Below are 137,409 nucleotides of genomic sequence, written 5' to 3'. Positions count from 1 at the left end.
AATGGAAAGCTTAAGGAAAATTAATCAGCTTTGCATCCTGGTGTGTTTCTGTGCTGCATTTCCTCATTCATCAGAGTGCCCATGCTAAGAATGTTTACATCCTTTCATGGTACAGCCATTCCCTCCCTTCTCTTTCTACCTCCTCACGTGTTCATTGTCCTCCATTTTCTCCAGGTCAGGATGCAGCAGCAGAAGCAAGGAGGAGAACTTTGAACATGCAGGTAGGTACAGGGCATGTCTGTCCTAAAATGACCATTGTGGTCTTGACTCAGAGGTGACATTTGGAATGCTTGGTTAAAACCCATTCTTTTAAAAATTTCTTTAAATGCATTTCAGTTTTTTGATGGGCTCAGTGGACTCTCCCAGAGCCCAGTCACTGGGAGTGTTCTCTGGTGGTGCAGTGAAAATTCCTCCACTTTGCAGGCGTGACTAGGTTCATTTTCTCCAAGTCTTTCCGGCCATGTCCCTCTTCACTCCTTCCCTCAAAGCCATTGCCTCCCATCAGGATCAGCTCTCCTTCTTCTAACAATAATAAAATGTACAGCATGGAGAAAGAGAAAAAGGACATTGGCACTGGCTATGATAATGACAGTAGAAAACACCAGGAGCAGAGTTCAGAAGAAAAATGTTATAAGGTAAGGAGACCAAACTACGTCCTGTGCAGTAGATTTTCAGTTTATGTGATGGAGGCAGAGATTGGAGATCTTTTCCTGTGGTGTGACCTCAGGGAAGCAGCTGAGCCAAAGAAGATCTTAGCTGGACACTGTGCTTCAGGCTGTCTCTGCAGTGGCTGTGTAGTGCAGCCTTCATATCCTCAGCATGTGTCAATAACAAGAGAGGTCTTTGAATGGTTTCTGGGCTCTGTTGTGGTTCCTCCTCTGTCTCATGGCTGAGAAAACACCAACAAGCAGTCAGAGCAGCTAAAGTTGTCCAATCTGGACAAGCTGTCCTTCTAGATTTAGTAACCTATGGGTATCTGTGAGCCATGTCTATGTCTTGGTGGTGTTTTTTGTCAGCTGTGTCTGGTTGGGATGGAACAAGGTCTTTGCTGGAGCAGGCAGTCCTGCAAAGTCAGTTCCAGGTTGTCTCAGCTTTTGACTTGTACAGCCATGCCCTCTGCACAGTTGTCTCTGCTGCTATTTCTAGACATCATCAGCTTCTGGGCAGCTGTGTGCTGTGGCATGGCTTTGTCCAGAGGGAAGGGATGGGAAGTGGCCATGGGGAGAGCAGCCCAGAGCCCAGGCACACAATTGCCTTGTCAGCAGGGCCAGGAGCTGCAGTTGTTTTGGGTTTGCCATGGGGTGCAAAAGGAGGCAGATGAACAAGAGTTTTGGTAGACAAAATGTCCAATCAAAGGCTTGGATACTTGATTTCAGCCTTGCTGAGAAAGGTCCAGTGTCTCCCTGACAGGAACTGTCCCTCTCACTGAAACTGAACAGGTCTTGATTTGGTTCTTTAGCTGGCCCAAAAATGATGGGATACAAACAAAGAGTGTGCATCTGCCCCTGCTGCCTCCATTCTCATTCCTGGCCATGGCATGGGGGCCCTGGAGGAACTTGGGCAGGCAGAGACCTTGCAGAGAGCAGCAGAGCAGGGAGCTCTGCTGAACATCCTGAAAGCCAGTGAGGCTGAGATGGTGGATGTGTTGGGGCTGGAGAGCAGTGAGCATCCTGCGAGCTCAGCAGCAGCATCTGGTCTCAAAGGCTGCTGGGGAAGTGTAGGAGGGAAGGGCAGCAGCAGAAGAAATGAGGGGCTTGAGAAGAGCAGGTTTTGGCCTCCCGCAGAATGGCTTTGTGGGGACATGACTGGAGATCAGCACTGGCTGTGAGGTACCTAAGGGGCAGGGAGAGAATAGTGATCTAAACCCATTCCCATGACACCCTATCCTCCAGGTGGAGGCAGTGGCACCTCAGAACATTTTGATGTCAAATATGTGAATGCCAGCTGGGAATGCAGAAAACTGAGCACAAAGGGAGAGGTGCCAAATGTGTGCCCTGGGATCTCCCTCACCACTTCCCTTTCCTAGGTCAACATTCCCCATCCTGGGCCAAGCTGCTCCATCAGTTTGCCTTGTCTTTTCCTGCCAGGTCCCAATTAAATGCACATCTAAATGTCTTGAGGCATGAATGGGGACAAGGCTGCATGCTTGATCTGAGCACTGTGTTCTACTCTTTGCAGGCTTCCTTGCTGTGTTCCAGTGGAGGGGATATGAAGAAGGGGTCATTGGGACCACCTCTGATCCCCCCCATAGGCAAGGCAGTAAGTCCATCTCTTGGCAGTGCTGTGGGCTCTCTGCAAAGCTCTCCGCAGCTGGAATTCCAGGAGTCCCAGGAGATGAGGTAAGCCAAGGTGTCTGCTGCTGCTGCAGTGTGCTGTTCACCTGTGTGTTCCCATCCCAAAGTGTGGTTATTTTGCACAGCCAGGTGTCCCATGTATTTAGGCAAACCTCTGTGTATTTAGGCATTTTGCCCATCTATGATGACCCAGCACAATGTCAAAGCCAGCACCAATGTGCCAAGAGCAGAGGTGGTGGTGGGGAAGAGGAGGCAGGGCTTCAAAGCACTTCAAGATGGGTCCTCTGCTGGACTTGGCTATTGTTTCACACAGAGCTTGGCCAGCTCTCTGTGACTCCTGCAATGGAAAGCTTAAGGACAATGAATCAGCTTTGCATCCTGGTGTGTTTCTGTGCTGCATTTCCTCCTTCATCAGAGTGCCCATGCTCTGGCGGTTTTCCTCTTTTCATGGTACAGCCATTCCCTCCTTTCTCTTTCTACCTCCTCACATGTTCATTGTCCTCCATTTTCTGCAGGCCAAGATCCAGCAGCAGAAGCAAGGAGGAAAACTCTGAACATGCAGGTAGGTACAGGGCATGTCTGTCCTAAAATGACCATTTTGGTCTTGACTCAGAGGTGACATTTGCAAAGCTTGATTAAAATGCATTCTTTTAAAAATTTCTTTAAATGCATTTCAATTGCTTGACGGGCTCAGTGGACTCTCCCAGAGTCCAGTCACTGGAAGTATTCTCTGGCAGTGCAGTGAAAATTCCTGCAGTCTGAAGTGTTGAGTGGCAGGAGCTGGAGTAGTAGCTCGTGGCCCTGGAAATGCAGTGCAGGAAAAGGAAATATTCCTCTCCATTCTGCACATGCCTTTTATCTCCCTGCAGCCTTCCTAATGTCACAATTAGTAAGGAAAACAAGGCATTTAGCACAAAATGAGAAATTTTCCCACTTCTTCCTCCTGCTTTTGTAGCAGAAAACCTTTCCTTGGGGCACTTTCTGAGCTGAACCCTTTGAGACAGGATGGACATTAATGGACATTGCCTGGTTTTGTATTGGCAGAAATAGAGAAACCTGCTGTGACAGAATGTCCTTATAAATTTTCCTGTCAGGGAGAAGGAGCCTTCCAAATGGATGCATCCTATGCAGGGTCTGAGTTTGTCATCCTGTGACAGCACAAGCCCAAAGCCACCTATGGCAGGTTCATCATGACAAATCTCTTCCCCGGCTCTCTCTGCCTGTGTCAGTGTTGCAGACTGAGGCTGGGGGAGGAGATGCCTTCTGCCTTGTCCTCCCTCCCTGCCTTGCCTGATCCCTGACAAGTGGAATTGGGCCAGACAAAATGCACTCTCTGGTGCATCTGGCTCAGCCAATGCTTTCAAGTTGAAAGCCCCAATGACACTGTTGTTGTTCCTCTGCCATCTCTGGCTGTGTCATGATGGGACAGATGAGACTTGAAGAAATAATTCTGCTGATGCAGAAGAAGAGATCAGATGACCTGGTCCCTTTGCTCCGGGTTAGTTCTGCCAAATCCTGGGTACAGCCCCTTTGGAATGACTCCTTAATTGCTGATGTGCAGCTGGAATGCTTAATGCAGCTAGGGAGAAGTATTGCTCAGTAAGGAAGGTGACATTTTTTTCTGGACTCATTCTGGACTAGAAATGACCTATATCATTAATCCTTAGCTGTCTCCCTTTTATTACTGACTGAAGCATTCTACAGGGTGAAGGAATCCCATTTTAGGACAGGGATTCCTCTCAAACTGCTTGGCTGCTGTATGAATTTACCCTCTGTGAAGCCATGTAAAGAATTAGTTCTCTTAGCTCCAACAGCTCTGTTGGAGAGTATTTCAGAATGAGCTCCATTGTTCTTCTTGCAATTAGAAAATCAGCCTTTAATCAGGCTGGCCCAAAATTGGCCCACTCTCATACAGTTCAGAAGGAAACCCTCGGGGAAAATGAATTATCTGGTGCCAAGAACACAGTTCATGTTTGGGTAACACTCCTGCAATGCTAAGTTTTTCTTTGCATGTCCTCTAAAATATTCCAACAAAGAGAAGAAAATGTTGATCTAAATGCATCCAGGTATTAGAACCTGGGACTTTTAGGAACTAAAAGAAGATGCTTACTAATATCAGCATGAATAAGAGCAGATAAGAATTGCTGTCAAGAGCAATCTCCATCTCTACCCATCTCTGTCAGACACAGAGGCTCTCCAGGATCCAGGGGCTGGGGCCTTCATCATGCAGCAGGTTTCAGTCTGCTGGCCAGCAGAGTAATGTCATGTCTGCTGCCAGTAGCCCATCCCTTGGGAGAGGCTCTAGGCATTGTACCTTGCTGCTCTCAGTCACAGTCTCTGTGTCTTCTGAGGGCTCTGCAATCTGGAACCTGTCTTGCCTGTTGCCCAGCATTGTGGTTTTGGGGGCTTGACATCTGCCAGAGATTTACACAAACCTTTGCTTTCATTTCCAGGCCTCCCACTGAGCCGGGCCAAGGAGATGGATCATCACACCGATCCTGGTCTTACGCGTGACACAGACCTGAGGGAAGGTTTTGGAAAGGTAAGGGAGAAGGACAGGGATGAGCAGAATTCCTTTCCAGTGGCGGTTTAGTGCTTGGCCCAAAATGTCACTGAAAATCATAATCATCCTCTCCTGGGCAATGTGGATTCTCTTGGGAATATATTTGACAACTAGAGAGCAATTGCTTGGCTGTTTCCAGTGGTGTCAAGGTGCCTGGTTTGGAGATGGTGCTAAGGTCATGTCAGAAGCATTCTTTATGTGCAAAGACTGTTTTAGAGAAGTTCTGAATGACAGAATAAGCTACACATCAGTGAATGTAAGCAAAGTGCATCCTCGGAAGCAGAGAAGCAAAGATTCTAATGTTGTGTGTAAGCAAGGCTGCAAAAGAAAATGGGAGAGTTTGATTTTTCCTGGTTACCTTTCTGGCTGTATGTCACAGCCCTCTCATTCTCAAGTTTTCTGCTCATTAACAGCAGTGTTTCTGCAGCTTGTTTTCATGACTCCCCATTTTGGTCTCCTGATGTCAGAGACCAAGTCCTTCAGAGTCCTTCAGAGCTGAGTCCTTCAGAAGCCAGGAAGTGAGAAACAGCTGCAATTCCTGGCCATGAGTGTTAAGCAACAGCTAATTACCCCTCCTTGCTGGATATTGCACATGGTTTTCATTCTCCTGCCATGGCCTGTAGGAACTGAACTGCCTGCTCACTGGCCGTGTCAGCTCTTCCTCTGTCTTGGAGCACTCCTATGACCTTCATGCTTCAAGCAGGGCTTCCTGACATAGGCTGCAGTTGGAGCAGTGTAAGGTTGTGGCACAGAAATGTTCCACCTGGCTGTTTGTAATTGCCAAGGTGAGGACGGGAGACATTCCTCTGAAACTTTTGGAATGGATATGGAGCTGCATTGAAACCTATGGCACTCTGTGGACTCTGTGCTCCTGAGGAGATGTTGTGTCTGGTTGATGTGTCTCTCCTTACAGTCTATGATGCATTTCCATTGCACCTAGATCCGTGCTGCATTGTGCATGTTGGCTCAAAAGAACTTAGAGCGGAAGGATGCAGAGCTTTTGGAGAGAGAGATGAAGAAAAGGAGGCAAAGGAAAACATCCTTGCAGCCCATTCTGGAGACAGTTGAGCCCGGGGATGAAGCTGAAGCAAGTAAGTGGTGGCTACACTTGTGGTGGTCCTTTTTGACCACTTGCTTGCCCTTTGCACAGTGTTGCAGTCAGACTGGGGGACTGTTCCACTTGCATTTGAGTGGAAGCTTGCTTGGGATTTAATTCTGTTTCTGAAAGAAAAATACAGGGGCATGAAGTGTCTTGCTTGTGGCCTCAGTGAGTCAGTAACAGAATATTAGTTTCCCCCCTTCACCTCGAAAGTCTTTCAGAGTAGAAAATTCTGTCTTGCAAAGCACACTGGAACTTCAGACTCTGTCCTGGAGAGCAGTCTCCAGGCAAGGTGAGTCCAAAAGAATGCTTTTCAACCAGGGTGCAACCTGGAAGAAACAAAATGCAACTCCTTCTCATGAAAACACCAGAGATCCTTCTCCTGCCACTCCCTGCTGAGGAGCTGGTGCTGTAGAGCTGTGCTGAAGCCCCCATGCAGTGCTTCTGCTGTAGCCCCAGGAGCAAGCAGTGTTCCCGACTGAATCCTGGCCGAGGGGCTCTGCCTGCAGGGCTGTGAGCGCTGCCCGAGGGCGGCAGCAGGGCCCTCAGGAGGCAGCACTCAGCCCCAGGGCAGCACGCAAGGTTATCTGCACTTTCTCTGGTAACTTCCCCTGCCAGCCTCTGGAACAGGAAAACAAAAGCAAAGCAGTACAGGGTTTCCTTGTTTCTTAGGGGAAGCATTGCTGCAATTTGGTTTGAAGCTAGAAGAGAGTAGATTTAAAGTAGATATTAGAGATATTTTTTTTTAAAGGAAGGGGATGAAAAGCTGGAAGGGTTTGCCCAGAGAAGTTGTTGTTGGTCCATCCTTGAAGGTGTTCAAGGCCAGCTTACATGGGGCCCTGGGCAACCTGATCAGGATGAAGATGTCCCTGCTCACAGGTGTTGGACTAGATAGTGCCTAAAGGTGCCTTCCAATCCAAACTCTTCTAGGAATCTGTGATTCTTTTTCCCATATTAGTGTGCCATTGTTATACTTGAAGTTCTTTGGGATAACAAAGAGATGTTACCCAGCTCTGGCAAGTTTTCTCGCCCTTTCCATCATCACCCTGTCTAGTGCCTTCCACTTAGAAGCTCCTCTTTGGTCCCTGCAGGCTTTAGCCTACCACCTGTTGATGGCACAGCTTCTAGAGTGCAGAGAAAACAGCCTGGTAGTGCCTTGAAGAAGAAGGTCTTGAAGAAGCAGGACAATGTGTCCCTACTGCCCAATAGGCCCATCATCCATGGGGTTGGCAGCTTCCCACGCAGCTCCTCAGGTAAGCCTGCTCCATGGCAGCTTTTTCCACACAGGGTTTTCCTTGCACAAGGAGTACAAACTGCCTCCTGCCTCAGCCAGCACAGCTGGGATCTTGGGTCCATAGTCTGTCCTGAGAACGAACAGCAAAACTACTTTTGAGTTACTCCAGCTTGGTAGTGCTGGAGCAGCGGTTCTTAGAGCTCTGTTGGAAAGTTGAGCTGAATCAAGTAGTGTAAAGGCCTAAGCTCTGGCTTTTGCCCATCCTGATAGTCCAAACTACAGCACTGGTGCCAGGAGGCAGCTGTGGCTGCAGGGTGAGCTGCAGGGCAGTCTGCCAGGGTGTGCTCACTGTGCACCTGCGAGAACCACCACCATCAGTTGCTCACTCACCATCTGGCCCTCTGCCTGTGCTGCTGTCCAGTTCTGCAGCCAGCTTTTCTGCTATCCCAGCAAGGGCTGTCTCTGCAGGGCAGTCAGCAGCTTGGTGCAGTCGTGCTGCTGCTGCTCCCAGAAGTGCCCGAAGGCTCCTCGTTGCTGCCATCCCACAGCCTGCAGTGCCAAGAGGGAACAAGCAGTGCCTCCTGTGTCACCCAGCAAATACAGCGGCCCTGTGCAGCCGATGACACCAGGAGGGGCTGCCTGCTGCTCCCAGGCTGTTTGCTGCCTGCAGGAAATACACAGCAGACAGTCCCTAGTGGCTCCTGTCTCTCCTTTGTGGGCAGCCTGCCTGTGCTGTGATCCCAAGCAGGGTGAGATAAGAAGATGGCAGCTAGGAGTGATACTTCAATGCTCTTTTCTAGTGATGCTGCTTCCATGCCCAGAATTGACCAGAACTAGCCTGAGGTGGCTCTCCATTCATACTGAATCCAGATGTGTATGCCTACATACTTCTGCAGTGACATCACTGGTGTCAGTGGCTGGGGTACCTCAGGGACATCCAGATTAGCTCCTGTCTGAATATTTTTCTTGTTATGGTTCCTCCATACTTGGTGAGAATATGCAAGGTAGCACAAAAACCCTATAAAGTCTAGGGCAGTTCATCAAGATTCTGTGCAATATTTATACTCCATCATTGTAGACAGCTCAAATGCTTTCATCTACACATTAGAAAAGGAGCTTTTTAGTGCACAACATGAAATTTTTGATTGACAGTGCTTTTGATGACAAATGGGTTTCCTAAGAAATGCATTTATCATCTGATTTTCTTCATACCCTGTAAGTTTTTTTCCTTACCATAAAATTTACTTAAGGCAAACCCAGTTCAACTGATCAACAAGAGAGTGTGTCTGCCAACAATGTGGATCTGTATTTGCATATTTTTATCCTCAGAGTGCATTTGGAAACCTTTTTAATCAACTGTCTAGTCTGGAAATTACATTTTTCCACAAGAGAAAGCTTAGAACCTGCTGAGTTTGCAAACACATCCATTAGATGACAAATTTCACCTCAGCATCTTTGAAATACAGGCAGTGTGCACCTCTGAAAGAGTACAGATTGATGATGTTTGGAAAGAACAACATCCATAAAGTACTCCCTTCCCAATAGTGGGGATACTAAAATGTATGTGCACTCAGCTGCCTGCTGTCTAGAATATTTGCAGTCTGTGGGAACAGAGGCGCTGTCAGGTGGGAAGGGTCAGGTATGGCTGTTCCCTGGTAGCTGCTCCGTGGGGATTGAGCTGGGCCCAGCAGGGCTGGCCTGTTCAGGCTTGGCTTGGTGCTGTCTCCAGGCAGCTGCAGGTCTCTCCTCAGGGAGCTGCAGAGGGCCCCTGTCCTCAGGGCTGGGGAAATCAGGGTGCTGAGACAAGAGGGGCACTGAGGGGTTCCCTCCTGGGTAGCGAGTGCTGCTGCTCAGCGCTGTCTGGCAGGGAGCGGGAGCTCTGCGGGCGCAGGAACCTGCCGCTGGCCGTGGCACCTGTGGCCCTGGGGAGCTGGGGCTGCGGGGCAATTGTCAGGTTTAGCCTGGAGCTGTGCCCAGCTGGGGGGCTGGGAGGATGCAAGGAGCCCCAGGAGCCAGAGAGCAGGGAAGTCTCTGAGCCAGTGCCAGCTGGCACCACAGGGAACCCTGGCTGGGAGATGGGGCTGCAGGCCGCTCCATGGCGGGGTGCCTTGCCCGGGCCGCAGCGCCCATGGCCGACCCTCTCCTTGCAGTGACCTCGCAGACGGCCACTGGTGCCCAGTGCCGAGAGGAGCCTCTCCGTGGGCATGGGCAGAAGGACAGAGCCTCTCCAGACCCACAGCACTCCTTGCTGGAGGCACTCTCCTTGCTCAGCAGCGATGACTGGTAAGAAAGGCCTTGTTCACTCTGTGTCCCTCTTGGCATTAAGGTAGGTTAGAATTGTGTCTTGCTAGTGCCTCTGAGCCCCGAGAGCCCAGAGTGGACAAAGGGCACTCCAGAGCAGTGAGAGGATAAAGATTTGAGAGCAGCCTTTTCTTGGCCTTGCTCTGCAGCACTGCTCCAGCTGCAGCAGCTCCGTGCTGCTTCCTTGCTTTGCCTGTTGTTCCATGGAGCTGCAAAGGAAGCCTTGAGGGGATGGCAGAAGTTTTGAGTGTAGAGAGTTGGGTGCCTTGGGCCACTGGCCCAGTGGGACTGAGTAAGATTCCTCTCTGCCCCCACTGCTGACAGCAATGGCAGGTGACAGCGTCTCCCTGTGACCTCCTGCATGGGAGTCCCAGAAGCAGCTGCAGGGAGTTCCTCCAGGGACTTGTGCTGTCCAGTCCCTCAGCCTCTCATTACTCCTGAAGGGCTCATGGCAGAAGAGAAGGAAAAAGATATGAAATCCTCTAGGAATCTTGCACTTTTGGAATTCAACTTTTTCCTTCTCACTGCTTCATATGGGCCTGAGATGTTTTGTCAACACTCACCATGTGTCCCAAAATTATACACAGGCAGAAGGAGGCCCAGAGGTGATAACCCTACAAATGTTAGGTGATATTGGTTTTCTTTTTAATGTCCTTTTGATCTCTCCCTGGTAGATGCTTCATTCACACAGGGGTAAGGACTCCATTCGCACTGGGATGAGCATGAAAAATCTGCCACGATGCATCTCCTTGTGCAGTCACCTTTGTTTTGTCCTTTCTCTTCTGCTTTCTCTTCCCCATTTCTCTTGGGTGCCCTGTGAGGTGCAGAGAGCTTCTGCAGGTGTGGGGGATCCAGATGACGCTCAGGGGTGCCAGTGGGATCAGTCACCAGCCCTGTGCTGCAGCCCTGATGCCTCACATTCCTTCCTGTAGCTGAGGCCCTGCACAAAGTGCTGAGAGACAGAGTTGTTTGCACCTTTTAAATAACACGTTGCTGTTGTGGGGGTTGTTTTAGGTAGGGGGTTTTGGGAAAAGCCAGAGTTTCAACAGCTCTTGCTCAGGGGTGGAATCTTCTGGGACATCCTGCTGCTTTTTGGGGGAATATGTGAGGTGGAGTGGAGGGGGTGACAGAGAGAGGCCTAGATGGCAGAGGGGAAACTCAGCTCCAGAGTGCCAGTGCAGACTCTCAGTGCTGAACTGCCTGCTGGGGCTGGCAGAAAAGGAAAATGCCCCAATAACAGCCAGGTGGGACTGTGTCTCAGGGACAGGCACAGGGAGGTGACAAGAAACAGCAGTTTGGTCTGGTCTACAGCTTCTAGGAAGCAGTGCCAGGGGGGCATCATGTGCCAGAGATTTCAGAAAGGCTGTCTGCTTAAATGGCCACTCTGAAACCCCTCTATTCACCTCTTGGATTTGTGTAGGCTTTTGACAGCCACATCATCCTGTGGCAACCTTTTCCACAACTAAATTAAGTACTCCTGGAAAAGCACCTCCCATTGTTTGACTGAGCTGCCAGCCTGATAATCTCAGAGGGTGCTGCCTTGGTGGAGAGAAAAAATCAATCTTCTGCCTTTCAGGGAGCTGAAGGAGAAGGGACTCTACAACATCAAATACCTGGCTGGGTCCCATTCAGAGGTCCTGCTGTGTAGACTTCATGACGTTTGCTTGGCAGTTACCAGCGAGGTGAGAACATTGTTCTGAATTGTCCCACATACTTCATACATGGTGTGTAGAGTAGGTATCTGCTTGTTCGTCTCCATGTGTGCTCAGGGTCTGCCTTCATTTCTGCTTTTAGACCTTCTATTTCTAATGTCTGTCAGCTATCTGTAGGATCTGTGGGTACATGTAGCTGTATTTACTGGTAGGTCGGGTATCTGACACGTGTCTTTGAGTGTGGTGCCTTTATAATGCAATGTGCAAATGCAGAAACTGAGACACTAATGAGGTTATTTGCCAGAGTCCCAGTCTCTGCCCAAGCTGTAATTCAACACTGCAAATTGGTCTCTGGGTCTGAGCCTGTGTTTTCTGTTTCCTGGCTGAGTGCTTCAGCTGCTGGTGTTGTTTTTTGAACAGGAGCACCTGACTCTTCTATCTTTATGATTTGTGCTTTTATGATTTGAAAGCAGCCCTTGCTTCAGTTTTCTAGTCAAAGGGCTTAAAATCAAAGCTGTGAACATTTTAGAAGAGTTAAGTAGAACACTTGAATGAAATATTTTTTTTTAGGCCTGCAGTAAGCAGGTCTGAGACCAGAAATTGGTGCCAGAGTAAAAGCCTTTCTGTGCTTGTGCTCTCCTGCTCTTACTGTACTTTGATGTTCCTCTGGACACAGTGGGATGTGTTGTCATTTTCTGGGACGTCTGTTGAAGGCAACTGGTTTTCTTTTCAAGGTGATTCCTATGTTTCCCCTCATTACTTGTCCAGGTGGCCAACCTCCGTTCCAAGGTGTCCTACTCTGCAATTGTCACTCTGGGAGAGCTCTTTGCGACCTTGAAGAAGAACATGGACTCTGAGGTGGATGAGGTTGCTCGGGTCCTTCTGCAGATGGTGTCCAACTCCCCAGAATTTGTTCAGAAAGCAGCCAGTCAGACCCTGGGGATCATGGTGGACAATGTGACTCCTGCACGAGCAATGACTGCTCTCATGGATATGGGAGTCAAGTAGGTTGTTCTTCTTTTAGTGATATTCTTCACCTTCTAGTGTGTGGGAGGGAGAAGGGATGAGACAGAGAATGGGAATGGTGGGAGGGAAGGGTCCTGTATGCTGCATCTTCTGTGAACTCAGTGACTTCATTCTCCAATCAACATCATTTCTCTCTTCTTGTCACCTGTTTCTGCCCTCCTGCAGCCTATTAGTTCTCAGAATCCCAGAACTTTAGAATATGGGGAGTTGGAAGGGGCTCATCAGGACCATTGAGTCCACTCCTGGCCTTGCACAGAACAGCCCAAGGGTCACACCAAGTGCCTGAGATTGTTGTCCAAATGTTTCTTCAACTCTGTCAGGCTTGGTGCTGTGACCACTGCCATGGGGAGCCTGTTCCAGTGCCCAACCACCCTCTGCGTGAAAAACCTTTTTCCTGATACCCAGATGAAAGCTCCTCTGACTCAGCTTCCTGCTGCTTCCTGGAGTTCTCCCAGGCTGTCAGATTTTCCTAGCTGTGGTGACTGGTGGGGAAGTGAAAGTGCCTGCAAAGCCTGAGGATAGAGCCTTGTGCTTTTGTGGCAAGAGGGACAATTGCAATTGCAGCTGTGAGTGCTGTTTGGTATTTCACAGCACTAACCACAGAGGCCCTGGGAAAACCATGTCTCCTCATGATGCCATTAGCTTGAGAAAGGAGGAGGGTACTTGCTGGGGCGTGGAGCACATGGGGGACAATCTGCTGGGTGTGGCACAGCCTGCACAGCAGGTGCAGTTCCTGCCAAAAGGACTCTTGTATGACTGTCCTGGCCATAGAACTCTACCTTCTATTCAAACTCATGTTTCATGTTAGCCTTGGGATGATGAATCACTTTAAAGGCACCTTCACAGCCTGACTGCCATGGAACAGTTGAAGCACATGCTGCCTTAAATGTTGGTGCTGGGCCTGATAGTTCCCAAGAGACACTCTCTAGAACAGGACAGCCTGGCTAAACTGCCTGTCCCTCCTTTCCTCAGCTTTGGAATAGGGTAAAACATTCAGATGTATCCGTTGCCAAGCCTCATAGAAGAAACAGGCTGCATTGCTGGATATTCTGAAACTTCATGGCCCACAACATGTTTTCCCTGCATTTGTTTCTTCCCAGAGGTCTGCAGATTTGGGGATCATGGGTGGAAAGAGCCTCAATCCTGCTGCAGCTCTGTGTACTGGCTGCCCTCTGATGGGTCAGCATGAATTGTCCTTAATTTCTAAATCATTCATATGTAATCTATTTCCTTAATCTTTCTCAGAGTAAATACTGTGAAAGGAGCTGAGTATCAGAGAGTGCAGGGAGACTGAATTCCTCCCTCTGCCTTGCAGGCAGTCCTTCTGTAGAATGCTAGCTTTGTGTTTACCTGAGTTCAGAACCTTCTAGCGGTGTCTAAAGTTGCAGGGAGAAGCCAGGCCTCCTTCCCCCAGCAAGGACAGGGAGCAGGCTCTGGCCAAGGCCTGTGCTGCTGCTGCTCCTTCTCCCTGTGCCCCAGGGTTTGCTCTCTCCTTCCCAGGAGCCGTCACGCCCAGGTGCGGAAGTGTGGGGCCGAGCTCCTCCTGTCCCTGATGGAGAGAATTGGAGTCACAAAGCTGGCAGGCACAGCCAGGGCTGAGAGGCTGGCACACGTGGCAGGGAAGCTTGCTCAGGACTGTCACCAGGACACAAGGTAATGATCTTCATTTCACCTCCTAAAACAGGAAAAGCCTTTTGTGCCTGGCTATAAAGGTAAAACCCCATAAGAGTGGAAACTAAGGGAAATATGAAGTTCCCTCACTGTGTGAATAAGGGTCATAGAAGCCTGGAATATGCTGAGTTGGAAGGGACCCATCAGGGTCATCGAGTCCATCTCCCGGCCATGTGCAGTGACCCCAAGAGTCACTGCATGTGCTTGAGAGCATTGTCCAAAGGCTTCTGGAGCTCTGTCAGCCTTGGTGCTGTGACCATTGCTCTGGCTTGCCTGGGCAAATGACTGTACTGGGTAACCTGAGGTTGGCCAGCAGAAATGAGCATTGCCAACTTCCTGTGGCTTGAAGGATTCTTTACTGAGATCAAAAGAGCTCAGATGAGCCAGTCCAACAGTTTTCTTTGGCCTTGGGTGCACAACACAAAGCCAAAGTGTTGGCTAATATTTATCACTGAAGGATCCCAAACATCCATTTCTCCTTAACTTCAGACTTTCTTAGAAATATTTCAGGGGTCTTTAGCCAACATATTCAGTCTTTCTGAACTTGGTCTGCAGATTTCTAGAATGCTGTTTTCTGTGGCTCAATGACCTCCAAATTTCTTCTTGAAGAAAACTGTGATTTCCTAGTGGCAAAATCAACCCAAACCACCAAAGTCCCCTTACTCTGATGATGAAATTCCCATTAATAGCTGCCAAGAACACCAGAGCAACTAACTGCCCCTGTGCATACATAAAGTATAGAATAATCAATAGGATGCATGAGGTGTTTTGTCCTGGCTTCCCCGCCAGTTAAAGAAAGGCAAATTATTGTGCAATGGCAGCAAGACATTGCTAATAGGCTCTGACAACAAAGCAGATGTGTTTTGCTTGTTCTCTGGGATCCTTTGATCCCACAGAAGCACATCCACAGTTTCAGAGTGAAATGGTATTTTTCTGTTGCCCCACATTCTCCTCTTGCCTCCTGTGTTCATCTGACAGCACTGTGCAGTATCAACTGGAGGTAAATCTCCCTCTTTGCTGAGTAGGTAATGCCTTCTTGTGCAAGGATTGCACATGATGAATTTAAGGTATAAGCCTCTTCTGTTCACACTCTTCCTTTCTTTGTTCACTTTTCTTTCCTTTCCTCCCTCCCTCCCTTCCTTCCTTAGGCATTATGGACAGGAGATGGTGAAGATGTTGCTCAATCATCAAAAATTTAAAATGCTTTTGGAACGATCTCTTTCCACCAGTGACCTGGAAGATATTCTGACAAGAATGAAGAAGAAAGTAAGTGCTTGGCGGGAGAAATGTCTCCTTTGTGCAAGTATTGCCACTGCTAATATGAGATCAAACATCCCCAATCTGTCTTGATCTCATTCCTCTACTACTGAATCATTTTTCTCCTGGGAATGAGCTGTTAATCCTCAGCCTGTTCATCTGCAGACCACAAAGAAATTGATGTTATTAGGGAAAAAGTGGGGTTTGAATATTTTCAATATCATTCACAAAGAAGAAAGGGAAAGAGAGCAAATGGGTTTACATTTAAGTGTAAGCCCCCACCATGCTCTCCCTCCTCTGCCCAGTAAAGCAATTAAGTGAGAATAGTGCTTCTGAAGAGAACAGAGTCTTTGCAAAAGATACTGGAAGTAGTAGTACTAAAAATTTCCAAATTTACAAAAGATGGCCAAGTCAATCCTAGTTACTACAATTACAGTCTTTTGGGAATACTGCCCTGCTGTCAAGCTCTGTGGAACTGGAAAAATCTTGGTGAATTCAGCAGCATCCAGTGGAAACCCCTTTGTTTTTGTTTTTTTTTTTTTTTTTGGGGGGGGGCGGGGATTTTATTTTTTTAATCGACATTACAGAAGGGAGCATGCCTTTGTTCAGGCACAGGGAGAGTGAGTGTTGAACCAAATCCTTCCAACACAATGGGCCAACCCCCAAAGAGTCCAGATTTTTCTGTTGCTTCTGTTGTTTACGAACACTCATTGCCTGCCAGTTTGCATTATTCCCATTTATGCTGAAGACTAATGAATTTGGGATTTTAGACTGCTGCTCAGTCTGGTAGCACCCATAACCTGCCTTGGGCTATTGAAAACAAAGAGTTGGCATCACTGAATCCCTGAGCTGTTTCCATCTGTAAGTTAGGAAATGTTTCCCTAAGCCTTGGTAGCAGTGATCCTGGTTCTAACTTGTGTTTTAAACAGGGAATTTCCTATTTTATTCTCTAAAGATTGATGGGGTTTCTCTATGTGTTTGTAGGGGATGGAAAACCAGAAGGCTGAACGCCCATCTGTCAAGGAGCTGGTGAAGAAGAGGAACGATGGCTCCAAGAAGCCCCAGGCCACATTGTCTTCTAGCAAACGGTACTGAGCACTTTATTCAGATGTGACAAAGCACATGACAAGCTTTACATGTCTCTTCCTTGGGAAAATCTTTCTGGCAGAGATGGCCAGTGCCACAGATTGTTCTCTTTCCCTACAAATGCTCTATGATAAAAAAAATGTCTACTTCTGCATTACACTGAACACAACTTCTTTGGAGGGGTTTTCACAACTGAGAGACAAAAAGACCCCATTGGTTGCAGCTCAGACGATCCAGTGCAGTGGCAAGGGCAGTGGTATGGAGGCTGTGACAGGGCCAAGTTTCTGCTGCCTGACTTGGGACAAGGAAATTCAACCAGGGCTTTTTTTTCATCTGAGTGGAGTCTTTTCCTGATGGGTGTTTTGATGAGAAGTCTCAGTCTAGAAGCAGGATGCCATTCCACAAAGATGCAGTTCTCATGCATGTGGTTTGGCCTGGCTGAATCATGGTTTTCTTACCCTGAAACAGTATCAAGTTTGAGTAGTAAGTAGCAATGCAATTCCTGATCAACTTCAGGCAACAGGTGTCTCAATGTGGACTTTTTGTCTTGATATTCCTGTCCTTCATCTGATTTGCTTGATGGAGACAGCATGTTTGGTTTATTTCATCCTGTGCTGCAATCAGCATTTAAGACAGGAATTTGGTCCTTGCTGTCTCTTCACGGCAGTTGCAGAGCTACTTGTACCTGTTCTCCTCTGATCACAGAGGGGATTTATTTAGCTCTGTCACGCTCAGCAGTGGCAGGAAAGTGACCACATGCCTCAGTAGCATAGCTAGCATCTTTCCATGCTCATGGAAGAGACAGCTTGATCCAGGAGAATTGTTCCCAGTGGGGTTAAGCTGTGGATCTAGTCTCTAGGGAAGCAAATGAAATGTGAGTGTAGGTCTGGGGTGTCTGGCTTTTGTTTTTATCTCTGTTACTGGTTTTCTGAATCCTTCACATATGGCCCTGTTCATCTGTTCAGATGCATCTGAGCTATTTTTGCAGATTGTCATGCCTGGTTGTAGAGACACTTCTCCAGAGTGATGAGTTTCCATATTATAAGACACACACATCCCATATGAGGAGCCACTTAAACTTGGAAGTAGTGTGTCTCTTTCTCCACAAAGCAATGTGACCTGTGTGCCTTGGCAGCCATCTGAAGATAGATCAGATGCATCTCATCCTTGCTTTTCCTGAGTGAGCACTGGTGAGAACGTTCCTTGCAGATTGTCTCCCAAAATGATTGTCATTAGGTCCACATTGTTTTTCAGAGCCTCATGACTTTCCAGCTTGAAATCACATAATGAGGAAAGCTCCTGAAAATGTTTTTCTCACAATTAACTGAAGGTATTATCACCAACAGGTCCTCATTTGGTTTTATTTTCCAGAGTGAAATCTACCTCTGATGGATGCCTCCTACACCGTGCACAAGCCCAGGTCACGTTACCTCCGGTTGAGGAAGAAACGGAGCTGCTCCAGAAGCTTTACAATCTCCTGGAGGCCAAGGGGTTTCAGACGCGCATGGAAGGAGTGTCACTCCTCCAAGACCTGTGCAAAACCAGCCCCCAGCTCATCTCCACTAACATTGTCCAAGTATGTAGGGTATCTTCATTGCTCCTTTCCTTTAGCTCCTTTCCTAAGCCTGTAGCAGTAAAGTTAATTCAGTGTGTCTTGGCATTCCATCCTGGCTGTTTGGGACATGCTGGTCCCTCTTACCCAGACAAATTTAATGCAGGTCCAGGCTTCAGGACAAGTTATTTCAGTCCAGCTGTATACGTCTGCCAGGTGCCTATTGATGCTGTTCATCAGATGATGACAGAATTTTCTGCTGGTGTGACTGCTGCTCTCTCCTACTCCCTGTTGGGTTAAGTGAAGGCAATCCAGCCACTGAAAACATGGCAATTATTCTCTAGACCAAAAATGGGTTTACCTAGGGAAGAGAAGATCAGACTGGGATGGTTTAAACCCAGGTTTTTTTTAAGAATACTTCCATATACTCCATCTAGTCTTGCACAGGCACAACTCTGGCTCTCATTTCCATCCTTGTTCCTATTCCTCTTGGTAAAGACAGTTCTCACCCTTCTTGGGGGGTCTTTTTTTCTCTTTGGAAAAGGAGGAAAACAGCTAAGGACTCATCTCTGCCTTCTCATCCCAGTAGCTGCTTTTCCCCTTTCTCCAAGAAAAGGTGCCTGATGATGTGTCTGTCAAGGGACTGAACCTGCTCTAATGAGGGCTGTACAGCTCATTAAATTCCAGAAGTCTACCTGTTACTTAGAGAAATGGTCTGCGTCCTGGAAGAGTTGATCAGAGTCCTGCACTTCTCCAGATACTGCCGCTGAGACAAACAAAAGAAAACTTAGATCTCCTCCAGCCGTAGTTTTGGCAAAATCCTAATTGCCCTCAGTACTTGAGGCAACTGTGTAGAAAACCGGGCATTGTAAACATCTGCTTCCATACTTCTAAAGCAAAGGTAGTCTTTAGCATGAATAAATGGAATGGATTTAATGATTTCTAGATGGAGAGAAATACCATAGGAACTATTCTGTCCCCAACCAAACCTCTTAAAAACAGAAGAAAATCTTTCTAGCAGCATGAGGTTGCGCCACCATTCCAGTGAGTGGCCCACAGGAAAACAGTGAAATTGTGCAAGCAAGTGCTGACCTGGCAGAAAGGATCACTCTCATCTTTTACATTGCTGACTGCTACATCCACTCTTCAAACAAGTACATGTGAATCCAGCTTTCATGTTCTTTGTTCTCTTCACAGATTTTTGATTACTTTGTCCTGAGAATATCTGACAGCCACAAGAAAGTGAAGCAGAAGGCACTGGACGTGCTGGCTGAAATCACAGGTGTCCTGAAAGATGCCTTGAACCCGGTGATCATTGGTTTGGTGGAAGGAATAACGAAGAACCTGAACTCCAAGGACCCCAGGGTTCGTGCCGCAGCTGTGAAAGCGCTGGAAGAATCCATTGCTCATTTAGGTAAGGCTGAGCCCTGGCATGGACTCTCCTCACCTGTGTCTCTGTCTCTCCGACACAAGAGAGTGCTGAGTGCCTTGATAGCTGCTGTTGTCTGTGGAAAGCTCCAGCTGGCATCCCCCAGAAGCTGTGCAGGTGCAGTCCTTATGCACCAGTCCCCCAACAGGCTTGAACGTGATCAGCATTTCCCAAAAGTCCCAGGAGCCCTTGGCTCTGTGCTGCCTGTCTGAAGAGCAAGTCCCAGACTACAGCTTTGCTACAGTTCAGAGGCAAAGGGGGTTTGGAGTTTGATTGGGCCCCGTTTGACTTCCCAAATGAATAGCTTTGCTCTTGGCATGAAGGGAGACTGACCCATCAGAGCTCCTGCAGAGCAGCCACCAGGAATGCTCTACATGATAGGCATTAGCTGCCTATTTACCCCTTTTCTTCTTTGTCTTCTATTTTCAAAGGGGAACTTAGGATTCCCCAAGTTCATTTCTTTATAACAAACAGGTATAAACCCCGCTGTCAATGATGCCCTGTTCCACATGTTGTTTTGCATGGGGCAAGATGTCTACAGCAGTTAACTACATAGGCAAGGGCTGCTCTCAATTCTTTTGCCACACAGATTTATGTCAGCTCTGAAAATGCCACACTGGGGAAATATGCCTGAAAATAGGAGTGTTGAAGAGGCAGGTGTTCAAGGGGAGTTGCCACTTTCTCCTCCTCAGCTGCTCTGTGAATTCAGGAACTGCCTGACTTGGTGCCTTTCTGTGTCCCAAGTATGGGGTTCTTCCTTTTTGCTCTGGGATGCAAAACCATTTCACTACTTACATGTGACTGAACTCTTGAGGTCCCTGATGGGAAATGTTTTAACATAGCTCCTGATACAGAAGACAACTTTGCATTTACAAATGTGAAAGGAGAGCTTTTCTTTTGCAATTTAAAACCCTGCCAAGCAGGCTGGAAGGAAAGAAGACAGGATTCAAGAATCAGTAGAAATGTACTTTATTTTATAGAATGGGGTTGCCCCTGCCCTTTCGCTCTGCACTGTCTCCTATGGCCTCAGAAAAGTGAGCAGAAACATGTGTTTCACTTGTAGATAAAGTATCACTGCTGAAAGAGTTCAGCTACCAGTGGAATCACCTGAGTGGCCAAGCTCTGCTGGATGTCACGGAGTGTATCACAGGTATGGCCTCCCCTTCTAGGCCAAGAGGTCTTCCCAGGGAGTATTTACAGGCAATGCCTGTGAACAGACAGCAGAGTAGCTCCTCCAAACCAGGAGGTGCTGAGCTTGTCCCTCCTGCCCAGTGCCCAAGGCAGGTGTATTTGGCAGGTTTCCCTGGCTGCTGCAGAGCTGTGCAGCACCTGAGATGGGGGCAGAGCTCGGCCTCGGGGCTGAGCTCCCACTGGGGCATCTCAGAACCCAGCTCCAGGAAAGGGAGGGGCTCAAAATACCCCAGCTGGCTCCTCTCTTGGAAGCTCAGGGACATCTGTCATCTTTTAGGGAAAATGGTGGCAAATGCTGTTTCAGGGGACCAGTTTGTTTTGTCCTCACAGAACTCTTGTTTTTCTCTTGGAAAGCTTTGAGGCTGAACTGTGCAGAGCCTGGGGTCACAGCTTAGGTCAGAACTCAACAGACGTATTAGAGGCAGGGATTTAGTGCAAGGCAGCCTTTGGGGGCAGAGGGGCAGAAGCAGAGTGCTGAGGCTCCCTGCCTGTGCTGTCAAAGTGGCGCTGGACTGAGCATTTCAGGGTGTGCAAACACTGTCTGCCTGTGTCAGCACTGTCCCAAATGTTACAAATGCAGCTGATAATTGATTCCTCAGAGGTGCTTGCTATGTCAGCAATAGCCAAGGAATGGGAAAATGATCATCTCAATACGTAGTAGAGCAGACGATTGATAGCCTTGCTTTATCTGGGGCTAAAGCCACTGCTAATTAGGCCAATATCTTTGAATGCAAGGTTTAATACACTTTGTGTCTTCATTAGGAATCTCAAAAGGGCATGTTCAGCGATTGGGAATGTCAAAGGCCCTTTAAAGAGCTTTGAAAAAAGTAGATCTCCAGCAACAGGGAATTTAGTTTTACAGATCTTTTGATCTCTTTTTCAAATAAAGGAATGAAACATAAATTAGGACTACTTTAGAAAAAGTAGATGTTCTCTCTGAGATTCAGTAGGAAGAGACAGCTGTTCCTTACCTTCAATAGTCACCAATGTCTTTAATTGTATTTAAACTCAAATGAATTCCCATGTTAAAATGGGTATCATAACCCTTTTCCTGCTTAGCACAATTGGGGTTTGGGTACTTTCAGGAGCTGTTTTAATATTGATGACTGCCAGTGGATTAAAAGCATAGAGAAAATGAAGTCTCTTCCACCACAGAATAATAAATGGCTACTAGATAACATTTTGCCTGATCAGAAAATAAGAATGGTCTCCAGAGCTTTTCAGGATTTGATCTTTCAGCCAAATCTGCCATGCAAGGAGCCTGTTGGTAGTAAATTTTTGTCTGTGTTTGACATAGTTTGGTTCAGAAAATGAGCAGAGAGCAGTTTTCAGAGACAATATGAGAAAATACTTGTGTTTTGGATGAATTTCAGTCCCTTGTGTAGCATTTTGCTCTCTCTATGCCCCTACTTCAGTGGACATTATAAGAAAAAATGCCATTAACATTGGGAGGGGAAATGGCATTAAAATGTGGAGGTGCTCAAATGCCATAGCAATGGGGTCTGGCTAATTCTCTAAGACACCCTGAGGTTTGAAACAGCTGCTTGTTGGAAGCCCCAGAAGCATTCTGCCAAAGACACCAGCTAGTCACTGATGTTTCCAATCCAACTGTCAAGCAGCAGCCGTCTCTGGTAGGCTAGAGTTTTGAGGTGTATTCTAATCCTGCCCTTTGCAGTGTGCCACTGAGCAAAGGGAAGAGCCAGATTAAACATGTGGCACTTGACATCAAAGTTATGAAAATGGAATCATCCCTTTTGTTAGAAATCCCTCCATTTCTTCTCTATGGTGCATTTCCAAATCTTCAGTGTGGGTTTAGACAACTTCTTAATGGAAATAAAAAGCAACTGGACATTTCATTCATTGCTCATGCAGAAAGTGATTGTGCAATAATTTAGTAAAGGTACAAAGTCTGCCACAGGGACAAGGCTGTGGTTGGAGAAATTAGTCCTGAGGGGTTGGTGGTTCTGTTTCCAGGATGATCAGCTGCTTTGCCCGTTTCTGGATCATGGGGCTCTGTGCTATTTTGCTGATCTTAGCCAGAAGGCTTCCAGTTAGCAAAAGCAGAGGTAGACCCCTGTTTGCATTGAGGCTGGTGGCTGAGAAGCTGTGTCTCTCTCCCGGCAGTGCTTGTGGAGTGGGTTTATGCCAGGAGCCCTGAAGTGGTCCAGCACGACGCCCTGCCCGTGCTCTGGTCCTTCCTGGAGAACAAGGCGCTGCCGGTGCGAAGCGCCAATGTCCGCACTGTGGCCACCAAGCTTGCCTCTGCCCTCCACAAGGTGATGGGCACCAAGCTGAAGAGATGTGCTGCCAGCCAGCCTCCACATGTGCGGGAAAACCTCTCCAAAATGTTGGGCTGGTGAAGGCATGATGTTCTCCAGAGAGATGACAACGTGCTGAGTTGGACACCTCCAGATCTGCCTTGTTAGCTGTGCCAAAAGAGACCAAATGCTAAGGAAGGGTGTGCACCTGCCCCCTCTCTCTCCATCGCCCTTCCTAGTCATGGCATGGGGGGCCTGAAGCAACTCCAGACTGAGGACAAGGTGAAGGCTGATCATGGCTCAGCCTCACACAGAGGTGAGGGGGAGCTGGGCCAATCTCTGGTGGGAGGAAGGGTCTTGTGGCAGCCCAGAGAGCCTGTGCACATTGCCAGGGAACAGCTGTGCCCTGCATGTGGCCCTGCAATGAGCTGTGCTGCTGCCAGTGCCTGTGGAGCTGGAGGGCTGCTCAGCTGTGGGGCAGGCAGAGGAGCAGGAAGGTGCATGTGCAGCTGAGCCATTGCTGGAGAGCACAGGGCTCTGGGCTCCCTGCTGTCCCAGGGCAGCCCAGAGGCCAGGGTGCTCCTGTGGCATTCCTGTGGAAGTGGGCCAGGGTTTTACCTTGTCCTGCCTCAAGTGCCTGCCAGCAAGAGCATGTTTCCCTGTGCAGCTCTTTAGAAGTTTGCAGGAAGTCTGTCCCATGAGATATGGAGCTTTAGCTGCTTTAGGTTTGCATTGTGGCCCCTGTTAAAATTTGTGTCTCCATTTTGCAGATCTGACTGGTTACAGTCTTACTGAGAAGGTTCCTCTGGACAATTCCCATGGTGCCTTACCCACAAAGTCCTTGCCTGCTGTACAGAAGAGCTCTCTTTTCTCCAAGTTCAGGAAGAAGCTGCTGCCTGTATGAAGATTGTTTGAAGAATAGGATTTATATGTTAGGTTTTGTAGTAGATGTACATATGTTCTGATCCTTAGATGTAGTTTTGAATAAATGTGTTTTGATTGTACCTTTACATCTTGATTACCTATTTTTAATTGTATATATTTTATACTGATGATGAAAAAAAAGTAAATAAATAAATTAAATTTAAATAAACCAGGAGAAGAATGTGAGACCAGGTCCTGCTAGCCTAGAGATGGTGGGAGTGCAGCTCACTCAATGTGCCAGTGTCTCACCACATCCTTTCCTCCTCACTGGGCCTCTCCTCTTCCTCTTTGGCCATGTTTTCTTGGTGTCATTTGTGCTGCTCTTTGCTACTTGGCATTACGACAGGGCCACCTGTTGACTTGTTTGGGGGACAATGGATCCAAAAGATCCTGTATAGTCAAAAGCTTTCTACATAGGTGTGTTCTGTGCTCAGAAAAGGCCTGAGCAAAGAAACAAAGAGAAATGTGCCCAAACCCCAAAGTTTTGCTCCTTTGCAATCTCACACAGATCTGGCTCACAGGTGTCTTCAATCACAATTTCATAGGTAAGAAGAATTCGTGTCTTTCACTGGGAAAAGATGCACTGATTTGGAAAAACCGTCTGTATGTATATTTACCCAGGACAGCAGCCCAGCTGTGTTGTTTGCACCTTGTTTGCAGAAGGATGAGTGCACTGGGAGGCCAATAACAAGTGACAAGGGTTCCTCAAATCTGTACTGCAGCCTGGGTGCCATTCAGCCCAGAGCTAGGGGACAATTTGTTCATCATGGAACAGTGTTTGCCACTGAAATGAATTCCTGCACAGCTGGAAGAAGCAATTCTGGATGCAGCTCCAGCTGTGGGTGGGCTGCATGATCATTGACAACGCTGCCTTTCCAGAAATTATTCCGCAGTTTCCTTTTATAGGCATTTGAAGCTTTTGAACTTCACATTTCACTTTGCTTTGCCTTAGGGAAAAACACTTCTAGGCCCAGTGCAAAATGTAACCTTTTGCCAGCAAAGTTCTCATGGTTGCCAGCTTCTGATGTTACAGAAGAAACGGCATGGGATTGTGTTAATTAGGTCTTCTGAAAGAAAAATTCTATGTCACCTGGCTGCATGTGTTTGCTTAGCTATGGGTCTAGTCCTGGCCTAGTAAAGCCAGGGCAGGGTGGCATGTTGCAGGGAAAACTAGCCCGTGAGCTGCTGGGGTTGCCATCACCAGCAGAGTGAATGTGGCCTTTGGGGATTTCTCTGGAGACAAAATTAGGGACCTACTCCATGCCACAATATTCTCTTACATCTTTCTAAAATATCCTAGAAAAGGCAGTGAAACTTCACATCTCCTTGCACAGCCACTGTTTGAATTGGGGCATTTTTGTCCCTCCTCAAGTCATTGCTCTTGCACACCAGAAACATGAACATCCACCAACAGGAATGATGCACGGTCCTCCTGCTGCTGCTTCAGAGCACTGGGAAGTGCAGACCTGGGTATGACCACCATGAACACTCAATTAGCATTTCATGCTCCTCCAAGCTATCCAGATCTCAGGGCTTTTTGTTTCAAAGCAGCCACTGTACTGGCTCTAGGGAAGAACAGGAAATGGGAAGCAGCAACTGCCAGCCTTGCAAGGGTGTAGGGGAAGACCGCAAGTGTCTGCCTCAAAAGATGAATGGGAAGGGTGTCATTGCCAAAGCAAAAGCCTCATTAGGATAGCAGGATCAGGTCTTTACTGCATGCTTGCATGAAGATCATTTGGGACCTCCTTTTTGCATCTCATGCAGAAAAGGAGCTCTTAATAATACCATGCTACTTAAAAGCACATAGGGATGTAGCTCTGTAGTGGTTCTCAGTGAAGCAGTCTGTCTGCTTTGTCACTGCCAGCCCTGGTGAGCCTGCGAGGGATCCTAGTGTATCCCATGCCTGCTTTGCCTCCAAGCAAAGCTTGCGTTTCCTTATTAGTGTGGAGTAAATAGAAGAGTAATAAAATGGACAATTAAACTGACCACTTTGGAGGATATGCTCATGCTTTCACATGTCAGTTCTGTACCTCATGCTCCCGAGGCTTGTTACTCATTATGGAATATTTTAATAAAAAACCTCAGTTCTCCTGTTGCATCTGAATAAAATTGCATAAAATCACAGAGAATTCTGCTGGCAGGAACAAGACAAGAGCCTTCCAACACTTGCAGCAGTCCTGGATTTCTGCAGCGCATTGTGAAAAGCTGCTGTAGACTGAGTGTTTGGAGTTGGTTTGGGCCTTTTTGAAAGAGATGTGGAACAGAGTGCAGGGCTCTCCTAGCAGAAAACTGTTTGTCCAAGCCCAGGGACATGGTGCTGGCAGAAGTGGAACAGCCCCGCTCCCAGCCCAAGAGTCTGTGAGCTGAGCCACGCCAGGGAGAAAACGCACTGAGGGGCTCCAGCCCAGCTGCTTCACCTGCTGTGACTGTTCCATGGAGCTCTGCCACTGGCAGAAAGTTTATGCCAGACAAGCCACCGAGCTTTCATCAGCTGCTAGAACTACTCCATGACAGCTCCTGTTCTTCCTGAGAGAGATCCCGGCTCCTGGTAACACGTGTCATAGGGGGATCTGTTTGTTAATAAACTGTTGGGGTCTTTTTCCACTTTCATCTATTAGTAATAATTTCCTATTCCTGGAAAGGGATTGTTGGAACAGTTTAGAGGAGACGACTTATTGCACAGTATCCTGTTTTAAGTTGTCTCAAACTCTGTGAGACAGATGGCTTCACATAGGAGCATCCCCAAGGCTGCTGAGGGAAAGGCAGAGAGGAAGACAAACTGAGTATTTCTCAGGGAAATTCCTTGACACCAAACCAACCTGAGTTGTCAAACAGTGGACCTGCCATTTTGAGACAGGGGGAAACCTTTCAGTGTGTTTGGTCCAGGCTGGGTTATGCTCAAGGCAAAGGTGTGTCAGTGCACTTGATTCCTTCTCTCCTCATTGTGGCCAGCACGCACAGAAGCCCAGAGCTCCTCCAGAAAACATCACAGCACTCAGTGAGAGAAAACTTGTGCCCAGTTCTCACCTAGAGCTGTGGTGCCCAGCATTCCACCGCACTGGAAAGAGGAACTGTTCCAGCTCTTTTAGAAGGAGCTAAGGAAGTTTGGCCTTCAGATCAGCTCCTTCCTAGCTCTTGATTTGCTGCCCTGGGTAAGCTGCTGCTTGTGGCAGCACTTGTTTCACAGCTGACAGCCCTGCTCTGATGGCGAGCAGCCATTGCAGGAGCTTTTGCTGGTGACATTGAACATTTCAGATCTTCCTGAGGAAAGCTCAGGGCAGAACTTGTCAAAGGAGCATTGCCTGGGCCATGCTTTTAACATTATATCTTTCCTCCACTGGCATTCATGTCCAGAGGCCTGTGACCCCAAGTGGGCTGCTGCCTCCTAAAATCCCAAATGCCACAGGATGTCTCCCAGGCCCAAGCTGCCAGCACCTCCAACTCGGGCTGCCCTGGCAGTGCCAAGTGCCTCTTGCAAAGTGACACCATGAAACTGGGGTGGTGAGTTTTGTTTCCAATGGAAAATGGCCTGCATTCAGCCAAGGGGCCTGTGACCCCAACTAGTCTGCTGCCTCCTGAAATCCCAGACGGCGCAGGATGTCTCCCAGAGGCAACCTGGTACCACCTAAAGCTCAGGCTGCCCTGGCAGTGGGAAGCACCTCCTGGAAAGGACATCAGCAAACTGGCCTGGTCAGTTTTGTTGCCCATGAAAAACGGCTGGCGTTCGTGTCCAGGGACCTGCATCCAGCCCAGGGGCCTGTGGCCCCCCATGGCCTGCCACCTCCTAAAATTCCAAATTGAGTGGGATGGGGACTGTGCTGCAACAACTCCCCTGGGCCCTGGAGTCTCAGACCTCAGGCAGGCACCGATGACCAACAGGGAAAGGCAGGCAACAGGATGCTTCTTGCTTTAGCAAAAGCCTCAATCCTTTATTGTGCCAGCGACCAAGACAAGAAACAAGGGGGTAGTCATGGGTTTTATATGACAGGCTAGGGGTGGCATTTAGGGTCAGGGTCCAATAGCAGAAGGAGCAGGGGACCGCAAATGGGTGAATCCAGGAGGACAACCAATGGAAAAAACTAAGGTGAGGACATTGCAGTAGAATTGAAACCAATGGGGGTACAGGAAAGGAAGAACATTCTGGAGCCATTCCTTCTTTGACAAGATGGAGTGGAATGCCTTTTTCCGGACTTCCAGGGACATGCCCCACAGGGTGGAGGGGTGGAATCTTCTTTAAATCACACCCCTCAACCCATGCTGTCTGTCTGGGTAGAATCCCTGCCACCTGGGGCGGGGGCACAAAACAACTCCCCCTTTTTTATTTCTTTTAGAAACAGGAGAACAATCTTTAAGTTATGGCCCCAGAATACTCTTCAACTTAAATTCCTTCATACTTATGGAGTAACTTCTAGAGGCATTAGGACAACTCATAAAGGGATTCCCGGGGACATAAGAATGAACAGTGAAACACTATTAACAAGTAAATGACAATTATAGAACTGATAATTTTAGCTAAACTTCAGACAATAAACAATCTTAATGGAAAGATTAAACATGAAAGGGGTACATACAAGAAAATAATTTTGACATATGTAAAGATTGAAAGGTATAGGTAAGAAAATAAGTTTAACGTAATAATCAAAGTAACACTTAAGGAAAGTCTTTTCTTTCATTTCTTTGTTCTCAACTTAATGCCATTAATCTAAGTAAACTAGTCCTTTTTTCTCACTCTCACTGTCTCTCTTTTCTTTTTCCTTTTTTTCCTCTTTCTCTTCCCTTTAAGTCTTTCAAGTATTCTATACTATCACTCCTTGTCTTACAATCAGAACTCCCACGGCTGCTGGGCACTTTTTTTGTGCCACATCCCTTACTTCTCCTTCTGGCCAGCTGTGCTGTCAGGCTGTGATATTGAATTTTAAGGCAGCACAGGCACTGGCTTTCTCTCTCTCCTGGGGAGTAGGGGGTGGCTCAATGCTTTTCAGGGCTGTTCCACTTTTTCATCTTACAAGGCCTTCACCTCCCCTCCTTTGCCTGAAGCTCCGGCCTACTTCACCCAGCCGCAAGGCTTCGCCTCCCCCACCCAGCCCTGGCTGGGTAGGGAAGGTCTGACTTGCTTCACGGACTGGGACCAAGAAAGTTCTCTTAGGAGTTCTCTGCTCTTTTCACCCCTGGTGTTCTCAAAGGCACTCCATACCTTCAGTGGCCAAGCTAAGTGCCAATATTCAAATCTAAGCACTGATTGCTTTAATCACAGCTTCCCAAAAAAACTCACTTCCTTCTTACCCTATGACAGACACATACTTTTACAATATGATATTGTCTTTCTGCGGGGTTCCTTGCAGAAAGGACAATAGACAGGGTATAAAGAGTGCATTCTAAAAACTCGATTTTTCCAATTAATTAAAATAGAGGCATTTAAAGATTTAACATGAATAATGGGAGTTAGGATTGTTTCTGTCATATTAAATTCTTGTAACTTTAGTTGAGAACTATTTACATTTTTGTATATATTAAAATTGAAAGAGATAATAACAGTCTGTAAAAACTAAATCAACTTTAACCAACAAAATAATAATACTGGTATTGAATAGCTTACATCACTTCAATTAATACTATTAAATCAAGTTACTCCTTTTTAATGAAGACTGGGGAGCTGTAAAAGGTTAATCAAACAAACACATCTTCAAGGTGATCTAGAACTTGGTTAAACTTAAAATTATCTAAATACAACTGAAAATATATTTACCAGGAAGGAGGAATAAAAGGGGAAGTGTTATGATTTCTATAGAAAACTTGTACAGTTACATTAATTTGCTGTCTGGAGCAGGCTTGGTGATGATTTCTCCTCTGCTGGCGGCGCTTGGGAGCTCTAGGTGTCAAACTTTGTTGAATGCAGTTTGCCACAGCATGCTGGACATGCCTGCCACTGCAATCCATGGCGGTGGTCACTGGCGCAGGCACAAATTCATTGAATATGAAGTTTCTTTGGGGAGTCCAGATGGCAATGGCTGCATTTAAAGGAGGCTCTCGACACTGGAACACATGTCCCAAACTGTCTGATGGATCAGCCTGGCTTTAGAGGGGCTGTATGGTGCTGGTGGAGGCAACTAAGGGGGAGACCCTCTCAGGAGAGAGAGTGGAAGCCCTGATGTTGTATGTTGGGTAACTGTAGCAAGTTGTCTGGGGGTCCAGTCGGGGGGTTATGGGCGCCACCATTTTGGCGGAGTAAAAAAAAGAATGGTTTCCGGAGCGGGGTCTCTGGTTCCATCTTCCCTAGAAGAGGCGTGCCCTATGATGGAACGGTCAGAGCCTCCAGAGGTGGTGCATTCAGGAGAAGAGGCAGAGCCAGAGGCGAGATCAGAGCCAGGAAGAGAAGGTGAAGAGCTGGAAAACAGTTTCAAGGTGGTGTGACCATTACCATCTTGAAAAGGAGGGTCTGGGATGGCATGGCCAACACTACTCCAGATCAGGGACTGGGGAGGGTATGGGAAAATCAGAGAGGGGCAGAATAAGGGGAGCTTCACAGAAGCTAGAAGGGGTTTTATGGGAGACATGACCAAAGGCAGGAGGCCTCCATGTGCTGCATGATGGTGTAAGGTCTCTTGGATGGCAGAGGACATGGGCAGCAATTCAGGTGCCATAGTGAGTGTTCTTCACACAAACTAGGTCCCAAAAGTTGATGGTAAATATGGAGTCTTGCAGATGCACCAGGAAAAGTGTTGTAAAGCCACCAAACAATTCTTTTCAGATCCCATTTAGAAAACTCTGTCCCTTAAGAATCTAAAAATAAATTAAAATGTTTATAAATGACCTGTTCTTCCTTTGTAATTATTGTTCCCATCTTTATCTTTGTCCCTGTAAACCTTCCCCCACGCAACACTAGGACTGGGGGTTCCTGCAATCTTGGCCTGAAAGCTCTTGGGGATGAGACCTGGGTCTTCTTTATAAAATTGTCCTAGCTTGACAGCACTTTTAAAAAAAAGACTTACGGGGCTGTTGGTCTTGACCCGCTCTCTGCTGCCTCTGATGCTCAGCTCTTCTCCTTTCTTACCAAGGGGAGTGTGTCTGGTACGCTGGCAATCAATGATCATCAGGGCCTCAGGGCCCTTAGCATTGCTGCCTCACGTTGGGCACCACTTGTCGTGGTGGGTGGCTGTCTAGAGTACCTTCCCAAAGAAGTGTCTTGGAAAAGACTCCTCAGGAGCACAAGGCACGACTGCGCTCATGCTGGGTGATTTCTGCTCTTCTGAGATCCAGGCGACGCAGAAAGAGAGATGGGGTCTTTGTGTGGGGTTCCAAGGAGAGCCTTCATTGAGCTTCTTCTTCAGGAAAGTCTGGGGACTAGGAGCCACTCAGGCAGGGAAAGCACAGCTTTATATAGGGTTCTTGAGGGGCGGGACAGTACACCAGGGCCAATGGGATGAGGGCACAGGGGTGGAGAGAGTGGGAAGGGCCAATGGGATACATTGAATCTGCATATCACAGCAAGGCATGCTGGAAGAAGCCTTTCTTCTCACCTTGACAAGAGTGGTTATTGCTTGAGGGGTTTTCCATCCAGGGGACAGTTGTAGACTTTTACCTGTTGGCCCACTGGCCTTCACAACTCCACTACCTTTATTCATTAAAAAGGCTTCTCCCATGGCTTTTTTACAACAGCGTAAAAACCATGAAAATGTAAGCAAAACAAAAAAAAATTACAATTAAAATCCACAAAATGTTTTTAACTACATGTCCTGAGTTGACTATATAATGCTTTTATCCCCAATCATCTTGTTCTGTTTATACCAAATAATAAGTTTTACACCTTTAAGACTCTCCCAGACAGTGAAGAGGGGAGGGAAGAAGCGCACAGTTTGTTTTCAGACTGCTCTCACTCCTCCACATTCCTGCTCCTGAACTGTGTTGTCTGCGGATGGACAAACAACCGGACAGAACTCCTTTTTCCTTTTTTTTTTTTTTTTACTTTTAGTTAGTTTTAGCTAGCTGAGGCAAAGAAGTTCCCTAGACTGTATTTTTTTTTCCTTTTTTCTTAGACCTGTTCAAGCCTACTCTAGACTGAACACCCAAAAGAACACCAACAGCTCCACCTGTGGTCCCCCTGGCCGGGCCTGGGCCACGGCATTTGCCTGGGCCACGGCATTTCCAGCACCAGAGAGACTGATCAAAGACTGAGTGAGCCGAGCTGCAACTCGGGGAGGGGACTGTTCTGAGTTTGCTTTTTTTTTTGGAGCAGTGAGAAGTTTTATTGTTTAATATTGTTTGGGTTCCATTGTTTAATAAACAGGTTTCTTTCCACTTTTTCTCCAAAGAAATATTTTCTCCCGAACCAGTTAGAAAAAAGAAAGGCAATTGAATCTGCTTTTGTAGAGAAGCCCCTTTAAGAGTTATCTCCCAAACTTGCCCTAAACCAAGACAAATACAGTTAGTGGCGCCCAACGTGCGGCTTGAGAAAGTAGAAAAAAACCCTTTATTGATCGCAGGTTGGTTATGCTTGCTGTGTACTAAGTTAAAGTACCCAGTAGCCATGTTGTTTGAATTTGTAATGTCTCTTGGGGAGGCCTTTATGTGGCTCTGGTCTCTAGACCTTTTTGAGGTTTCAATACCTTTCTGGTCACTAAAATTATTGTCCCTATCATGTAGTTTTTCCAGTAAAAAGACACGGATTAGATTAGCTATTGTGCTGGCCTTGGTGATAATGCTTTATAGGGCATTTACAAAGATACTGGCGTCTGTTTATGATATGTGTGGTTTATGGTTTCTTTGTCCTACCCTGCATCCCAGTTCTAACAGTATGTTTTGAGAATTTATTAGTAATTACACCCAGCTAGTTAGAGGAGGAGCGGGGAATGAGGCTTTCCAGCCTTTCCTTTCCTTCTTCTCCTTTGAATCTGTTACGTCACTTTTGGAGAATGTTCAGTTTCCCCTGAATGTTAAAGACACCATCTTTCTGGTATTTAATCTGGTAAGCTTCCTCTATATGGTCTACAGCTTCTCTAGAATGAGGGCTGAGATGTCTAGAAGGGCTGATGAGACCCCTGACCCAGAAGTAGACCCACATGTGGAGAATCCTGAGTGGGGTGGAGAATGGGAAAATATGGGCCAAATCCTGAAAGAATTCTCTGACCCTATAGTCTGGGACTTTCCCCATGAACAAATTCAGAACCCAGCTACGGTGAAGAAATATCTGAAAGAGAAATATCATAATGACCCTAAGGAGAAAAAGATCATTGCAGTGAGCTAAGCCCTAGCATATGCTTATCACACACTGCTAGATACTCTAGGGCAGCAGACAGAAGAAAGAGGGCAGAGAGATACATCAAGAGCTATCCCAGTCACTCAGGCTCCAGCCAACACCCCAGGCTCAAAGCCAGCAGTTAAACCAGACAATAAGCCTCAACCAATGGCTGTTGCTACTAGCACTAGAAGTGGGAAGTGCACAGACAAGACCGATCGACCAGTGGATGATGATGATGATGATGATGCAGGAGAAGGACCCTCAACATTTCCTGACATAAAATCAGGAGTCAAAGCAACTGGCACAAGATCAGAAGCCAATATTGAGTCCTTCTCCCTGAAGGACCTGCGTGGCCTAAGGAAGGATTACACCCGACCATCTGATGAATCCAGAATTAGCTGGTTAGTCTGTCTTTGGGATGCTGCAGCCGAGGCTACAATTCTGGATGGCACTGAAGCGAGGCATTTGGGATCCCTGTCACATGATCCTGTCATCGACCAAGGCATGATGAGGGGGGCTAACCCTCACAGCCTCTGGGCACGGGTCTTGGACAGTGTAGCGCAAAGATACCTGTGTGCCGATGATCTCTACATGCAGCAAACACAGTGGAAGACCACAGAACAAGGGATTCAATGCCTGAGAGAAATGGCAGTGGCTGAGATTATCTTCTCAGATGACATAACAACTAGGAATCCAGACTTGGTACCATGCACATCTGTGATGTGGCGAAAACTGGTACGACTTGGGCCACACGAATATGCTTCTGCTCTAGCTATCATGAAGTGGGATGACAGGGATGAGACCATGCTTAACATGGCAAAGAAGCTCCGAGCTTATGCAGATGCTGTACACGGCCCAACACATGCCAGAATCGCAGCAGTGGAAACACGTCTGCAGAGATTAGAGGATAAGATAGAGGAGAATCATAAGAAGCTCAGACAGGAGATTAAAGAAGACCTTCTCCAAATCTCAGCAGTACAGATCAAAAGTTCTGGTACCCAACACAGACGTTCCCCAGATAGAGAGAGAAAGTACACCCCACCAGCTGAGCTGTGGTTTTTCCTGCGCGATTATAGAAAAAACTTGATGCTGTGGGATGGAAAATCCACCGCTGCTCTGGCCCGAAAGGTGCATGAATTGAAAGAAGACAGAGCTCAGAGAAGAAGTTCCACCACAAGAAAAGCAACTCCAGTTGCCCATAGCCGAACTGCCAGGTATGATGATGATGATGACATATCCGATCCCCTTGAAGGAACCTCTAAGATATATGCCCAAGAAAAGAAAGATAACCAAGCTTAGAAGAGCCCTGCCTCTAACCAGGTAGAGGCTAAGGAAAATCGTGTTTTCTGGACAGTGTAGATTCGTTAGCCTGGCACATCAGAACCACAAGAGTATAAAGCTTTAGTCCACACTAGTGCACAGTGTACCTTAATTCCATCAAGACATGTAAGGACAGAATCCGTTTCTATCACTGGTGTAATAGGGAGATCACAAGACTTCACTTTAGTAGAAGCTGATGTGAGCTTGACTAGAAATGAGTAGAAGAAACATCCTATTGTGACTGGCCCAGAAGCCCCATGTATTTTGGGCATAAATTATCTCCAAAGTAGGTATTTCAAAGACCCAAAAAGACTGAAGTAGGCATTTAAGATAGTAGCTGTAGTGACAGAGGGCGTCCAGCAATTGAATACCTTGCCTAGACTATCTGAGAATCCATCTACAATAGAGCCTCTGAAGAGAAAAGAGCAACAGATACCGATTGCCACTTCCACAGTGCATCGTCGACAGTATAAAACCACTCAAGATGCTATGATTCCCATCCATAAGATGATCTGAAAGCTGGAGAGCCAAGGGGTAGTCAGCAAAACCCACTCACCCTTCAACAGCCCCATCTGGCCTGTGTGTAAATCTGAAGGAGAATGGAGACTGACGGTGGACTACCGTGCATTGAATGAAGTGACTCCACCACTGAGCGCTGCTGTGCCAGACATATTAGAGCTCCAGTACGAGCTTGAGTCCAAGGCAGCAAAGTGGTATGCCACTATTGATATTGCCAATGCATTTTTCTCCATTCCGCTGGCAGCAGAATGCAGGCCTCAGTTTGCCTTCACCTAGAGAGGTGTGCAGTACACTTGGAACCGACTGCCCCAGGGGTGGAAGCACAGTCCTACCATCTGCCATGGACTGATCCAGAGTACACTAGAAAAGGGTGAAGCTCCAGAACATCTGCAATATATTGATGACATCATTGTATGGGGGAAGACAGCAGCAGAAGTGTTTGAGAAAGGACAAAAAATCATCCAGATTCTCTTAAAAGCTGGCTTTGCCATCAAGAAGAGCAAAGTCAAGGGACCTGCTCAAGAAATCCAGTTTCTGGGAGTGAAGTGGCAAGACGGACGGCGTCAGATTCCCACTGATGTCATCAACAAGATCACAGCAATGTCTCCACCATCCAACAAGAAGGAAACACAAGCTTTCCTAGGCACCATTGGTTTTTGGAGAATGCACATTCCTGAGTACAGTCAGATCGTGAGCCCTCTCTATCTAGTCACCTGTAAGAAGAACACTTTCCACTGGGGCCCTGAACAGCAGCAAGCCTTCGTCCAGATTAAGCAGGAGATCGCTCATGCAGTAGCCCTTAGCCCAGTCAAGACAAAACCAGATGTGAAAAATATGCTCTACTCTGCAGCCGGGAACCATGGTTTGTCCTGGAACCTGTGGCAGAAGGTGCCTAGGGAGACTCGAGGCCAACCACTAAGATTTTGGAGTGGAAGCTACAGAGGGTCTGAAGCCAACAATACTCCAACAAAAAAAGAATTTTTAGCAGCCTATGAAGGAGTCCAAGCTGCCTCAAAAGTAATAAGCACTGAAGCACAACTCCTCCTGGCACCCCGACTACCAGTACTGGGGTGGATGTTCAAAGCAAAGGTTCTCTCTACCCACCATACCACCAGTGCTACATGGAATAAGTAGATTGCTCTCATAACACAGCGTGCCCGTATTGGAAAGCTGAACAACCCTGGGATTCTGGAAATAATTACAAACTAGCCAGAAGGTAAAAACTTCAGTCTCACTGATGAAGAAGAACAAGAAGTGACACGTGCTGAAAAAGCTCCTCCGTATAACCAACTGCCAGTGGAAGAAACACAATATGCTCTTTTTACTGATAGTTCCTGTCTCATGGTAAGAATGAATCAGAAGTAGAAAGCAGCCGTATGGAGCCCCACACAACAAGTTGCAGAGACAACTGAAAGAAAAAGTAGATCAGGCCAACTTGCTGAACTCAAAGCTGTTCAACTGGCCCTGGACATTGCTGAAAGAGAGAGGTGGCCAAAGCTCTACCTCTACACTAATTCATGGATGGTAGCCAATGCTCTGTGGGGATGGCTGGAGAGGTGGAAAGAGGCTAATTGGCAGCGTAGAGGAAAACCAGTTTGGGCTGTTGAAGAGTGGAAAGACATCGCTACCAGGGTAGGGAGGCTACCTGTGAAGGTCCGCCATGTAGATGCCCATGTCCCCAAGAGTAGAGCCAATGAGGAGCACAAAAACAATGAGCAGGTAGACCAGGCTGCAAAGATAGGGGTGTCCAAGATAGACCTAGATTGGGAGCACAAGGGAGAGTTATTCCTAGCTCGATGGGCCCATGATGCCTCAGGTCATCAGGGTAGAGATGCCACCTATAAGTGGGCACGAGACCGAGGGGTGGATTTAACCATGGACAGTATTTCTCAGGTTATCCACGACTGTGAGACGTGTGCTGCCATCAAACAGGCCAAGAGGGTGAAGCCCCTATGGTATGGTGGGCGGTGGTCCAAGTACAAGTATGGTGAGGCCTGGCAGATTGACTACATCACACTGGCCCAGACACGCCAAGGCAAGCGCTACGTGCTCACAATGGTAGAAGCCACCACAGGGTGGTTGGAGACCTACCCTGTGCCTCATGCTACTGCCCAGAACACCATCCTGCACCTGGAAAAGCAAGTCCTGTGGAGACATGGTACCCCTGAGAGGACTGAGTCAGACAACGGGACTCATTTCAAGAACAGCCTTATCAGCACCTGGGCCAGAGAATATGGCATTGAGTGGGTGTACCATATCCCCTACCATGTACCAGCTTCGGGAAAAGTGGAAAGGTACAATGGGCTGCTAAAAAGCACCTTAAAAGCCTTAGGTAGGGGATCTTTCAAAAATTGGGAGCAGCATCTGGCAAAGGCCACCTGGTTAGTTCATACCCGAGGCTCTACTAACCGAGTGGGCCCTGCCCAATCAGAGCCTTTGCACAGAGTAGATGGAGACAAAGTCCCAGTGGTACATGTCAGGGGTTTGTTAGGGAAGACAGTTTGGATCAATCCTGCCTCGAGTACAGACAAACCCATTCGCAGGGTTGTTTTTGCTCAGGGACCAGGGTGCACATGGTGGATAATGCAAAAAGATGGAAGAACACGATGTGTACCTCAGGGAGATCTGATTGTTGGGTGAGAACCATGTATAAATATCACTGTTTGCTGAATGTTGCCACCATTGTCTGTCTATAGCTGTATATTAGATGTATAATGTATGTGTGTGTAGAGTTAGAATATATATATTAGTTTTAGTAGTAAGGTGACGATATGGGGATAAGGGGTGGAATGTCCTGGGTTGACTATATGACACTTTAATCCCCAATCGTCTTGTTCTGTTTATACTGAATAATAAGTTTTACACCTTTAAGACTCTCTTCCAGACAGTGAGGAGGGGAGGGAAGAAGCGCGCAGTTTGTTTTCAGACTGCTCTCACTCCTCCACATTCCTGCTCCTGGACTGTGTTGTCTGCGGATGGACAGACAGCCAGACAGAGCTCCTTTTTTCCCTTTTTCTTGCTTTTAGTTAGTTTTAGCTAGCTGAGGCAAGGAAGTTCTCCGGATTGTGATTTTTTTCCTTTTTTCTTGGACCTGTTCAAGCCTGCTCTGCACTGAACACCCAGAAGAGCACCGGCAGCTCCACCTGTGGCCCCCCTGGCTGGGCCTGGGCAGCAGCATTTCCAGCAACAGAGAGACTGATCAGAGACTGAGTGAGCCGAGCTGCAACCCGGGGAGGGGACTGTTCTGAGTTTGCTTTCCTTGGATCAGTGAGAAGTTTTATTGTTTAATATTGTTTGGTTTCTATTGTTTAATAAACAGGTTTCTTTCCACTTTTCTCCAAGGAGATATTTTCTCCCGAACCGGTTGGAGGGGGGAGGGGCAATTGAATCTGCTTTTGTAGAGAAGCCCCTTTGGGGGTTATCTCCCAAACTTGCCCTAAACCAGGACACGGCATCAAATAAATCAACACATTTTGAGCAGAGGAGCAAGAGGATGCTCCTCTCCACAAATCCAGCCTGGGGACCAGGTATATGTCAAATCCCCTGGGGGAAAGCCTCTTATCCCAAAATGGAAAGGACTCTATTTGGTACTATTAATCACTTATACAGCCTTTAAAGCTTGAAGTGTTAACCTCTTGGCTACACTGTTCCAGAATTAAAAGACTTCTGCAAAAGGCAAGAGGAGTCCCCAGCTGGACCTCAGAAAGAACAGAAGAAACCAAGATGCGCTTCACACCATCATCATCATCTTCCCGATATTTCTGATCAGAATCCAAGCCACAGTAGGTGACTGTCACTACCATCATGATCTCCTTGGCCTGCGAGATCCTGCTAGATGGAACATTCAAAAATATTTGGGACCTAATTGGCTAAAAGGGAATAATAAGGTAAAAACACTTTATGCTATTTTAAGGATTAATGACCAAGCAGTTGAAGATTGAGGAAAACCTGACGCCATGCCAGCCTTTCTTGTCCCACCTGAAAGCAGGACCTCTATGGCGTGTGAATTTGAAACTCACAAACCTCTTTTAGTTGTGATTATTACTGTGACCATGCACATCTGTGACCTTTCTAAAAAGCAGCGTGTGAATCCATTTTCATGTGATTCCTATCAGGATTTTTGTGCTATGCAAATTAAAATGGGAGACTATAACCTAGCACAAGGTAGTTCCCTCCTTCTGCAGTGCACAGGTGGGGTGGGAGGACCATCATCACACAGAGATACAGGAATTGAGCCTGCCAGGAATGCAACCCAACAAATATTGTTTCCAGCAGGCAGCTCTTGTGCCACTAGAATAATAAATTGTCCTGTTGGTATGCTTAGTACATGGAACAGGTCTCACAGAGCATCTGCTTTTGAGAACTGAATTTCATTCTTGGCTTATTCCAGGCCATCAGAAATAGTCACCAATCCAGTTGGAGGGGAAGCCGGGAGCACAATCATCCTGTTAGGGTATATTATGCCCAATGTCATGACCGTGTGATGGCAACCCAGATATGAATGGAATCCTGACAGCACAACTACATCCTCTTATGGGCTGAGGTACTCAGAATACTCAGCCATTTGTAGTAGGAACTTTAGTAAAGTAAGTGTCCTTTGTAATACTACCAGGGGCCAGTGTAAGGTTTCTGAAGTTTATTGAAACGCTTGCCTAAAGGCAGGCAATGTATCTGAAGAAACCTGTTACCATGCCTTGGGTACTCGACAAGGAGCGAAACAGAACGGGTCACACAACAGACATTTAAAATTAAAACAAACAACTTTACATGAGCAAACAATGGCATAGCACAGGACCCATGTGTGAAATAATATAGTCTCTCACTCTGTGGTAAGAAAAATAAATGAACAATTGTTGCTTCTAAATCCAAGGTACTCTCTGAAAATGCTGGATGTAAAGATACAGGCTAATAGATCCAAAATTAAACAGCAATACTACCCATTCATACAGCAAAGCCTAAAAGGCTGGGAGTCATGGATGCATTCCCAGACACCAAATCATAGGTCTAAAAAAGGCTTAAGGGGATGGTTTGGGTCTGAACTGGGAATATGAAATTCTATTGATCAAGAAGTCTTAGCCAATAAATGAAGCACTGTGAATTCTTATACAGGACAGACACAAACTCCTCTCAGATCAGCCCTGCTAACACTTGCCCAAACCCAAAGCCTGGCAGCTAACCTATTAACCACTCTGGCCAACAATACACAGCAGGATTGTTTCCAGCAGTCATTGGCTTTATGGGGAAACTACAGGGTAACATTTCTTTAGCATTTCAGTGTAGACCAGTTCAGCTGTGGCTACAGTCTGTAATCTCAGGAAAACTTAAAAAAAGGAGAGCTGGGGGAAATTACCATGAGAATTAACTAAATCATGCCTAAAAATGAAACCACAAAGGAGTTTGAAAAAGACTTCCACACTTGGTGGCAATTGGTCAGTTTCACATAGAATGAACAGAACCCTGCAGTGTTTGACATTAACCATTAAGAATGCAACAAAATACTGTGTAATTCCAATTTTGGCCTGTGTGAGATCTGCTTGCACAACTATTACCACAGATTCATTAAATGAAACTGCTAATGGTACTACCTTCTCTATTTGTAATTCACAACCAAAAGTGGATGTGACTTGAGCTGCACCACACAATAACTTCTCTTCAGATTATGCAGAATGTGTACGATGTGTATCATGAAGCACCCAAATTCCAAACTGAAAGGAACATTGATGTACTAAAACAAATGCTGTACGAGCCTAATATAGAATGGCTAGTGGCAGAAGTCAAAAATGCATCTCACAGAGCCTTATGGACACTCAAACTGGTATCAAAGAAGTTACCAAAATCATCACCAAAATAGGGAAAGATAGAGAACATCATGAGTCAGATGTCTTCTTGTGATGGACAAATCTGCAATCACCAACAGCTCCTCAGATTTTTAGCTTCCTCAGCAAACCCGTTCTACTTTTTAAAAAAATGAACCCTCCTCTAAACCATCATGAAGCTATGGATGTGGTAGAAAATTAAAAGAGCAACATAACAGTACATATGTCCTGTGGACTGTGGAGGGAATCTTGCAAAAGAATTTGCATCAGGATAAAGAGAAGGGGAGGATGAAACAAGGCCTTTGTTTGACACAAGCACAAGCAATTCACATAAGCAAACAAGTACTTAGCACAGACACAGGGAAGTACTTAGCACCAGTTAGCATAAGAAAAACCTGGCGGGGCTAACTTGACAGGAGAGGGACTTGAAAAAAGCTTTAGACACATTCTAGCAGAAGAAGGAAGGGCAAGTAGGCAATGAGCCCTGTGCAGGGAAGCCATGAGGAAGAAGTGCTGCTTTAGGGCATGGAGATCGCTCTGGCCAGCACCTGGACATCAGCTTCAAGTACAGGAATCTGACAGAATGTATTTCTAACCCCCTGCCTATGCAATCACCTCAGCAGGGTAAAGATGGATGGTATTTTTGATGCAATTCCTACATCAACCCACTGAAATTTATACATGGCAGAGAAGCATTTTGGTGGGGTGCAGACCCCTGCCCTCCCGTCAGCTCAATAAAAGGGCTTTTCGTGGACAATGCATTTGTCTGCAGACTTCTTTGAATTAGGGAGACCCCTCGGGACTGCTGTATCCTGAGGGAACACCATGGGCCCTGACCTGTGCCTCAGCTTCCAGGACCGCTCTTGGCCAGCATCCTGACGTGGATGCAGGACAGCTGCCAGGCACTGCTGAGACCCAGCGGGACAGGACTGGCTGTCTCGTGCCTACGTAGCAGCCCTCACACAGCCAGGGCCACCCCAAAACCAGACAAAGGCTCACGTGTCAGCAGAGAGGAGCAAGGAGCACTGGGCTCCTCTCAGGGGATCTCAGCGTGGTGCTCCAGTGGGAGGGGCAGGCAGGCCACCCACCTTCAGGGCATCCCCTGCATCAACAGGGCGTGCATTTTGTCCTTTTCATCCCTCCACACCAGAACCAGGCCTGACATTTCCTCCTCTGCAGTTTTTCCACTTAGGACGTCATCTCATGCTTGGCCAGTGCATCAGATGAGGCCGCAATGGCTTCTGATACCACCTCCATGCCAACCACAGCTCCACTGTGTGCTGTTCCACTTTCACAGGTTAACTTCCCATCAATTGACCAATCCATTGTTTCTCTCAAGGGTCACATTCCCACCAGTTCAACCATAAGGTTTCCTTCACTGTCTGTTCTTCATTATCTTGCTGACGTGCACAGCAGCAGACCAAATGTGGCAGGGCCTTAGACACGACTTGGATCCTGACACACAGGCTCCTTGTGCCACTGCTGGCCTTCCGTGTGCTCAGCAGGATCTGTACCTGCACAGTGTTGTGGAACTGCACCTTCAGCACAGGGACCGTGCCAGCCTGAGCTGCCCTCGTTCCTCTGGGTCTGTGCACAAAACACGGCGTGGCAGAGAACGGCAGCAGGGGCCTGTGTGTCCCAGGGCCCCGGATTTGTTCTGCTGCAGCTCCACAGGGATGCAGGCAAAGTGAAGGAGCCAAACTGTTTATTCATGGAAGGCGAAGCAAAGGGTTGAGCTGGGAGGGGGAAAAGGGGAAGGGCAGGATCTGAGGACTAGAGGGAAAGTGCCGTGAACAGGGAGGGAGAATGGAGGGAAAAAGAAGGGATGGGCAGAGTCTGAGCGCTGGAGGGAGGGAGCTATCTATAAGCAGGGAGAGGGCTGAAGCCATGCAAGTTTCCCACAGGCTCAGCTGTGCCAATCATCAGCTGTGCCTGGAGATCCAGCTGGTCTCTTCTGGTCTCAAGGCAGTCTCATCTTCCATGGCATTTGCAGGTCTTCAACAAACTCTGGTTCTTCTGTGCCAGTTCTGCAGCTCTCCCACTGACTATCTGTTGAACTAACATGTATGCCTGGGAAGGGCTGTCATCTCTCCTCAGGGCTTGAAGGGCTGGAACGGAGAGGAACAGAGCCACAGTCAGAGCCTGGATCGGTGGGAATCCTAGGAGACCGTCCTGCCAGGGCCATCCCACCCAGCTCTGGCCATGGCCACAAGAGAGGGGTTGTCAACTGGATCAGCTGGCCACGAATCCACACTCCCACATCCCTGCAATCTCTCTGTGCTCTGCCCATGCCACCCCTCATGCACACAGGGAGTGAGCCTGCCGCAGCCAGGACAGGGATGGCAGCTCCCTGCCCGGGCACTGCAGCTCTCCCTGCCAGCCCCGCTGTCAGCCCGCTGCCCTCACTCACTCTCAGTGAGGAGCTGGAGCTCTCCTGGCTGCCCCCTCAGGAGCCGCCCGGCCACCCCTGTGAACACAGAGCCTGTCACGGCGGCAGCGGCACAGCTCCCTGCCAGCGGCGCTGCCAGCGCTGCGGCCACACGCCCTGCTGGCCCGGCAGGGCTCAGCCCGGGCCCTTGCCGCACGCTGCCGCCCAAGGGCATGGCTGCCAGAGGGCGGCAGCAGCGCCCGGGCCAGGCGGGGCTCCACGGCGCCGGGCCCGGATGGCGCTGCCGGGGCAGCGGGCGGGGCTGGGGCCGAGCTGCGGCGGGCCGGGGAGGGAGCCCGGCCTCGGGGCTCACCCATGAACCTGATGGCCGCCTCTCGCAGGGGCTCCTGGGGGCTCTCCAGGTAGCGCAGGGCCCGGCGCAGCTGCTCGGCCGCTCGGCTCGTGTCCTCTGCCAGCTGCAGAGAGCGGCAGCAGGGAAGGCTCGGCGCGGGCTCAGCCCCTGTGGCGGGCGCTCCCTGCGCCCAGCCCCGGCCTCCCCTGCCCGCACAGCCCTGAGGCGCGGCCAGCAGCCGCTGGCGCCGGGCTCCGCAGGGGGCAGAGGGCCGGCTGCTGCCCGGGGAGCCGCGGGGCCGCCCCGCAGCACTGGGGCTCCATTGGGAGTCTCATTCCAGAATGAATTTGTGGTAGACTGAAGCCCCTCACTCCCCATGTCGAATAAATTAAATTCCTGCCCCATAGGCCTTATACTACGCAGTACTGTTTGCTTTGATTAATTTCTGGGCATCATTACGCAATGGATTTCAGTAGCATCATCCCAGGAAAGCTTTTGGTCCAGCCCTGCATCCCTATTTCAGATTGTACAGAAATTTTGTGGACTTGTTCCCACTCTACCTGGAATCTTCCAGCACTGCAGATGTTCAGCTATTACAGCCCTACATGGGAGAGACATTAATTCATCCAGGAAATGTTTCCAAAGGCTTTGTGGGCAATCCTTGCTTGGTTTCGGTAGTGAAATTTATATCCTGGCAATGTTGGAACTCATTGACTTTTTCAGCATGTGTTTGCTGATGTTTGCATCTGGAAATGGAGAAGAGATTGTTGGAAGCTTGATATATTGCGATGCCTGAACTTCCCTGTTTGTGGCTCCCCAGTGCCGTGCTTAGCAGGCACCCAGTTGTGTTTGGACATGAGCTACCACTGCCAGACACGCAGCAGCTGGAGCATTGAACATCAAAGACTGAGCTGACGTTTTTCCCAGAACACAAGGAAACATGGCAGTGCCTCTGTATAATCTGACTGTCCTGTGAAATTCAGCAGCTGGTGGTGTTCAGGTGCTGCTGCTGCTGTTATAGATACACAGTACAATACTGGCCTTTTCAAATGTTGAAATGGATTCTATATGTGTGGTGTTAAAAGAACTTTGCTATAAAGATCTCGTTTTCATTTCTGTTGTTAACTAAAACTTAGAAACAGCTGATGTAGTATGCTTGTGTTGAAATGCCTGCTTGCATGGGATACCATCCAATGAACATGTGATGAGGACACCTGCTACAGATATGTCAACTATCAGCACTCACGGTCTGAAGAAAATGTGGACCAAAACCTGTCACCGTTGAGTCAGGAACCGAAGTGAAGTGACACATTAACTCTCTTCAGCAGGTTAATGCTGAGTTTATTAGAAAGCCATTCCTTTTTATACACTGTTCCAATACAGCTGGACCTGACTGGTCATTTAATCAACACCCCGTCACCACTGGCTAATTAAGAAGATGCCCTTTGGTAACCATCTTATCAGAAAACAACTGTTCAAAACACCAGCCGCAAGATTGTTTTCATTCTTTCTCTCAGCCTTTTCAAAACTCCCCAGAACAATTCCTGGGAATGTTTATGTGGCCTTCTCACTGACCAGGCTGTCAGTATCCACAAAAGCCCGTAAATGGAGGTGATGATAAGAATGGACTAAAAGCACAAACAAGGAATACGCATGCTCTAAAAAGGCAGACATGAGGAGGAGCCATGCTAAACAGTTCTTGAAACATGGAAACTGGTTTGGAGAAAAGTTCAACATGCATAATTGTTTGTAAATATGTAACAGGCAGATGCAATAGAAATGGTATACAAAGAGTGTTTTCAAAATAGCTGGGATAGTCTAGGCTGAATGGCAAAAGGCATCCAGTCAAAAATATTTGCTTTATTCTCTCCTATTGTACTTTATTACATTTTCTAATTTTTTTACAGGAGAGTGAACCTTGTTTTTCACACTGCAATCCCTTCTATGAAAAAAATCATGACTAACAGCCTCTGCCTTCTCCCAGACACCAAGTGTTGCAGCAGTGCTCCAGGCGCTCCTGCCAACAGCCCCTGCAGGGAGGAGCACAGCCCCCAGTGCACGTGGGCTTTGGCTCCCTGTGGCACACAAGCCCCCCGGGGCACAGGTCTCTGGGGCAGGAGAGGGGCAGCAGCGCTGCCAGGGCTCAGGGGGTGGCAGCTCTGCTTGGGCGGGGACTCTGCCACACCTGCTGATGGCAGCGCTGCCCGGGCCCCAGGGCTCAGAGCAGCATTGGTGCCCTGGCCCACACGTTCCCTGTGCCTGTCACAGCCGCGGGTTCAGGATGGCCAGCAGCCAGGACGTGTCCCAAGGAGGCCGTGCCAGCTTCCCTGGAAGGCCCCGTGCCCTTGCCAGCGCGGCTGCCTCGGCAGCCCTGGGGGCTCCTTCTGCTGCCCTGAGCCCGCAGAGCAGGGCAGCGTTTGCTGATGGGCTGAGCCCTTCCTAAAGATCCTGTCGGGCTGCCTTAGACACTTGGGGCCAGGGATTCCTTCCAACTGGGGCCACTTTGGGTGGGCTGGGGGCGGCCCCAGGGCAGGCGGCAGTGTGTGCAAGGTTCCTTTGTGACACACTGCAGCACGGTCACGGTGGCATGGAATGGAGGAGTGTGTCCTTTGTGACATGTGGTGACATAGGAGCTGGGGGTGACAAGAGCACGGCACAGCGCACAGAGCAGGCGACGGGACAGGACGGGACAGAGCGGTGCTGTGAGGAGCCCCCGCACAGCGCACTCGTTCGTGTCCGACCCGGAGCTTTTTCCAGACGCTGTTCCTGCAGCTGGCCTTGCGGCCAGACTGTGGCATTTGGTGACTCGGATCTTTTCCAAGACATCTATCCCTGTGGCCTGTGCACTCCAGGCCAGACCGCGGGATTTGGTGACCTGAATCGTTGTTGAGGAGTCTCCTGTGATTTTGGCAGGAGTCCTCAAGACCAAAGTGCAGGTCTTGCTGCTTGCTGTCCTGCTGCCTTCCTGAGGCTTCTCTCTTGCTGGTGCTTTCAGCAACTGCAAGACTTGTTGACTTGGCAATATCCTGAGGAACCTCTATTTAAGGTGCCCTCTAGGCCAGACTCTGACATGGCAGGCAGATTCCTTGGCTTGTTCAAAGTGCTCAGGGGGAAAAAAAACAAAGGCCCTGGAGCTGCCCCAGCAGAACAGCCTGAAGAGCCGGAGCAGATCCAGACACTGCAGGATGGTGAGTGTCAGAGCTGGGCCACAGGGCTGATGGCTGCAGCCAGTGTGGGCCCATCCCATCCCATCCCATCCCATCCCATCCCATCCCATCCCATCCCATCCCATCCCATCCCATCCCATCCCATCCCATCCCATCCCATCCCATCCCATCCCATCCCCTGGGGAAGTGCCCATGGACAGGACAGAAGAGGGCCCAGGCAGACACCCCACAGTGGCCGTGCTCCATCCCCCTGGGGCATCCCGGGGCTGTCCCTGCCTGGGGAGCGCAGGGCTGGGCTGTGTTCTCCGGCCTCTCCCGCAGCCCCTCAGCTCTGGCTGTGCTCGCTCTTTGCCAGATGCAGCCGTGGAGCGCACACAAGAGCAGCAATCCAGCCGTGGCCGCTTCCACAGAACCCTGAAGGTACCTGCAGCCATCCCATCCATGGGCTGGGCCTGCTGTCCCTGCTCAGCCGAGCACTACGCTTGGAGAATGCCATGGAGCATCTCTGGCTTCCCTGTCCTGCAGATGTTCCGGAAGTTTCTGCGAGTTCAGCGCAGAGAGACCGGGACCAGTGCAGCTGAGGGCCCAGCTGAGCCTGACTCGGGGCTGACCGAGCTCCAGGCAGAGCCTGATTTCAGCCTGGATTCAGCTGAGCACTTTCAAGACTCTGACACCATAATGAATGAGGACACAGCAAACGGAGACAAGGCAGTGACTGAGGACGTGGCCATGACAAATGCCAACACTGGAGAGACTGAAGCCACAGCAAATCCTGACACCACGCCCACTCCAACTCTGATCGAGGAATTAATACCAGAGTATTTCAGGGACCCTTGTTTTTCGTCTCAGGAGCAGCTAAGCAGGCTGGGATCAGGCCTAGAGGTCTCCCAGGACTTTGTGCCCCCTCAAGCCGTGATCACTGGGGCCCCTCAGCCTTTGAGGCCAGCACAGTGTGGCGGGAAGGGAAGCTGGGGAAGTTGCTCCCTTGAAGAGCGCTCCAAGTTTCCCCCAGGTGTCCTCCAGGTGCCAGCCATTGTAAGGAACATCCACCAGAGGCTGGTGTCCCATGACACTGTGGATGCCAGGCTGAAAATTGACATTGTGAGGCTGGCTGAAGAACATCCTGTTGATGTGGTGCTGACCCTCCTGCGCTGTGCCCCAACGTGTGACAGGTACGGGGCCCACGTGCCTTGAGAGCTCAGGGCTCACCAGCCTTTAGGGCCCGTGGCCCATCACAGCCCGTCCAATGGGCTCTGCCAGACAGGCAGAGAGCTCCAGGACCCTCGGGCCCCTCTCTTTGCCCAGCCTGCTGCCAATGCTCCCTCCCTGCCCCTCAGGGCACCGGGGCTCTGTCACCTGTGCCCCCACAGCTGCACAGGGCATGGTACTGTGACTGAGACACCCCTGACACAGAGCCCTGATCCCACAGAGCTGCTGCAATGATGTGGAGAGCCATTGCTTCGTCAAGACTAACAATGGAGAAAGTGCTGCCAACACTGGTCCGTGTAATGGAGGATTGGCCTCTGAGCAAAATGTGCACCTCCGATGGGGACAATCAGGATGTTTTTGCCCTGGCTGTGAGTTTCTGGAACTGGTCTCTTCTCAGCCCCCGGCTGCCTCTCCAGCAGCTCTCCATCCTCTCCCTGCCTCAGTCACTGGGCTGAAACCTGGGCTAGGGCCAGGCTCAGGGGCCACCAGGCCCACTGCTCCCCCTGCATCTGCCCCTGGGCCCTGCCCCAAGGACACCTCGGCACTGAGCTCCGTTTTGGGCTGCTTCTCTTGCAGGCAACTCTGGTGATCTGGGTGATTGTCCAGGTGCCTCTGTACCATGAGACAAGGATTCATTCTTTCTACCCTCTGTTTACGGCTCTGCTCTTCCACGTTGTCATCACCACACAGCAGATGCCACCAGAGGAAGTTGAAAACTTCTGGAGAGCATGCCAGGAGGAAAATCGCCTTCCCTGCAGGCCCAACAGGTCCCAGTCCTCCTGTCCTTCCCATGCCCTTGTGGCCAGTGCCAGTGCTCCCAGTGTGACCTGGGCTTTGCTCTGCACACAGGTTTGCAGTGCAGGCCATGAAGGCTCTGCTCTACCGACTGCAGTGTGACCAGGAGGTGATGGATATGGAGCGTAAGTGTGGCTGGGACACGCTGCTGACTGCTCACACCCAGCACTATGCCGTGGGTCTGCTGGCCAGGTGAGACCCCCTTCTCCTCCACACTGCCCTCAGCATTTCTGCCCTGTGCCCGGGTGCCCCACACAGTCCCTGTGGTCAGGGGCCAGAGGGCCTTGATGCCGAGGGACGGCCAAGGAGACTGGAAAAGGCTGGGAGAGGAGAGTTCCCCAAAGGGGCCACCTCCCACAGCGCTCACATCCCCTCCAGGGATGCTGGGGAAAGACCAGACCTCCGTGAGTCAGTCCTGGCAGAGGTTTGGTCCCCCCACCTCAGGCTCTTGGTGCCTTTTTCCCCCTTCCAGGGAGATGCGCCATGTCTTGACCTCCATGTGTTCCCATGTCGCATACCGCCTTCTCCTCGTGCTCAGCTGTGAAAAGCCAAGGTGGGATCTGCCCTTCCTGGCATTCCTTGTGGAGGTGAGCCTGGTGGCCAGCACTGCATCGCTGAGCTGCCTCCCAGCTCTCTGCCCTCTCATAGCCACAGCTGCCTGGGACGGTGCCCGTGCCCTGTGCTGCTGCCTGGGCCCAGCCCTGTGCGGTTCGGGGCTGCTGCTGGCCGGGTCCCCCATCACTGCCTGTGCCTTTCAGGTCCTCCAGTGCCTGGACTTGAGTAAATGTGCTCACACTGTCCTGAAGATCATGTCAAGTTGCCTGCACAGCAAGTGCAGGGAGAGGCGTCGCCTGGCACTCAGAGGCCTCGTGGTGCTCAGCAAGGATCCCTCAACGGTGAGAAGGGGCAGCGGCTGAAGCTGCGCTGGGGAAAGCAGCCCCATGGGCTGGCAGGGCTTCAGCAGCTGAGGCAGCTGCTCCCAGCTCTCCTGCCTCACCTGCCCCAGTGCTTTGGGTCAGGCCTTTGGCCTGTGGGCCCTGCAGCAGCAGGCTGGGGTCGCAGTGCCCGGGCGCTGTTGGCGGTGCAGCCGTCCATGGCCTCCCAGCTCAGCCTTGTGTTCCACACAGGCCAGACCTATACGCAGCGTGTCTCGAAGACTTCTGGAGCTGCTGGGTGATGCAGATGGACAGGTGGTCAGCATGTCCCTCTCTCTGTTGAAGAAGATGCTCCAGAAAAAACATCTCATGATATCCAGCACTTCTGCCCCAAAGCTAGCTGAGGCACTCCTGCCACTCTTTGACCGTGTAAGGCTCTGTGGCCCCAGCCATGGGCACTGGCCGCTGGCCAGAAATTTTGTGCTCTCTGGATATTCAGGCCTTTGCCCAGGAGTACTGCATATGTGATGCTTAGGCCTTTTTCTCCTTCTTTCCTCCAGGACAACAGCCATCTGCAGCTGCTCTCCATTTCCCTCTTCTGCAAGGTGATGGAATTGGTAGTGGAAGAGGGTAAAAAGCCCCTGAAGAGAATTGTGAGCCAGAGCCTGCTCCCACTCTTCTTGCACTGCCATGAGGAGAACCAGCATGTGGCAGAGGTGAGGTTTTGTGTGATGCTGGTGGATCTCTGGCAGGGGGCTCGGCTGCCTCCTGCCCAGTGCCTGGTGGGCTGCAGCCTCCTCCAGGCCCTGGCACAGGGATGTGAGTCCGGTGCCCTGGGCTGTGGGGCCATCTCTGGCTCTCTGCTGCTCTCCAGGCCTCTATGAAAACGCTGTATTGTGCGGCTGGCTTCTTGGAGAAGACGGATCTCCAGAGGGTTCTGAAGACAGAGCAGCCATTGAAAATTGATGAGTGCCTGGTAAGAAGGGCCTGGAAGCCCCAGGCTCAGCCTGGAGAAGGCCCCTGAGCGCGGTGCTCAGTGTGCGGGGCTGGCAGCTGTGCCCCTGCCCGCTGCTGCACCCAGAGGCTGCGCGGGCTCTTCTCCAGGCTGCTGTGGGCCCGAGCCGGGTGCCCATGGAGCCCCGGCGCGGCGGGGCTGCGGGGCGGCCCCGCGGCTCCCCGGGCAGCAGCCGGCCCTCTGCCCCCTGCGGAGCCCGGCACCAGCGGCTGCTGGCCGCGCCTCAGGGCTGTGCGGGCAGGGGAGGCCGGGGCTGGGCGCAGGGAGCGCCCGCCACAGGGGCTGAGCCCGCGCCAAGCCTTCCCTGCTGCTGCTCTCTGCAGCTGCTAGAGGACAGGAGACAAGCGAGCGAGCGCATGCAATGGGCCCTGCGGTTCCTGGATAGCCCACAGGAGTCCCCGCGAGAGACGGCCTTCAGGATCATCGGTGAGCCCCGAGGCCGGGCTCCCTCCCCGGCCCGCCGCAGCTCGGCCCCAGCCCCGCCCGCTGCCCCGGCAGCGCCATCCGGGCCCGGCGCCATGGAGCCCCGCCTGGCCCGGGCGCTGCTGCCGCCCTCTGGCAGCCGTGCCCTTGGGCGGCAGCGTGCGGCAAGGGCCCGGGCTGAGCCCTGCCGGGCCAGCAGGGCGTGTGGCCGCAGCGCTGGCAGCGCCGCTGGCAGGGAGCTGTGCCGCTGCCGCCGTGACAGGCTCTGTGTTCACAGGGATGCCGCGCGCTACCTGTCGAGGAAGAGGGAAGAGCTCCAGTTCCACAGTCAGGGTGAGTGAGGGCAGCGGGCTGGTAGCGGGGCTGCCAGGGAGAGCTGCAATGCCCGGGCAGGGAGCTGCCATCCCTGTCCCGGCTGCGGTGGGCTTCGCTCCTTGTGTGCATGAGGGATGGCGTGGCCAGAGCACACAGAGCGATTGCAGGGACACTGCTGGGGGGATTCGTGGCCAGCGTCTTGTGGCTGATCCCGTGGGCCCCTCCTCTCTTGTGGCCGATAGAAGAGCTGAGTGGGACACCCTTGATGTAGTGGTTTTGCTTTGCCAATTTAGGATTTCCTGGCCAATGTGCCAGTTGCTGTGGTGGGTTCAGTTCTGGTTAATCAGCAGTTCACTCACCAGAATGTATTTACTCATTTCCCCTTTGAGATAGAATTAAGAGAAAGCCAAAGCAGGCTCGAGCCTTTAAAAGGGTATGAAGAACAATTTAAGAGTAACTGAAAGAAAGAGTAATAAGAGTCAGAACAAAACCTTCGGAACACTTCTCCTCCCCCTACAACCTTTTCTTTCCCACTGGCAATGTAAAGAGACCAAACCCAAATTTTGAGTCAGTTTACTACCTCTGCAATAGTCTTTTGTCTCTTTGCTTAAGGAGAGAAGTCCCTCTTATTAATGTTATGGAGACTTTTCCATAAGAAAACAGTTCTCTCGTGGCTCTCAATTTCCATGAATAGCAGCCACCCAGGGAAATGTGCAATGCTGAAATCACTCCCATTTTCCACAAGCTTTTCCCACAGCTGGGTTTATGTGGCATGTCAACTTATGGGCTACTGTTTTAAAGATGAGCTGTTCAAAAGCAAAGTTCTTGTTCTCTAAAATCATCTTCATCTCTAGCAAGAGAGATCTTCTGTTCCTGGGGGCACAGGATCTTCATCACTCTTCTCTCCGTCTCTGTTGAAACTTCTCCAAGAATCACAGCTACTTTAACATCTGCTGACTTTAGCATGGAGGTCTTTGCTCAATACCTACCATTTGAACACTTTCATCTCCCCATACCTTCATGCGTTATAGGGAAAAAACTATCATTCTCCATATACAGGAGAATTACAAGAGAATTTTGGCCTAAAACTAAAGGCATCTCCTCATCTTTCCCATCTAGGGCTTGACTTCTTCTTCACAGACCTCAGCCAGGCCTTGGCTGGGCCAGCAGTGTTACCTCTTTGTCGGCCAGAAGGGAAAAGAGAAAGTTCCCCGAGTTTCTTTTGTTTTTAAGATGTGTTTTTCACAGAGGCTTTTGTGTACAGCTTTCCAGATTATCAATTCCCAAAGGCAGCCATTGATTGGTTTCCTAGCAGACACGGAGGAAGCTGCCAGCAGCTTCTCCCAAAACATGATGTCTGGGGTGCACAAAGCAGCACACCTTGGCAGGAGGGTCTCCTAGGATTCATGCAGATGTGGGTGCTGACTGTGGCTCTCTTCTTTGTTCCAGCCATTTCAGTCCCAAGGAAAGACACTAGTCTGTCCCACTGAAACCTGAATATTCACGCCCGGTTTGCCAGAAGAGCTGAAGAATTAGGTCCATCTTCAGGATGCGGAGAACCAGTGTCCCAAGAACAGCACCAGGAGACACTGAACAGGACACCATCTCCCATTGCCGCTGGAGCTCCAGGCACAGCTGATGATTGGTACAGCTGAGCCTGTGGGAAGCTCGCATGGCTTCTGGCCTTTCCCTGCCTGTAGATACCTCCCTCCCTCCAGCCCTCAGACACTGCCCATTCCCTCTTCCCCTCCCATATCACCCCTTGTTTTTGGCTTTCATTAATAAACGGTTTGGCTTCTTCACTTTGCCTGCATCCCTGTGGAGCTGAAGCGCCGCAAATCCGGGGCCCTGGGACACACAGGCCCCTGCTGCCATTCTCTGCCACGCCGTGTTTTGTGCACAGGAACGAGGGCAGGTCAGGCTGGCACGGTCCCTGTGCTGAAGCTGCAGTTCCACAACCCTGTGCAGTTACAGATCTTGCTGAGCACACGGAAGGCCAGCAGTGGCACAAGGAGCCTGTGTGTCAGGAGTGAAGTCGTGTCTAAGGCCCTGCCACATTTGATCCGCTGTTGTGCACGTCAGCAAGACAATGAAGAACAGACAGTGAAGGAAACCTTATGGATGAACTGGTGGGAATGTGACCCTTGAGAGAAACAATGGATTGGTCAATTGATGGGAAGTTAACCTGTGAAAGTGGAACAGCACACAGTGGAGCTGTGTTTGGCATGGAGGTGGCATCAGAAGCCATTGCAGCCTCTTCTCACGTGCTGACCAAGCATGAGATGACGTTATAACAGGAAAAACTCCGCTCCAGAGGAGGAGATGTCAGGCCTGGTTGTGGGGTGGAGGGATGAGAGGGACAACATGCATGTCCTTCTGATGGAGGGGATGCCCTGAATGTGGGTGGCCTGCCTGCCCCTCCCAATGAAGCACCATGCTGCATCTCCTGCTCATTGGCTTTTCACCATTCCAGGGGTTGGTACATATTCTTTGCAAGAGCAGCTGATCAAACAAAACTGGATTTCCAATCACAAGTACAATTAAGTCTTTCTGCATGGGAATCCTCCAGAACCTGTAACACCCCTGATTTTAGAAGAGCCAATCTGAGGATGCTCTGAACCCAGCTGAGAGGGATTCCATGGCAGGCATCCATGGAGAGCACAGGGGCTGGGAATGCTGGAAGTTTTCAAGAATAGCATCCCGAAAACACGGCAGGGCTCCATCCGTGCACAGCATCATCAGGAAGAGGGCAGAACTGATGGAGAAGGAAGACTCGCTCACCATATGATGATCGACAAGTCTCGTCTTTATTCCCAAATCGCCAATTATTATACACCTTTTAATTAGCTCATGCATAGTGCAAATCCCAGCTCACCATTGGCTAATTAGTTATCAGCTATCAACGTGCTGTTTTGGTATAACTACTTACTACTTTCCCAGGCTGTTTGGCTTTACCACCTGTGTCTGTGCATTTCTTCATCCGTGGGCCAAGGACACAGTTTAGTTGGAATGGCAACTCCCCTCATTCTCTATCTCGGTCAAATTAATCTCACAGTGACCTTTAGCTCGTAGCTAGCTTGTTACAAAGCTCCCAACATTTCCCCCATTTTCTTTTTGGGCCAGAAGTGTTGTTTTCCAAGCCCGCCCCATCATCTGACTCACTATTCTTTGTACGCAATTAAGCAAGCATGGTAATACAAGCATTAGCAATACTATTACACCTAATATCCCTATAGCATACATTGCTGCTCTATTCTGCAATACTGCATGATTTACACTTTGTACATCTTGAGACAGCATGTCCAATATCTGTCTGTCTTCTTTGCTTGTTGAATGGTCAACGTTTCTCTTGCTCTTGATAGAGTTACACATTCTTCATTGAAATCCATCTGGACTTTGCACCTGTTAAAACACAAACAAATCCCACATCCCTGCAGGACTGAAGAATCTTCTCAAAATCCTGGAGGTGAAGAATGGGTCCTGGTTTCATTTTGCAATGTTACATAGAGAAATGTTAAGATAAGAGTAATTAGGAATCAATTTAGATAATACACACAACAACATATACAAGATCAGAAAATTACTAAACACTACAACACTGAACTTTTATCCCAGAGTCTGCGACAGCTGATAAACCTTAAAATGACAGAGAATTGGAGAAATCATGTCCGGATTCATGTTTCCCCCAACTCCTTCTGAAAATAGCTCAGCTATCATAGATGGTCAAATCGCCAAGTCAAAAGGACTTGAATACTATTTGATGCAGAAAACATCTGGGTTGATTGTCAGTCACTCCATCCAAATAGAGCTAGAGCTTGGCCAGAGCCCAAAATCTAACTGGTGAGTGTCACTTAACACATTTTTTAAACAGGACTTTTTAAAAACAACTGTTATAAACAAGAAACCTTAGGGTTACAAACTAATCAAACTATCAAACCATTGAATCTTTCTGAAGTTTCTGTCAAGACAGAGATTTTCCAAACACAGCAAACTTCTTGAATTCTCTGCTGGAGTATTCCTGTAATAATAATTAAAAGAACCACAAAACTGGCAATTTGGATAAAAACTTTCAGAAACATCTAAATAGTTAGGAAATAAAAGACAGAATCTTGAAGAGACACGTGTCTTGCAGGTGATCACACAAAAAAAATAGAAAAACACATGAAAGCTGGCTGTAAATACTACAACAATACCTTAATAATAATTCTTATCACAAAAATCAGAGAATTCACATAATGTAATCAATTTATCAACAGCAAGTGTTCAAGGAAGTTAAGACAACCCCTTTTCTAAGCATTCATGTAATATTAACAACAATCACTATCAGCATTACTTATAAAAACTAAAAATAACAAAGGTTATAAACTTAATATAAATAATTCTTAAAACTTTGAATCATTGGGGAATCGACTGATGACCCCATAACAGGGTCTGATTGACCTTTTCCAAATGCTCTGTCTTCCAAGACACCTTGGGTAATTGAATCTTTACTAATACTTTCATCTTTACATGACATTTTGTTTCCCTGGGAATAATTTTTTACAATAAAAGCAGTTCCTCTGGCATTTTGTTACACTGAGATTTCTTACTGATTGACAACAATCATTAACTGAAGGATAACAGACTGGTAAAGCTGGACAGTTTGCATAGATATTTAAAAACAAAACTGAGAAAGATGACAGATAATTTTAAACACAAATAATTTCACTTAAAAGGCTGTAACAGCTGAGAGTGTGGCAGAGCAGGTTTGATATTCTTTTTAGAGTCCTGACATCATTGCTCCCAAAACAATCTTTCTCTCCTGTCTTCTGTCATCAACTGTGGAACAGAGGAAATGGAAGGGATCAGAGGTTTGTTTAAATTTGCGCTTATTTTTAAGTCTTCAAATAGTGTCAGCTCGATGCGTGATACTTTAGAAATTGGATGAGTAGCACCTATTTCATCCCAGCGAGAGGTGGGATTGAAGACTTCCAACAACAGAAACACTGGATGTGCAAGAGCTCAGTTTTCCACCCCTCACACAAGTAACTTGCTGTACTATTTTCAGCATCCTCAGCCAGATCGATTAAAATACTGCTCCAAACAACAACAGAATGAAAATCTTCCACCAAATGGGGAAAAGGAAGAAAAGTGGGCCGCAGCCCTTTCTTCAGAGCTTGTGTTGATTTTGCCAAGTCAGATGCAAACAAGGTTTGCCATATTTCTTTCCTAGAAAAATGCAGCTCTTGAATAGAAATCTATCTCTGAGGCTGCTAAGTTGAGTGCGATTTTAGACCTGGGAGGAGCAAAACAGGTTCCAGAGAAGCTGTGGCTGTGTCACCCTTGGAAGTGTTCAGGGCCAGGTTGGATGGGACTTGGAGCAACCTTATTAGCGGAAGGTGTCCTGAGTCTGGTGAGTCCCTGAAAAGAAACTTTTGGTTTTCCTGAAATGCTGCCTTTGTAAGGGGAGGTCACAACTACCCCACGTAATTTGAAATGCCCTGAGCAGAACCCAACTGTGCTTTCTCACAGGTGAGGAGGGATTTTCACTTGTATTTTATGGAGGATTTTGACAGGGCAGAGCAAGAGCAGCTGAATGGGTTTGACAGGCAAAGAGGGCCAGTGTGGCAGCAGCTTAATTCCATGGAGCTTTTCCTTCTGTGATCCCATACAACCTGAGGCACTCTGGGGCTCTTGAACCTGGCAGCTGGGCAAGTTAATCATTGGAACAAGTGATAAATTAAGCTGCTCCACTCTCTTGAGCATGGGTGTGATGAGCCTTAAGTAAACCTGTGAGCACTTGTCAGGATGGGAGCTTGTTCTTTGCCAGGGAGGAGGGAGAAAATATTGCTTGGAGTAAATAAAGCAACTCTGCTTCCCCTGGAAGAGGAAAAGAAGGAATTAAATATGTGAATGCTGCATGGAGTCATTTGCACAAGGCTATATCTTGTCTGCTATGCAGGAATGTTCTCAATAAACCAGGCTTCTCCTGACCATTATTTTTCTGGGTTTCCACCACATGATACAAGAGACTCTCAATAGACCCCTGTCTCCCCACCCCCAGCGCCGCGTCCTCCCCCAGAGGGTGTTCCATGAGATCGACCCCAGAGCCTGACACGGGGACGGGGGGCCGAGGCCCTGGGGGGTGGGACAGGGGGACAGGGACCCCCCCGGCAGCGTCCCTGTGTCCCCCAGGGCCAGAGCCTGGGCCAGGGCTCCTTCACCCTGTTACAAACGAGAGCACTGGAAAACTCCCAGGAAAGATATCAGCAAAAAACATATTTAATATTAAGTGACAGCACCACAAAAATTCCTCAGCAAGAGTCACACTGCTCATGACTGGACACTGCAGGCACACCGAGGAAACAATCCAACAACAAAACCAAACCAAACCAAACCCAGGCAATCAAACCAGAAATGAGTAACAAATCCGATGGAAAAGGTGGTTTTCAATCCTGTGGAAAAGAACTGTCCCTCTTGGCCAGGTGATCATTGCCAAAATTGAAGTTTTACGTCAAACATTCCCTGTTGTGACAGGCTGGAGGAGATTGTTGGCTGGAAACATCTTGTGTGTGGGGGAGGAAGAAGCAGGTCCACCTTGTCCTGCCCTGAAACCCCAGCGCTGTCCTGCCCTGGAACCCCAATCCCCCCAGAGCCTCTATCCCAGCCCAGCAGTGGCTGCCAGTCCCTGGCACAGCACAGGCAATGCTCCACAGCCACCTCTGGAGCCCCCGCCCAGCTCCTGAGTGACCAAATGAGCCCAAGTCCCACCTGGGGGAAGGGCCCAGGAAGACCAAGGGGTATTGAAGGCTGACCACAAGGCAAGCACACATCTTGACCCTGCAGCCTCTTGGAATTTCTGTCTGAACGCTGCTGGAATCCAGGAGTTGGTATCTCTGTGTGTGCTTCTTAAATCTTATTTTTCTCTCTTTCTATGTCTACTTCTATTTCTCTCCTCTGGCGAATTTTGATGAACTTAAAGTTTATCAGGCTTAGAGTTTGTCAAGTGGAATGGCCAAGTTAATGCTTCAGAAATGTTTTTTTGTTGATTGAATGTCATATTAAACCTTTTGCCATAGTTTCTCTGATTTTCTAGAGTTGCCAATAAAAGCTGCTTTGAGCTCCTCAAAATCTCTTGTACTGGTATTTCTCCAGTGCCTCCAACTCAGAGGACACAAACAATTGTAATTCCTTTTAAATGTCTCCTTGAGACAGTTGTTTGGGGGATGGGAGTCAGGGCTTGTCTGTCCTGCTTGGCACAGCCCAGGCAGGGCTTTCCCAGCCACATTCCACACTCCATTTCCCAGCTGGAGCCGCTGGTGCCTCTGAGTTCTGCTGGCCCAGCCCCAGGGACGCTCTCCTTGTCTGCCCATTCCCCCACGGTCTCTGGGCAGGGATGGCCTCAGTGGGGGCTGCTGACATCCTTAGCAACTTGGAGCCTGCTGCTGGATTTCACTGCTGCAGAGGCTTGTTCAGCCTTCAGCTCTTCAGTGCAGGAATTCAGTGTCCCAGGCCTCATTAACATTCAGAACATCTTAACAAGCCAAGCCTTTGGGAATAATTTGATTTTAGCTTTCAAATCTTGTGTGGTTAATTCAACACATTTCATAAGTGTATTCAAAGTGAATGTATAATTGAATGAATATTTACAAAGAGAGTGAGAAAACATTTTTTAGGTCCTAATTTTTTTTTTTTCCTGATGATAAATTGATATGTGCAATCTCCAATTGGCACTAAATCCAAGTACATCCTCATGCAGTTTGAATAGATATGAATAGATATAGCCAACACCCTTCATGGCTGACAATCAATCAGACTCTGTCCCTACCCCACCCCACCATTTCCCCCATCCAAGCCCTGGCACTCAGAGCAGCCTTGTGCAAATCTCAGCTCCCTCCAGCCCAGGCTGCACCTGCAGCTTTCAGCTGCTTGGCTCCAACTCCCACCTGCTTTCCTTGGAGAAGGATCTGCCTGAGACACCGAGGGATGTTCATTTCTTGTCAGCCAACAAAGCCAAGAGAAGGCACAGCTCCATCAAATGCAGAAGTCATTCTTCTCCCTGGCTCTGCCCTGGCCCTGATCCCCACAGCCTGTCCTGTTTCCTTCATCCCTCCTTTGCCAGGGACTTTCTGGGACAAGGGAGCTCTGCTCTGGCTATGGAGGGAGATCCAAGTGCAGCCACAGGAATGGGAACCACAACTCATCAGGTTTGTGCCCTTTGAGAGACCAGGAACTAGTGAGACTCAGAGGCACAGAAGGGTTTCTCTTGATGGCCAATATAAAAAATGTGAACATGATAAAATTTAAGAAATATCAAACCCCTTCCCTCAGCTCATTGAGACATCCCAGCAACATCTGACATGTCCACCATTCACAAGGGATTGCCATACAGGAAGGATTTTAGACAGAGACTTAAGAAGAGGTGATAGAAAAGATAAAACTACAACTAAGGTGCTGACTAGAGAGGTATTTAAACTTCAGAGAAATTGGGCAAGTCCCTGAAGCTTGAAGCATGAAGCCTGGGATGCACATTGGAATGACCTGAGAACAGCTGCAGGAAATAATCTGGGAGCAAGGGGAAGGACATAGATCCAGCTGCCCTAATGAAGAGATGTCCTTAGACAGGGCCATTGGAACAGGAGAGCTGCAAACACCTGAAGGACGGGGTCATGAAATATTAGACTGAATATTGGTAGCTCATATAGAGGGGAAGATCAAAATTTCTTCTCCTGCCATCAGGAGAAGAATCCATGAGATCCAGGAAATTCCTCTTCCTCCCAGGAAAACTTTGCCATTTTTTCAAAACTCCAATGACCCAGATAAAAAAGATTTGCAAGTATATTATGAAAGTAATAGGTATTAAAACCTGTGCCCCTTTCCAGGCAGACATCAGCTGTGTGCCCATGAACAGGCAGTGCCACTTGTGCCCTGAGGTGCCCAGCTGGGATTGGATCTCTCCGAGAGCACCTGAGGGAGAGCAGAGCACCTTGCAAGCTGCAGGTCCCTGACAGCCCCGCGGGGCTTCTGTCCCATCAACATCTGCTCTGCCCCAGTCTGAAATGGGGTCCAGCATGGTGCTGGGATAATCAGAGAGCTGAGGTGTGTGCTGGAGTTCAATGCTCTTCCGATCCCGCAGCAGCCCTGCATTTCCCTGCTTCAGCCTTGGTCTCCAGCACAGCCATGGAGGCTCTTTGGGCTCCTGACTGTTCCTGCAGCCCCCCAGGGCAGCTGAGCTCTGCCTGTGGCACAGTCAGCCCTGGCCAGCGCAGGCCATGCTCAGCAATTGCTTGTGTGTACCTGGCCTTGCTGTCAGCCCCGGCAGTGGCTGCGTGGCCCCTTGGTGGCCCTGTGCTGGCCCAGCCATGGTGGCCCAGCCCCTGTGCAGGCCCAGCCCAGGCCAGGAGCATTGCGGCTGGGAACGGCCCCTGTGCCATGCTGCCCACAGCAGCCTTGGGGCTCTGTGCCCCATGGCCTCCCTGCTGGGCAGCCTCTGCCAGCTCCTGCACAGCCCCAGGCACCTGTGGGCCTGCACAGACAGCCCTGCCCCGGGCTCTGCCGGCCTCTGGGCCAGCAGAGAGGCCGGCCAGGGCTGGCCATGGCCGGGAACAGGCCCTGAGCCCCGCAGGAGGATGGAGCTGGGCCACAGCCAAACTCAGCCCAGGGCAAAGCTGGGCTCAGCAGCCAGGGCTGCCAAGGCCTGGGGACAGAGGCTGGCAGTGACAAATGTCCTGGGCCCCCTCCCTGCTCTGTCCATGCCCCCAAGGGCACAGAGCAGCCTCCTCTCTGGGACACTTGCCTGTTTGCAATGCCTTGCACTGGCGCTGGCCCTGCCCCACAAGGCCTGGCCTGAGTCCTGCCCCTGCACGCTCAGCCAGGCTGAGATGGACACTGATGGTTTCTGGGGCAGGCTCTCTGAGCCCAGCCCAGCTCCCTGCAAGCTCTGCCAGCTGCCCTGAGCTCTGGGCAGCACCAAGGGCCTCTCCCCAGCCCAGCCCAGCCGCCTCTGGCCCCACAGCTCTGCTCAGGCCAGGCTGCTCTGGCCACTGGCCCCACGGCCTCAGCCCCTGCCAAGGGCACAGCAGCAGCTGCAGCTCACACAGGACTCTGCCCCAGCCATGGGGGAAGGTGCTGGGCCAAGGCCAAAGGAGGCTCCCTGGCTGCCCTGCTCCCCTCTGGCTCAGGTGCTGGGAGCTCTGCAGCCCCTGCTGCCATCCCATGTGCCCAGGGCAGCACAAAAGCCCCGGCCTTGGGGCCCTCAAGAGCTGCTCCTGCTCCAGGCCCAGGGCCCATCCCAAAGCTGGGGCAGCCACAAAGCTGTGCCCATTGCTGTTCATTGCTGCTCTGATGGGGATGGATCCTCAGCCACTTGGAGGTTGATGATGAATTTTCCTACTCCCAAGGCCTCTTCTTTCTTGAGCCCTTCAGTTCAGGAATTCAGTGAGAAAAGCTCATAAACATTTGTTCAACATGCCCAAAGAAGAAAAGCCATTTGGAATAACAGAAGTTTTCAAGTTTTCTGTAATTAATTAGACAGATATCTGAAGTGTATTCAAAGTGTATATACTGTCTTGAAAACAATGCAGACAGAACAGTTTGTTCTGTTTAATTTTTTTCCTGTTTATAGATTGATATCAGCAATGTCCAGTTGATATTGACCCCCAGCACCTTCTAATGCAGACTGAATAGCTATGAAAATCAAGACCCTTCATGGCTGAGAGTCAATCAGACTGTGTCTCCTGCCCCCTCCCGACCATTTCCCTCATCCAACCCCTGGCACTCCTATGGACCAGGAATGGTGTCACCAGCAGGACCAGGAGAGCAATTCTTCCCCTGTGCTGGGCGCTGGTTGGGCAGCACTTTGGTTGCTGTGTCCAGTTCTGGGGCCTCAAATTTAGCAAGAATTGGAGGGGCTGGAGTGTGTCCAGAGAAGGGCAACAAGGCTGGTGAAGGGTCTGGAGCAAAAATCCTGTGAAGAGAGGCTGAGGGAGCTGGGGTTGTTTATCCTGGAGAAGAGGAGGCCCGGGGGAGACAAGGTGGTGTCAGGGCAGAGGTTGAACTTGATGATCTCCAAGGTCTTTTCCAACCTTGCTGATTCTGGGATTCTCTGAAACCACCCTTGCAGCAGTTGCACGATGAGCCCTGGGCCCCCTCTTCAGAAGCTCCAGCAGCCCAGGTGCCTCAGCTTCTCCTCCCAGGCCCAAAGCCCATCCTGTCAGTCCCGCAGAGCCTCTGCAGCTCCTCCTCATTTCCCAGAACAGGGAGCCCCACACGCAGACACAGCAGCCCAGATGTGCCCCCCTGGCCTGTGGTGCCTCTGGCAAGGGAGCAGCACCAGGCACTGCAGGAGCCTGCAGACAATTCCTGCAGCACTTGGAGGATGATCCTGCTCCCCAAGGGACGTTCCCATGGTGCCAAGTCAGGAACTGCAATGGGGAGTGGGGCCAGAGAGGAAAGGGCAAACAGGGATGGGCTTTTTGCAGGGGAGGGAACAGAAGAAATTTGTACAAACAAAGGGGGAAAAAAAAAACAAAGGTGAAGCCAAGGAAATGCTCAGGGCAGTTCAGGGATGGCTGTCAGGCAGCCCTGGCTCTGAGCAACAGCATCTGCAGTGGGACAGGAATCTCCCAGCTAATGGGAACAAAGTTTCTGGCTGACTGCAGAGGCCAGGACAAAGCTGAGTGGTTTCCCTGCTGTCCCCCAGCCCTTCCTGGCCCCAGGGGCTTGATGGCATTTGTGCTCCCTCAGGTTCATGTCCCCACAGCACCAGCATGGGGGTGCTCCTGCCTGCTCTGTGCAATGCAAACAGGGGCTCCTGAGCCAGTGCTGCCGTGGCTGTGCCTGCAAGGATGCGGCACCTCTGTGAGCTGGGGGAGAGGCCAGGGCTGCAGAGGGGGGATGTTGTTGGCAGCTCCATCAGGACGCACTAGGACGCTGCCCTGGGCTGTGCAGCGCACTGGGGATGGATCAGCCCCTGCTCTGCTGCTCCTTCCCGTCTCCCCCAGGGCCCTTGCAGAGCCCCAGCCATGCTGTTTGCCCCCAGCCTGCCCACGGCCAGCCTGGGGCTGCTCACCCTGGGGCTTTTCTGTGCTGAGCATTGGCCTGGCCGTGTTCTTGAGAGAGCCTGGGCAAGGAGCCTGCAGCCCCCAGGGCCTGGCCTGAGGCGTCAGCGCTGCCCCAGCAGTGCCCATGGCCTGTCCCTGCTGCAGCCCCGGCACTGCCACCCCCAGGACTGTGCCCGGCCCCGAGAGCACTCAGGTCCTGCAGCAACACCAGGGCCACCAGGGCAGCGGGGCAGGGCCACGGCAGCAGCACTGGCAACACCAAGTGCTGCTGCTGCTGCTGCTGGGCACAGCTGCTGTGCCAGCACTGCTCTGCCCCAGCTCTGCACACCGACATTGCTGCTGCAGCTCCAGAGAAGGCAAGAATAGAGGGATCTCTGCAGAAAACTTTGCTGGGAGATCCTTTAGTTCCTTTAAAACCTTTGAGACTGCAGCCCCTCATTGGCACAGTCTGTGGCCACAGGGAAGGTGGAGAGAAAGAAAGTCAGACATGGCAGAAACAATTGTCTAGCATTAGGAAGAATATTAAAAAAGCAAAATGACAGGGAAATCAAAGAACCAAACTAAAAGAGCTATAAAAGATGACTTTTATTACAAGTGATTTGCCGAAATTGGCAATCACTTTAATGCTTCCTAAGATGTCCAGTGATCAGTCTCCACACTGCAGCCTTGAGCTCCTGGTTCCTCAGGCTGTAGATGAGGGGATTCAGGGCTGGAGGCACCAGCGAATACAGAACTGACACCAACAGATCCAGGCATGCAGAGGAAATGGAGGAGGGTTTCAGGTAGGCAAGTACTGCAGTGCTGAGAAATGCATTTCTCCTGCATTTTCCCTATTCAGATTCTTTCAGTCATCTCCTGAGAGCTACAGTTTGTTCTGGTGCTTTTTATGAACTGATTGTACTCTTGATTTAGATGGAGACTGTGGAATTCTTTTCAGATGTAGAAGAATCTGGACTGAAGACAGAAACAAACTCCCTGTCAGCCCATTTGCATCTTCTAGATCATTTTCAAGATGTCCTTGGGGGTGTTGGAATGATTATCACACAGCTCTCCACTTCTGGCTGCAGCCTCTAGAGTTTCTTTCTCTGCATTCAGTCAGGCTTGCATTCCCCAAGAGTTCTTGGTAGCCTGTCATGTTTTCTTAGGGTAGAACAGTAACAATGAAAACCTTACCAATGGCACAACTGCCCAGCCCACAAGGAAAAGAAAAGAACAAGCTGTCAAATTCTTCAAATATTTCTCCTGCTTTGCTGCAAGTGTTGTGCTGCACCCACAGTGTGGAAAGCTGCAGTTGGTGGCACACCTTGTGACACAAGCTGCACCTCGTTCTCCGGGAAAGGTTCTTGGAAAAAGCAAACAGGACTGAGGAGAAGATTCTGGAAAAACTGAAAGAGCTTTTAAGAAATTAAATGAAAATTGAAACAATTCAAGATGTTTTTCTCGATTTATTTTTATGCTCCCCTTTTCCATCTTGCACTAGTTGTCCATCCCATTAATTCCAAACAGATCTCACTTCTAAGATCCATGAGTTGGCAAGTTTTAGACATTTTAAGATACCATGACCTAGACACACTTTGGCTTTCCCTGTTTTTCTTGGAAATCAATGCTGGAGAGGTAAGTGCAGTGCTTGGGTCAGGTACAAATTCTGCATTCAGGGAATGCGCTCTGAGAGTGTTTGACCCTCAGCAGGGACAATGCACAGCAGTGACCGAGGGGATTCCTGAGCCACTGTGCAGGAGTCCAGACTCTGGCTCTTGGCTGAACTCGGCAAAGTTCCCGTGTTTGGACAGGCTCAGGGGCTGCCCTCGGGGAACGTGGGGCTCGGGGCGGGGGCGAGCGGGCAACGGACAAACGGACACGGGGACAAACGGCCCCGGAGCTTCAGTTGCAGCAGCGGCAGCGGCAGCAGCAGCAGCGGCAGCAGCAGCGGCAGCAGCAGCGACAGAAGAAACTTTTAGAGTCTCTTCTCCTCTCCCTCTCCCTCTGTCCCGTACCTCTCCCGCTCTCCCCTTCCCGCCGTCCCTCTCCTCTCCCCGCCTCCCTCTCCCCGTGCCGGGCCGGGCCATGCCCCCGGCCCGCCCCCGGCCCCGGGCGGGGCTGCCCCGTGCCCGCCCCCGGCCGTCCCGCCGCCGCCTGGCCTCAGCCCGGCTCTGGCCGTGCTGGCGCTGGCGCTGCTGGGCGGGCGTCAATGCCTGGGGCTGGGGCGGCATCGCCGGCTTTTGGCTCCGCCTGGCCCGGCCCCGGCCCCGGCCCCGGCGCAGGGTCCAGTCCCGGCCCCGGCCCCGACCCCGAGCCCGGCCCCGGCCCCGGCTCCTCCCGGGGCCCGCGGAGGACACAGGCGGCGTTGCCTCTCCCGCCGCCTCCGCTGCGGCTTGCCCGGCCCAAGCTCCGCCGCTCGGCAGCGCAGCCGCCGGCCCCGAGCCTCCCGTGCCGCGTTCCAAAAACCGAACGCCGGGGGATGGCCGGGCCGGGGCGGGTGAGGGGCGCTCGGGGGCCGTTGCTGGCCCCGGGCCGAGCGCTGACAGCCGTGTCCCGCCCGCAGGGAAGGCACAGGAGGCCCTGCAGGAGCGCTACCGCCTGGGTTCCCTGCTGGGGCGCGGAGGATTTGGCAGCGTCTGGTCAGCGACGCGGCTCTTGGACGGTGCCCCGGTGAGCGGCAGGGCCGGCGGCGGGCGGAGTAGGAGGAGGAGGACAAGGAGGAGAAGGTCAGGGTGCGGCGGGACGGGCGTTGAGCTCAGCCCGCTGCTCTCCCTTGCTCATAGGTGGCCATCAAACGCGTGCCGCGGGATCGCATCAGGCACTGGAGCGAGCTGGTGAGTGAGCAGGGCCAGCGGCAGAAGCCAGGCCGTGCCGGGCGCCGAGGAGCCGGGGCCTGGCATGGTGGGAGCCACCAGGAGCCCTGTGGGGAGAGCGGGCGTGGGCTGAGCAGGGCATGCAGAGCATCCCGGGCTGGCTGAGGGGTCCCAGAGCCCTGGCACGGCCTCAGCTCCACTGATGGCATCGCGCTCCTCCCGCAGCCCGACGGCACCAGCGCGCCCCTGGAGATCGTGCTGCTGGCCAAGGTGTCCTGTGGCTGTGCTGGTGTCATTCAGCTCCTGGAGTGGCTTGAGCTCCCCGACAGCTTCTTGATGGTGCTGGAGCGTCCAGAACGGTGCCAGGAGCTGTCGGATTTCCTGGCGGAGCGGAGGTTCCTGCCGGAGGAGGAGGCGCGGGGGCTGTTCCGTCAGGTGCTGGAGGCCGTGCGGCACTGCACCAGCTGCGGGGTCCTGCACAGGGACATCAAGCCCGAGAACATCGTGCTTGACCTGGCCAGCGGGCAGCTGAAACTGATCGACTTTGGCTGTGGCGCTTTCCTCCAAGACACAGCCTACACCCAGTTTGCAGGTGAGCCCTCGCAGGGGATGCTCCTGGGCATCTCATGGCCCAGCCTGGGTGTAGCACCAGGGCTTCCCCCTACTGCAGCTGGGATGGGATTAATGCTGGACCCAAGTTCATTTGGTTGGGGTGTGAGGGAGGCCAGCTCCCAGCCCTGCTGACAGCCTTCAGTACCCAGTGTGCCCTGGGCTGGGGCTGGAGCTGGTGCAGCCAGCCTGACAAAAACCCCCATGGGGGTAGTGGAGAGGGGGGTCTGAACCCATGCCCTGGATGGTTTGGTGTGCAGGGGAGGAGGGGCTTGGACTGCTCCACTCCCCTTGTTTGCCTTGGCTTATTAACATTTTTTGGGGGCCCATGCAGGCAAAGAGGAGAGTGGGTTTTCTCTACCAGTGGGTGGGTTTTTCCTTTCTGTGTCATGGTTGGGCCTTCCCAGGGTTTCTGCTGCCCTCTTCCAGCACCAGTGGCTTCTTTTCCAGCCCTGAGTTTGTACACAAGTCCCAGGTGATGGTGAGAGGGCAGCGGTCACCCCGTGTGTTGCTAGAGCAGCCCCCACATGCCCAGGGATGCTGGGGCCAGGCTCTGGGAGCAGCAGCATCCCCCTGCTGAGCTCTGTCTGTGTTCCACAGGAACCCTGGCCTACAGCCCTCCAGAGTGGACCCAGCACCAAAGCTACCATGGCGAGGCAGCGACGATCTGGTCCCTGGGCCTCCTGCTGTATCAGCTGGTCGTGGGGAAGCACCCGTTCAGGAGGGGCCAGGAGATCATCTGGGGGCGCATCTTGTTCCCACCACGGCTCTCTCAAGGTGGATCCTCATCTCTGGGCACAGGGGGAATACCAGTGCTGGGAGACAGCAGCGGGCTGATGGGCATCCTGCTCTGGCAGCTGCTGAGGAGGTGGCACATGTCCTGCTCTCCTCTAAACAGAGAATCCATGGGGAAGTTTAGGCCCAGGTCTGGGCACACCCAGTATGGCCTGGGCACAGGAACAGGGGGAAACTTCTCCAAGTGACTGGTGATTTCTGGTTTGTCTCCCCAGAATGCCAAGATGTCATTAAGAGGTGTTTGTCCATGCAACCCTCGGACAGGCCATCATTAGAAGAGCTTTTCTGCCATCCTTGGGTGCAGGGCGCTCCTCGGCCCTAGAAGATGGGAGAGATCCATGTGCACAGTTGGATCCAGGGGCCTGGCAGGTAGGAGCTCCACACATTTCTTGGCACTCAGTGGCAAAGCAAACCAGACTGGTTTTGTCCTGCCTGTAGCTCTGAGCAGGGGTCAGCAGAAGGGAACATGCAGCTCTTGGGCTGGAGCTGAGCTGGAGATCTGGTGTGGCAAGCACTGGTGGCCACCATCCCCCCTGGTTTTGCTTGTCTGGTTCATGGATGGCTGGGGCCCTGGGCAGAGCCCTGACAGCCTGGTCTGGTCCCAGGGAAGGAGAAGGAGCTCCTGGAGAAGCTGTACCAGGTGGGGCTGCTGCTGGAGACAGCAAGGACAACCTCAAGGACGACAATCTCTTCCTTGGCCTGGCCAGCTGAAGATGATGGACTTGGATTCTGGCAGCTTCTCTAAAGACACACTCCACACCCAATTTGCAGGTGAGTTCCACAGCCAGGGGGATGCTCCCAGATCTGGGCATGGCATGGCCTGGCTGGGCACCAAAGGTTTCCCCCTTTGCTGGGAGGGATGCAACAAATTCTTCGGTCGACTGCCCAGCTGCTTTTTGGCTCTGGGCAGCTGCTGAGGGCTGGATGTGCCATGGCTGGCTGCAGGCTGGGCACATGTCCTGCCCTCCTGCCCTGCTTCCCAAGGCAGCACTGATGGGCAGCTCTGGGCACAGCTCTGGGCACAGCCAGCACGGCCTGGGCACTGTGGGCAGCTGGGACAAGGGGACAGGAGCCCTCAGCTGACGGGCAGTTTCTGCTTTCTCTCCTTGCAGCCAGGCTCTGCAGATGCTGAGGCTGCTCTGGGCTCTGGCAGGGCTCTGCTGGAGCTCAGCACCGGGCTGGAATCAGCCAAAGAAGAAATGGTGTCACCTGCAGCACAGACTTGCTTGAGCATTTTGACAACGCAGCTCAAGTTTGCAGCGTGGACACCTCCAAGGGAAAACATGACACCTCCCAAAAATTAAAATTGTTCAATACCTTTTGAAATCAAATCAATCTGGGATGACTCCAAATGACATTTTTCAGCTTGCTCAAGATGTAGCTCAGCCCTTCTCTGAACAGTTCTCTCCCCCACCTGCCTTTTACTTCTCAACTGCTCCCTTTTTTCCCCCAGTGAATTCCCAGCCCATTGCAGTCTCCTTTACTTGCTGGCCTTCCGTGTTGCCCCTGACCACAAGGAAGGCCGAGCCTCAGGCTTAGGGACTCGTGCTGTCACTGGCTGAGGAGCAGCAATGTCTCAGAGGTCCAGTGGGATTTTAGTGTCATTCAGAGCCACTCTCCAGCCCTCAGCTCTCCTCACTGCTGAGTTCCCACTCCCTTTTCTTCATCCTTGCAGCAGGATGAGCTCTGTGAATCCCCTTGAGCCTCCCCACTCTTCCCAGCCCACACAGCCACCTCAGTGAGGCTGAAGCTGAAGCTTCTCTGTCTCCTCTGGCACACCAGTCCAGTCCCCTGTGTGGGGAGCCCCAGCCCCAGAGCACAGCACACAGCAGTGCAGTCCGGGCTGGAGCAGCTACCCTGCAGCCCTGGCTTGGCTGTTTGTGGCAGCTGAATGTTTCCAGCTGTCCCTGCAGGATGGCCCCGGGGCAGAGCCCAGCCGGGCTCCCACTGCAGCCCCTGGAGCTTGGGGCAGACAGTGCTCCCAGAGCTGAGGTTCATGGGGAGCACCCGGAGCTGTGCCTCGCACTCAGTGCTGACAAGTGGTGTGTTCTCATCTCCTGCAGCCTGAGGGGAAAACAACCTGTGCTGCCAGGCCAGCACTGTCCCTCTGGGCAGGGACAATGCTGAAGGGCTTTCCCATTCCAGAGGAGCTGGCACTGAGCCTTGGCAGGGCCTGGCAGGGCTGGAGCCGGGTCTGGCCTGCTGTCCGGGACTCGCTGCCCACCAACCGCCCCCACCCACCACGCTCCATCCTCCAGGGACAGAAGGGTCTGTGTGTGCCAGGGGCTCTTGGATGTCTGTGTATCCATGGACAGAAGGGTCTGTGTGTGCCAGGGGCTCTTGGATGTCTCTGTATCCAGGGACAGAAGGATCTGTGTGTGCGAGGGACTCTTGGATGTCTGTGCATCCATGGACAGAAGGGTCTGTGTGTGCCAGGGGCTCTTGGATGTCTCTGTATCCATGGACAGAAGGCTCTGTGTGTGCCAGGGGCTCTTGGATGTCTGTGCATCCATGGACAGAAGGCTCTGTCTGTGCCAGGGTTTCCATAATGTCTCTGTACCCATGGGTATGGGATGAACATTGACAGTGAATGTGTCAGTCACATTGCTTGCACACTCCTTCCTTTGTACACAAGACAAAACCATGCACACCCCCAGGTATGGATATATTAATAGGATATGGATGGATAGGGGTTTCCCATAGTGCAGTAACTTTAGCATAACTCACCATTTAACTGGTGGCCAGGGTATTTTTTCCCTACTCTGTGGGAGAAGGCGTCCAAGAGCTGAAGGAGCAGCATTCAGAAGCAGATTCAGGATTTCTAGGTAGGAAGTGGAGCTCACAACCATCCACATAACTCGCCATATTCATTGGGATGGGCTGCTGCTTCTCTAGGAATTTGGCCCAATGCAGACATGAGACTTGGAGAAATCCCAGCTCTCTGTGGGTTTGTGCAAAAGGGGGAGCAGCACAAACACTTTGTGCCTGCCTGGGGGACACAAGGTCCAAGGAGCTTTGGTGGCAGAGGGTGACCTGGGCTGGGGGCAGGTGAAGTTCCATTCTATGACATTCTCAGAGTGGCACAGGACAAAGGTCCAAGTACCCCCAAACCCACTGATGAAGTCCTTAGAGTGCTGCACATCCTCTAGGAAAAGCTGCTGTCACACAATCTATTGGGATTTATAACTTTCATTTGCAACACTTTAAATCCAAATTTCAAACTGCAATATTTTTACACTCAAGACACAGTAATGCATAAATGCATAATAGATCTTTCAATTTCCTATAGATTCCATCACAATTTAAAATAACATAATATTGCAAACAAAACCCTGAATGTTTTAAAAAAGGGATGCTGAGGTCAGTAAGATGAATCCATGCCATCAGAACATTTACAGAGTAACTGATTTCTCTTCTTAAAAAGATCAGTTGCCTCTTAATCCAAAGTTACTGATGATTTTCAGTACACATTTGTATTTTTGGTTTTATCTTTCATATTTTTTCTTTCCTTTTTTGTCCAGTGTTTTTAACAGAGAACTCGTCCTACAAAAGGAATGTACAGCAAAATGAGAAATATTTCTGATAAACAATGAAAATCTAGGCTCCTCCTCTGTTTCCTTTTCTATGGATACCCTGAAGAAAAATATCTAGCAGATGTGAGCAGAGGTGTGATGTGTTTCATTTGGACTGTGCTGGAGTTCAGCACTGCTGACATCCTGATCTCGTCAAGAGCTGCAGAATTCTTTTGTAGATCTCGAACCTTGTGTTTGCAGGCACAGCACCTGCAGTGCTGACACACCAATGCACATGAATAACTCTGTTATTCCCTCTCAGAATTTGGGCTCTGCCCCAGCACGAGGTGCTGCAGCCCTTTGCTCCTGGTTCCCGTGTGGAACAGCTCCCTTCCTGCTGGCTGAGCTGCTCAGGCAGAGCCCGGCAGCTCCTGGCCCTGCAGGGCTGAGGCTTTTCCCCACTGCTGGGCACAGACTGATGGAGCAGCACTGCTGAACACGGGCACACCCAGAGGCACCAGGATCAGCTGCCTTTGGCCACCTGAGGCTCCAAGGCCCAAACTCTGAGCAGCCAGGGCTGGAAGAGACTCGCAGGCTCCCTGTTGGCTGTGCTGCCCTACTTGTGCCCAGCCCAGCTCTGCCTGGGGCAGAGGGAGAACAAGGGGCAGCTCCCTCCCAGCCCAGCCCAGGGACCCCTCCAGCCCCAGGGCTTGGGGCACTGTCAGCACCTGCTGCTCCAGCCACCGCTCCTGCTGGCCCTGACAGCAACACCCAAACTGGGGCTGATCCCGAGGGAGCAGCAGCAGGGCCTGGATCTGATCCCTGACTCTGGGACAGGGCTGGACAAATGACCCCACAGCAGCAGCAGCAGCAGCACATGGAGCTGACTTTCAGGACAGCCCCTGCCACTCTTCCCTCCTGTGTGCAGCAGTGTCACAGCAGCCTGAGGCACCTGGGAGCCCCCAGTGCCAGCAGGGACTTGAGATGGCAGCTCTGGGCTCCTGGAGGTTGTGCAAGGAAAGGAGCTGGGGACTCCCTGTCCATGGGGAGCTTCCAGATGGAAAAGGCTGCTGTGCCCAGGCAGCTCCAAGGGCAAAGAAAGGAGAGTCTTGACCACTGGATCTGAGCCAGTCCCAGAGTCCTGGGCAGCAGCCACTGAGCCTTGGGGGAAGAGAGGGCACAGCAAGAGGGACAAAACCAGGCGAGGTCAGAGACTGGAGAGAGCCAGACCTGGGACAGGAACAGCTGCTTCACTGCACTCTTGGAGAAAGCTCTTGGCTGGTTCACAGCGCTGAAAGGCATGAAGGGCAGAGAGGAGGCCATACCAAACAATGCTCCTGTTTCCACACCCTCCCCTCTCTGTGTCCCAGAAGGAATTGCATGGACTGTATTCAACTCTCCGAGTCGTCTCATTCAGCATGAGCAGCTTAGCACCAGGAGCTGAAGGAGCTGCCGCCATAGGCCACAGGAGCTGAGCAAGAGGGAACTTTTAGAGCAAAGTAATGCTGCTCAAATAGACCTAGCTGAATGCAGCGGATAGAATAATGGAATCACAGCATCCTTTCTGTGGGAAAAGACCTCTGAGCTCATCCAGTCCAGCTGTTCACCCAGCAGTGTCAAGCCCAGCACTAAACCATGTCCCTGAAGTGCCAAGGCCTGGATAACAGCCCTGAGTGAGGCCTGAGCAGCAGGCCCTGAGCCAAAGGTGACTTCTGGATGAACCTTCCAACCAAAGGTTATCTTTGTATATGCTCACTGATGAAATATGCATGGTCATTAGCATTGTGATAGATGTAGCCATTTATTCATGAAATATGTATTGACCTTTCTGTATTTAGAAGCTGGACAAGGCCATGAAATCTGACATCTGTCCTTGTTTGGGGCTGTAGGATCAAAGTCAGCTCCCTTGGTTCCTCCTTGAGCCCTGGCCAGGCTTTGGGAGGGACCCAAGAGGAGGATGAAACCAGATGTTCCCACACTAGAAGTGCTGTCAGTTTGTTCATTCAGCACTGTCAGAGCTGAGCCCTCTCACAGCGAGGTTGGAGCCTCACCTGTGGCTGGAGGCACCTGCAAGAATTCCCAGTGTCCAGGAGTGGCTCTGCAGCCCTTGGCTGGGACAGCTTCCCCCAGCTGCTGTGTGGATCTGGGGGATGGTAAAGGCTGAGGGTAACAGGTGCTGGATCTTTCTTAATCACTGCAGGCAATCTTTGGTTCTGATGATTGGGTGCATTGCTGAGCTGGTCCTTTTGTGATCCTTTGCTGCTTTGAGCTGCAGTAAATGACACTGATTCCTTCAGTTGGATTCTGTGTCTTTGGTGCTGACCCTGCCCACTGGTAAAACAAAACTGGCAGAGTCTGGCCAGATCAGAGCAAAATGTCACTTGTGAAATGTAAATATGAGGAATCAGTCCTGCCAGAAATTCCTGGTTTTCTTTTCTTTTTCCTTTTTTTTCTTGGTAAAACAGAAACCATGCCCTAAAAAGAGATTGGAGCAGTGAGCAAGCACTTAAAAGTCTTTTAATGCCAGATGTATTAAAATGCATCCAAAAATTGCATATGCAAAAAGGAAAAGAACTTGTGGGTTTGGGAAGACGAAGATTAATTTTGTTAACTGCACATTGGAAACAGCACCAACTGAAGGAAGAATTGGTTTTGGAATGCTCCCACATAGAGGGACAGAGGAAAGTTTAAATCTTGAGGTCAGGTTCATTTGTGCAAGTGAAACTATTTACTATTAATATTAATATTATTATATCACACAAACAAACCTGAGCTCAAGACACAAACCTGTTTCTGTCACTTCATGTGGGAGTGTTCCAACAACAGTTTTTCCTTCTGTTGGTGTTGTTTCCAATGTGTCATTAACAAAATTCACCCTCGTCTTCCCAAAAACACAAGTTGTTTTCCTCTTCCCATAAAAAATGGATAATGTGAAATAATGTTGAAAACTGTAATTTGTTAGCTTTGGCTGCTCACTGTAACACTAAATACCCTACAGAAAAGGACTGGCCACGACCCAAATGTCAGTGGTATACTTTGTATATTGTGTGTAATGAATAAAGGAGGACAGGATGAAATTGGGTATTTTCATAGGGTTTGCTGATACTGTGATGCAGAGTGCTTTTTCTATTACTGTGAGAAATAAAGACATTAAGACTTCTGGGTTTTTCATGTGCTAGACAATCCACAAGCTGCAGGATTGATTGAACAGGTGAAGGGGTTGTTAAAAGAGCAGTTGACAAAATGAGGAGATGGGAACGTGTCCCCATGGAGAACCCATCTCCCAGGTGTGCTCCAAGCCCTTAACAATGGCCCACTGGGGAAACGGAAACCCCTGGCTGTGCATGGCTGCCCCCAATTTATATTAGAGCTAAATCAATTATTACAAGAAATAATAAGTGATGCAGTGAAAATGTCCAATAGCACATACTGTGAGCTCCAACCAACACAAATGAGGCTCTGCAGAACCACACAGCCTTGGATTATCTGCTTGCTGGCCAGGGAGGAACCTGGGCTATTCTAGGGCAGGAATGTTACAGGAATGTCTGGCAGTGCTGGGTTTGATATCCAACCATCAGGAATCTCCTTGATAGAAAGATCAGGAGGAGAGAGGCAGAAAGGAGAAAATTCTTCCTGGTGGGATTGGCTCCCAAATTGGAGGCTGCTGTGAAATGAATTTGTGGCAGTCACTGTCATCATTGCAGCACTTGGTGTGTCATGATTCCATGTTAGAGTTGTTGTGACACCTTTTGCTGGAAATGGAGTACTGAGACTTGTCTAAAAAAAAAAGACACAGTCTCAAGAAAAAAGGGACATTTGGTAAAATAACAGAGAATAGCAGCTAATTAAGCAGGTTTTAAAGGGAATGCAAATTAGAGCTCTGAGTAATGAACTTGAGCAGTACTTCATTGAAGAACAAGAGGTGACGCCTTTATGCCTGTCATGGTTTGACCCTGGCACAATGCCAGGGCCCCCATGAAAGGTGTATTTCCAAAATGGTTACTGTGAGATGTGACCCGGAAACAGAACAAAGCAGGCTCCCACCTGGGGATGGAGGGAAAAACACAACACTTGAATAATCTACAACACAGAAACATAAGGGAAAAAGAAAAAAACAGACACAACAATCCACAATGGAACACTCCCAAAACACTCCTCCTCCCCCTAGTCCTCTAACATTCAAATCTCAGTCCAATACCCTCCTTCACACATGCTCCCCCAGTTCATCCGGGGAGACGAGTCTCCCTCTAGCACCATGGTCCTTTCTCGGAAACACAGTTGGAACTTCTTGTGCTTCTGTGTCACACGTGGCAGCCACCCCGAGAGAATCTGCTGTGGTGACCATTTTCTTCCTATGTCCAGCGCTCTCACTACCGGCCATGGATCCAAACTGCTCCTTAGGTCCTTTTAAGAATGCATCACCCAGTTTTAAGAAGTGGCCGCCTCTTACCATTTGGGACACCTGTCCCCCCTATATTTTTATTCTCTTGGGGTCTGGGTCTCAGGAACAGAGATCTTTCGCTGAAGGCAGAGGGCTCCACCACACTTTCCCCCTTTGTCTTTGTTCTCTCTATTTCTCTTCGCGGCCTTATCATTCTTGGCTTCCGGCCAACTGCCTTTCTCAAGGTGCAGTCTCTGCATTATTGGAAGAAATTTGTTTCGCTCGTGGCTATGTGAGAGAAAAGTTCAGATAAAGCCACTCCAATCATCTCTTCCATCTAAGGTACTCGCATCTGCTGGCATTTCCTTCAACTACTCAAACCCTTTCTTCTTTCTTATCCTCCGTCCTCTCTAAACTCGCAGCTGGGGAGGATCAGTGTTTTTACAGCTTCCATTGTTTCAATACTAAAAGAGTTAAAAGCTCAGCCTGGTCTCCCAGCGGCTGGGCACCTTGCGCCCCCGCGCTTCTCCTCCTGGCCGTGGTGCCGGCAGGAGATATCAAATTCCAAGCCAGCACAGACTCTATCACTCTCTCCTGGGGGGGCTGCCCAAACCGTCCCAGTTCTCCTCCACCCCTGCCTCTTGCAGGGGCTCCAGCCTCTCTCCCCACAGGCCGCATGGCCTTCCCCTCCACCACCCAGACGCAGCTGGGCAGGGGGAAGAGGTCAGACCAGCTCACCTGCCTGCCGGACTCCAAAGACGGAGTTTCTCTCCGAATGCTCTGCTTTTAACCACTGTGTGTTCTCAGAGGCGTATCCAAATCCCAGTGGCCACACCAGGTGCCAATTTCAAATCTGGCCACTGACTGGTTTGACCATAACCCTTCCAAAAACTCACTTCTGGGTCAAACCAAGACAAACACCCACCCAGAAAGTGCCCTACAATTCCAAGGTCAATCTTTCCTCTACAGCATGGGTTTGCTGTCAGAGTCTGCACGGGATTGTAAAATCACCAGGAGAAAAGTTCTTTTAGTTCTTTTAGTTCTTTTAGAAGTGAGTTCTTTTAGTTCTTTTAGAAGTTCTTTTAGAAGTGAGAAAATCACCAGAACAAGTTCTGCTTTGTCACTACCTCAAGACTTTGAGGGAGAGGGTTTGTGGTTCTTACTTGCTCACAGGGGTGCACAACAAGGGTTGAAACAGTAAAAATAGCCCAAACCCTTTAGCAATTGGAAGGAAAACCTGAGGCACTGGGAGCTAGCAGCTCAGAAACACGTGGCTTTTGCTCCTCTCTTCTACCTGAGAGCTTCCTGGGCAGGGGCAATTCTTCCAGTTGCATCACCGTGGCCATGGCTAGCAGGGGCAGCGAGCAGATGGATTTAGCTTCTCCTGCCAGCCCCTGAAATGCCAGTTGTCATTTGTGTGCCCTGAGGATTCTGTTTCAGACCCTGAACTTGCGCAGCTGCTCCTTGGGCGCTGCTGGCCCGCAGGCGCAGCGGTGCTGCAGCAGCTGTCCCACACACAGGGAGGGCTCTGGAGCCTCCCCAGGGCCACCAAGGAGCGGAGGAGGGAACGTGCCCGGGATCTGCTGCAGTACCGTGGGGTTGTGGGGGATCCTTCGGTCTCTTTGATGGGAGAGGGAATGGGGCAGATGGAATCAAGATGGGACAGGGATCAGACAGCCCCACGCCAGGCAGCATTTTCTCCTCTGAGAGCTCCTCTGAGTTGAGCGAGCTAGTGAAGCCTGCAGAGCAAATGCGACCTGGGAGTGAGGGAAAGGCTGGTTGGAAAGGAGTCAGATAAAGCCCATGTGGGCATTTCTCCTGCCAAGGGGCTCCTGGGGAGACAAAGGAGACAAGAAAGATGTCTCATCTCCAAACATTTCCTGGGATATGCTTTTGTGGTTGCCTTGGCAGTGTTAGTGGTCACAGGTTATTGGGAGGACTCTATGATCTTAAAGGCCTTTTCCAATGGAAACAGTTCTGCAATTCTGAACTTCCATTCCTGCTTTGAAGGATGCAGTCCCAAATAGACACATATTTGTGTTTTTAAGGAATTTAGCATCTACCTTTCCTTGAAAGTAATAGGAATCAGATTTTAAATGCTCTCAAAACACTTGAATTCCTTGCTCTTAAGCTGTGTGTTTGAATTGAAGTGCTTTTGTCCACAAAGGCTGGACCATGGGATGAATGCAGGCAATTCAGTTGCAGTGGCACTTGTTTCACCTGCTTTTCTTCTTCCTTTCCCCATGGGTGGCCGATTTGGGAGTACTTGTTTTGTACTTGGAGTTCTGGCTTCAACTTACTCATGGATGTGCAGTAAAATTTATCTACCCCTTTCTACTAAAAAATGCTTGCAGACTGGTGGGAATTGCTAGAGACAAGGCTTACAAACCAGTCCCCAGTACGATTAGCCCAGTGTCCCTGCTTCAATCCAGGTATGCTTGTATTAAAAAGGAGCAAACTATTCTAACTCACTCACCCCCTCCCTCCTCTTTTTTTTTTTTTTGGTAGCTCTTGTAAGGAGTCCTTGCCATTCCAACTCTTAGTTATCAAATGTGTGAAGGCACAATACTGCTGTAGCAGAAGCCTGAGTTCAGTGAGAACATGTCCAAAGCACTGGGTCCCAACAGCAGTGGACACGGTGAGAGACTTGGCTTTGCTGCCATGGCCATCCAGCCATGGGGAGAGCAGCTGCTGGGGCTTCCCCCATTCTGCCAAGAGCAGTCTGCCTCCAGCATGTGGACTGCATGGCCATGATTTGGAAAGAATGTGTAAAATGCATAGTTTGAATGTATTTTGATGGTGTCTGACATCACCTGACTGGAGCAGTTTGGTAGGCAGGACGCCCTGCGGGCAGGGCCATGGCAGGGATGGGTGGCTGGCACTGGCACTGGCAGTGTTATTTTTCCAGACAGGCTCCTGGTACATCTGCAGGGGAGGGCACCAGCAGCTGTATCAGCCCAGCGAGCAGCAGCACTTGGAGGAGACCCTCATCTGCAAAGAGCCCGTCACCCCCTTTGCTTTCTCCCACGGCAGCACAAGATGATTCTGCTGCAGGTGAAGGGCTGCTGCAGCCTGGAGACTCCTTCAGCCAGCACTTGCTGCAATCTCGTTCCTGCAGCTGTGCCTGGAGGATGTTGGCCTGCAGAGGTGCTGCCAATGTCCCGGAATGCTGCTTGGCCCAGAGAGGCAGTGTGTGTAAAAAAGCTGCATTCAAAGCACTGACCACGAGACCCCGGAGCCGCTGGCAAGGGCAGCAGCTCTTCTTCATTCCATGCAGGAGAGAGCCCAGCCTTGGAGCCTGTCCCTGGGGACAGGGAAACACTCTGAGTATAGGTTTGAATTTTCAGGGACAGTCCAAATGAGAATTGCTTTGAGGCAGGTGTTGTAATGTTGGGTTTGGGTGTGTCTGCAGGAAAGAAAGCAGGAATAAACCCCTTGCACAACAATGGAGAACTTTGCATGGCCAATTTACACCCTACAGATACACTGATCATGTCAGCCCAGTGAACACTGGGGGCATCTAATGCAGAGATCTTTGAATAGATAAGAGAGATGAGACTTGAAGAATAATTTTGCAGATGCTGAAGAAGGGATCAGACCCACGTGTCCCGTGGGTTAGGCTTAGTTCTGCCAAATCAAGGATGATTAGTTTTATCTGCTCTGTTGGAGAGTATTTTAGAATGACCTGCCAAGTGCTATTTCTATGAAGAAAATTTTGAATTGTCAGGAACTGCCAGGGTCAGAAATGTTTTGAGGAAGATGATGTTTATGTTGGGTTTGGGTGTCTCTGCAATCAAGAAAGCAGGAAATAAACCACTGGAACAATGAAGCAGAGCAAAAGTGGAATGTTTGGATGGTCAATTTGTTCCCTAAAGCTATTGGCCAGCTGAATTGTGGGCTCATCTACTGGGGAGTGCAGAGCTGCTTTAACTTCCACAGCATGGTGCCATTGTTTGTGTCCCAGCACTTTGTTTGATGTGAAGAGAAATTAACCAATTCCCACACCAACCAGCTGCAACCCAGAACTGAGTGGGAATTCCAGAAATAAAGGACTTGAAAAGTAGCTTTGGAGAGGGTTTACTTCCTAGACAGTGTGAAACCGTCAGCTGTGGCCAGGCTGGGCTTAAGGCTGGCTGCCCTTGGGAAGGGAAGGGAAAGGGATGGAGTTGGGGTGGGGTTTTGCAGCCATGGAAATGAGAGAACCACGGGCTATTGCATCACAAAGGGGCAGCCCCATGGGCTGTTGTGTCACAAAGGGGCAGCCCCACGCTGGGGCTGTGAAGACTGTGAAGGTTGTGGCTGGCACGGCCGCAGCGGCAGCAGACGCGTCTGGCTCTGCCTCTCTGTGCCGAGCGCTGGCGATAGGAGTCACCCGGCCTTGTTCTGAGGCTGGGCACCAAGCTCCTGTCGCTGGCTACACTGAGAGTGCTCCCAAATTCAAACCCAGATCCTTCTGCCAGGCAGAAGCACGGGTTCAAAGATGGAGTTTACTGGAAAAGGAAAAACCTCTGAAGGAAAAGGTGAGCATAGGAAGGAGCTGAAAGAATGAAGCCAAATGGAAAAACAATCCCACCATATTTCAGGGAAAACTGCTCCATGGTGCTCAGTGCTGGCTCTGGGTCAGAGTAGGTGGCTGACAGATACAGATGATCCTACAAGGATGCCCATGGCATCACAACATTCTGTCATTAGTTTACTCTGCTTTCTCCTTTTTGACAGCAGCCAAATCACTCATACTGTCAGCCAGGACAGGGACTGTGGCCACAGCTGAGCACAGACTGGACATGGTCATGAGATGCAAGTCCTCTTGCTTTCCTTGCCATCAATGTCAGGTCTCACTACAGATAAATTTCCCATTCTTCCTCTGCTTGCTGGTCAGGTCCAACCCTGAGGATGGTATTACAGTGCTACAGAAACACCAATAAGGCCTGCCTGTTGCTGACAGGACTTGGTGGTTTACAGAAATAGCAGTCATAGCTGTGTGGGTTTTTCCTGTGGATTCACGGGCCAGACTGAAGAAGGAATATTTTCTCCTCTTCTCATTGGAGCCTTCGCCTTTTCCCTTCAGACTTGCCAGCTCCATACTGTTCATAGGAATTAAATGCAGGCTAGTTCCATGAAAAATGAACCCAAATAAATTTTCTCTAAAATTAAAAATTCTTCCCCTTGAGTGCCACACCCATTAGATATGTTAATGATAAAGGTGGGAATTCACCTAACTCACTTCTTCCCCTGTGAGCATGGCTCAGCCTCACACAGAGGTGAGGGGGTAGAGCTGGGCCAATCTCTGGTGGGAGGAAGGGTCTTGTGGCAGCCCAGAGAGCCTGTGCACATTGCCAGGGAACAGCTGTGCCCTGCATGTGGCCCTGCAATGAGCTGTGCTGCTGCCAGTGCCTGTGGAGCTGGAGGGCTGCTCAGCTGTGGGGCAGGGAGAGGAGCAGGAGCGTGCTTGTGCAGCTGAGCCATTGCTGGAGAGCACAGGGCTCTGGGCTCCCTGCTGTCCCAGGGCAGCCCAGAGGCCAGGGTGCTCCTGTAGCATCCCTGTGGAAGTAGGTCAGGGTTTTCCCCTGGCCTGCCTCAAGTGTCTGCCAGCAAGAGAATGTAGCCCTGTGCAGCTGTTTAGAAGTTTGCAGGGAATGTGTCCCACGAGATATGGAGCTTCAGATGCTTTGGGTTTGCATTTTGGTTTCTCTTATATTTTGTGTCTCCACTTTGCAGGCCTGTCTGGCTACCCGCTTGCCAAGAGGTTTTCCCTGGCAAGTCCCTCTATGCTCCTTCCCTCCAAGCCATTGCCTCCCATCCAGAAGAGCTCTCCTTCTACCAAGACAAGCCTGATATGCAGCGGAGAGCGGGAGAATGGGAAAGATGGCATTGGGTATGCTGAGGGCAGGAGAAAAGAAGAGGAGCTGAGTTCAGAGGGACAAGGACATAAGGTAAGGAGACCAAGCTAAGTGCAGTGTGGTCAATTTCCAGTTTCTATGCTGTCAGCAGAGCTCTCAGACCTTTTCCCTGGCTGGAACTGTCCCTCTCACTGAAGCTGAACAGGTCTTGATTTGGTTCTTTAGCTGGCCCAGAAATGATGGGATACAAACAAAGGGTGTGCATCTGCCCCTGCTGCCTCCATTCCCATTCCTGACCATGGCATGGGGGCCCTGGAGGAACTTGGGCAGGCAGAGACCTTGCAGAGAGCAGCAGGGCAGGGAGCTCTGCTGAACAATCTGAAAGCCAGTGAGGCTGAGATGGTGGATGTGTGGGGGCTGGAGAGCAGCGAGCATCCTGAGAGCTCAGCAGCAGCATCTGGGCTCAAAGGCTGCTGGGGAAGTGTAGGAGGGAAGGGCAGCAGCAGAAGAAATGAGGGGCTTGAGAAGAGCAGGTTTTGGCCTCCTGCAGAATGGCCTTGTGGGGACATGACTGGAGATCAGCACTGGCTGTGAGGTACCTTAGGGGCAGGGAGTTATAAAGCCTCTCCCATGACATCCAAAATGCCCGTGGAGGCAGTGACACCTCAGAACACCTTGATGTCAAACATGTGAATGCCAGCTGGGAATGAAGCCACTTTTGGAGAAGAGTGAGCACAATGGGAGAGGTGCCAAATATGTGCCATGGTCTCTCCCTCATCATCTCCCTTTCCATTCCCCATCCTAGGCCAAACTGCTCCATCAGTTTGCCTTGTCTTTTCCTGCCAGGACACAGTTAAATGCATTCCTGAATGTCTTGAGGCATGAATGGGGACAAGGCTGCATGCTTGATCTGAGCACTGTGTTCTACTCTTTGCAGGCTTCCTTGCTGTGTTCCAGTGGAGGGGATATGAAGAAGGGGTCATTGGGACCACCTCTGATCCCCCCCATAGGCAAGGCAGTAAGTCCCTCTCTTGGCAGTGCTGCGGGCTCTCTGCAAAGCTCTCCGCAGCTGGAATTCCAGGAGTCCCAGGAGATGAGGTAAGCCAAGGTGTCTGCTGCTGCTGCAGTGTGCTGTTCACCTGTGTGTTCCCATCCCAAAGTGTGGTTATTTTGCACAGCCAGGTGTCCCATGTATTTAGGCAAACCTCTGTGTATTCCCCATTTTGCCGATCTATGATGACCCAGCACAATGTCAAAGCCAGCACCAATGTGCCAAGAGCAGAGGTGGTGGTGGGGAAGAGGAGGCAGGGCTTCAAAGCACCTCAGGATTGGTCCTCTGCTGGACTTGGCTATTGATTCCCTTTGTAATGGTTGTGCTCTTTTTTGGGAAGTGAATTGCTTGGGTCTGGGTCCTGCAGATATTTGAATGCTGTCATTCTTGACTGTTAACTTCTGCACCCATGAGATTATGTATGGGCCAATACTGGCTACTGGAGAGGGGTCTGCAAATTCAGGTGCTGCTTCTGTAAACATCAGGAATAATTTCTCTGTGCCTGGGCCTCCACTGTGAAATGAGATGCCAGAGAACTTTTGGGGTATAGATGTATAATCTGATCAATGTTTAATATTTTGATCTGGGCTTAAGATCAAAGCGGGCAAGGTGGTAGACAAGAGTTACAGGACCGTACCTGATGGAAAGATATTGGCTTGGATATGGGAGAGAAAATGTAGCTGTCAAGCTTATCCGAGTGATAACAATAAAGAAGGAGACACAGAAGTATCATTTGAATTGGAAATCTTTGGGAGGGCTTTTAAAGTGCAATCTGAATATCCTCCCCTAGCAGCTGAGTTGGAAAAAGCCTTTTTGTTCTTGAAAGAGCCAGGAGGTGTCATAGCATTCTCGGGAGACAGCAGTGCTCTGACCACATGTAGCATGAGACTGTCACCAGGTTAAGGCATGAGCAGGCAAAGTCAAGCTTTGGCATCTGTACAAAAGTAGCTGCCCTCCATACAGTCTCATGTCTCAGCTGAGCAGCTCTTGCTGCTTCAGTGTGGCTGTAGGAGCCAGTTGGCTCCAAAAGGAGAGACAGCAGAATTGGGGAGTTAGGATGACAGTTGAGGAATGACTGATGGTTGTGAGGAAGAGGAGGCAGGGCTTCAAAGCACCTCAAGATGAGTCCTCTGCTGGACTTGGCTATTGTTTCACAGAGAGCTTGGCCAGCTCTCTGTGACTCCCGCAATGGAAAGCTTAAGGAAAATTAATCAGCTTTGCATCCTGGTGTGTTTCTGTGCTGCATTTCCTCATTCATCAGAGTGCCCACGCTAAGAATGTTTACATCCTTTCATGGTACAGGCATTCCCTCCCTTCTCTTTCTACCTCCTCACGTGTTCATTGTCCTCCATTTTCTCCAGGTCAGGATGCAGCAGCAGAAGCAAGGAGGAGAACTCTGAACATGCAGGTAGGTACAGGGCATGTCTGTCCTAAAATGACCATTGTGGTCTTGACTCAGAGGTGACATTTGGAATGCTTGGTTAAAACCCATTCTTTTAAAAATTTCTTTAAATGCATTTCAGTTTTTTGATGGGCTCAGTGGACTCTCCCAGAGCCCAGTCACTGGGAGTGTTCTCTGGTGGTGCAGTGAAAATTCCTCCACTTTGCAGGCGTGACTAGGTTCATTTTCTCCACGTCTTTCCGGCCATGTCCCTCTTCGCTCCTTCCCTCAAAGCCATTGCCTCCCATCAGGATCAGCTCTCCTTCTTCTAACAATAATAAAATGTACAGCATGGAGAAAGAGAACAAGGACATTGGCACTGGCTATGATAATGACAGTAGAAAACACCAGGAGCAGAGTTCAGAAGAAAAATGTTATAAGGTAAGGAGACCAAACTACGTCCTGTGCAGTAGATTTTCAGTTTATGTGCTGGAGGCAGAGATTGGAGATCTTTTCCTGTGGTGTGACCTCAGGGAAGCAGCTGAGCCAAAGAAGAGCTCAGCTGGACACTGTGCTTCAGGCTGTCTCTGCAGTGGATGTAGAGTGCAGACTTCATATCCTCAGCATGTGTCAATAACAGGAGAGGTCTTTGAATGGTTTCTGGGCTCTGTTGTGGTTCCTCCTCTGTCTCATGGCTGAGAAAACACCAGCAGCAGCTAAAGTTGAGCAGCTAAAGTTGTCCAATCTGGACAAGCTGTCCTTCTAGATTTAGTAACCTATGGGTATCTGTGAGCCATGTCTATGTCTTGGTGGTGTTTTTGGTCAGCTGTGTCTGGTTGGGATGGAAAAAGGTCTTTGCTGGAGCAGGCAGTCCTGCAAAGTCAGTTCCAGGTTGTCTCAGCTTTTGACTTGTACAGCCATGCCCTCTGCAGTTGTCTCTGCTGCTATTTCTAGACTTCATCAGCTTCTGCGCAGCTGTGTGCTGTGGCATGGCTTTGTCCAGAGGGAAGGGGTGGGAGGTGGCCATGGGGAGAGCAGCCCAGAGCCCAGGCACACAATTGCCTTGGCAGCAGGACCAGGAGCTGCAGTTGTTTTGGGTTTGCCATGGGGTGCAGGAGGAGGCAGATGAACAAGAGTTTTGGTAGACAAAATGTCCAATCAAAGGCTTGGATACTTGATTTCAGCCTTGCTGAGAAAGGTCCAGTGTCTCCCTGACAGGAACTGTCCCTCTCACTGAAGCTGAACAGGTCTTGATTTGGTTCTTTAGCTGGCCCAGAAATGATGGGATACAAACAAAGGGTGTGCATCTGCCCCTGCTGCCTCCATTCCCATTCCTGGCCATGGCATGGGGGCCCTGGAGGAACTTGGGCAGGCAGAGACCTTGCAGAGAGCAGCAGGGCAGGGAGCTCTGCTGAACATCCTGAAAGCCAGTGAGGCTGAGATGGTGGATGTGTGGGGGCTGGAGAGCAGCGAGCATCCTGAGAGCTCAGCAGCAGCATCTGGGCTCAAAGGCTGCTGGGGAAGTGTAGGAGGGAAGGGCAGCAGCAGAAGAAATGAGGGGCTTGAGAAGAGCAGGCTTTGGCCTCCTGCAGAATGGCTTTGTGGGGACGTGGCTGGAGATCAGCACTGGCTGTGAGGTACCTTAGGGGCAGGGAGAGAATAGTGATCTAAACCCATTCCCATGACATCCTGTCCTCCAGGTGGAGGCAGTGGCACCTCAGAACATTTTGATGTCAAATATGTGAATTCCAGCTGGGAATGCAGAAAACTGAGCACAACGGGAGAGGTGCCAAATGTGTGCCCTGGGATCTCCCTCACCACTTTCCTTTCCTAGGTCAACATTCCCCATCCTGGGCCAAGCTGCTCCATCAGTTTGCCTTGTCTTTTCCTGCCAGGTCCCAATTAAATGCACATCTAAATGTCTTGAGGCATGAATAGGGACAAGGCTGCATGCTTGATCTGAGCACTGTGTTCTACTCTTTGCAGGCTTCCTTGCTGTATTCAAGTGGAGGGGATATGAAGAAGGGGTCATTGGGACCACCTCTGATCCCCCCCATAGGCAAGGCAGTAAATCCCCCTCTTGGCAGTGCTGTGGGCTCTCTGCAAAGCTCTCCGCAGCTGGAATCCCAGGAGTCCCAGGAGATGAGGTAAGCCAAGGTGTCTGCTGCTGCTGCAGTGTGCTGTTCACCTGTGTGTTCCCGTTCCAAAGTGTGGTTATTTTGCACAGCCAGGTGTCCCATGTATTTAGGCAATTTGCCCATCTATGATGACCCAGCACAATGTCAAAGCCAACACCAATGTGCCAAGAGCAGAGGTGGTGGTGGGGAAGAGGAGGCAGGGCTTCAAAGCACCTCAAGATGAGTCTTCTGCTGGACTTGGTTATTGTTTCACACAGAGCTTGGCCAGCTCTCTGTGACTCCCGCAATGGAAAGCTTAAGGAAAATTAATCAGCTTTGCATCCTGGTGTGTTTCTGTGTTGCATTTCCTCCTTCATCAGAGTGCCCATCTTATGGCGGTTTTCCTTCTTTCATGGTACAGGCATTCCCTCCCTTCTCTTTCTACCTCCTCACATGTTCATTGTCCTCCATTTTCTGCAGGCCAAGATCCAACAGCAGAAGCAAGGAGGAGAACTCTGAACATGCAGGTAGGTACAGGGCATGTCTGTCCTAAAATGACCATTGTGGTCTTGACTCAGAGGTGACATTTGGAAAGCTTGATTAAAACCCATTCTTTTTAAAATTTCTTTAAATGCATTTAAATTGCTTGACAGGCTCAGTGGACTCTCCCAGAGTCCAGTCACTGGGAGTGTTCTCTGGTGGTGCAGTGAAAATTCCTGCAGTGTGAATTGTTGAGTGGCAGGAGCAGGAGTGGCCCAAAGCCACCTATGGCAGGTTCATCATGACAAATCTCTTCCCTGGCTCTCTGCCTGTGTCAGTGTTGCAGACTGAGGCTGGGGGAGGAGATGCCTTCTGCCTTGTCCTCCCTCCCTGCCTTGCCTGATCCCTGACAAGTGGCATTGTGCCAGACAAAATGCACTCTCTGGTGCATCTGGCTCAGCCAATGCTTTCAAGTTGAAAGCCTCAATGACACTGTTGTTGTTCCTCTGCCATCTCTGGGTGTGTCATGATGGGACAGATGAGACTTGAAGAAATAATTCTGCTGATGCAGAAGAATGGATCAGATGACCTGATCCTTTTGCTCCGGGTTAGTTCTGGCAAATCCTGGGTACAGCCCCTTTGGAATGACTCCTTAATTGCTGATGTGCAGCTGGAATGCTTAATGCAGCTAGGGAGAAGTATTGCTCAGTAAGGAAGGTGACTTTTTTTCTGGACTCATTCTGGACTAGAAATGACCTATGACATTAATCCTTAGCTGGCCCACTTTTATTACTGACTGAAGCATTCTACAGGGTGAAGGAATCCCATTTTAGGACAGGGATTCCTCTCAAACTGCTTGGCTGCTGTATGAATTTACCCTCTGTGAAACCATGTAAAGAATTAGTTCTCTTAGCTCTAACAGCTCTGTTGGAGAGTATTTCAGAATGAGCTCCATTGTTCTTCTTGCAATTAGAAAATCAGCCTTTAGTCAGGCTGGCCCAAAATTGGCCCACTCTCATACAGTTCAGAAGGAAAATCCTTGGGGAAAATGAATTATCTAGTGTCAAGAACACAGTTCATGTTTGGGTAACACTCCTGCAATGCTAAGTTTTTCTTTGCATGTCCTCTAAAATATTCCAACAAAGAGAAGAAAATGTTGATCTAAATGCATCCAGGTATTAGAACCTGGGACTTTTAGGAACCAAAAGAAGATGCTTACTAATATCAGCATGAATAAGAGCAGATAAGAATTGCTGTCAAGAGCAATCTCCATCTCTGCCCATCTCTGTCAGACACAGAGGCTCTCCAGCATCCAGGGGCTGGGGCCTTCATCATGCAGCAGGTTTCAGTCTGCTGGCCAGCAGAGTAATGTCATGTCTGCTGCCAGTAGCCCATCCCTTGGGAGAGGCTCTAGGCATTGTACCTTGCTGCTCTCAGTCACAGTCTCTGTGTCTTCTGAGGGCTCTGCAATCTGGAACCTGTCTTGCCTGTTGCCCAGCATTGTGGTTTTGGGGGCTTGACATCTGCCAGAGATTTACACAAACCTTTGCTTTCATTTCCAGGCCTCCCACTGAGCCAGGCCAAGGAGATGGATCATCACACCGATCCTGGTCTTACGAGTGACACAGACCTGAGGGAAGGTTTTGGAAAGGTAAGGGAGAAGGACAGGGATGAGCAGATTTCCTTTCCAGTGGCTGTTTAGTGCTTGGCCCAAAATGTCACTGAAAATCATAATCATCCTCTCCTGGGCAATGTGGATTCTCTTGGGAATATATTTGACAACTAGAGAGCAATTGCTTGGCTGTTTCCAGTGGTGTCAAGGTGTCTGGTTTGCAGATGGTGCTAAGGTCATGTCAGAAGTATTCTTTATGTGCAAAGGCTGTTTTAGAGAAGTTCTGAATGACAGAACAAGCTACACATCAGTGAACGTGGGCAAAGTGCATCCTTGGAAGCAGAGAAGCAAAGATTCTAATGTTGTGTGTAAGCAAGTCTGAAAAAGAAAATGGGAGAGTTTGATTTTTCCTGGTTACCTTTGTGGCTGTATGTCACAGCCCTCTCATTCTCAAGTTTTCTGCTCATTAACAGCAGTGTTTCTGCAGCTTGTTTTCATATGACTCCCCATTTTGGTCTCCTGATGTCAGAGACCAAGTCCTTCAGAGTCCTTTAGAGCTGAGTCCTTCAGAAGCCAGGAAGTGAGAAACAGCTGCAATTCCTGGCCATGAGTGTTAAGCAACAGCTAATTACCCCTCCTTGCTGGATATTGCGCATGGTTTTTATTCTCCTGCCATGGCCCGTAGGAACTGAACTGCCTGCTCACTGGCCGTGTCAGCTCTTCCTCTGTCTTGGAGCACTCCTATGACCTTCATGCTTCAAGCAGGGCTTCCTGACATAGGCTGCAATTGGAGCAGTGTAAGGTTGTGGCACAGAAATGTTCCACCTGGTTGTGTGTAATTGCCAAGGTGAGGACGGGAGACATTCCTCTGAAACTTTTGGAATGGATATGGAGCTGCATTGAAATCTATGGCACTCTGTGGACTCTGTGCTCCTGAGGAGATGTTGTGTCTGGTTTGTGTGTCTCTCCTTACAGTCTATGATGCATTTTCATTGCACCTAGATCCGTGCTGCATTGTGCATGTTGGCTCAAAAGAACTTAGAGCGGAAGGATGCAGAGATTTTGGAGAGAGAGATGAAGAAAAGGAGGCAAAGGAACACATCCTTGCAACCCATTCTGGAGACAGTTGAGCCCGGGGATGAAGCTGAAGCAAGTAAGTGGTGGCTACACTTGTGGTGGTCCTTTTTGACCACTTGCTTGCCCTTTGCAGTGTTGCAGTCAGACTGGGGGACTGTTCCACTTGCATTTGAGTGGAAGCTTGCTTGGGATTTAATTCTGTTTCTGAAAGAAAAATACAGGGGCATGAAGTGTCTTGCCCATGGCCTCAGTGAGTCAGTAACAGAATATCAGTTTCCCCCCTTCACCTCAAAAGTCTTTCAGAGTAGAAAATTCTGTCTTGCAAAGCACACTAGAGCTTCAGACTCTCTCCTGGAGAGCAGTCTTCAGGCAAGGTGAGTCCAAAAGAATGCTTTTCAACCAGGGTGCAACCTGGAAGAAACAAAATGCAACTCCTTCTCATGAAAACACCAGAGATCCTTCTCCTGCCACTCCCTGCTGAGGAGCTGGTGCTGTAGAGCTGTGCTGAAGCCCCCATGCAGTGCTTCTGCTGTAGCCCCAGGAGCAAGCAGTGTTCCCGACTGAATCCTGGCCGAGGGGCTCTGCCTGCAGGGCTGTGAGCGCTGCCCGAGGGCGGCAGCAGGGCCCTCAGGAGGCAGCACTCAGCCCCAGGGCAGCACGCAAGGTTATCTGCACTTTCTCTGGTAACTTCCCCTGCCAGCCTCTGGAACAGGAAAACAAAAACAAAGCAGTACTGGGTTTCCTTGTTTCTTAGGGGAAGCATTACTGCAATTTGGTTTGAAGCTAGAAGAGAGTAGATTTAAAGTAGATATTAGAGATTTTTTTTTTAAAGGAAGGGGATGAAAAGCTGGAAGGGTTTGCCCAGAGAAGCTGTTGTTGGTCCATCCTTGAAGGTGTTCAAGGCCAGCTTACATGGGGCCCTGGGCAACCTGATCAGGATGAAGATGTCCCTGCTCACAGGGGTTGGACTAGATGGTGCCTAAAGGTGCCTTCCAACCCAAACTCTTCTAGGAATCTGTGATTCTTTTTCCCATATTAGTGTGCCATTGTTATATGTGAAGTTCTTTGGGATAACAATGAGATGTTACCCAGCTCTGGCAAGTTTTCTCACCCTTTCCATCATCACCCTGTCTAGTGCCTTCCACTTAGAAGCTCCTCTTTGGTCCCTGCAGGCTTTAGCCTACCACCTGTTGATGGCACAGCTTCTAGAGTGCAGAGAAAACACCCTGGTAGTGCCTTGAAGAAGAAGGTCTTGAAGAAGCAGGACAATGTGTCCTTACTGCCCAATAGGCCCATCATCCATGGGGATGGCAGCTTCCCACGCAGCTCCTCAGGTAAGCCTGCTCCATGGCAGCTTTCTCCACACAGGTTTTTCCTTGCACAAGGAGTACAAACTGCCTCCTGCCTCAGCCAGCACAGCTGGGATCTTGGGTCCATAGTCTGTCCTGAGAAGGAACAGCAAATCTACTTTTGAGTTACTCCAGCTTGGGAGTGCTGGAGCAGTGGTTCTTAGAGCTCTGTTGGAAAGTTGAGCTGAATCAAGTAGTGTAAAGGCCTAAGCTCTGGCTTTTGCCCATCCTGATAGTCCAAACTACAGCACTGGTGCCAGGAGGCAGCTGTGGCTGCAGGGTGAGCTGCAGGGCAGTCTGCCAGGGTGTGCTCACCGTGCACCTGCAAGAACCACCACCATCAGTTGCTCACTCACCATCTGGCCCACTGCCTGTGCTGCTGTCCAGTTCTGCAGCCAGCTTTTCTGCTATCCCTGCAAGGGCTGTCTTTGCAGGGCAGTCAGCAGCTTGGTGCAGTCGTGCTGCTGCTGCTCCCAGAAGTGCCCGAAGGCTCCTCGTTGCTGCCATCCCACAGCCTGCAGTGCCAAGAGGGAACAAGCAGTGCCTCCTGTGTCACCCAGCAAATACAGCGGCCGTGTGCAGCCGATGACACCAGGAGGGGCTGCCTGCTGCTCCCAGGCTGTTTGCTGCCTGCAGGAAATACACAGCAGACAGTCCCTAGTGGCTCCTGTCTCTCCTTTGTGGGCAGCCTGCCTGTGCTGTGATCCCAAGCAGGGTGAGATAAGAAGAAGGCAGCTAGGAGTGATACTTCAATGCTGTTTTCTAGTGATACTACTTCCATGTTCAGAATTGACCAGAGCTAGGCCGAGGTGGCTCTCCATTCATACTGAATCCAGATGTGTATGTCTACAGACTTCTGCAGTGACATCACTGGTGTCAGTGGCTGGGGTACCTCAGGGACACCCAGATTAGCTCCTGTCTGAATATTTTTCTTGTTATGGTTCCTCCATATTTTGTGAGAGCATGCAAGGTAGCACAAAAACCCTATAAAGTCTAGGGCAGTTCATCAAGATTCTGTGCAATATTTATAATCCATCATTGTAGACAGCTCAAATGTTTTCATCTACACATTAGAAAAGGAGCTTTTTAGTGCACAACATGAAATTTTTGATTGACAGTGCTTTTGATGACAAATGGGTTTCATAAGAAATGCATTTATCATCTGATTTTCTTCATACCCTGTAAGTTTTTTTCCTTACCATAAATTTAATTAAGGCAAACCCAGGTCAACTGATCAACAAGAGAGTGTGTCTGCCAACAATGTGGATCTGTATTTGCATATTTTTATCCTCAGAGTGCATTTGGAAACCTTTTTAATCAACTGTCTAGTCTGGAAAGTACATTTTTTTCCACAAGAGAAAGCTTAGAACCTACTGAGTTTGCAAACACATCCATTAGATGACAAATTTCACCTCAGCATCTTTGAAATACAGGCAGTGTGCACCTCTGAAAGAGTACAGATTGATGATGTTTGGAAAGAACAACATCCATAAAGTACTCCCTTCACAATAGTAGGGATACTAAAATGTATGTGCACTCAGCTGCCTGCTGTCTAGAATATTTGCAGTCCGTGGGAACAGAGGCGCTGTCAGGTGGGAAGGGTCAGGTATGGCTGTTCCCTGGTAGCTGCTCCGTGGGGATTGAGCCGGGCCCAGCAGGGCTGGCCTGTTCAGGCTTGGCTTGGTGCTGTCTCCAGGCAGCTGCAGGTCTCTCCTCAGGGAGCTGCAGAGGGCCCCTGTCCTCAGGGCTGGGGAAATCAGGGTGCTGAGACAAGAGGGGCACTGAGGGGTTCCCTCCTGGGTAGCGAGTGCTGCTGGTCAGCGCTGTCTGGCAGGGAGCGGGAGCTCTGCGGCTGCAGGAACCTGCCGCTGGCCGTGGTACCTGTTGCCCTGGGGAGCTGGGGCTGCGGGGCAATTGTCAGGTTTAGCCTGGAGCTGTGCCCAGCTGGGGGGCTGGGAGAAAGCAAGGAGCCCCAGGAGCCAGAGAGCAGGGAAGTCTCTGAGCCAGTGCCAGCTGGCACCACAGGGAACCCTGGCTGGGAGATGGGGCTGCAGGCCGCTCCATGGCGGGGTGCCTTGCCCGGGCCGCAGCGCCCATGGCCGACCCTCTCCTTGCAGTGACCTCGCAGACGGCCACTGGTGCCCAGCGCCGAGAGGAGCCGCTCCGTGGGCATGGGCAGAAGGACAGAGCCTCTCCAGACCCACAGCACTCCTTGCTGGAGGCACTCTCCTTGCTCAGCAGCGATGACTGGTAAGAAAGGCCTTGTTCACTCTGTGTCCCTCTTGGCATTAAGGTAGGTTAGAATCGTGTCTTGCTAGTACCTCTGAGCCCCCGAGAGCCCAGAGTGGACAAAGGGCACTCGTGAAACCACTCCAGAGCAGTGAGAGGATAAAGATTTGAGAGCAGCCTTTTCTTGGCCTTGCTCTGCAGCACTGCTCCAGCTGCAGCAGCTCCGTGCTGTTTCCTCGCTTTGCCTGTTGTTCCATGGAGCTGCAAAGGAAACCTTGAGGGGATGGCAGAAGTTTTGAGTGTAGACATTTGGGTGCCTTGGGCCACTGGCCCAGTGGGACTGAGTAAGATTCCTCTCTGCCCCCACTGCTGACAGCAATGGCAGGTGACAGCGTCTCCCTGTGACCTCCTGCATGGGAGTCCCAGAAGCAGCTCCAGGGAGTTCCTCCAGGGACTTGTGCTGTCCAGTCCCTCAGCCTCTCATTACTCCTGAAGGGCTCATGGCAGAAGAGAAGGAAAAAGATATGAAATCCTCTAGGAATCTTGCACTTTTGGAATTCAACTTTTTCCTTCTCACTGCTTCATATGGGCCTGAGATGTTTTGTCAACACTCACCATGTGTCCCAAAATTATACACAGGCAGAAGGAGGCCCAGAGGTGATAACCCTACAAATGTTAGGTGATATTGGTTTCCTTTTTAATGTCCTTTTGATCTCTCCCTGGTAGATGCTTCATTCACACAGGGGTAAGGACTCCATACACACTGGGATGAGCATGAAAAATCTGCCACGATGCATCTCCTTGTGCAGTCACCTTTGTTTTGTCCTTTCTCTTCTGCTTTCTCTTCCCTATTTCTCTTGGGTGTCCTGTGAGGTGCAGAGAGCTTCTGCAGGTGTGGGGGATCCGGATGACGCTCAGGGGTGCCAGTGGGATCAGTCGCCAGCCCTGTGCTGCAGCCCTGATGCCTCACATTCCTTCCTGTAGCTGAGGCCCTGCACAAAGTGCTGAGAGACAGAGTTGTTTGCACCTTTTAAATAACATGTTGCTGTTGTGGGGGTTGTTTTAGGTAGGGGGTTTTGGGAAAAGCCAGAGTTTCAACAGTTCTTGCTCAGGGGTGGAATCTTCTGGGACATCCTGCTGCTTTTTTGAGGAATGTGTGAGGTGGAATGGAGGGGGTGACAGAGAGGCCTAGATGGCAGAGGGGAAAATCAGCTCCAGAGTGCCAGTGCAGACTCTCAGTGCTGAACTGCCTGCTGCAGCTGACAAAGAAGGAAAATGCCCCAAAAACAGCCAGGTGGGACTGTGTCTCAGGGACAGGCACAGGGAGGTGACAAGAAACAGCAGCTTGGTCTGGTCTACAGCTTCTAGGAAGCAGTGCCAGGGGGGCATCATGTGCCAGAGATTTCAGAAAGGCTGTCTGCTTAAATGGCCACTCTGAAACCCCTCTATTCACCTCTTGGATTTGTGTAGGCTTTTGACAGCCACATCATCCTGTGGCAACCTTTTCCATAACTAAATTAAGTACTCCTTGAAAAGCACCTCCCATTGTTTGACTGAGCTGCCAGCCTGATAATCTCAGCAGGTGCTGCCTTGGTGGAGAGAAAAAAATAATCTTCTGCCTTTCAGGGAGCTGAAGGAGGAGGGACTCTACAACATCAAACACCTGGCTGGGTCCCATTCAGAGGTCCTGCTTTCCAGACTTCATGACATTTGCTTGGCAGTTACCAACGAGGTGAGAACATTGTTCTGAATTGTCCCACATACTTCATACATGGTGTGTAGAGCAGGTATCTGCTTGTTCGTCTCCATGTGTGCTCAGGGTCTGCCTTCATTTCTGCTTTTAGACCTTCTATTTCTAATGTCTGTCAGCTATCTGTAGGATCTGTGGGTACATGTAGCTGTATTTACTGGTAAGTTGGGTATCTGACACTTGTCTTTGAGTGTGGTGCACTTATAATGCAATGTGCAAATGCAGAAACTGAGACACTAATGAGGTTATTTGCCAGAGTCCCAGTCTCTGCCCAAGCTGTAATTCAACACTGCAAATTGGTCTCTGGGTCTGAGCCTGTGTTTTCTGTTTCCTGGCTGAGTGCTTCAGCTGCTGGTGTTGTTTTTTGAACAGGAGCACCTGACTCTTCTATCTTTATTATTTGTGCTTTTATGATTTGAAAGCAGCCCTTGCTTCAGTTTTCTAGTCAAAGGGCTTAAAATCAAAGCTGTGAACATTTTAGAAGGGTTAAGTAGAACACTTGAATGAAATATTTTTTTTAGGCCTGCAGTAAGCAGGTCTGAGACCAGAAATTGGTGCCAGAGTAAAAGCCTTTCTGTACTTGTGCTCTCCTGCTCTTACTGTACTTTGATGTTTCTCTGGACACAGTGGGATGTGTTGTCATTTTCTGGGACTTCTGTTGAAGGCAACTGGTTTTCTTTTCAAGGTGATTCTTATGTTTCCCCTCATGACTTGTCCAGGTGGCCAACCTCCGTTCCAAGGTGTCCTACTCTGCAATTGTCACTCTGGGAGAGCTCTTTGTGACCTTGAAGAAGAACATGGACTCTGAGGTGGATGAGGTTGCTCGGGTCCTTCTGCAGATGGTGTCCAACTCCCCAGAATTTGTTCAGAAAGCAGCCAGTCAGACCCTGGGGATCATGGTGGAGAATGTGACTCCTGCACGAGCAATGACTGCTCTCATGGACATGGGAGTCAAGTAGGTTGTTCTTCTTTTAGTGATATTCTTCACCTTCTAGTGTGTGGGAGGGAGAAGGGATGAGACAGAGAATGGGAATGCTGAGAGGGAAGGGTCCTGTATGCTGCATCTTCTGTGAACTCAGTGACTTCATTCTCCAATCAACATCATTTCTCTCTTCTTGTCACCTGTTTCTGCCCTCCTGCAGCCTATTAGTTCTCAGAATCCCAGAACTTTAGAATATGGGGAGTTGGAAGGGGCCCATCAGGACCATTGAGTCCACTCCTGGCCTTGCACAGAACAACCCAAGGGTCACACCAAGTGCCTGAGATTGTTGTCCAAATGTTTCTTCAACTCTGTCAGGCTTGGTGCTGTGACCACTGCCCTGGGAGCCTGTTCCAGTGCCCAACCACCGTCTGGGTGAAAAACCTTTTTCCTGATACCCAAATGAAAGGTCCTCTGACTCAGCTTCCTGCTGCTTCCTGGAGTTCTCCCAGGCTGTCAGATTTTCCTAGCTGTGGTGACTGGTGGGGAAGTGAAAGTGCCTGCAAAGCCTGAGGATAGAGCCTTGTGCTTTTGTGGCAAGAGGGACAATTGCAATTGCAGCTGTGAGTGCTGTTTGGTATTTCACAGCACTAACCACAGGGGCCCTGGGAAAACCATGTCTCCTCATGATGCCATTAGCTTGAGAAAGGAGGAGGGTACTTGCTGAGGCGTGGAGCACATGGGAGACAATCTGCTGGGTGTGGCACAGCCTGCACAGCAGGTGCAGCTCCTGCCAAAAGGAGTCTTGTATGACTGTCCTGGCCATAGAACTCTACTTTCTATTCAAACTCATGTTTCATGTTAGCCTTGGGATGATGAATCCCTTTAAAGGCACCTTCACAGCCTGACTGCCATGGGACAGTTGAAGCAAATGCTGCCTTAAATATTGGTGCTGGGCCTGATAGTTCCCAAGAGACACTCTCTAGAACAGGACAGCCTGGCTAAACTGCCTGTCCCTCCTTTCCTCAGCTTTGGAATAGGGTAAAACATTCAGATGTATCCGTTGCCAAGCCTCACAGAAGAAACAGGCTGCATTGCTGGATATTCTGCAACTTCATGGCCCACAATGTGTTTTCCCTGCATTTGTTTCTTCCCAGAGGTCTGCAGATTTGGGGATCATGGGTGGAAAGAGTCTCAGTCCTGCTGCAGCTCTGTGTACTGGCTGCCCTCTGATGGGTCAGCATGAGTTATCTTTAATTTCTAAATCATTCATGTGTAATCTATTTCCTTAATCTTTCTCAGAGTAAATACTGTGAAAGGAGCTGAGTATCAGAGAGTGCAGGGAGACTGAATTCCTCCCTCTGCCTTGCAGGCAGTCCTTCTGTAGAATGCTAGCTTTGTGTTTACCTGAGTTCAGAACCTTCTAGCGGTGTCTAAAGTTGCAGGGAGAAGCCAGGCCTCCTTCCCCCAGCAAGGACAGGGAGCAGGCTCTGGCCAAGGCCTGTGCTGCTGCTGCTCCTTCTCCCTGTGCCCCAGGGTTTGCTCTCTCCTTCCCAGGAGCCGTCACGCCCAGGTGCGGAAGTGTGGGGCCGAGCTCCTCCTGTCCCTGATGGAGAGAATTGGAGTCACAAAGCTGGCAGGCACAGCCAGGGCTGAGAGGCTGGCACACGTGGCAGGGAAGCTTGCTCAGGACTGTCACCAGGACACAAGGTAATGATCTTCATTTCACCTCCTAAAACAGGAAAAGCCTTTTGTGCCTGGTTATAAAGGTAAAACCCCACAAGAGTGGAAACTAAAGGAAATATGAAGTTCCCTCACTGTGTGAATAAGGGTCGTAGAAGCATGGAATATGCTGAGTTGGAAGGGACCCATCAGGGTCATCCAGTCACACTCCTGGTCATATGCAGTGACCCCAAGAGTCACTGCATGTGCTTGAGAGCATTGTCCAAAGGCTTCTGGAGCTCTGTCAGCCTTGGTGCTTTGACCACTGCTCTGGCTTGCCTGGGCAAATGACTGTACTGGGTAACCTGAGGTTGGCCAGCAGAAATGAGCATTGCCAACTTCCTGTGGCTTGAAGGATTCTTTACTGAGATCAAAAGAGCTCAGATGAGCCAGTCCAACAGTTTTGATTGTCTTTAGGTGCACAACACAAAGCCAAAGTGTTGGCTAATATTCATTACTGAAGGATCCCAAACATTTGTTTTTCATTAATTTAATACATTCCTATAAATATTTCAGGGGTCTTTAGCCAACATATTCAGTCTTTCTGAACTTGGTCTGCAGATTTCTAGAATGCTGTTATCTGTGGCTCAGTGACCTCCAAATTTCTTCTTGAAGAAAACTGTGGTTTCCCAGTGGCAAAATCAACCCAAACCACCAAAGTCCCCTTACTCTGATGATGAAATTCCCATTAATAGCTGCCAAGAACACCAGAGCAACTAGCTGCCCCTGTGCATGCATATAGTATAGAATAATCAATAGGATGCAGGAGGTGTTTTGTCCTGGCTTCCCTGCCAGTTAAAGAAAGGCAAATTATTGTGCAATGGCAGCAAGACACTGCTAATAGGCTCTGACAACAAAGCAGATGTGTTTTGCTTGTTCTCTGGGATCCTTTGATCCCACAGGAGCACACCCACAGTTTCAGAGTGAAATGGTATTTTTCTGTTGCCCCACATTCTCCTCTTGCCTCCTGTGTTCATCTGACAGCACTGTGCAGTGTCAAGTGGAGGCAAATCTCCTTCTTTGCTGAGTAGGTAATGCCTTCTTGTGCAAGGATTGCACATGATGAGTTTAAGGTATAAGCCTCTTCTGTTCACACTCTTCCTTTCTTTGTTCACTTTTCTTTCCTTTCCTCCCTCCCTCCCTCCCTTAGGCATTATGGACAGGAGATGGTGAAGATGTTGCTCAATCATCAAAAATTTAAAATGCTTTTGGAGCGATCTCTTTCCACCCATGACCTGGAAGATATTCTGACAAGAATGCAGAAGAAAGTAAGTGCTTGGCAGTAGAAATGGCTCCTTGGTGCAAGTATTGCCACTGCTAATATGAGATCAAACATCCCCAATCTGTCTTGATCTCATTCCTCTTCTACTGAATCATTTTTCTCCTGGGAATGAGATGTTAATCCTCAGCCTGTTCATCTGCAAACCACAAAGAAATTGATGTTATTAGGGAAAAAGTGGAGTTTGGAATATTTTCAATATCATTCACAAAGAAGAAAGGGAAAGAGAGCAAATGGGTTTACATTTAAGTGTAAGCCCCCACCATGCTCTCCCTCCTCTGTCCCCAGTAAAGCAATTAAGTGAGAATAGTGCTTCTGAAGAGAACAGAGTCTTTGCAAAAGATACTGGAAGTAGTAGTACTAAAAATTTCCAAATTTACAAAAGATGGCCAAGTCAATCCTAGTTACTACAGTTACAGTCTTTTGGGAATACTGCCCTGCTGTCAAGCTCTGTGGAACTGGAAAAATCTTGGTGAATTCAGCAGCATCCAGTGGAAACCCCTTTGTTTTTGTTTTTGTTTTTTGGGTTTTTTTTTTTGTTTGTTTGTTTTTTTTGTGGGGGGGGCGGGGATTTTATTTTTTTTATCGACATTACAGAAGGGAGCATGCCTTTGTTCAGGCAGAGGGAGAGTGAGTGTTGAACCAAATCCTTCCAACACAATGGGCCAACCCCCAGAGAGTCCAGATTTTTCTGTTGCTTCTGTTGTTTACGAACACTTGTTGCCTGCCAGTTTGCATTATTCCCATTTATGCTGAAGACTAATGAATTTGGGATTTTAGACTGCTGCTCAGTCTAGTAGCACCCATAGCCTGCCTTGGGCTATTGAAAGCAAAGAGTTGGCATCACTGAATCCCTGGGCTGTTTCTATCTGCAAGTTAGGAAATGTTTCCCTAAGCCTTGGTAGCAGTGATCCTGGTTCTAACTTGTGTTTTAAACAGGGAATTTCCTATTTTATACTCTAAAGATTGATGGGGTTTCTCTATGTGTTTGTAGGGGATGGAAAACCAGAAGGCTGAATGCCCATCTGTCAAGGAGCTGGTGAAGAAGAGGAACGATGGCTCCAAGAAGCCCCAGGCCACATTGTCTTCTAGCAAACAGTACTGAGCACTTTATTCAGATGTGACAAAGCACATGACAAGCTGTACATGTCTCTTCCTCAGGAAAATCTTTCTGGCAGAGATGGCCAGTGACACAGATTGTTCTCTTTCCCTACAAATGCTCTATGATAAAAAAATGTCTACTTCTGCATTACACTGAACACAACTTCTTTGGAGGGGTTTTCACAACTGAGAGACAAAAAGACCCCATTGGTTGCAGCTCAGACGATCCAGTGCAGTGGCAAGGGCAGTGGTATGGAGGCTGTGACAGGGCCAAGTTTCTGCTGCCTGACTTGGGACAAGGAAATTCAACCAGGGCTTTTTTTTCATCTGAGTGGAGTCTTTTCCTGATGGGTGTTTTGATGAGAAGTCTCAGTCTAGAAGCAGGATGCCATTCCACAAAGATGCAGTTCTCATGCATGTGGTTTGGCCTGGCTGAATCATGGTTTTCTTACCCTGAAACAGTATCAAGTTTGAGTAGTAAGTAGCAATGCAATTCCTGATCAACTTCAGGCAACAGGTGTCTCAATGTGGACTTTTTGTCTTGATATTCCTGTCCTTCATCTGATTTGCTTGATGGAGACAGCATGTTTGGTTTATTTCATCCTGTGCTGCAATCAGCATTTAAGACAGGAATTTGGTCCTTGCTGTCTCTTCATGGCAGTTGCAGAGCTACTTGTACCTGTTCTCCTCTGATCACAGAGGGGATTTATTTAGCTCTGTCACGCTCAGCAGTGGCAGGAAAGTGACCACATGCCTCAGTAGCATAGCTAGCATCTTTCCATGCTCATGGAAGAGACAGGTTGATCCAGGAGAATTGTTCCCAGGGGGGTTGTTAAGCTGTGGATCTAGTCTCTAGGGAAGCAAATGAAATGTGAGCATAGTTCTGGGGTGTCTGGCTTCTGTTTTTATCTCTGTGACTGATTTTCTGAATCCTTCACATATGACCCTGTTCATCTGTTCAGATGCATCTGAGCTATTTTTGCAGATTGTCATGCCTGGTTGTAGAGACACTTCTCCAGAGTGATGAGTTTCCTTATTATGAGACAAAAACATCCCATATGAGGAGCCACTTAAACTTGGAAGTAGTGTGTCTCTTTCTCCACAAAGCAATGTGACCTGTGTGCCTTGACAGCCATCTGAAGATAGATCAGATGCATCTTATCCTTGCTTTTTCTGAGTGAGCACTGGTGAGAACGTTCCTTGCAGATTGTCTCCCAAAATGATTGTCATTAGGTCCACGTTGTTTTTCAGAGCCTCATGACTTTCCAGCTTGAAATCACATCATTAGAAAAGCTACTGAAGATGTTTTGCTCACAATTTACTGAAGGTATTATCACCAACAGGTCCTCATTTGGTTTTATTTTCCAGGGTGAAATCTACCTCTGATGGATGCCTCCTACACCGTGCACAAGCCCAGGTCACGTTACCTCCGGTTGAGGAAGAAACGGAGCTGCTCCAGAAGCTTTACAATCTCCTGGAGGCCAACGGGTTTCAGATGCGCATGGAAGGAGTGTCACTCCTCCAAGACCTGTGCAAAACCAGCCCCCAGCTCATCTCCACTAACATTGTCCAAGTATGTAGGGTATCTTCATTGCTCCTTTCCTTTAGCTCCTTTCCTAAGCCTGTAGCAGTAAAGTTAATTCAGTGTGTCTTGGCATTCCATCCTGGCTGTTTGGGACATGCTGGTCCCTCTTACCCAGACAAATTTAATGCAGGTCCAGGCTTCAGGACAAGTTATTTCAGTCCAGCTGTATACGTCTGGCAGGAGCCTATTGATGCTGTTCATCAGATGATGACAGAATTTTCTGCTGGTGTGACTGCTGCTCTCTCCTACTCCCAGCTGGGTTAAGTGAAGGCAATCCAGCCACTGAAAGCATGGCAATTATTCTCTAGACCAAAAATGGGTTTACCTAGGGAAGAGAAGATCAGACTGGGATGGTTTAAACCCAGGTTTTTTTTAAGAATACTTCCATATACTCCATCTAGTCTTGCACAGGCACAACTCTGGCTCTCATTTCCATCCTTGTTCCTATTCCTCTTGGTAAAGACAGTGCTCACCCTTCTTGGGGGGTCTTTTTTTCTCCTTGGAAAAGGAGGAAAACAGCTAAGGACTCATCTCTGCCATCTCCTCCCAGTAGCTGCTTTTCCCCTTTCTCCAAGAAAAGGTGCCTGATGATGTGTCTGTCAAGGGACTGAACCTGCTCTAATGAGGGCTGTACAGCTCATTAAATTCCAGAAGTCTACCTGTTACTTAGAGAAATGGTCTGCGTCCTGGAAGAGTTGATCAGAGTCCTGCACTTCTCCAGATACTGCCGCTGAGACAAACAAAAGAAAACTTAGATCTCCTCCAGCCGTAGTTTTGGCAAAATCCTAATTGCCCTCAGTACTTGAGGCAACTGTGTAGAAAACCGGGCATTGTAAACATCTGCTTCCATACTTCTAAAGCAAAGGTAGTCTTTAGCATGAATAAATGGAATGGATTTAATGATTTACAGATGGAGTGAAATACCATAGGAACTCTTCTGTCCCCAACAAAACCTCTTAAAAACAGAAGAAAATCTTTCTAGCAGCATGAGGTTGCGCCACCATTCCAGTGAGTGGCCCACAGGAAAAGAGTGAAATTGTGCAAGCAAGTGCTGACCTGGCAGAAAGGATCACTCTCATCTTTTACATTGCTGACTGCTACATCCACTCTTCAAACAAGGACATGTGAATCCAGCTTTCATGTTTGTTCTATTCACAGATTTTTGAATATTTTGTCCTGAGAATATCTGACAGCCACAAGAAAGTGAAGCAGAAGGCGCTGGACGTGCTGGCTGAAATCACAGGCGTCCTGAAAGATGCCTTGAACCCGGTGATCATTGGTTTGGTGGAAGGAATAACGAAGAACCTGAACTCCAAGGACCCCAGGGTTCGTGCCGCAGCTGTGAAAGCGCTGGAAGAATCCATTGCTCATTTAGGTAAGGCTGAGCCCTGGCATGGACTCTCCTCACCTGTGTCTCTGTCTCTCCGACACAAGAGAGTGCTGAGTGCCTTGATAGCTGCTGTTGTCTGTGGAAAGCTCCAGCTGGCATCCCCCAGAAGCTGTGCAGGTGCAGTCCTTATGCACCAGTCCCCCAACAGGCTTGAACGTGATCAGCATTTCCCAAAAGTCCCAGGAGCCCTTGGCTCTGTGCTGCCTGTCTGAAGAGCAAGTCCCAGACTACAGCTTTGCTACAGTTCAGAGGCAAAGGGGGTTTGGAGTTTGCTTGGGCCCCGTTTGACTTCCCAAATGAATAGCTTTGCTCTTGGCATGAAGGGAGAGTGACCCATCAGAGCTCCTGCAGAGCAGCCACCGGGAATGCTCTACATGATAGGCATTAGCTGCCTATTTACCCCTTTTCTTCTTTGTCTTCTATTTTCAAAGGGGAACTTAGGATTCCCCAAGTTCATTTCTTTATAACAAACAGGTATAAACCCAGCTGTCAATGATGCCCTGTTCCACATGTTGTTTTGCATGGGGCAAGATGTCTACAGCAGTTAGCTACATAGGCAAAGGCTGCTCTCAATTCCTTTGCCACACAGATTTATGTCAGCTCTGAAAATGCCACACTGAGGAAATATGCCTGAAAATAGGAGTGTTGAAGAGGCAGGTGTTCAAGGGGAGTTGCCACTTTCTCCTCCTCAGCTGCTCTGTGAACTCAGGAACTGCCTGACTCGGTGCCTTTCTGTGTCCCAAGTATGGGGTTCTTCCTTTTTGCTCTGGGATGCAAAACCATTTCACTACTTACATGTGACTGAACTCTTGATGTCCCTGATGGGAAATGTTTTAACATAGCTCCTGATACAGCAGACAACTTTGCATTTACAAATGTGAAAGGAGAGCTTTTCTTTTGCAATTTAAATCCCTGCCAAGCAGACTGGAAGGAATGAAGAAAAGGATTCAAAAACCAGCAGAAATGTACTTTATTTTATAGAATGGGGTTGCCCCTACCCTTTCCCTCTGCACTGTCCTTTCTCCTATGGCCTCAGAAAAGTGAGCAGAAACATGTGTTTCACTTGTAGATAAAGTGTCACTGCTGAAGGAGTTCAGCTACCAGTGGAATCAACTGAGTGGCCAAGCTCTGCTGGATGTCACGGAGTGTATCACAGGTATGGCCTCCCCTTGTAAGCCAAGAGGTCTTCCCAGGGAGTATTTACAGGCAATGCCTGTGAGCAGACAGCAGAGTAGCTCCTCCAAACCAGGAGGTGCTGAGCTTGTCCCTCCTGCCCAGTGCCCAAGGCAGGTGTAATTGGCAGGTTTCCCTGGCTGCTGCAGAGCTGTGCAGCACCTGAGATGGGGACAGAGCTCGGCCTCGGGGCTGAGCTCCCACTGGGGCATCTCAGAACCCAGCTCCAGGAAAGGGAGGGACTCAAAATACCCCAGCTGGCTCCTCTCTTGGAAGCTCAGGGACATCTGTCATCTTTTAGGGAAAATGGTGGCAAATGCTGTTTCAGGGGATCAGTTTGTTTTGTCCTCACAGAACTCTTGTTTTTCTCTTGGAAAGCTTTGAGGCTGAACTGTGCAGAGCCTGGGGTCACAGCTTAGGTCAAAAGTCAACAGACGTATTAGAGGCAGGGATTTAGTGCAAGGCAGCCTTTGGGGGCAGAGGGGCAGAAGCAGAGTGCTGAGGCTCCCTGCCTGTGCTGTCAAAGTGGCACTGGACTGAGCATTTCAGGGTGTGCAAACAGTGTCTGCCTGTGTCAGCACTGTCCAAAATGTTACAAATGCAGCTGATAATTGATTCCTCAGAGGTGCTTGCTATGTCAGCAATAGCCAAGGAATGGGAAAATTATAATCCCAATATATACTAGAACAGACTATTGATAGCCTTGCTTTAACTGGGGCTAAAGCCACTGCTAATTAGGCCAATATCTTTGAATGCAAGGTTTAATACACTTTGTGTCTTCATTAGGAATCTCAAAAGGGCATGTTCAGCAATTGGGAATGTCAAAGGCCCTTTAAAGAGCTTTGAAAAAAGTAGATCTCCAGCAACAGGGAATTTAGTTTTACAGATCTTTTGATCTCTTTTTCAAATAAAGGAATGAAACATAAATTAGGACTACTTTAGAAAAAGTAGATGTTCTCTCTGAGATTCAGTAGGAAGAGACAGCTGTTCCTTACCTTCAATAGTCACCAATGTCTTTAATTGTATTTAAACTCAAATGAATTCCCATGTTAAAATGGGTATCATAACCCTTTTCCTGCTTAGCACAATTGGGGTTTGGGTACTTTCAGGAGCTGTTTTAATGTTGATGACTGCCAGTGGATTAAAAGCATAGAGAAAATGAAGTCTCTTCCACCACAGAATAATAAATGGCTACTAGATAACATTTTGCCTGATCAGAAAATAAGAATGGTCTCCAGAGCTTTTCAGGATTTGATCTTTCAGCCAAATCTGCCATGCAAGGAGCCTGTTGGTAGTAAATTTTTGTCTGTGTTTGACATAGTTTGGTTCAGAAAATGAGCAGAGAGCAGTTTTCAGAGACAATATGAGAAAATACTTGTGTTTTGGATGAATTTCAGTCCCTTGTGTAGCATTTTGCTCTCTCTATGCCCCTACTTCAGTGGACATTATAAGAAAAAATGCCATTAAGATTGGGAGGGGAAATGGCATTAAAATGTGGAGATGCTCAAATGCCATAGCAATGGGGTCTGGATAATTCTCTAAGGCACCCTGAGGTTTGAAACAGCTGCTTGTTGGAAGCCCCAGAAGCATTCTGCCAAAGACACCAGCTAGTCACTGATGTTTCCAATCCAACTGTCAAGCAGCAGCCATCTCTGGTGGGCTGGAGTTTTGAGGTGTGTTCTAATCCTGCCCTTTGCAGTGTGCCACTGAGCAAAGGGAAGAGCCAGATTAAACATGTGGCACTTGACATCAAAGTTATGAAAATGGAATCATCCCTTTTATTAGAAATCCCTCCATTTCTTCTCTATGGTGCATTTCCAAATCTTCAGTGTGGGTTTAGACAACTTCTTAATGGAAATAAAAAGCAACTGGACATTTCATTCATTGCTCATGCAGAAAGTGATTGTGCAATAATTTAGTAAAGGTACAAAGTCTGCCACAGGGACAAGGCTGTGGTTGGAGAAATTAGTCCTGAGGGGTTGGTGGTTCTGTTTCCAGGATGATCAGCTGCTTTGCCCGTTTCTGGATCATGGGGCTCTGTGCTATTTTGCTGATCTTAGCCAGAAGGCTTCCAATTAGCAAGAGCAGAGGTAGATCCCTGTTTGCATTAGGCTGGTGGTTGAGAAGCTGTGTCTCTCTCCCGGCAGTGCTTGTGGAGTGGGTTTATGCCAGGAGCCCTGAAGTGGTCCAGCACGACGCCCTGCCCGTGCTCTGGTCCTTCCTGGAGAACAAGGCGCTGCCGGTGCGAAGCGCCAATGTCCGCACTGTGGCCACCAAGCTTGCCTCTGCCCTCTACAAGGTGATGGGCACCAAGCTGAAGAGATGTGCTGCCAGCCAGCCTCCACATGTGCGGGAAAACCTCTCCAAAATGTTGGGCTGGTGAAGGCATGATGTTCTCCAGAGAGATGACAACGTGCTGAGTTGGACACCTCCAGATCTGCCTTGTTAGCTGTGCCAAAAGAGACCAAATGCTAAGGAAGGGTGTGCACCTGCCCCCTCTCTCTCCATCGCCCTTCCTAGTCATGGCATGGGGAGCCTGAAGCAACTCCAGACTGAGGAAAAGGTGAAGGCTGATCATGGCTCAGCCTCACACAGAGGTGAGGGGGTAGAGCTGGGCCAATCTCAGGTGGGAGGAAGGGTCTTGTGGCAGCCCAGAGAGCCTGTGCACATTCTCAGTGAACAGCTGTGCCTGCATGTGCCCCTGCAATGAGCTGTGCTGCTGCCAGTGCCTGTGGAGCTGGAGGGCTGCTCAGCTGTGGGGCAGGCAGAGGAGCAGGAGGGTGCATGTGCAGCTGAGCCATTGCTGGAGAGCACAGGGCTCTGGGCTCCCTGCTGTCCCAGGGCAGCCCAGAGGCCAGGGTGCTCCTGTGGCATTCCTGTGGAAGTGGGCCAGGGTTTTCCCTTGGCCTGCCTCAAGTATCTGCCAGCAGGAGCATGTTTCCCTGTGCAGCTCTTTAGAAGTTTGCAGGAAGTCTGTCCCATGAGATATGGAGCTTTAGCTGCTTTAGGTTTGCATTGTGGCCCCTGTTAAACTTTGTGTCTCCATTTTGCAGATCGGACTGGTTACAGTCTTACCGAGAAGGTTCCTCTGGACAATTCCCATGGTGCCTTACCCAGAAAGTCCTTGCCTGCTGTACAGAAGAGCTCTCTTTCCTCCAAGCTCAGGAAAAAGCTGCTGCCTGAATGAAGAGTGTTTGAAGAATAGGATTTATATGTTAGGTTTTGTAGTAGATGTACATATGTTCTGATCCTTAGATGTAGTTTTGAATAAATGTGTTTTGATTGTACCTTTAAATCTTGATTACATATTTTTAATTTTGATGATGAAAAAAAATAAATTAATTAATTAAATTTAAATAAACCAGGAGGAGAATGTGAGACCAGGTCCTGCTAGCCTAGAGATTATGGGAGTGCAGCTCACTCAATGAGCCAGGGTCCCACCACATCCTTTCCTCCTCACTGGGCCTCTCCTCTTCCTCTTTGGCCATGTTTTCTTGGTGTCATTTGTGCTGCTCTTTGCTACTTGATATTACGACAGGGCCACCTGTTGACTTGTTTGGAGGACAATGGATCCAAAAGATCCTGTATAGTCAAAAGATTTCTACCTAGGTGTGTTCTGTGCTCAGAAAAGGCCAGAGAAAAGAAACAAAGAGAAGAGTGTCCAAACCCCAAAGCTTTGCTCCTTTGCAGTCTCACACAGATCTGGCTCACAGGTGTCTTCAATCACAATTTCATAGGTAAGAAGAATTCGTGTCTTTCACTGGGAAAAGATGCACTGCTTTGGAAAAGTCTCTTTATGTATATTTACCCAGGACAGCAGCCCAGCTGTGTTGTTTGCACCTTGTTTGCAGAAGGATGAGTGCACTGGGAGGCCAATAACAAGTGACAAGGGTTCCTCAAATCTGTACCGCAGCCTGGGTGCCATTCAGCCCAGAGCTAGGGGACAATTTGTTCATCATGGAACAGTGCTTGCCACTGAAATGAATTCCTGCACAGCTGGAAGAAGCAATTCTGGATGCAGCTCCAGCTGTTAGTGGGCTGCATGATCATTGATAATGCTGCCTTTCCAGAAATTATTCCACAGTTTTCTTTCATAGGCATTTGAAGCTTTTGAACTTCACATTTCACTTTGCTTTGCCTTAGGGAAAAACACTTCTAGGCCCAGTGCAAAATGTAACCTTTTGCCAGCAAAGTTCTCATGGTTGCCACCTTCTGATGTTACAGAAGAAACGACATGGGAATTGTGTTAATTAGGCTTTCTGAAAGAAAAACTCTATGTCACCTGGCTGCATGTGTTTGTTTAGCTATGGGTCTAGTCCTGGCCTAGTAAAGCCCAGGCAGGGTGGCATGTTGCCGGGAAAACTAGCCCGTGAGCTTGTGGGGTTGCCATCACCAGCAGAGTGAATGTGGCCTTTGGGGATTTCTCTGGAGACAAAATTAGGTACCTACTCCATGCCTCAATATTCTCTTACATCTTTCTAAAATATCCTAGAAAAGGCTGTGAAACTTCACATCTCCTTGCACAGCCACTGTTTGAATTGGGGCATTTTTGTCCCTCCCCAAAGTCATTGCTCTTGCACACCAGAAACATGAACATCCACCAACAGGAATGATGCACGGTCCTCCTGCTGCTGCTTCAGAGCACTGGGAAGTGCAGACCTGGGTATGACCACCATGAACACTCAATTAGCATTTCATGCTCCTTCAAGCTATCCAGATCTCAGGGCTTTTTGTTTCAAAGCAGCCACTGTACTGGCTCTAGGGAAGAACAGGAAATGGGAAGCAGCAACTGCCAGCCTTGCAAGGGTGTAGGGGAAAACCACAAGTGTCTGCATCAAAAGATGAATGGGAAGTGTGTAATTGCCAAAAGCCAAAGCCTCATTAGGATAGCAGGATCAGGTCTTTACTGCATGCTTGCATGAAGATCATTTGGGACCTCCTTTTTTGTATCTCATGCAGAAAAGGAGCTCTTAATAATACCATAGTACTTAAAAGCGCATTGGGATGTAGCTCTGTAGTGGTTCTCAATGAAGCAGTCTGCCTGCTTTGTCACTGCCAGCCCTGGTGAGCCTGCGAGGGATCCTAGTGTATCCCATGCCTGCTTTGCCTCCAAGCAAAGCTTGCGTTTCCTTCTTAGTGTAGAGTAAATAGAAGAGTAATAAAATGGACAATTAAACTGACCACTTTGGAGGATATGCTCATGCTTTCACATGTCAGTTCTGTACCTCATGCTCCCAAGGCCTGTTACTCATTATGGAATATTTTAATAAAAAACCTCAGTTCTCCTGTTGCATCTGAATAAAATTGCATAAAATCATAGAGAATTCTGCTGGCAGGAGCAAGACAAGAGCCTTCCAACACTCACTTGCAGCAGTCCTCGATTTTTGCAGCCCATTGTGAAAAGCTGCTGTAGACTGAGTGTTTGGAGTTGGTTTGGGCCTTTATGAAAGAGATGTGGAACAGAGTGCAGGGCTCTCCTAGCAGAAAACTGTTTGTCCAAGCCCAGGGACATGGTGCTGGCAGAAGCGGAGCAGCCCTGCTCCCAGCCCAAGAGTCTGTGAGCTGAGCCACGCCAGGGAGAAAAGGCACTGAGGGGCTCCAGCCCAGCTGCTTCACCTGCTGTGACTGTTCCATGGAGCTCTGCCACTGGCAGAAAGTCGATGCCAGACAAGCCACCGAGCTTTCATCAGCTGCTAGAACTACTCCATGACAGCTCCTGTTCTTCCCGAGAGAGATCCCGGCTCCACCTTGTAACACGTGTCATAGGGGGATCTGTTTGTTAATAAACTGTTGGGGTTTTTTTCCACTTTCATCTATTAGTAATAATTTCCTATTCCTGGAAAGGGATTGTTAGAACGGTTTAGAGGAGACGACTTATTGCACAGTATCCTGTTTTAAGTTGTCTCAAACTCTGTGAGACAGATGGCTTCACATAGGAGCATCCCCAAGGCTGCTGAGGGAAAGGCAGAGAGGAAGACAAACTGAGTATTTCTCAGGGAAATTCCTTGACACCAAACCAACCTGAGTTGTCAAACAGTGGACCTGCCATTTGGAGACAGGGGGAAACCTTTCAGTGTGTTTGGTCCAGGCTGGGTTATGCTCAAGGCAAAGGTGTGTCAGTGCACTTGATTCCTTCTCTCCTCATTGTGGCCAGCATGCACAGAAGCCCAGAGCTCCTCCAGAAAACATCACAGCACTCAGTGAGAGAAAACTTGTGCCCAGTTCTCACCTAGAGCTGTGGTGCCCAGCATTCCACCGCACTGGAAAGAGGAACTGTTCCAGCTCTTTTAGAAGGAGCTAAGGAAGTTTGGCCTTCAGATCGGCTCCTTCCTAGCTCTTGATTTGCTGCCCTGGGTAAGCTGCTGCTTGTGGCAGCACTTGTTTCACAGCTGACAGCCCTGCTCTGATGGCGAGCAGCCATTGCAGGAGCTTTTGCTGGTGACATTGAACATTTCAGATCTTCCTGAGGAAAGCTCAGGGCAGAACTTGTCAAAGGAGCATTGCCTGGGCCATGCTTTTAACATTATATCTTTCCTCCACTGGCATTCATGTCCAGAGGCCTGTGACCCCAAGTGGGCTGCTGCCTCCTAAAATCCCAAATGCCACAGGATGTCTCCCAGACCCAAGCTGCCAGCACCTCCAACTCGGGCTGCCCTGGCAGTGCCAAGTGCCTCTTGCAAAGTGACACCATGAAACTGGGGTGGTGAGTTTTGTTTCCAATGGAAAATGGCCTGCGTTCAGCCAAGGGGCCTGTGACCCCAACTAGTCTGCTGCCTCCTGAAATCCCAGACGGCGCAGGATGTCTCCCAGAGGCAACCTGGTACCACCTAAAGCTCAGGCTGCCCTGGCAGTGGGAAGCACCTCCTGGAAAGGACATCAGGAAACTGGCCTGGTCAGTTTTGTTGCCCATGAAAAACGGCTGGCGTTCGTGTCCAGGGACCTGCATCCAGCCCAGGGGCCTGTGGCCCCCCATGGCCTGCCACCTCCTAAAATTCCAAATTGAGTGGGATGGGGACTGTGCTGCAACAACTCCCCTGGGCCCTGGAGTCTCAGACCTCAGGCAGGCACTGATGACCAACAGGGAAAGGCAGGCAACAGGATGCTTCTTGCTTTAGCAAAAGCCTCGATCCTTTATTGTGCCAGCGACCAAGACAAGAAACAAGGGGGTAGTCATGGGTTTTATATGACAGGCTAGGGGTGGCATTTAGGGTCAGGGTCCAATAGCAGAAGGAGCAGGGGACCGCAAATGGGTGGATCCAGGAGGACAACCAATGGAAAAAACCAAGGTGAGGACATTGCAGTAGAATTGAAACCAATGGGGGTACAGGAAAGGAAGAACATTCTGGAGCCATTCCTTCTTTGACAAGATGGAGTGGAATGCCTTTTTCCGGACTTCCAGGGACATGCCCCACAGGGTGGAGGGGTGGAATCTTCTTTAAATCACACCCCTCAACCCATGCTGTCTGTCTGGGTAGAATCCCTGCCACCTGGGGCGGGGGCACAAAACAACTCCCCCTTTTTTATTTCTTTTAGAAACAGGAGAACAATCTTTAAGTTATGGCCCCAGAATACTCTTCAACTTAAATTCCTTCATACTTATGGAGTAACTTCTAGAGGCATTAGGACAACTCATAAAGGGATTCCCGGGGACATAAGAATGAACAGTGAAACACTATTAACAAGTAAATGACAATTATAGAACTGATAATTTTAGCTAAACTTCAGACAATAAACAATCTTAATGGAAAGATTAAACATGAAAGGGGTACATACAAGAAAATAATTTTGACATATGTAAAGATTGAAAGGTATAGGTAAGAAAATAAGTTTAACGTAATAATCAAAGTAACACTTAAGGAAAGTCTTTTCTTTCATTTCTTTGTTCTCAACTTAATGCCATTAATCTAAGTAAACTAGTCCTTTTTTCTCACTCTCACTGTCTCTCTTTTCTTTTTCCTTTTTTTCCTCTTTCTCTTCCCTTTAAGTCTTTCAAGTATTCTATACTATCACTCCTTGTCTTACAATCAGAACTCCCACGGCTGCTGGGCACTTTTTTTGTGCCACATCCCTTACTTCTCCTTCTGGCCAGCTGTGCTGTCAGGCTGTGATATTGAATTTTAAGGCAGCACAGGCACTGGCTTTCTCTCTCTCCTGGGGAGTAGGGGGTGGCTCAATGCTTTTCAGGGCTGTTCCACTTTTTCATCTTACAAGGCCTTCACCTCCCCTCCTTTGCCTGAAGCTCCGGCCTACTTCACCCAGCCGCAAGGCTTCGCCTCCCCCACCCAGCCCTGGCTGGGTAGGGAAGGTCTGACTTGCTTCACGGACTGGGACCAAGAAAGTTCTCTTAGGAGTTCTCTGCTCTTTTCACCCCTGGTGTTCTCAAAGGCACTCCATACCTTCAGTGGCCAAGCTAAGTGCCAATATTCAAATCTAAGCACTGATTGCTTTAATCACAGCTTCCCAAAAAAACTCACTTCCTTCTTACCCTATGACAGACACATACTTTTACAATATGATATTGTCTTTCTGCGGGGTTCCTTGCAGAAAGGACAATAGACAGGGTATAAAGAGTGCATTCTAAAAACTCGATTTTTCCAATTAATTAAAATAGAGGCATTTAAAGATTTAACATGAATAATGGGAGTTAGGATTGTTTCTGTCATATTAAATTCTTGTAACTTTAGTTGAGAACTATTTACATTTTTGTATATATTAAAATTGAAAGAGATAATAACAGTCTGTAAAAACTAAATCAACTTTAACCAACAAAAGAATAATACTGGTATTGAATAGCTTACATCACTTCAATTAATACTATTAAATCAAGTTACTCCTTTTTAATGAAGACTGGGGAGCTGTAAAAGGTTAATCAAACAAACACATCTTCAAGGTGATCTAGAACTTGGTTAAACTTAAAATTATCTAAATACAACTGAAAATATATTTACCAGGAAGGAGGAATAAAAGGGGAAGTGTTATGATTTCTATAGAAAACTTGTACAGTTACATTAATTTGCTGTCTGGAGCAGGCTTGGTGATGATTTCTCCTCTGCTGGCGGCGCTTGGGAGCTCTAGGTGTCAAACTTTGTTGAATGCAGTTTGCCACAGCATGCTGGAGATGCCTGCCACTGCAATCCATGGCAGTGGTCACTGGCGCAGGCACAAATTCATTGAATATGAAGTTTCTTTGGGGAGTCCAGATGGCAATGGCTGCATTTAAAGGAGGCTCTCGACACTGGAACACATGTCCCAAACTGTCTGATGGATCAGCCTGGCTTTAGAGGGGCTGTATGGTGCTGGTGGAGGCAACTAAGGGGGAGACCCTCTCAGGAGAGAGAGTGGAAGCCCTGATGTTGTATGTTGGGTAACTGTAGCAAGTTGTCTGGGGGTCCAGTCAGGGGGTTATGGGCGCCACCATTTTGGCGGAGTAAAAAAAAGAATGGTTTCCAGAGCGGGGTCTCTGGTTCCATCTTCCCTAGAAGAGGCGTGCCCTATGATGGAACGGTCAGAGCCTCCAGAGATGGTGCATTCGGGAGAAGAGGCAGAGACAGAGGCGAGATCAGAGCCAGGAAGAGAAGGTGAAGAGCTGGAAAACAGTTTCAAGGTGGTGTGACCATTACCATCTTGAAAAGGAGGGTCTGGGATGGCATGGCCAACACTACTCCAGATCAGGGACTGGGGAGGGTATGGGAAAATCAGAGAGGGGCAGAATAAGGGGAGCTTCACAGAAGCTAGAAGGGGTTTTATGGGAGACATGACCAAAGGCAGGAGGCCTCCATGTGCTGCATGATGGTGTAAGGTCTCTTGGATGGCAGAGGACATGGGCAGCAATTCAGGTGCCATAGTGAGTGTTCTTCACACAAACTAGGTCCCAAAAGTTGATGGTAAATATGGAGTCTTGCAGATGCACCAGGAAAAGTGTTGTAAAGCCACCAAACAATTCTTTTCAGATCCCATTTAGAAAACTCTGTCCCTTAAGAATCTAAAAATAAATTAAAATGTTTATAAATGTCTTGTTCTTCCTTTGTAATTATTGTTCCCATCTTTATCTTTGTCCCTGTAAACTTTCCCCCACGCAACACTAGGACTGGGGGTTCCTGCAATCTTGGCCTGAAAGCTCTTGGGGATGAGACCCGGGTCTTTGTTATAAAATTGTCCTAGCTTGACAGCACTTTTAAAAAAAAGACTTACGGGGCTGTTGGTCTTGACCCGCTCTCTGCTGCCTCTGATGCTCAGCTCTTCTCCTTTCTTACCAAGGGGAGTGTGTCTGGTACGCTGGCAATCAATGATCATCAGGGCCTCAGGGCCCTTAGCATTGCTGCCTCACGTTGGGCACCACTTGTCGTGCCGGGTGGCTGTCTAGAGTACCTTCCCAAAGAAGTGTCTTGGAAAAGACTCCTCAGGAGCACAAGGCACGACTGCGCTCATGCAGGGTGATTTCTGCTCTTCTGAGATCCAGGCGACGCAGAAAGAGAGATGGGGTCTTTGTGTGGGGTTCCAAGGAGAGCCTTCATTGAGCTTCTTCTTCAGGAAAGTCTGGGGACTAGGAGCCACTCAGGCAGGGAAAGCACAGCTTTATATAGGGTTCTTGAGGGGCGGGACAGTACACCAGGGCCAATGGGATGAGGGCACAGGGGTGGAGAGAGTGGGAAGGGCCAATGGGATACATTGAATCTGCATATCACAGCAAGGCATGCTGGAAGAAGCCTTTCTTCTCACCTTGACAAGAGTGGTTATTGCTTGAGGGGTTTTCCATCCAGGGGACAGTTGTAGACTTTTACCTGTTGGCCCACTGGCCTTCACAACTCCACTACCTTTATTCATTAAAAAGGCTTCTCCCATGGCTTTTTTACAACAGCGTAAAAACCATGAAAATGTAAGCAAAACAAAAAAAAATTACAATTAAAATCCACAAAATGTTTTTAACTACATGTCCTGAGTTGACTATATAATGCTTTTATCCCCAATCATCTTGTTCTGTTTATACCAAATAATAAGTTTTACACCTTTAAGACTCTCCCAGACAGTGAAGAGGGGAGGGAAGAAGCGCACAGTTTGTTTTCAGACTGCTCTCACTCCTCCACATTCCTGCTCCTGAACTGTGTTGTCTGCGGATGGACAAACAACCGGACAGAACTCCTTTTTCCTTTTTTTTTTTTTTTTTTACTTTTAGTTAGTTTTAGCTAGCTGAGGCAAAGAAGTTCCCTAGACTGTATTTTTTTTTCCTTTTTTCTTAGACCTGTTCAAGCCTACTCTAGACTGAACACCCAAAAGAACACCAACAGCTCCACCTGTGGCCCCCCTGGCCGGGCCTGGGCCACGGCGTTTCCAGCACCAGAGAGACTGATCAGAGACTGAGTGAGCCGAGCTGCAACTCGGGGAGGGGACTGTTCTGAGTTTGCTTTTTTTTTTGGAGCAGTGAGAAGTTTTATTGTTTAATATTGTTTGGGTTCCATTGTTTAATAAACAGGTTTCTTTCCACTTTTTCTCCAAAGAAATATTTTCTCCCGAACCAGTTAGAAAAAAGAAAGGCAATTGAATCTGCTTTTGTAGAGAAGCCCCTTTAAGAGTTATCTCCCAAACTTGCCCTAAACCAAGACAAATACAGTTAGTGGCGCCCAACGTGCGGCTTGAGAAAGTAGAAAAAAACCCTTTATTGATCGCAGGTTGGTTATGCTTGCTGTGTACTAAGTTAAAGTACCCAGTAGCCATGTTGTTTGAATTTGTAATGTCTCTTGGGGAGGCCTTTATGTGGCTCTGGTCTCTAGACCTTTTTGAGGTTTCAATACCTTTCTGGTCACTAAAATTATTGTCCCTATCATGTAGTTTTTCCAGTAAAAAGACACGGATTAGATTAGCTATTGTGCTGGCCTTGGTGATAATGCTTTATAGGGCATTTACAAAGATACTGGCGTCTGTTTATGATATGTGTGGTTTATGGTTTCTTTGTCCTACCCTGCATCCCAGTTCTAACAGTATGTTTTGAGAATTTATTAGTAATTACACCCAGCTAGTTAGAGGAGGAGCGGGGAATGAGGCTTTCCAGCCTTTCCTTTCCTTCTTCTCCTTTGAATCTGTTACGTCACTTTTGGAGAATGTTCAGTTTCCCCTGAATGTTAAAGACACCATCTTTCTGGTATTTAATCTGGTAAGCTTCCTCTATATGGTCTACAGCTTCTCTAGAATGAGGGCTGAGATGTCTAGAAGGGCTGATGAGACCCCTGACCCAGAAGTAGACCCACATGTGGAGAATCCTGAGTGGGGTGGAGAATGGGAAAATATGGGCCAAATCCTGAAAGAATTCTCTGACCCTATAGTCTGGGACTTTCCCCATGAACAAATTCAGAACCCAGCTACGGTGAAGAAATATCTGAAAGAGAAATATCATAATGACCCTAAGGAGAAAAAGATCATTGCAGTGAGCTAAGCCCTAGCATATGCTTATCACACACTGCTAGATACTCTAGGGCAGCAGACAGAAGAAAGAGGGCAGAGAGATACATCAAGAGCTATCCCAGTCACTCAGGCTCCAGCCAACACCCCAGGCTCAAAGCCAGCAGTTAAACCAGACAATAAGCCTCAACCAATGGCTGTTGCTACTAGCACTAGAAGTGGGAAGTGCACAGACAAGACCGATCGACCAGTGGATGATGATGATGATGATGATGATGATGATGCAGGAGAAGGACCCTCAACATTTCCTGACATAAAATCAGGAGTCAAAGCAACTGGCACAAGATCAGAAGCCAATATTGAGTCCTTCTCCCTGAAGGACCTGCGTGGCCTAAGGAAGGATTACACCCGACCATCTGATGAATCCAGAATTAGCTGGTTAGTCTGTCTTTGGGATGCTGCAGCCGAGGCTACAATTCTGGATGGCACTGAAGCGAGGCATTTGGGATCCCTGTCACATGATCCTGTCATCGACCAAGGCATGATGAGGGGGGCTAACCCTCACAGCCTCTGGGCACGGGTCTTGGACAGTGTAGCGCAAAGATACCTGTGTGCCGATGATCTCTACATGCAGCAAACACAGTGGAAGACCACAGAACAAGGGATTCAATGCCTGAGAGAAATGGCAGTGGCTGAGATTATCTTCTCAGATGACATAACAACTAGGAATCCAGACTTGGTACCATGCACATCTGTGATGTGGCGAAAACTGGTACGACTTGGGCCACACGAATATGCTTCTGCTCTAGCTATCATGAAGTGGGATGACAGGGATGAGACCATGCTTAACATGGCAAAGAAGCTCCGAGCTTATGCAGATGCTGTACACGGCCCAACACATGCCAGAATCGCAGCAGTGGAAACACGTCTGCAGAGATTAGAGGATAAGATAGAGGAGAATCATAAGAAGCTCAGACAGGAGATTAAAGAAGACCTTCTCCAAATCTCAGCAGTACAGATCAAAAGTTCTGGTACCCAACACAGACGTTCCCCAGATAGAGAGAGAAAGTACACCCCACCAGCTGAGCTGTGGTTTTTCCTGCGTGATTATAGAAAAAACTTGAGGCTGTGGGATGGAAAATCCACCGCTGCTCTGGCCCGAAAGGTGCATGAATTGAAAGAAGACAGAGCTCAGAGAAGAAGTTCCACCACAAGAAAAGCAACTCCAGTTGCCCATAGCCGAACTGCCAGGTATGATGATGATGATGACATATCCGATCCCCTTGAAGGAACCTCTAAGATATATGCCCAAGAAAAGAAAGATAACCAAGCTTAGAAGAGCCCTGCCTCTAACCAGGTAGAGGCTAAGGAAAATCGTGTTTTCTGGACAGTGTAGATTCGTTAGCCTGGCACATCAGAACCACAAGAGTATAAAGCTTTAGTCCACACTAGTGCACAGTGTACCTTAATTCCATCAAGACATGTAAGGACAGAATCCGTTTCTATCACTGGTGTAATAGGGAGATCACAAGACTTCACTTTAGTAGAAGCTGATGTGAGCTTGACTAGAAATGAGTAGAAGAAACATCCTATTGTGACTGGCCCAGAAGCCCCATGTATTTTGGGCATAAATTATCTCCAAAGTAGGTATTTCAAAGACCCAAAAAGACTGAAGTAGGCATTTAAGATAGTAGCTGTAGTGACAGAGGGCGTCCAGCAATTGAATACCTTGCCTAGACTATCTGAGAATCCATCTACAATAGAGCCTCTGAAGAGAAAAGAGCAACAGATACCGATTGCCACTTCCACAGTGCATCGTCGACAGTATAAAACCACTCAAGATGCTATGATTCCCATCCATAAGATGATCTGAAAGCTGGAGAGCCAAGGGGTAGTCAGCAAAACCCACTCACCCTTCAACAGCCCCATCTGGCCTGTGTGTAAATCTGAAGGAGAATGGAGACTGACGGTGGACTACCGTGCATTGAATGAAGTGACTCCACCACTGAGCGCTGCTGTGCCAGACATATTAGAGCTCCAGTACGAGCTTGAGTCCAAGGCAGCAAAGTGGTATGCCACTATTGATATTGCCAATGCATTTTTCTCCATTCCGCTGGCAGCAGAATGCAGGCCTCAGTTTGCCTTCACCTAGAGAGGTGTGCAGTACACTTGGAACCGACTGCCCCAGGGGTGGAAGCACAGTCCTACCATCTGCCATGGACTGATCCAGAGTACACTAGAAAAGGGTGAAGCTCCAGAACATCTGCAATATATTGATGACATCATTGTATGGGGGAAGACAGCAGCAGAAGTGTTTGAGAAAGGACAAAAAATCATCCAGATTCTCTTAAAAGCTGGCTTTGCCATCAAGAAGAGCAAAGTCAAGGGACCTGCTCAAGAAATCCAGTTTCTGGGAGTGAAGTGGCAAGACGGACGGCGTCAGATTCCCACTGATGTCATCAACAAGATCACAGCAATGTCTCCACCATCCAACAAGAAGGAAACACAAGCTTTCCTAGGCACCATTGGTTTTTGGAGAATGCACATTCCTGAGTACAGTCAGATCGTGAGCCCTCTCTATCTAGTCACCTGTAAGAAGAACACTTTCCACTGGGGCCCTGAACAGCAGCAAGCCTTCGTCCAGATTAAGCAGGAGATCGCTCATGCAGTAGCCCTTAGCCCAGTCAAGACAAAACCAGATGTGAAAAATATGCTCTACTCTGCAGCCGGGAACCATGGTTTGTCCTGGAACCTGTGGCAGAAGGTGCCTAGGGAGACTCGAGGCCAACCACTAAGATTTTGGAGTGGAAGCTACAGAGGGTCTGAAGCCAACAATACTCCAACAAAAAAAGAATTTTTAGCAGCCTATGAAGGAGTCCAAGCTGCCTCAAAAGTAATAAGCACTGAAGCACAACTCCTCCTGGCACCCCGACTACCAGTACTGGGGTGGATGTTCAAAGCAAAGGTTCCCTCTACCCACCATACCACCAGTGCTACATGGAATAAGTAGATTGCTCTCATAACACAGCGTGCCCGTATTGGAAAGCTGAACAACCCTGGGATTCTGGAAATAATTACAAACTAGCCAGAAGGTAAAAACTTCAGTCTCACTGATGAAGAAGAACAAGAAGTGACACGTGCTGAAAAAGCTCCACCATATAACCAATTGCCAGTGGAAGAAACACAATATGCTCTTTTTACTGATGGTTCCTGTCTCATGGTAAGAATGAATCAGAAGTAGAAAGCAGCCGTATGGAGCCCCACACAACAAGTTGCAGAGACAACTGAAAGAAAAAGTAGATCAGGCCAACTTGCTGAACTCAAAGCTGTTCAACTGGCCTTAGACATTGCTGAAAGAGAGAGGTGGCCAAAGCTCTACCTCTACACTAATTCATAGATAGTAGCCAGTGCTCTGTGGGGATGGCTGGAGAGGTGGAAAGAGGCTAATTGGCAGCGTAGAGGAAAACCAGTTTGGGCTGTTGAAGAGTGGAAAGACATCGCTACCAGGGTAGGGAGGCTACCTGTGAAGGTCCGCCATGTAGATGCCCATGTCCCCAAGAGTAGAGCCAATGAGGAGCACCAAAACAATGAGCAGGTAGACCAGGCTGCAAAGATAGGGGTGTCCAAGATAGACCTAGATTGGGAGCACAAGGGAGAGTTATTCCTAGCTCGAGGGGCCCATGATGCCTCAGGTCATCAGGGTAGAGATGCCACCTATAAGTGGGCACGAGACCGAGGGGTGGATTTAACCATGGACAGTATTTCTCAGGTTATCCACGACTGTGAGACGTGTGCTGCCATCAAACAGGCCAAGAGGGTGAAGCCCCTATGGTATGGTGGGCGGTGGTCCAAGTACAAGTATGGCGAGGCCTGGCAGATTGACTACATCACACTGCCCCAGACACGCCAAGGCAAGCGCTACGTGCTCACAATGGTAGAAGCCACCACAGGGTGGTTGGAGACCTACCCTGTGCCTCATGCTACTGCCCAGAACACCATCCTGCACCTGGAAAAGCAAGTCCTGTGGAGACATGGTACCCCTGAGAGGATTGAGTCAGACAACGGGACTCATTTCAAGAACAGCCTTATCAGCACCTGGGCCAGAGAATATGGCATTGAGTGGGTGTACCATATCCCCTACCATGCACCAGCTTCGGGAAAAGTGGAAAGGTACAATGGGCTGCTAAAAACCACCTTAAAAGCCTTAGGTGAGGGATCTTTCAAAAATTGGGAGCAGCATCTGGCAACGGCCACCTGGTTAGTTAATACCCGTGGCTCTACTAACCGAGTGGGCCCTGCCCAATCAGAGCCTTTGCACAGAGTAGATGGAGACAAAGTCCCAGTGGTACATGTCAGGGGTTTGTTAGGGAAGACAGTTTGGATCAATCCTGCCTCGAGTACAGACAAACCCATTCGCGGGTTTGTTTTTGCTCAGGGACCAGGTTGCACATGGTGGATAATGCAAAAATGGAAGAACACGATGTGTACCTCAGGGAGATCTGATTGTTGGGTGAGAACCATGTATAAATATCACTGTTTGCTGAATGTTGCCACCATTGTCTGTCTATAGCTGTATATTAGATGTATAATGTATGTGTTTGTAGAGTTAGAATATATATATTAGTTTTAGTAGTAAGGTGACGATATGAGGATAAGGGGTGGAATGTCCTGGGTTGACTATATGATGCTTTTATCCCCAATCGTCTTGTTCTGTTTATACTGAATAATAAGTTTTACACCTTTAAGACTCTCTTCCAGACAGTGAGGAGGGGAGGGAAGAAGCGCGCAGTTTGTTTTCAGACTGCTCTCACTCCTCCACATTCCTGCTCCTGGACTGTGTTGTCTGCGGATGGACAGACAGCCGGACAGAGCTCCTTTTTTCCCTTTTTCTTGCTTTTAGTTAGTTTTAGCTAGCTGAGGCAAGGAAGTTCTCCGGATTGTGATTTTTTCCTTTTTTCTTGGACCTGTTCAAGCCTGCTCTGCACTGAACACCCAGAAGAGCACCGGCAGCTCCACCTGTGGCCCCCCTGGCTGGGCCTGGGCAGCAGCATTTCCAGCACCAGAGAGACTGATCAAAGACTGAGTGAGCCAAGCTGCAACCCGGGGAGGGGACTGTTCTGAGTTTGCTTTCCTTGGATCAGTGAGAAGTTTTATTGTTTAATATTGTTTGGTTTCTATTGTTTAATAAACAGGTTTCTTTCCACTTTTCTCCAAGGAGATATTTTCTCCCGAACCAGTTGGAGGGGGGAGGGGCAATTGAATCTGCTTTTGTAGAGAAGCCCCTTTGGGAGTTATCTCCCAAACTTGCCCGAAACCAGGACACTGCATCAAATAAATCAACACATTTTGAGCAGAGGAGCAAGAGGATGCTCCTCTCCACAAATCCAGCCTGGGGACCAGGTATATGTCAAATCCCCTGGGGGAAAGCCTCTTATCCCAAAATGGAAAGGACTCTATTTGGTACTATTAATCACTTATACAGCCTTTAAAGCTTGAAGTGTTAACCTCTTGGCTACACTGTTCCAGAATTAAAAGACTTCTGCAAAAGGCAAGAGGAGTCCCCAGCTGGACCTCAGAAAGAACAGAAGAAACCAAGATGCACTTCACACCATCATCATCTTCCTGATATTTCTGATCAGAATCCAAGCCACAGTAGGTGACTGTCACTACCATCATGATTGCTTGGCCTGCGAGATCCTGCTAGATGGAACATTCAAAAATATTTGGGACCTAATTGGCTAAAAGGGAATAATAAGGTAAAAACACTTTATGCTATTTTAAGGATTAATGACCAAGCAGTTGAAGATTGAGGAAAACCTGACTCCATGCCAGCCTTTCTTGTCCCACCTGAAAGCAGGACCTCTATGGCGTGTGAATTTGAAACTCACAAACCTCTTTTAGTTGTGATTATTACTGTGACCATGCACATCTGTGACCTTTCTAAAAAGCAGCGTGTGAATCCATTTTCATGTGATTCCTATCAGGATTTTTGTGCTATGCAAATTAAAATGGGAGACTATAACCTAGCACAAGATAGTTCCCTCCTTCTGCAGTGCACAGGTGGGGTGGGAGGACCATCATCACACAGAGATACAGGAATTGAGCCTGCCAGGAATGCAACCCAACAAATATTGTTTCCAGCAGGCAGCTCTTGTGCCACTAGAATAATAAATTGTCCTGTTGGTATGCTTAGTACATGGAACAGGTCTCACAGAGCATCTGCTTTTGAGAATTGAATTTCATTCTTGGCTTATTCCAGGCCATCAGAAATAGTCACCAATCCAGTTGGAGGGGAAGCCGGGAGCACAATCATCCTGTTAGGGTATATCATGCCCAATGTCATGACCGCGTGATGGCAACCCAGATATGAATGGAATCCTGACAGCACAACTACATCCTCTTATGGGCTGAGGTACTCAGAATACTCAGCCATTTGTAGTAGGAACTTTAGTAAAGTAAGTGTCCTTTGTAATACTACCAGGGGCCAGTGTAAGGTTTCTGAAGTTTTCTGAAACGCTTGCCTAAAGGCAGGCAATGTATCTGAAGAAACCTGTTACCATGCCTTGGGTACTCGACAAGGAGCGAAACAGAACGGGTCACACAACAGGCATTTAAAAGTAAAACAAACAACTTTACATGAGCAAACAATGGCATAGCACAGGACCCATGTGTGAAATAATATAGTCTCTCACTCTGTGGTAAGAAAAATAAATGAACAATTGTTGCTTCTAAATCCAAGGTACTCTCTGAAAATGCTGGATGTAAAGATACAGGCTAATAGATCCAAAATTAAACAGCAATACTACCCATTCATACAGCAAAGCCTAAAAGGCTGGGAGACATGGATGCATTCCCAGACACCAAATCATAGGTCTAAAAAAGGCTTAAGGGGATGGTTTGGGTCTGAACTGGGAATATGAAATTCTATTGATCAAGAAGTCTTAGCCAATAAATGAAGCACTGTGAATTCTTATATTGGACAGACACAAACTCCTCTCAGATCAGCCCTGCTAACACTTGCCCAAACCCACAGCCTGGCAGCTAACCTATCAACCACCCTGGCCAACAATACACAGCAGGATTGTTTCCAGCAGTTGTTGGCTTTATGGGGAAACTACAGGGTAACATTTCTTTAGCATTTCAGTGTAGACAAGCTCAGCTGTGGCTACAGTCTGTAATCTCAGGAAAACTTAGAAAAAGGAGAGCTGAGGAAATTGCCAAGAGAATTAACTAAATCATGCCTAAAAATGAAACCACAAAGGAATTTGAAAAACACTTCCACACTTGGTGGCAGTTGGTCAGTTTCACATAGAATGAACAGAACCCTGCAGTGTTTTACATTAACCATTAAGAACGCAACAAAATACTGTGTCATTCCAATTTTGGCCCTTGGAGCTATAAGAACTCATGTAACTCTCAGTCCCGTTCAGCATAATGTCTGGGCCATTTTCAACAAGAAAACTGGAAACTGGCAAACTCTTAGTATCAAAGCATGTGTGCCAAGGGATGCACTGAATTTTGTGTGCAAAAATGCAGGGCTTGACAGAGAGGATTGGTGTCTGCACACTGAGGACAGCTCTTGTATTTGTGAAATGAGCCCAGTAACCCATGCACAGTCACAGGTATGTTATGTGGGAAGGGGATGTGCCTGGGTGAGATCTGCTAGCACAACTATTACAACAGATTCATTTAATGAAACTGCTAATGGTACTACCTTCTCTATTTGTAATTCACAACCAAAAGTGGATATGACTTGAGCTGCACCACACAATAACTTCTCTTCAGATTATGCAGAATGTGTACGATGTGTATCATGAAGCACCCAAATTCCAAACTGGAAGGAACATTGATGTTCCAAAACAAATACTGTACCAGCCTAATATATAATGGCTAGTGGCAGAAGTCAAAAATGCATCTCACAGAGCCTTATGGACACTCAGATTGGTATCAAAGAAGTTACCAAAATCATCACTAAAATAGAGAAAGATAGAGAACATCATGAGTCAGATGTCTTCTTGTGATGGACAAATCTGCAATCACCAACAGCTCCTCAGATTTTTAGCTTCCTCAGCAAACCCGTTCTAATTTTTAAAAAAATTAACCCTCCTCTAAATCATCATGAACCTATGGATGTGGTAGAAAATGAAAAGAGCAGCATAACAGTAGATATGTCCTGTGGACTGTGGAGGGAATCTTGCAAAAGAATTTGCATCAGGATAAAGAGAAGGGGAGGATGAAACAAGGCCTTTGTTTGACATAAGCACAAGCAATTCACATAAGCAAACAAGTACTTAGCACAGACACAGGGAAGTACTTCGCAGCAGTTAGCATAAGAAAAACCTGGCGGGGCTAACTTGACAGGAGAGGGACTTGAAAAAAGCTTTAGACACATTCTAGCAGAAGAAGGAAGGGCAAGTAGGCAATGAGCCCTGTGCAGGGAAGCCATGAGGAAGAAGTGCTGCTTTAGGGCATGGAGACCGCTCTGGCCAGCGCCTGCACATCAGCTTCAAGTACAGGAATCTGACAGAATGTATTTCTAACCCCCTGCCTATGCAATCACCTCGGCAGGGTAAAGATGGATGGTATTTTTCACACAATTCCTACATCAACCCACTGAAATTTATACATGGCAGAGAAGCATTTTGGTGGGGTGCAGACCCCTGCCCTCCCGTCAGCTCAAGAAAAGGGCTTTTGGTGGACAGTGCATTTGTCTGCAGATTTCTTTGAATTAGGGAGACCCCTCGGGACTGCTGTATCCTGAGGGAACACCATGGGCCCTGACCTGTGCCTCAGCTTCCAGGACCGCTCTTGGCCAGCATCCTGACGTGGATGCAGGACAGCTGCCAGGCACTGCTGGGACCCAGTGGGACAGCCGGCTGTCTCGTGTCCACGTAGCAGCCCTCACACAGCCAGGGCCACCCCGAACCCAGACAAAGGCTCACGTGTCAGCAGAGAGGAGCAAGGAGCACTGGGCTCCTCTCAGGGGATCTCAGCATGGTGCTCCAGTGGGAGGGGCAGGCAGGCCACCCACCTTCAGGGCATCCCCTGCATCAACAGGGCGTGCATTTTGTCCTTTTCATCCCTCCACACCAGAACCAGGCCTGACATCTCCTCCTCTGCAGTTTTTCCACTTAGGACGTCATCTCACACCTGGCCAGCGCATCAGATGAGGCCGCAATCGCTTCTGATACCACCTCCATGCCAACCACAGCTCCACTGTGTGCTGTTCCTCTTTCACAGGTTGACTTCCCATCAACTGACCAATCCATTGTTTCTCTCAAGGGTCACATTCCCACCAGTTCAACCATAAGGTTTCCTTCACTGTCTGTTCTTCATTATCTTGCTGACGTGCTCAACAGCGGATCAAATGTGGCAGGGCCTTAGACACGACTTGGCTCCTGACACACGGGCTCCTTGTGCCACTGCTGGCCTTCCGTGTGCTCAGCAGGATCTGTACCTGCACATGGTTGTGGAACTGCACCTTCAGCACAGGGACCGTGCCAGCCTGAGCTGCCCTCGTTCCTCTGGGTCTGTGCACAAAACACGGCGTGGCAGAGAACGGCAGCAGGGGCCTGTGTGTCCCAGGGCCCCGAATTTGTTCTGCTGCAGCTCCACAGGGATGCAGGCAAAGTGAAGAAGCCAAACTGTTTATTAATGGAAGGCGAAGCAAAGGGTTGAGCTGGGAGGGGAAAAGGGGAAGGGCAGGATCTGAGGACTAGAGGGAAAGAGCTGTGAACAGGGAGGGAGAATGGAGGGAAAAAGAAGGGATGGGCAGAGTCTGAGGGCTGGAGGGAGGGAGCTATCTATAAGCAGGGAGAGGGCTGAAGCCACACAAGTTTCCCACAGGCTCAGCTGTGCCAATCATCAGCGGTGCCTGGAGCTCCAGCTGGTCTCTTCTGGTCTCAAGGCAGTCTCATCTTCCATGGCATTTGCAGGTCTTCAACAAACTCTGGTTCTTCTGTGCCAGTTCTGCAGCTCTCCCACTGACTATCTGTTGAACTAACATGTATGCCTGGGAAGGGCTGTCATCTCTCCTCAGGGCTTGAAGGGCTGGAACGGAGAGGAACAGAGCCACAGTCAGAGCCTGGATCGGTGGGAATCCTAGGAGACCGTCCTGCCAGGGCCATCCCAACCAGCTCTGGCCATGGCCACAAGAGAGGGGGTGTCAACTGGATCAGCTGGCCACGAATCCACACTCCCACATCCCTGCAATCTCTCTGTGCTCTGCCCATGCCACCCCTCATCCACACAGGGAGCGAGCCTGCCGCAGCCAGGACAGGGATAGTAGCTCCCTGCCCAGGCACTGCAGCTCTCCCTGCCAGCCCCGCTGTCAGCCCGCTGCCCGCACTCACTCTCAGTGAGGAGCTGGAGCTCTCCTGGCTGCCCCCTCAGGTGCCGCCCGGCCACCCCTGTGAACACAGAGCCTGTCACGGCGGCAGCGGCACAGCTCCCTGCCAGCGGCGCTGCCAGCGCTGTGGCCACACGCCCTGCTGGCCCGGCAGGGCTCAGCCCGGGCCCTTGCCGCACGCTGCCGCCCAAGGGCACGGCTGCCAGAGGGCGGCAGCAGCGCCCGGGCCAGGCGGGGCTCCACGGCGCCGGGCCCGGATGGCGCTGCCGGGGCAGCGGGCGGGGCTGGGGCCGAGCTGCGGCGGGCCGGGGAGGGAGCCCGGCCTCGGGGCTCACCCATGAACCTGATGGCCGCCTCTCGCAGGGGCTCCTGGGGGCTCTCCAGGTAGCGCAGGGCCCGGCGCAGCTGCTCGGCCGCTCGGCTCGTGTCCTCTGCCAGCTGCAGAGAGCGGCAGCAGGGAAGGCTCGGCGCGGGCTCAGCCCCTGTGGCGGGCGCTCCCTGCGCCCAGCCCCGGCCTCCCCTGCCCGCACAGCCCTGAGGCGCGGCCAGCAGCCGCTGGCGCCGGGCTCCGCAGGGGGCAGAGGGCCGGCTGCTGCCCGGGGAGCCGCGGGGCCGTCCCGCAGCCCCGCCGCGCCGGGGCTCCATGGGCACCCGGCTCGGGCCCACAGCAGCCTGGAGAAGAGCCCGCGCCGCCTCTGGGTGCAGCAGCGGGCAGGGGCACAGCTGCCAGCCCCGCACACTGAGCACCACGCTCAGGGGCCTTCTCCAGGCTGAGGTTGGGGATTCTCGGTCGTCCTTACCAGGCACTTGCTGAACTTCCACAGTTTTTCCTCCTTCACCAGCTTTTTTATATCCCTCCTCTTCAGGAACTTGGCTGCACAAAGCAGCGTTTCCCGAGAACACTGGAAAGCAGCAGAAACGTGGAGATGGCCCCACAGCCCAGGCCACAGGAGCATCCCAGTGCCACAGCCTGGGGGAGGCTGCAGCCTGCAAAGCGCCAGGACAGGAGGCAGCCCAGCCCCCTGCCAGGGAGACAGCAGCCAGCCATATGTCCTCACCTCAGCAACAATCTGATTCTCATCATGGCAGTGGAAGTAGAGTGGCAGCAGGCTGTGGTGCACGGGTGACTTCAGGGCATGTTTTCCATCTTCCGTTAATAACTCCAGCATCTCTTGAAAGACCATCATGGAGCTCAGCTGCACCTGGCTATCATCCTGTATGAAAGCAAGAACAAAAGAGCTCAGCATCAGCTGCTTCGGGTCCAGCAGGGCACAGGCCTGCATCTCCACAGGGCACCAAGTGCCCGGGCAGCAGCCAGTGGCCGTGGCTGTGGGCACAGAGCCTTACGCGGTCAAAGAGTGGCAGGAGCGCCTCAGCCAGCTGCAGGGCGAGGGAGCTGGGTATTGGGGTACCATTATCCAGGAATAAATATCTGAGTAGGAGAATGGTCATCCTGATCACGTCACTATCATTTTCCTCCAGGAGCTCCACAAGACTTTCAGTCAGGCTCCACATTTTTTCGGCCTGTGTGGAACACAAGTTTGTGAAAGGCCACCCGGCTGCAGCAGGGCCTAGAGGCCAAAGCCCGTCCCGAAGCACTCGGGCAGCTGAAGCGGGAGGCAGGAGAGCTGGGAGCAGCTGCCCTGGGCCCAAAGCCCAGCCAAGCCCAAGTGACAGCCTTTTCCAGCCCCACACTGCCGGCAGGGCTTCAGCCACTGCCCCCTTCTCACCATCAAGGGATTCTTGCCCAGCACCACGAGGCCTCGGAGTGCCAAGTGACGCCTCTCCCCGTCCTTGCTCCGCAGGTTCTTTGTCATGATCTCCAGAACACTGTCGCTGCATTCCCTCAAGTCCAGGCACTCGAGGACCTGAAAGGCACAGGGCAGTGACAGGGCACCCGGCCAGCAGCAGCCCGGAACCGCACAGGGCTGGGCCCAGGCAGGAGCACAGGGCACGGGCACCGTCCCAGGCAGCTGCGGCTACGAGAGGGCAGAGAGCTGGGAGGCAGCTCAGCCAGGCAGCGCTGGCCTTCAGGCTCACCTCCACAAGGAACGCCAGGGCAGGCAGATCCCAGCGTGGCTCCTGTGTGCTCAGCAGCCGGAGCAGGTAGCGAAAGATCTGGGAACAGGAGGGTATGGAGACACAGGACATCTCCCTGGCAGGAGAAAAAGTCTACATGACTGTGAGTCAGGAGAGTTAACCTCTCCCAGGACTCACTCACACAGGTCTGGTCTTTCTCCAGCAGCCTGCAAGGGGACCTGGGCCATTTGGGAGGAAGCTCCTTGGGGGCACCCTCCTCTCCCAGGCTTTACCAGTCTGCTTGGCCATCCCTCAGTGACAAGGGCCTCTGGCCCACAGCCACAGGGACTGTGTGGGGCACCCTGGGCACAGAGCACAAGTGGCTGGAGCAATGGGGAGAAGGGGGTCTCACCTGGCCAGCAGACCCACAGCATAGTGGTGGGTGTCAGCACAGAGCAGCGTGTCCCAGGCACCCTTGCGTTCCATTGCCACCACCACATCCTCACAGCGGAGAAGGCAGAGCAGGGACTTGAGGGTCCGCACTGCAAACCTGTGTGCAGAGCAAAGCCCAGGTCACACTGGGAGCACTGGCTCCTTCCCAGGCCACGTGGCAGGAAAAGGAGCTCTAGGATGGAGCACCTGTTGGGGCTGGTGGCAAGGCCGTGTTCTTCCTGGCATCCCTTCCAGAAGGTATCCACCTCTCCTGGCATATCCAGAGTGCTGAAGAACACTTGGAAGAGCAGGTGCACAAACAGGTGTGGGAAATACACCTTCATTATACGTGGGATACAGGGCACCTGGAGGACCTTCCACATCACCAGAGTTGCCTGCAAAGGACAAAGCCCCACAGAGAGCGCTCAGTGCCGAGGTGTCCGTGTGGCAGGGCCCGAGCGTGGCAGGGAGAGGCCCGGAGAGACGCAGGGGGAGCAGGGGGCCTGGTGGCCCTGAAGCTGCCCCTGGGCCAGGTTTCAGGCCAGTGCCTGAGGCAGGGAGATGCAGTGGGGGAAGGAGGATGGAGAGCTGCTGGAGAGGCAGCCTTGGGGCCAGCAAAGGCCACTTGCAGAAACTCACAGCCAGGGCAAAGACACCCGTTTTGTCCCCATCGGAGGTGCACGTGCTGCACACTGGCCAGTTCCCCAGCACATCCAGGAGTGTCAGCTGCACTGGCTTTGCAGTCCTGCTTGAGCCCATGATGGTCTTCCACATGGCCATGGCAGCTCTGCAGGGTTAGAGCTCTGTCTCAGGGCGGGTCTCAGACACAGTACTGTGGCCTGGGCATCTCTAAGGGCCCAGGCTGACTGCTGGCTTTGCCTCTGCCCACCATCCCTCGCCAGCAGCACTCAGGCAGCCCAGCCCTGTGTGGACAGAGCCCTGAGGGGCAGGGAGGGAGCACGGCAGCAGGCTCGGGGGCTGACATGCCAGGGCTGGGAAAGGGAGCAGCCAGAGGGCCCTGGAAGTCTCTGCTGTTTAGACACCTGGGCCAGGCTGTGCAGGGTGATGGGCTGGGGAGCCCTGAGCTCTCTGGGCAGCTGGGCCCTTACCTGTCACAGGACGGGGCCACACGCAGGAGCGTCATGACTGCGTCATTTGTCAGTGCTTCAGTGAGATTCAGCAGGGTCTTGTCCAGCCTGTGCTCAGCGGAATCATTGGCCAGGAGCCACTGGTGGATGTACCTCACCATGGCGGGCACCTGGAGAAGGCACAGGGAGACTTGGAAAGCTGCCAGAGGGAGCAATGTCCCCAGCTTCCCCAGAGATGTTCTTCCCTTCCCATCACACTGCGATGGCTTCAGAGGCTCACAAGGACCAGCAGGCGTGGCTTCGGAGACCAAGCAATTCCTTGGGGGATCAAACCCTGGCCACAGGCTGCTTACTTGCTTTGGATGGTAACAATCTTCCTCTACAAGCATATACAGCAGGGCAGCACTGGTCTTGCTTTGGAAGATGGGCGAGTATGGTCTGTACGCAGCTCCCCTGGTGATGGTCTCTTCCTGCCGAATCCTCTTGATGAATTTGCAAACGAGCTGTAGGAGAAAGGCAAGAAGCCAGGGATGTTCCATGGAGTGCTCCACACACGGTGCTCGGCCGAGCAGGGACAGCAGGCCCAGCCCAGGTGGGCATGGCTGCAGGTACCTGCGCTGTTCTGCGGAAGCGGCCACGGCTGGATTGCTGCTCTTGTGTGCGCTCCACGGCTGCATCTGACAAAGAGTGAGCGCAGCCAGAGCTGAGGGGCTGCGGGAGAGGCCGGAGAACACAGCCCAGCCCTGCGCTCCCCAGGCAGGGACAGCCCCGGGATGCCCCAGGGGGATGGAGCACGGCCACTGCGGGGTGTCTGCCTGGGCCCTCTTCTGTCCTGTCAATGGGCATGGCCCCCAGGGATGGATGCCTGGGATGGGATGGGATGGGATGGGATGGGATGGGATGGGATGGGATGGGATGGGATGGGATGCCATGGGATGCCATGGGATGCCATGGGATGCCATGGGATGCCATGGGATGGGAAGCCATGGGATAGGTTGGGATGGGATGCCATGGGATGGGGCCAGGCTGGCCGCAGGCTCCAGCACTGTGGCCCAACTCTGCCACTCACCCTCCTGTGGTGGATGGAATGGCACCACCTCTTCTGTCTGCTCTGCTGTGGCAGCTCCAGAGCCTTCTTTCTCCTCCTCCAAACAGGCCATCTTGGGTACTCTCGGGGGTCTCTGCTCCATGTCAGTGACTGGAGCTAGTTGCAAGACAGAGGCCTTGGAAAAGGTCCAGGGCACCAAGTCCCAAGCTCTGCCCTCGAGGGCACCTGCAGAACAGAAGCCTCGGAAGGCCACAGGTCACCAGGTCCTGTGCTCTGGCCTCAAGGTCAGCTGCAGGAACAACGCCTCAGAAAACCTCTGGGTCAGACAAGAACGAGTGCACTGTGTGGGGGCTCCTCACAGCACCGCTCTGTCCCATCGCGTGCTCAGAGAACTCTGGAGTGTTCTTATCACTTCCAGCTCCTATGTCTGCACGTGTCACAAAGGCCCTTGGATATCCATGCCACGGTGACCGTGCTGCAGCGTGTCACAAAGGGCCCTTGCACACACTGCCATCTGCCCTGGGGCCGCCCCCAGCCCACCCAAAGTGGCCCAGGTTGGAAGGAATCCCTGGCCCCAAGTGTCTAAGGCAGCCCGACAGGATCTTTAGGAAGGGCTCAGCCCATCAGCAAACGCTGCCCTGCTCTGCAGGCTCAGGGCAGCAGAAGGAGCCGCCAGGGCTGCCGAGGCAGCCGCGCTGGCAACGGCACGGGGCCTTCCAGGGAAGCTGGCACGGCCTCCTTGGGACACGTCCCGGCTGCTGGCCATCCTAAACCCGCGGCTGTGATAGGCAGAGGGAACGTGTGGGCCAGGGCACCAATGCTGCTCTGAGCCCTGGGGCCCGGGCAGCGCTGCCATCAGCAGGTGTGGCAGAGTCCCCGCCCAAGCAGAGCTGCCACCCCCCGAGCCCTGGCAGCGCTGCTGCCCCTCTCCTGCCCCAGAGACGTGTGCCCCGGGGGGCTTCTGTGCCACAGGGAGCCAAAGCCCACGTGCACTGGGGGCTGTGCTCCTCCCTGCAGGGGCTGTTGGCAGCAGCACCTGGAGCACTGCTGCAACACTTGGTCTCTGTCAGATGATGTTGCTCTTTCCTGGAATGATTTTTTCCATAGCTGGGATTAGCTGCAGTACAAAAGCACCAACAGCTACTGAATTTCACAGGACAGAGAGACTCTACAGAGCCACTCGCATGTCTTCTTGGACTTTTCTGTGTGTTTTTCATGCATCCTTGCATAAAAAACCAGGGGAGTTTAAAGTTTAATGCAGCATTGTTTATATGTCTAGCTGAGGCCAGCAGCTAATATCTGGAGCACTGCGAAAGTGCAGAGGACAGACATAATTCTCAAAGGAGAAGGAGAAGGTGTTCTGTGTCTCTGAGTGTGGTGCGATCACCCTAAAGGAGCAGCCAATGGAAGTGCTGAAAGTAGACTTGCTGTTCTTGAGCACATTCCTGAGCAGGCTCTGGTGCTGTTTCTGTGGGGCCAAAAGCTGCCGGGGCAGCAGCGACTGTGCAGCCCTGCTGGAGGTGACGCGGGAGCCCTCGCCATGGTGGCAGCAGCTCTGTGGGCTCAGAGCTCTGTGACAGGGGGGCCGCGGTCACGGCACCGTGGCCTGGGCAGCCGCCAGGGCCCGGGCTGGCTGCCAGCCCTGCGACTGCCCCCTGCCCTTTATTGGCAGCACCCAGACAACAGCCCCTGCTGGCCCCCTGCCCTCGCTGAAGGTGCAGACACCGAATACTGGGCCCTGAGCCTGATTTAGACACTGACTGCTGGCTCCTGTACGTATCTCCTTCTTCATTAACTAACGGTATTATGTCAGTGTGACCTTTGTCAGCTAGCCAGCTGTTCACAAAATCCTCCACAATGCTGAGACCTCCTCTCTCTCTCTCTCCTCCTCCTTCTCTCCAAGCTGAACAAGCCAGTTGACCTCAGCTGTTCCTCATACAGCTTCCCCTCCTGTCCCCTCATCATCTTCATTCCCCACTTTGGATGCTCCCTGCTAGCTTTATATCCTTATGATACATTCAGAGAGGTTGCTGCTCTTTTCTCCCTGCATCTCATGACCCAGCTGTACTGTGTGCTGTGCATGACACCATCCTGGGGGATCCAGCACTAACAGTAGCAGTGCTATTTGTTTACATGGGGAAATATTTCCTGCTGAAAAGGAGCCAGGCTTTCACTCATTCACATGGCAGTTAGCTTGCATCATACATTCTTGAGATAAGGTTCCTTGCTGGAAATTAATTTTCCCTTAATCATTTCTCTGCCTTGGATGTGAAAACTGTGCTTTTTGTTAATTCCTTCCTATATAAAACCTTTGGAATCCTTTGAATCCTTCAGGGCAATCCCAAGGGCCTTGCCTTGCAAGAATATACCAGAGTCTCCACCTAGGCTGAAAGAGAAAACTTCCCCATGGAGCCTTGCAACACAAAGATCCACCCCAGTTCTTTTCCCTACGTGTCCCAAAGACTCCTGGTTTTCCTTTCCCTGTTTCCTCACTGATTGTGGTACCCCTGGTGGCCAGCCCCGTCTTCCCTGTAGGCCAGTGCCCTTTGCCCTGCCCTTGGTGCTGCCCCCGTGTCCCACTGGCCCCTACTTAACCTTGTGCAGACCCCATGGCCAGGTCTTTGTCCCTGATCCCTTTGGCATGGTGGATGCAATAAACCTTCACTGGAATACATCAAAGACCCCTCCTGTCTTTCCTCTGCTGAGCTATGTGAGGCGTGCATGTGTGCATGGACTGTGAATGGCTGTTCTTGTGGCCTTGCTCCAAGTGGTTTCTGAAGGAGATGCTTCGAAGGAGGTGGCAGCACTTCTACCATCCTGCCACATGGAAACAAGAACCTGCTGTGTGATTGCCCAAAGCTCTAGAGATCTGTTATTGTGTGAATGTCACTGTGAAACCATGTTCTGTAAGGTCTGAAGTCTGGAGTCAGTCCATGTAAAGTGCTGTACGCAGGGGTGCCAGCCTCCACCCCACACGCCGCTCCATTGCCAGAGGCCGCGCGGGCTCTTCTCCAGGCTGCTGTGGGCCCGAGCCGGGTGCCCATGGAGCCCCGGCGCGGCGGGGCTGCGGGGCGGCCCCGCGGCTCCCCGGGCAGCAGCCGGCCCTCTGCCCCCTGCGGAGCCCGGCGCCAGCGGCTGCTGGCCGCGCCTCAGGGCTGTGCGGGCAGGGGAGGCCGGGGCTGGGTGCAGGGAGCGCCCGCCACAGGGGCTGAGCCCGCGCCGAGCCTTCCCTGCTGCTGCTCTCTGCAGCTGCTAGAGGACAGGAGACAAGCGAGCGAGCGCATGCAATGGGCCCTGCGGTTCCTGGATAGCCCACAGGAGTCCCTGCGAGAGGCGGCCATCAGGTTCATGGGTGAGCCCCGCCTGGCCGGGCTCCCTCCCCGGCCCGCCGCAGCTTGGCCCCAGCCCCGCCCGCTGCCCCGGCAGCGCCATCCGGGCCCGGCGCCGTGGAGCCCCGCCTGGCCCGGGCGCTGCTGCCGCTCTCAGACCGCCCTGCCAGCTGAGAAATGCTCCTTGGGCCTTGGCCTTGGTCAACAGCCCCTGGGCTCAGCTCCTCTGCAGCTCAGCACAAACACTGTCTGCCCGAGGCACTGCTGCTGCCCAACCAGCTCCTGGTTGCTGTAGGAGCAGCCCTGGGAACTGGTTTTGTTCCCTCAGTGGCACAACATCCCTGTTCTCACACTGCCAAAGAAAGCTGTTGATGCCAAGTGCGGCCAGGAGGAACCATTGCTGTGACTGAAGCCCCTCTCTTGGGGCCCTACAAACAGCGCTGCAAAAGGAGCCCCTTGGAGCTCTCCTGGGCCAGCGACTCCCTCTGAGTGGGGCCTCTCCCAGCCGGGAACTCTCCCGTTTGCTGCACTCGGGGATCCTGAACAAGGACAGAGCCTGGGCCGATCCCCCCACTCCTCCAGGCTCAACCCTTCACCCGCTGGGGAGATGCCAAAGCATCCACAGGGAGTATTTCCTGCCCTCAGGGGAATTTGTCACAGGTGCCTTGCACTGACTCTTTGTGTCTGTGTGCACACAGGAGTGCCTGTGCTGGGGAGATGTGGCAGAAATGCTGCTCTCGGAGGGGTTGGAGTGCCTTGGATAGTTGAGTCAGTCAGACCTGTAAATGAGGTTAAGGCACAAGGTCTAAGTGAAGTTAAATGCTGCTAAGAGTTGCTCCTTTGCTATGTTGTTATGTTTAATATAAGTTATAAGCTGAGTTAAATACTGTTATTTCTCTATTATATTGGTATGGCATAGGTTGCAAGTTAGGTGAAATACTATTATCTTTGTTCTTTTGCTAAATTGTGAAGTTCAAGGTAGAAGTCAAGGTTTAGTCCTGTTAGGTTTGAGCTGTGTTAAGCTTTTAGGCCATATTCCTTTTATCCTTGCCTTCACTGCCCTTTTGGCACACTCACACACACAGGGAGAGTTCTTGTTTCATTTCTGGTTTGATTGGCTGGATTTGTTTTGGCTTTGTTGTTTCTTTGTTTCCTTTGTGTGCCTGAATTGCCCATTCAGGAACAGAGTGACTCTTGCCAAGGAACTTTGGGCTGCTATCCCTTAATATTAAATCTGTCTTTTGCTGATCCCTTGCTGGGGATTTTTTGCGCGCTCTCAAGCGCTCGTGCATAAGAGGGTGAAAGAGCCCTGGCCCAGGCTCTGGCCCTGGGGGACACGAGGACGCTGCTGGGGGGTCCCTGTCCCCCTGTCCCCCCACCAGGGCCCCGACCCCCTGTCCCCGTGTCAGGCTCTGGGGTCAATCTTGTGGAACATCCTCTGGGGGAGGCTGCAGCATGGGGGGCGGGGGTACCCGGGGGACAGGGGACCCCACTGTGCACGAGCAGCGTTGGACTGCTCTGGGGGAACTGTGATGGGGGGGCTGGGGCAGAGTGACCTCCCCAGTGACCTCACACAGCTCCTGTGATGTCACACAGCTGATCTGTGATGTCACACGGCTGATGTGTGATGTCACACAGCCCCCTGTGATGTCTCACAGCTCCCTGTGATGTCACAGAGCCCACTGTGATGTCACAGCCCACAGGATGGTGTCACAGATTCTTCTGTGATATCACACAACCTATCCTGGGATGTCATACAGCCATTCAATGATGTCACAAACTGACCTGTGATGTCACAGCCCCTCTGTGATGTCAGAGAGATACCCTGTGATGGCATAATCCGTTCTATGATGTCCAGCCATTTATGTCACAGAGCCTACTCCTCGATGTCGAAGGCAACTCTGAGATGAAACACACCTACTCTGTGATGTCACAGCCTGCTCTGTGATGTTACACAGTCACACGGCGATGTCACAACCCACTCTCTGATGTCACAAAGCCACTTTCCATGTTGGCAGAGTTTGCTCCATGGCCTCACACCCTATTCTATGACATCACAGCCAGCTCTGTGATGTCACAACCCCCTCAGTGATGTCACAAAAGCCTCTCTATGATGTGATACTGCCACTGTCTAATGTCACAGCACAAACTTTGACCTCACAGCTTGATCTATGATGTCACACAGCCATATCATGAAGTAACAGCCTGCTGTGTGATGTCACAGAATCCCCTCTATGATGCTGTAGTTACTCAGTGACCTCTCACAACAAACTCTGTGATGTCACAGCCCAACCTGTGACCTCACACAGCCCACTCTGTGCTGTCACACAGCCCCTTGCTGACATCACAGCTGCTCTGTGCCTCTAGGACACAGCCACAGAGGTGCCGCTGTGACACAGCCCCCTCTGGGACATCCCCCAGCCCCTGCCAGTGCTGAGCCCCTGTCAGCTCTGTCTGTGCCCTGCTGGTGTCCCTGAGCTGCCCTGGCAGTGCCCCAGCCCTGCTGGGCTGTGCACAGGAGCTGCTCCTGGCCAGAGCTGTCTCTCTGCAGCGCTGCCCTTGCCAGGAGCTGCCTCTGGGCCAGGAGCCCAGCCCAGCTCAGCAGCACAGACACAGCACCAGGACTTTAATGACCCTCTGGGGCTTTGGTGCTCTTTGCATCAGACTCAGTCCCTCAGAGTGTGCTCAGAGAACTTCTCAGGGACTCAAAAAGAGAGTGAAACACAGAAGTTTCTCATACTTTAAACCAATCCTTCTGAGGGACAGGACTGAGAAAGTGTCCCCAGGTTGCAGCCAGAGAACAACACTGGAGGCAGTGATGACAGGTGGGGACAAGCGAGGTAAAGATGTCTCTGATGCTGAGCAAAGCTGCGCTTCTGTCCCTGCAGGCTGTTGTCATCCCCTGGCTGCCCCACCTGGCTGGCCCCTTCCTTTGCTGACAGCTCTGCCTCCTGCCTGCCTCTGCCTGCCCACACAAAGCCTTGGGCTGCTCCAGACGCCTTCTGGGGGATGTGTTGCACCACAGCCCTGCCCTGGCAGGGAAACTCCTTTCTCCTGCTGTCCAGTCTGGGCCTCCCCAGCTGCCCTTAGCACAATTATTTCTTCTTCAGGCTCATTCCCACTATGAAGAGAAGCTCCAGGCTCTGTGAAGCCACCCTTTACTCCCTCCCAGTCTACTCCTGTTCTGTCCTCAATCTCCACACCCCTGAGCCCAGAGCCTGCAGCCTCTTCCCGCTGGTTATGTGATGAGGCCTTCAAACCCCATCTTGGGAGATTTTTGGGTTCTCTCCAAAGTCTGTGAAAATGGAAGAATAGTGGTAGAAATTATTTTCTCCCAAGTCTTGCAGTGACAGAACAAGGCTCAATATCTCTGAAATGAATGAGGGTGGATTTACATTTGTTAGAAGGAGGAAATATTTCACAATTATGAGAGTGGCACAAAACTGCAATTGTTTTTCTAGAGAAGTGGATTCCTCATCCCAGGAATTATCCAAGAGCAGGACCTTTGTGCAACCTGACCCTCTCATCCCCAAGGACAGAATTCCTGTTGTGTGGGTTCTCTGCTGTGCTGGGGTGCCCTCACTACGCTTCTGGCCAGAATGTCTGCTGAGGGCAGCCAGG

At 50.0% G+C, this 137,409-nt stretch overlaps 8 protein-coding genes and 3 long non-coding RNA genes across 11 annotated transcripts in view; 9 read left to right on the top strand and 2 right to left on the bottom strand.

Annotated features, from left to right (window-relative positions):
• The window catches only part of LOC135278379 (uncharacterized), a 1,867-nt gene extending 1,238 nt beyond the window's left edge, over positions 1-629 (top strand). The window contains exons 2-3 of the long non-coding RNA XR_010345894.1: positions 175-221; positions 424-629. This is a non-coding gene — a long non-coding RNA (uncharacterized LOC135278379). The remainder of the gene's footprint in view (positions 1-174; positions 222-423) is intronic.
• An 8,656-nt stretch (positions 630-9,285) lies between these two features.
• LOC135278309 (TOG array regulator of axonemal microtubules protein 2-like) lies at positions 9,286-12,195 on the top strand. Its single transcript, XM_064384864.1, has 3 exons — positions 9,286-9,473; positions 11,068-11,173; positions 11,912-12,195. Exons 1-3 carry the CDS (start codon positions 9,286-9,288, stop codon positions 12,149-12,151), a joined length of 534 nt encoding a protein of 177 aa, XP_064240934.1. The 3' UTR covers positions 12,152-12,195.
• Positions 12,196-14,819: 2,624 nt separating this feature from the next.
• On the top strand, positions 14,820-22,425 carry LOC135278368 (TOG array regulator of axonemal microtubules protein 2-like). Its single transcript, XM_064384916.1, has 5 exons — positions 14,820-15,106; positions 16,082-16,185; positions 17,555-17,759; positions 18,933-19,149; positions 20,228-22,425. The coding sequence occupies exons 1-5, from the start codon at positions 14,894-14,896 to the stop codon at positions 20,713-20,715; spliced, it is 1,227 nt and encodes a 408-aa protein (XP_064240986.1). The 5' UTR covers positions 14,820-14,893; the 3' UTR covers positions 20,716-22,425.
• Positions 22,426-45,816: 23,391 nt separating this feature from the next.
• On the top strand, positions 45,817-68,053 carry LOC135278308 (uncharacterized). Its single transcript, XM_064384863.1, has 18 exons — positions 45,817-46,335; positions 46,670-46,734; positions 46,840-47,486; positions 47,744-47,891; positions 48,100-48,290; positions 48,373-48,510; positions 48,791-48,905; positions 49,077-49,214; positions 49,446-49,622; positions 49,754-49,909; positions 50,068-50,169; positions 50,532-50,634; positions 50,909-50,964; positions 65,508-65,636; positions 65,750-65,800; positions 66,005-66,371; positions 66,989-67,165; positions 67,399-68,053. The coding sequence occupies exons 1-18, from the start codon at positions 46,218-46,220 to the stop codon at positions 67,503-67,505; spliced, it is 2,985 nt and encodes a 994-aa protein (XP_064240933.1). The 5' UTR covers positions 45,817-46,217; the 3' UTR covers positions 67,506-68,053.
• An 11,350-nt stretch (positions 68,054-79,403) lies between these two features.
• LOC135278306 (uncharacterized) lies at positions 79,404-86,720 on the top strand. Its single transcript, XM_064384862.1, has 8 exons — positions 79,404-79,596; positions 80,795-81,009; positions 81,854-82,014; positions 83,329-83,375; positions 83,578-83,789; positions 85,335-85,495; positions 85,946-85,992; positions 86,695-86,720. The coding sequence occupies exons 1-8, from the start codon at positions 79,557-79,559 to the stop codon at positions 86,718-86,720; spliced, it is 909 nt and encodes a 302-aa protein (XP_064240932.1). The 5' UTR covers positions 79,404-79,556.
• Positions 86,721-87,445: 725 nt separating this feature from the next.
• On the top strand, positions 87,446-89,896 carry LOC135278381 (uncharacterized). Its single transcript, XR_010345896.1, has 3 exons — positions 87,446-87,596; positions 88,560-88,710; positions 89,807-89,896. It is a non-coding gene; the product is annotated as an uncharacterized LOC135278381 (long non-coding RNA).
• A 2,149-nt stretch (positions 89,897-92,045) lies between these two features.
• On the top strand, positions 92,046-95,420 carry LOC135278305 (TOG array regulator of axonemal microtubules protein 2-like). Its single transcript, XM_064384861.1, has 3 exons — positions 92,046-92,233; positions 93,839-93,944; positions 94,682-95,420. The coding sequence occupies exons 1-3, from the start codon at positions 92,046-92,048 to the stop codon at positions 94,919-94,921; spliced, it is 534 nt and encodes a 177-aa protein (XP_064240931.1). The 3' UTR covers positions 94,922-95,420.
• A 200-nt stretch (positions 95,421-95,620) lies between these two features.
• LOC135278304 (TOG array regulator of axonemal microtubules protein 2-like) lies at positions 95,621-103,297 on the top strand. Its single transcript, XM_064384860.1, has 8 exons — positions 95,621-95,688; positions 96,439-96,591; positions 97,754-97,871; positions 98,877-98,980; positions 100,352-100,556; positions 101,727-101,943; positions 103,028-103,114; positions 103,281-103,297. Exons 1-8 carry the CDS (start codon positions 95,621-95,623, stop codon positions 103,295-103,297), a joined length of 969 nt encoding a protein of 322 aa, XP_064240930.1.
• A 16-nt stretch (positions 103,298-103,313) lies between these two features.
• LOC135278376 (uncharacterized) lies at positions 103,314-106,426 on the top strand. Its single transcript, XR_010345890.1, has 2 exons — positions 103,314-105,728; positions 106,185-106,426. It is a non-coding gene; the product is annotated as an uncharacterized LOC135278376 (long non-coding RNA).
• Positions 106,427-127,443: 21,017 nt separating this feature from the next.
• Positions 127,444-128,385, bottom strand: LOC135278303 (maestro heat-like repeat-containing protein family member 7). Its single transcript, XM_064384859.1, has 4 exons — positions 128,304-128,385; positions 127,913-128,027; positions 127,603-127,740; positions 127,444-127,479 (listed from the first exon to the last, which is right to left on the bottom strand). The coding sequence occupies exons 1-4, from the start codon at positions 128,375-128,377 to the stop codon at positions 127,444-127,446; spliced, it is 363 nt and encodes a 120-aa protein (XP_064240929.1). The 5' UTR covers positions 128,378-128,385.
• A 131-nt stretch (positions 128,386-128,516) lies between these two features.
• On the bottom strand, positions 128,517-130,571 carry LOC135278302 (uncharacterized). The gene is made up of 6 exons (XM_064384858.1): positions 130,509-130,571; positions 130,024-130,122; positions 129,765-129,914; positions 129,433-129,581; positions 128,963-129,110; positions 128,517-128,621 (listed from the first exon to the last, which is right to left on the bottom strand). Exons 1-6 carry the CDS (start codon positions 130,569-130,571, stop codon positions 128,517-128,519), a joined length of 714 nt encoding a protein of 237 aa, XP_064240928.1.
• Positions 130,572-137,409: the final 6,838 nt, after the last annotated feature.

This window comes from Passer domesticus, chromosome 11, assembly GCF_036417665.1.
Source record: "Passer domesticus isolate bPasDom1 chromosome 11, bPasDom1.hap1, whole genome shotgun sequence".
NCBI lineage: Eukaryota > Metazoa > Chordata > Aves > Passeriformes > Passeridae > Passer > Passer domesticus.
This window is presented reverse-complemented; position numbering and strand designations above follow the sequence as displayed.

Coding starts and splice junctions, on each gene's coding strand:
- LOC135278368 (XM_064384916.1), top strand. CDS start 14,894: ATGATGAATTTAAGGTATAAGCCTCTTCTGTTCACACTCTTCCTTTCT. Junction 15,107..16,081: donor TGACAAGAATGAAGAAGAAA/GTAAGTGCTTGG, acceptor ATGTGTTTGTAG/GGGATGGAAAACCAGAAGGC. Junction 17,760..18,932: donor TCTCCACTAACATTGTCCAA/GTATGTAGGGTA, acceptor TTCTCTTCACAG/ATTTTTGATTACTTTGTCCT.
- LOC135278302 (XM_064384858.1), bottom strand. CDS start 130,571: ATGGCCTGTTTGGAGGAGGAGAAAGAAGGCTCTGGAGCTGCCACAGCA. Junction 129,915..130,023: donor GCTTCCGCAGAACAGCGCAG/GTACCTGCAGCC, acceptor TTTCTCCTACAG/CTCGTTTGCAAATTCATCAA. Junction 128,622..128,962: donor CGGGTGTCTTTGCCCTGGCT/GTGAGTTTCTGC, acceptor TGCTCTTCCAAG/TGTTCTTCAGCACTCTGGAT.
- LOC135278309 (XM_064384864.1), top strand. CDS start 9,286: ATGGCGGGGTGCCTTGCCCGGGCCGCAGCGCCCATGGCCGACCCTCTC. Junction 9,474..11,067: donor TTGCTCAGCAGCGATGACTG/GTAAGAAAGGCC, acceptor TCTGCCTTTCAG/GGAGCTGAAGGAGAAGGGAC. Junction 11,174..11,911: donor GCTTGGCAGTTACCAGCGAG/GTGAGAACATTG, acceptor TTACTTGTCCAG/GTGGCCAACCTCCGTTCCAA.
- LOC135278303 (XM_064384859.1), bottom strand. CDS start 128,377: ATGGAACGCAAGGGTGCCTGGGACACGCTGCTCTGTGCTGACACCCAC. Junction 127,741..127,912: donor CCCTGGCGTTCCTTGTGGAG/GTGAGCCTGAAG, acceptor TGTGCCTTTCAG/GTCCTCGAGTGCCTGGACTT. Junction 127,480..127,602: donor TGGGCAAGAATCCCTTGATG/GTGAGAAGGGGG, acceptor CTCCCGCTTCAG/CTGCCCGAGTGCTTCGGGAC.
- LOC135278304 (XM_064384860.1), top strand. CDS start 95,621: ATGGGAGACAATCTGCTGGGTGTGGCACAGCCTGCACAGCAGGTGCAG. Junction 97,872..98,876: donor TGACAAGAATGCAGAAGAAA/GTAAGTGCTTGG, acceptor ATGTGTTTGTAG/GGGATGGAAAACCAGAAGGC. Junction 98,981..100,351: donor ACATTGTCTTCTAGCAAACA/GTACTGAGCACT, acceptor TTTATTTTCCAG/GGTGAAATCTACCTCTGATG.
- LOC135278305 (XM_064384861.1), top strand. CDS start 92,046: ATGGCGGGGTGCCTTGCCCGGGCCGCAGCGCCCATGGCCGACCCTCTC. Junction 92,234..93,838: donor TTGCTCAGCAGCGATGACTG/GTAAGAAAGGCC, acceptor TCTGCCTTTCAG/GGAGCTGAAGGAGGAGGGAC. Junction 93,945..94,681: donor GCTTGGCAGTTACCAACGAG/GTGAGAACATTG, acceptor TGACTTGTCCAG/GTGGCCAACCTCCGTTCCAA.
- LOC135278308 (XM_064384863.1), top strand. CDS start 46,218: ATGGCAGGCAGATTCCTTGGCTTGTTCAAAGTGCTCAGGGGGAAAAAA. Junction 49,910..50,067: donor AGAACCAGCATGTGGCAGAG/GTGAGGTTTTGT, acceptor GCTGCTCTCCAG/GCCTCTATGAAAACGCTGTA. Junction 65,637..65,749: donor GGCTCTTGGACGGTGCCCCG/GTGAGCGGCAGG, acceptor CCTTGCTCATAG/GTGGCCATCAAACGCGTGCC.
- LOC135278306 (XM_064384862.1), top strand. CDS start 79,557: ATGGAGTTTACTGGAAAAGGAAAAACCTCTGAAGGAAAAG. Junction 79,597..80,794: donor AAAAACCTCTGAAGGAAAAG/GTGAGCATAGGA, acceptor TCCACTTTGCAG/GCCTGTCTGGCTACCCGCTT. Junction 85,993..86,694: donor GGAGAACTCTGAACATGCAG/GTAGGTACAGGG, acceptor ATTCTGGACTAG/AAATGACCTATGACATTAAT.